The sequence below is a fragment of the Opisthocomus hoazin genome, chromosome Z (assembly GCF_030867145.1).
Source record: "Opisthocomus hoazin isolate bOpiHoa1 chromosome Z, bOpiHoa1.hap1, whole genome shotgun sequence".
Taxonomy (NCBI): Eukaryota; Metazoa; Chordata; class Aves; order Opisthocomiformes; family Opisthocomidae; genus Opisthocomus; species Opisthocomus hoazin.
In genome coordinates, this window is record NC_134454.1 from 19,065,224 (window position 1) to 19,187,000 (window position 121,777).

The 121,777-nt window shown below is 42.8% G+C and overlaps 3 protein-coding genes across 11 annotated transcripts; 2 read left to right on the forward strand and 1 right to left on the reverse strand.

Annotated features, from left to right (window-relative positions):
• The first annotated feature begins 10,675 nt into the window (after positions 1–10,675).
• Positions 10,676–64,283, forward strand: SLC1A1 (solute carrier family 1 member 1). 3 transcript variants are annotated; one of them, XM_075410762.1, is made up of 13 exons: positions 10,676–10,887; positions 25,201–25,341; positions 40,285–40,377; positions 42,243–42,357; positions 44,668–44,710; positions 46,616–46,723; positions 48,137–48,321; positions 50,395–50,502; positions 56,527–56,649; positions 57,199–57,393; positions 57,893–58,027; positions 61,067–61,329; positions 63,461–64,283. In XM_075410762.1, the coding sequence occupies exons 1-12, from the start codon at positions 10,797–10,799 to the stop codon at positions 61,311–61,313; spliced, it is 1,584 nt and encodes a 527-aa protein (XP_075266877.1). In that variant the 5' UTR covers positions 10,676–10,796; the 3' UTR covers positions 61,314–61,329; positions 63,461–64,283. The 3 variants fall into 3 exon arrangements, with proteins under 3 accessions (XP_075266877.1, XP_075266876.1, XP_075266878.1); XM_075410761.1 differs by having other exon boundaries at positions 61,067–64,283; XM_075410763.1 differs by lacking the exon at positions 10,676–10,887 and adding an exon at positions 11,367–11,450 and having other exon boundaries at positions 61,067–64,283.
• A 14,317-nt stretch (positions 64,284–78,600) lies between these two features.
• CDC37L1 (cell division cycle 37 like 1, HSP90 cochaperone) lies at positions 78,601–86,601 on the forward strand. 2 transcript variants are annotated; one of them, XM_075411322.1, is made up of 7 exons: positions 78,601–78,768; positions 80,068–80,349; positions 81,778–81,868; positions 83,941–84,056; positions 84,357–84,479; positions 85,434–85,589; positions 86,421–86,601. In XM_075411322.1, the coding sequence occupies exons 1-7, from the start codon at positions 78,670–78,672 to the stop codon at positions 86,520–86,522; spliced, it is 969 nt and encodes a 322-aa protein (XP_075267437.1). In that variant the 5' UTR covers positions 78,601–78,669; the 3' UTR covers positions 86,523–86,601. The 2 variants fall into 2 exon arrangements, with proteins under 2 accessions (XP_075267437.1, XP_075267438.1); XM_075411323.1 differs by lacking the exon at positions 85,434–85,589.
• On the reverse strand, positions 81,960–101,707 carry AK3 (adenylate kinase 3). Of its 6 annotated transcripts, XR_012761920.1 has the most exons (7): positions 101,382–101,706; positions 97,280–97,399; positions 94,111–94,283; positions 91,670–91,788; positions 90,194–90,313; positions 84,205–84,271; positions 81,960–84,048 (listed from the first exon to the last, which is right to left on the reverse strand). XR_012761920.1 is itself a non-coding variant. In XM_075411326.1 (6 exons), exons 1-6 carry the CDS (start codon positions 101,527–101,529, stop codon positions 84,265–84,267), a joined length of 687 nt encoding a protein of 228 aa, XP_075267441.1. In that variant the 5' UTR covers positions 101,530–101,706; the 3' UTR covers positions 81,960–84,264. The 6 variants fall into 6 exon arrangements, 5 of the variants coding, with proteins under 5 accessions (XP_075267441.1, XP_075267444.1, XP_075267439.1 ...); XM_075411326.1 differs by having other exon boundaries at positions 81,960–84,271; XM_075411329.1 differs by lacking the exons at positions 81,960–84,048; positions 84,205–84,271 and adding an exon at positions 86,101–89,831 and having other exon boundaries at positions 101,382–101,707.
• Positions 101,708–121,777: the final 20,070 nt, after the last annotated feature.

A 121,777-nucleotide genomic window follows, 5' to 3' on the forward strand; every position in this document is an offset into this window, starting at 1 on the left:
TATATTTCAGTCAGTTGAAAACCTTACCATGCAAATTTGCTGCACTGCAGTGAAGTCCTGATGCATGGAGGGACTTTATGTCCTTTTGGATGACACAGACATTCCACTGCTACTTCTTAGCAAGGTCTTGCCTCCCTAAAGACTGTTTTTCAGAAAGATTTGCTTGTTCTCATAGAACATTTCTGTCAGTCAAAACTGTGAAAATATGCTTAACCTGCCATGGATAAACTTAATTACAAACCTTGCTAAAAGCACACATTGAAGTCCTACTAGCTGCTGGTGGCTACAAGTTTTTGTCTGGCTGGAAAAGTCAGCTGCTTTAAGCCCAGCAGCATTTCCATGACAACATGGTGTTAAAAAACTCGTATTTTAACAGTTCGAAAAACAAAAAGGTAATTTTGTATGTTTTTTCTTTCTGTTTCCTACTTTGAGGTTTACTGATCTCTAGCTACAGGATTTCTTAGAAGCTAATTACCAGGTAGACTAAAGCCCTAAGGCAAAACCTCAAGATTTCTCCTTTGGCGACTGTAACTAATAAACTAGAAATCCTTACCTCTGTACAGCACTGTTCCCTTACCAGTGCTAGATGGACCTCTGGTGAAAACCAAGCATCATCATCCTTATTTCACAAGCCTAAGAACTGAAGCACTAGAAGGCATGAACAGGACTGAAATAATTACAAGGTAGGAAAGAAGATACTAAGAATGACAGTAAGTCTCATGTGTCCTGTGAACTAGTATCAACAATATCCCTCACATGATATACTGAAACAATGACCATACCACCGTACAAACTGCTTGCATAATTTGCACCAAAATATAGCCTTCTCTATACTAGCAGCTGTGTGTAAGATTTACTTACCACACTGACCGAGCATTCACCTGGCTCCTCTGCACTGCACTGCATTCATTTGTCCTCCGTGTTACTAGAGGCTTTTTTCTGCAGCTAATGCACTGAGACAGATGCTTGGCCATTGAAGGCTTTCCTACAGCCATGAAAGTTTGGCCTACAACTTTCAGTGTGGCTGAACCAAAGCCCAATGGCTAAACTTCAAGTCTCAAAATAATATTGCCTCCAAATCACGGGAGATTTTCAAATATCAGCTATTTGCATACACCTACAGCTGTTGGTGTTCATTTCATTGCAATCGAGGGCTGTAATTTGTCAGCTAACGCTCCATCTAAGTTTGTGGAGACATGCAAACACAGGGTGGTCACCCTGCTCCTCCTGGGGTGATATATCCTCTGTCAGCTTTCATCCCCCAGCTCTTGCAGAAATTCTGTCTTTCTCAGAAGAAGTTCCAAAGCTTGGGGAAAGGGTATACACAGAATGAAAGCTGTCTCAGGTTTACCTTCCATCAGGAATCCTTCATAGCTATGGGAGGTTGGATGGAAGGACCCCTCTTAGGTTTCAGATGTCTTTAGAGGAGGGCAGAGGGGAAGGACCCCTCTTCGGTTTCAGATGTCTTTAGAGGAGGGCAGAGGTCTTTTCTAGACAGAAAAGATCTGCTGCTTCTTCTTGTCCACCTCCCTCCTTTCTGCCATGCGTAGTTCCCTGCCACTTCCAGAGACACTGTCATATCCTGGAGCCCCATGGTATGGAATGGAAGTGTAACACCTGTGAATATCTGTCACCAGATAACATGGGATAACATGGAATCACAAAAATATTTTAATGAGGAAATGTCAAAGTAAAAATCTGCTTCAGGTCCCCCTATTTTTTGCCCCGGTCGCAAACAAAAGAAAAATGGCCTCTTTATTTTCTTTATTTCTTTATTTTCAACTCATATAGCCCTACTAGATAGGGAGGCTGTTTTTAATTCCTATGTGACCCTAACTGCCAGACAATACTTTAAACTTTTGCGCTGTTTTACTAGTCCTTGCAGACATACTTTGTTTCCCAGTCTTTCTGAAAACATAAATGGCACAGTGCCAAGGCAGCTTCTTAACACTCCACCTATTCTTACCCTAAATGCCAAAGATCCATAGTAATCCCAGCATCAAGCACAGTACTGAGTATGCTGCAGATGTTAAATATCAGAACCTAATTACACCGTTTTTCCCAAATCTTCTACTTTTCTATCCATTGCAATCGGGCTGTTACAGGTATGTATTCTCCCAGACGACAAAAGTAAATATGTGCATTGAATTGCAACATGATTTTGCTAGTACAAGCTACAATACTGGTACTCCTGGATGAATTCAGCATAATTTTTCTTCAGCCATTCTCCATTTTTTTCTCCAAATCCACCTTCATGTTCTGATGTCCTGACCTCTGCCATCAGTCAATACCTGTTATCCCCACAGCAACGCAAGTTGCATATTTTCCTCTATACAGCCCAAACTGCCTGCCAGAAAATAATGTTATCACCCCTTTCAAAGACAAATAATATCTGGGAAATCATTTCAGGAATTAGGGTTTCCTATCCTGCCCTCCAACTTCTTATGCTGGTAATAATTAATAGGTAAGGCGTTTGGGCATAGAGGCCACTGCAAGTGGCCCTCCCATGACTGTTGTTTAGAGATTGCTATTACTATTATTGCATATGTTCTGAAAGTGCCCGAAGACCCAGTTGTTCTATCAGAAAAAGCAACACTTACATACAGACTGAAGTGATGTCCCTATTACAAAGACCTTACAGTCAGCAAAATAAGTCTGTCAAGAATAACTGCAGTTCCCCACATGTGTACAGAACAGGACTGCCAACCATAAACGTTGAAAAATCATGAGTCATTCCCTAGAAAATGGTGAGGCTGGCTTAAACGTCATGAGATTTTAAAAAAATATAAAAAATTAGTTCTGCTTGTCTTCAGAGCATTTACATTGTGTTACCATTATGTTTTTCAACTTTTTCTTCATACTCTTTTGGGCTAGAATCTTAGTTTACAGCTGGACGTTAATATTCTAATGTGTTCAGGCACCTAAAAAAGCTGAGGCTTGGACACTGCCCACTAATACTCCGAGTCCTGTGATCAAGCTCCTGGTGACAAATTGGCAATGCAATGATTATTTAGCTCTGGCTAGAGAGGATGTCAAGGGCACCGAGCATTTTCACGTTCTTGAAATAAGCCAAAAGGTCAAATCATGCGCCTGTAACTCATTTTCAAGAGTTGCGTAGCCAATAATTTTGAATGCCTTTCTCCACTTCACCCGCCAGATCTTTAGGTATGTAAGATAACCTATTTCCTCAAACCTGCTCAGCGTTCTCCAAAGTAGTATTCACCCACTCATCCATTTCAATGTGTTACCAAGAGATGTGAGCTTTAAAATAATTTTGTCATTTGCTATCATTATCTTCTATCAAGTGTTCTGCTTCATTATGTCTGCATTAAAAAGTCTCCAAATGGTGTGTGGGTGAACAGAGCCCTCCAATTCCATTTATGCCATTTGTGAAGAGTGGTAAAGAGCAAGTGTCTGCAAGAATCAATAATTTTATAATTACCTATGTATTAGGGTAGCTACATGTATGATATATCACATAATGTGTCATTCTGCAGAACTGCTGGAGCAGCAGTAGGGTATTATCCTATACTTTGCTCTTTGTTCACTGTCACCATATGTTAATGCATACGCACTTCGCACACTGTGGAGATAAAGCAATGCTACTCCAACATGGCAAGGCAGTATCCTCACCTTCATTTGGGGAACAATTGCTTATTCTGCTAATAAAATGGTGTTTGTTTAACATACTTTCACCTCTCAGTTTTTTGAGATGGTAAGAGCTGATTGCCAGTACAGTGAGGATCCAGGCTTCTCACATGGTCCTGGAGGTCAGATGCCACTGCTACTGTGAAGTAATTCCTGCTCTGAGGCGGAGGTGCCTTGTAGGTATTGGTGCGCCAAAGAGCAATATTAAATACATTTTTTTTGTTTTGCAACAGCCAATAGCAAGTCACATCTGCAAACGATAATGCCTGAGCCATGGCCCAAAAATCCTGGAAACATGTGTCAGGTCCATTTCAAATTCGTGTTAGTCATTTGCCTTAAGCAGTGTACATTTCTGAGTCATCAGGTAGCAAGCTATTGCAGAAATCAAAAGATCAGCCTCCACTCCAGGCTGCAGATGTATTTATCTTCTCTATCTGATCCTATTTTATTCACATCTGGACCTATCAATCAGTTGAGGACAGAACCTTTACAAATTTCTATGAACATTAAAAAATCAGTTACTGAATAAAAATATGCCCATGAAGAGATCATACTTCCACACAAACCTCATCCTTGTCACACTGATATTCTCTGTCAGGCATTTTTAAATGCTTTGCAGAAACTCAGAAACTTTTAATCATCATGCAAAATGAATTCATTTCTTATCACTACCCGAAGTCCTTCTCACATGAGGCTAAAGAAGGGTGCTGTGAGATTTCATACTCATCCTTGACATTTTGTGTAACTAGGAAGGAAAACTGCTTGCAGTTACGTTGGTCTAGCTTTTTTCATGGACACCTAATTTGTTGAGTAATTAAGAAAAAGGAAGAGCCATTTTTAAAACTATTACCACAATATGCATCTGGATTTCAACAGCTGCTGGCTCACGATCACTTCACAGCTGTGTCATCATACTTTTGTAGGCAAATGAGAACCGCTGGACTTCGTAAAACGTATCTGCCGTTGATGACTTTCAGAGCATGGCTTTCCTTCAACCCTCTGTAAATCATAGAATCATAGAATCATAGAAAGTTTTGGGTTGGAAGGGACCTCTAGAGGTCATCTAGTCCCAGGGATGGGGCCTCCACTACCTCTCTGGGCAACCCGTTCCAGTGTTTCACCACCCTCATTGTAAAGAATTTCTTCCTTATATCCAGCCTAAACCTGCCCTGTTTTAGTTTAAAACCATTACCTCTCATCCTGTCACTGCTGTCTCTACTAAAAAGATTGTCCCCATCTTTCCTATAGGCTCCCTTTAAGTACTGAAATGCTGCAATCAGGTCTCCCCGCAGCCTTCTCTTCTCCAGGCTGAACAAGCCCAACTCTCTCAGCCTGTCCTCATAGGAGAGGTGCTCCAGCCCTCGGATCATTTTTGTAGCCCTCCTTTGGACCCACTCCAACAGTTCCATGTACATAGCTACCCTTTAAATCTCGATTTGTGGAAAACCTTTTTATGCCACCTTTCCATTCTGCTTTCCTATCTTCCTACAATAGAAAAGGGCAAAAAAACCTTAAAACAAGAAGGAAAAAATTGAAATCATTTCTCACTGATATGAATTGCTTTAATTATCTTATGGATATGGTCTCTTCCATCTTTCATGAGAATCTGTGACAATATTCACAATATTCTTAGCAGGAACAGGAACACAACTTAGAAAAAAATAGAAGTGATCTAGAACATAGTATTCCACATCCCAGGTTTTAAAAGTATAACAGATACATGTTATACTTAATCAAGGAATTCTAATATGTTTTCATCATTACTCTTTTATGTTAGTTAGACACAGATGAGTTGTTCTGATCTCACAGAAAACAATGGCTGATAAAACACTAGTGATTAGTTGTGATGGCTCAAAGCTGCGTTTTGGTAGAAAAAAACCTACTCAGCATTAGAGGGCCATAAAGTAGCAGATAAAAATCCCATCTTCAGCTGTCATCTTCCTCCCAGCTGTGATCTCGTTGGCTCCAACAAAGTTAAAAAATCCCATTGATCTGCCACAGTATTTAATTTAATTTAAAAAAAGAACAAAGAAAAAAGAAATAAAAAAGAAAACCCTCCTCCCCTTATTGATTTTAGGCCAAATCCAGACCATTTTACCTACAAGGAATGCATCTTGACCAATTCTGAGAAAAACTCAGTTGAGGAAAATACAGAGGATGACGAATTTGATAGGGTTTGGAGTATCTTTGGTAAGACAGTAGAAAAACTTATGCAAACAGAAGATAAAGCAGCTACTGGCAATCTTACTGGAAGTTACAAGTAGATAACAAGGATCCCTCTGTGTATTCAGAACCAGCTACTGCAATAGAAATACATATGCCTTTAAAAGTGGGTTGGATTAGTTAAATACCCTAATGAGGGATCTGGTAGCTTAAATCTAACCTTCATTGGATTAAACAGGATCTCTGTGTGCAAAGACATTACTGCCATGAAACCAATATCCCCACCAAAAATAAAACCCAGCATCTCATCAGCTCTGCCCCTGGGAACAGTTCAATCATCTGTCAAAGACATCTTGATTATTTATTCTACAGGTTGGCTCAGCACCAGAATTTTTTTTGTTTGGTTTATCCGGCTGTGTTACATAGCATATATGCCAGTTCAGCATTGAGGTCAGATGTCAGGAGGCACAGGTTCCAGACTGTAATGAAAAATCCTGCAATTTAGAGGAGTTACCGTAACATACTCTTACACATATATGACACAGCTTTGTGTGTTTTCTTGAGCCTCATTAGGCTCTTCACTGAACTGCATCCAGAATCACACTTTTCATTTCACATCTAATTTCAGCCTTCATATTTGGCTAGAAAGCTAAAGAGTAGAACCAAAGCAAGGCAACTTTGCTAATAGCCTAATTCTGGAATTCAGAGATAAAAGCATTGTGCTTGTTGGCTCATGCTTAGTTAACTCCATAAAGAATTAAATCTTCAATTTACTGTATTCCAAAGACAAAAGAATTTCAGTTACTTTAATGATAAAAGAAGCCAATGCAGCAACATGGTCCAGTGCCAAAGGACAACAACTGGGAATGTTCACAGCACTTAGAAATACTATCCTTTTTACTGGATTATTTTCCCATAAAGATGAGATATATTAGATAGGAATTGATTACTTTGTGTTTTGAAATTTTGCTTTTGCTCCCTGGCTTTATGGTTTAAAAAACAGTTGCAAACTTTCCATCTGGTGGACTGGCCTCAAATAAAAAATGCAAACTCAATTATTCTGCCTGCATTCTAGGTAGATTATTAGCATCTGTGTTTTGAAACCTTTGCTAAATACCATTGTTTTATCAAAGCATTTTAAAAAATGCCATACCCACAATTTCGGCATTTCCCTGTGATGCGATTTCTTATCTATGGTCACCATAAACTATGAGGAAAAGGCACTTCATTAGTTTTCTGTGGATCAAGTTGACTGTCACCAAAGTTTATGCAAATGATAATAATAGGCTGACCTAGGTAGAAAAGATTGAAGCACTAAATAAGTAAAGCTCAGCTGCTTTTTCCTCTCAACTATAATCTTTGAAGATGCTTTTTAAGGAGTATGAAGAGGCAAGCTTCCACTTGTTACTCTGTGCACTACACTGTGCTGTGTATGTTACTGTAGGACCTCTCTGCCTCTCCCAGCACTGAAACACTCCAATGCCTCAAAAAGTTGAAAATATTCCTAGTCTGTGAAATTACTTGCTATGTTCGTAAGTAATTCACTTAAAATGTTAAGACAGTTCTACAGCTTAGAAATGAACATTGAGACACTAGGCTCCATACATATCAGGTCACCATGTGGTAATAATTTGTCAGTATAATAGTTATTCATGTACTTATGTATGATTCTAGGCCTACAACAAAGTGACCTGGATTAGTTTAGCCTTCAAGAAAAAAATCATATGTGTAAACGCATGTCACTTTTTCCCACACAAATGTTCAGATTTTTGACTGACTCCTCTGTTTCATTAACATAAAAAAAAATTTTGAACACAAAAAATAAAACCATATTGTCACGCATAAAACCTTACCCCTGACCTACACTAAGAACTTCATAACAGTGAGCAATATAGCTAAAGAATGTATTTCAATCATCTGTACACATGAAGCGTATTGACATTTGTCCACACACGCATCCTATTCCTTTCATAGTTATTCCAGGATGTCTTGAAACCACAGAAAGCTAACAATGTTTTAAATAGAATTTAAATGTAATTATAAAGCAGCCGTGCTTTATAGCCACACAGGCAGGTAGTCTCCAAAAGTATGTTCTTTTGGTCTTTTTCTATAGTGGAGTTAATTTTTAAAACAACTTCAACATTTCAGGAATGATCCATGGGCTTGGGCTACCTTTAATTCTTTTCCATTTTATTGGGACACTTTCATTACAGTTTTTTTCTTTTATAGCTCCCCATACAGAAACTGCCAGCTTGCCTCTACATCCAGGACCAAAGCCAATGTCTGTCATTCTATAATAGGAAGATCAAATTAAAAATAGCTTGCTCATCAAGATGTTTAAAACATCTCTATTTCACCTGCCTAAGTATTTTTTAAAATGCTTCTCTAAGTTTCCATGGATGCCATAAGTTATCAGCTTCCTTTTTTCAAGGTCATGTTCATGGAATTACATTGGAAGAAGTGAAAAAAAGAAAGACAAATTATTAAGAAAAAAGTCTAGAATTTTGGCATGGTTTTTTTCTTCAATATTTTTAGGCACAAAACACAAGCAGAAAAGAACAGAAACATTGCACTTTGACAGGAAACAAAAAGTATGTAGATGTTTTCAGCATAATTCAGTATATATTGTACTGCTGTTGCTGTTGAATGGAAATGTTCTGCAACTTGTTCACAAGTTACATAGCGTAATGGTATTATGTTTTTTCTAAGGTTGCACAACTCCTGTAAGATACTGCAAGTTCCAGGAAGGCATGTATCAGCTACAGTCAGATTGGTTTAAACCAGCAGGGGGGCATTTTTCTGTGCTGGAGTCTGCAGACAATTGTAGTGCTTTCAAAAAGCTACCACGAAATCCTCAATGTGAAAAAAGGATACTTCAAGCATTAAGAGAAACACACAAGCCATGGAAACTCCATGGAGGAAGAAGTAAACTGGTAACTTAATTTTAGCTAGTTTTCAGGAATCATTCTATTGCAGTTATTTCCTCTAGCTCACTGAAACAGTTCAAAAGAAAAGCACAGTGTGTTTTAAGAAGGCGTACGTAAGAAAGTAAATAGACAAAGTTAAAAGAAGGCTGAAGCTCTGAAGTTGTCTTGCAACAGATTTTGGTGCTACTGTCCAGAAAGGCACCACCTCCCCGTCTGGTGGGACAAATCAGAGCTTTTACTAACCGAGAGCAACATCTGAGACTCCCAGTATATGTTGGGGGAAATAAAAAATAAAAAATTACAGTCTGGGACAGTGAGAACCAAGGCCAGAGCTCTTCTGCACAGCATAAGCCTGATCCTGCCCACCCTGAAACCTCATGTGCCTTTTTCTTCCTATACCTCTTCAGTGCTACTCATACTTTGCCACATTTCTGTACCAAGGTCTGGACATAGTCATGGTGTTTCTTACGGTTTCCTTGCTTTTTCTGTGGCTTTGTTACATGGTTGTATGCCAGCTTTCCTTTTATGTGGTCTAGAACCTTTTACGATTTAAACTAACATGATACTTACTCATCTGCCTCCTCTCTACTACCAGGCTTCCTTTTGTTTTTTTAATTACATTTTCCTGATGGTGACAGATGCAGACAAATTACTGCAGTTGCTCTACACATTTGAAAAATAAGGCCACTTTTTCAGGAGTCTCTCTACAAATTTATGCAGCGGGCTCCAGGTTTTAACACTTGGGATAGAGGATGGCTCTTGCTTCTCATCCAGGTGGATTTCAGTGCTCTTCCCTGTCTCAGCAAGGTACGTATTTGTCTCTTTCCCCAGGCTATCACCCAGAACAGCCAGCTCCCTGTGAAGAGGAAAATGGACAAGGTTTCAGTTGCATTTTTTGCTGATCTACCTCAGGCCTTAGTTACCCAGACATCAGAGACAGAAATCATGCAAACTTCACTAGCATACATTTTGGAACGGATGGTGTCAACTGTAATCAAATAAGTAAATTAAACTTTCAATCCGCACTCTCCATGTCATTCGGCAAGACAACAGTGGTCTTTTTATGTTGCTTACATTTACCAATTGATCTCTGGGTTTGAAAATCCTGAATTTATAAACAGATAGTGAAAACCCTACCCCAGTCCCACAGGGAGTCGGCTCCCAGTATTATATACACCTTAATCATGCTGGGGGGGGGGTGAGGGGGGGAGAGAGGGGAAGGAGACCATCGTCAAGGAGCTGCGTGGAGAAATAAATGCTTCTTCACCTTTTTGGTGTTTAAACTTACCAGGACAAAACCCAGTGCGAAAACCTACCAGCCGCTTCCGTCCACCCCACCCTCAGTTTTCCCACCGGGAGTACAGGGCAGAGTATTTCCCTTCCACATTTACTGGAGATTGCCCCCCCGCCCAACCACCGGTGGCTTTCCGGCACCCACCGCCGCCCAGGCCCGACTCCACAGCCCCCGCACCGCCTCGCAGGGCCCGGGGGTCGCCTGGCAGGCGCTGTGGCAGCCGGGCCTTGCCGCGGGGCACCCCGGGGGCTGGCTCGCAGCTCCCTCCGGCGCAAAACCCGCCGGCCCGGCCCGGGCTGCGGCACAAAGGGCGCGGGAGCGGGGCAGCACGGCGGGGTTTGGGCACGGCTCCGCATCGCCCGCGGCCGCAGGGCCCACCAGCCGCCTTTGCTCCGTCCTCCCCTCGCCCTGCCCTGCGGCCCGGGGGCGGTGCAGTCAGAGGGGTGAAGAGCTGCGGGCAGCGGCCTCGCCCGCTCCCCGGGGGGACGCCGCGCCCAACGCACAGCCCCGGCGGGCATGCGGCAACGGCCCGCGGGGGGTGGCCGGCCGCCGCGCCTCCCGGCTGCAGGGGCAGGGAGGCGGGGGGCGTGCGGAGGGAGGGGCGGGCGGAGGGCCGGGCTCTCCGGTTGCCAGGTGAGGTGCAGTGTGCCCGCCTCCCCGCTGTACGCGCGCAGCAACGCGGAGCGCACGCAGGCAGGCTCGCCTCGGCTCGTCTCGGTGTGGCGCGACCCGGCCGCGTCGCCCCCCTCCTCCCCCCCCCGGCTATGGCGAAGGCGGGCAAGAAGGGATGCAGCTGCCCGGGGTTCCTGAGGAAGAACTGGCTGCTGCTCAGCACGGTGGCCGCCGTGCTGATGGGTGAGCGGCGGCGGGGAGGCGGGAGGCGGGCGGCGGGGAGGGAGCGCGGCGCCGCCGCCGCCCCCCGCCCGGCCCTGCCGATCGCAGGGCCACCGCGGCGACAGCCCGGGTCCGGCGGCGGAGCGCTGGGCGACGCCGGCGAGGGGCGCTCCGCGGCCGCGGGACCGGGCCGGGCGAAGCGGGGCGATGCGGTCCGCGGGGCCCCGCCCGCCGCCGGTGCCGCGCTAACGAACGGCGCTAACGGCGGGCGGGGGCGCTGGGGCCCCGCTGCGAGGGAGGGTGCCGGGTAGGAGCGCGGGGGCCGCGGGTGGCCGGAGCCGGCGTGGCGCTGGGGGAGCTCGGCGGTACCCCCCAGCTTTCGGTGGGGCTCCGGGGGTGTCGTCGGGGGGGCGGGAGGGTTTCTCCTCGGCCGGCGTTGCTGAAGGAGAAATGTGTCGAACGCCATCTTACGAAGAATAGGTGGGCGAAAGGGCCGAGGGAAGCTGCCGGATGACTCGGCCGAAGAGGCTTCTCCGTAGGACGCGATTTTGGCCCTGGTCACACCCCCTTCTCATTTTCTGCTGGTGATTATTTGCATGCTAAGCAAGCAGAGCTTCCTTCACGTTGTTGCTGCCGTAGAGAAGCGCTGCTATAAGTACCCCGTTAGCGCTTGCTGCTCGGTGGGGCTCTCTCGGGTGGCTTTTCTGCTGACTGGAATTTTGGCTGGAAGATGCCCATTTCTACGTGTGCCTGTTCAGGAGAGAATTACTCTTCTGGAATTCCACCCAGCTGTTTATAAGCTGTGATAAGCTTACATATGCATGTGTGTTTTCCTCAGTATTTGAAAGGTCCCAGTCCCTTCTCACCCCTTCAGTAAGTGGAAGGATGTTTGTGAGTTCTGTGTACCAAGGGCCAAGGGCTCGCAGTGGAAACCTGGCTGTAGCAACTGGAGGAGCGCGTGTACGTTGTACGTGTCTGTGTGCGTACAACTGCGTTTTCATGTGCTCCTGTCAGGTGCACTTCTGAGTTGACATGCTCACTTCCCAGTTACAGAAGTGATTAAGAAAAACTCCCCTCTCATTATCTTCAGTGAAGGTGGCTAGAGCTGGAGCGTGTGATGTGATCCTGCAAGCTGATCATTCTGGAATGGGATTTCCCTGAGAGCCGTGGAGCCTGGCAATGTGGGGACAATTTGACTCTAATCCCCCTAATACCCAATGGGAATTCACAGAGAGAGAGTGACAGGCACCCAGATACCTCCTGTGTCGCTGGACTTCTCTGCCAGCTACACTGTAATTAACAGTCCAGAACTCAGGGGAGCTTTATTATATGGCAAAGTGAGTCTTCATAAAAAATTCCCTGAGCTTTAGACCTAATTACATTTCACAGGTAGCTATGTATCTGCTGGATTTTCAGTATTTCTTGGAGGTGAAATAAGTTACACAAGGAGAACAGTGAAACTATTCTAGGGATAGCTCAGTTGAATTGTATGTTATCTTTTTGTTACAGCTTGAGGAAAGTCTGTAATACACCTGGAGTCCACAAACCTTTCGTAATTAAATTTACATACTTATTCTTTCTTTAATACACGCTGGGAAATCGCTCTGAGGTTTATTAATCTTCTTAGTTTGGAGGAACAATCTAGCGCTCGTGAACAGAAGAGGAACAATTATCATTTTGAAAGCAGAAAATACATTTAAACTTTTCAGAAAAGTGTGCATGAGCGAGGAGTGGAAATACCGAATGAGCAATCTCTGGAAACGTGCTGTGAAAGCTGCCCAGCTGTGCTGCAAAGTGCTGGGTATTCCAGCACTATCACATGAAATCATGATTTTTGCTCAGCATTACCAGAGCCGTGTTCAGCATCCTAGGGAGATATGCTTATCTTTGCTAGTACCCTTACTAAGCTGAAAAGGTTTCCTGATTACTTGTGCACATCTCTGACAAGAGGAGACAGGACCAGACAGAAGGACTTCAGAATTCCAAACGCTTCTTCCTTCAGGAGTGATTATTTTGTGTGTTGTATCTGACACATTTAATCATTTGCCTGTTATTTACATTTTCCAAAACATTGGAATTTCTTTTATAGTAGTTGTGTGTGGGGGAGGAATTCTTTACAAAGTACGCAAAGTGTCTTTAGAATGTGACATCTTTTTGGTGAAAACACCTGTATGTGTTGTTCAAAGAGAAAAAAAAAATCGAGACTCAAGAGGCTATTTTTCTTGCCTTAGCAGAGATTCTAATGTTTGAGACCACTAAACCAGTGTGGGGAGATCTAAGAGCTCAGATCTGGAGCCTGAAATTGACTGAATTTCAGATTCAGTGCTAATTCTGAGGCCTGCAGTTTGTAGAGCTTTGGTGAGATGTGCCTGAACAGCGGGCCTGAGAAGCGAGTCCGTGGTTTGTTCGTTCTCAGTGCACGCTCAGGGCAGGCAGCGGGCGGTCTGTGCTGCCTCGGAGGTGAGCCTGGGGCTCGTCTGCGTCTCTCCTGTCTCGCTGCCCTTCTCTAGGAGGCAGAGGGGCAGGGGAGTAGCAGCCTGACGCAGGTAACTGCGAAAGGAGGGGCGTCTTGCATCGTTTTGGTCTGCTGGCCTTACTGAGCCTGAAGCAGCTGAGCGAACAAAAGTGGTTTCAAAGTCAACTTCAAGTGCTGCTTTGGCCTTTAGTAAAGTCATCTTGCTTCCAGTTTGTACAGTCAAGTCAAAAGAAACTAGAAATATCCCTGAAATTTACTCACCCTGAAACAGGTTTCCGAAGGACAATTGCCAGGGCAGACTGTAAGTCACGCTTCACAGGGTTCTCACAGAGCGTCTATTTTTCATCATCTCTCTGTCTTCAGGAGGTCACTGCTGCAACCCAGCCAAACCAGTCATATTCCGTCTGAACATGCAGAAGAATTTCTTCACTCTGAGGGTGACGGAGCCCTGGAACGGGCTGCCCAGGGAGGTTGTGGAGTCTCCTTCTCTGGAGATATTCAAGACCCGCCTGGACAAGGTCCTCTATAACCTACTGTAGGAGACCCTGCTTCGGCAGGGGGGTTGGACTGGATGACCCACAGAGGTCCCTTCCAACCCCGAACATTCTGTGATTCTGTGATTCTGTGAAGGTGAAAGGCTGACGACGTGTAAATACTTACTCATTTGTTAGTCCGCGGATCACAGCGGAATAGCTTGTGGTCCTGGGCGGTTCTTCAGCAGAACCGCTCAGTTCTTACCGCGGAGGTGGAGGTGCGAGTGGTTTGGGGACGCGTGGTCTCGGGGAACCGCGCTGCAGCAGCCCACTGCGCTGGAGCCGACATCGTTTTGTGTACTCGGAGGGCGCACGCGAACGGGCTGCCATTTTTTTGAACGCTGGTGTCCCGCCCGCCGCCGCGCAGGGCCCCTTGCTTCCCGCGCGCCGCGCCGTGAGGCGGCCGCGGGCCTCCCCGCTCCCGCCGCCGCCCGCTGCCTCGGTCGCCCCGCCCCCGGCGCGGCGCGCGGCGCTGTCCGCGGTGGCGCGGCCGGGCGGCGCGGGGCGGTTGGGGCGCTGAGGGGAGGGGAAGGCCGCGGCGGCTGCGGCCCGCGCCGGGCCGCCTTCGCGCCCCGCGCCCGAGAGTCGGGGTGAAGCACGGGGCAGCTGCGGTCCGTAACCCCGGCGTGGCGGGAGCGGGGGGTGGTGCACCTGCAGCGGTTTGACGGGGTTTGGGGGGTGCAGCAGCCGCTGGAGCGTCTGTGTCGCGTGTTACGATATCACTCCAGCAGTCCATAGGACAAAAATCCACTCTCTTTAATGAAAATTATTATTCTGTATTATAGTATGAAGGAGTAATATCTCCCTAGAAGAATATATGTTGTTCACAGGTCTGTGTTTAAAAAAGAAAAGTCAAGTGCACTCACACCTGCTAACTGTGGGTAGGAAGGCTAGGCTCCCTCTGCAACCAGCGACGAGGGGATTTAATAGCTGCTTCCTTTAAAATTCACCCGTGTCAGAGCAGTGCCAGCACATGCTGGAAGCTTCCGTGCACTGGAAGCCCAGCATTGCGTTCTGACAAGAATGGGTGTCTCGCGGGGCGAAGACAACAATGCAGTAATTAGTAACATGTCACTTTATTGACAGCCTCCCACCGCACGGAAGGCCACCCTGAATCCAGGGAGCTCGCCATACTCCTGAGGGTGAGAAGTTTCTTTTGCAAATGTAGCCTTCAGCCTCTAAACCCCATAAACCTATGAAGTCTTCCAGTTTCTCCCACTAAGCTGTTTCTGTCTCTGACAAGTGGAATTTTAAAATAAGCCTGTTCTGGATATGGAGTAAGGCTTCATCGTTTTTCATTTCCAGCTCCTCGTACCTTTACCAGAAAGTGGCCCATTAACTTACTTTAGGCCATCTTCTGTACCATTTCTCTTTGCTTGCTCAATGCAGCGTGAAGGTTACAAACAATGAAGCAGATTCATTGCCTCCTGAAAGATACTACCAAAAACAGAGCTGTTTTCTTCACAGCAGGAAAAAAATTAAAGGGAATATACTAAAGCAAAGGAATTATTATCCTGTCGGTTTTGGCAAGTACAGTTGTAAAGCAAACATCTGATTTATTTCTTGAATTCTGACGCGTAACATTTTATCAATTCGAGATTTATACAAGTGAAGACCAGGCATCCTGAATCAACTTTGGCAGCATGGGAGTTTAACAGAAGACTCTGGTGTCTTCCAGATGTGATTTACAGCAGCATAGATGATACTTATGACTTTTTATGCATCTTTGAACAGTTGTGATGCTTACCTGTCAGTTCTTCTCTGTCACACTGCATACAACTCAGTACAGGATGGGATCTGTTCGGAGATTTGTGAAACCCAGCAATTCTGAAAGAATGTCTAAATTTAATCTTAAAGACAGAAAGTGAAATGCAGAATGGCCAGCATTTTCATCTGGGGGTTTCACATACTGCTGAGGATCAAAAATGCTCTGAGACAGAAACTCAGCGAACAAAAGAAACCAAAGATAACTGAGGTTAAGCATGGTGCCTCTTTTGCTCTTGAACTGTTTTGAAGCAAAGAAAAACTAACTTTTTTTTGTTCTTCTGTTTTCCTGTTGTCCGTGTATTTTGTGTCTTGTTTTAACATAAAGTCTGGGTTTCACTTCATGTGAATGAAGTGAAACTGTCACTGGAGCTGAGCTTTTAAACAATGGGAGCTTTGGAAGGTGTGAGCCTAAGGTCAGTTCACACTCTACAAAGCCCCAAAGCTACCAGTCAATGAAATATTTCTTTCCATTTGAAACACTTAACACCAATACTAATACCGGCAAAATATTTATTATTTCCATTTTCCTAGTATTATTTAAGGGAAAATACTGCAAAGCAATTACAAAAATATGTTTCCGTTTCTGTTTACATCTTAACAAAGCATAAAGACACTTTCTTCTTATATACCCCATCAAACAGATAAAGTTCTGTTTGAGACTGTTCACAAACAACACTTGCACTGTTTGCAAATCTGCCTTTTTTTTTTTTTTTTTTTTTACAAAAGCCTCATAGGATTTGTGGAGGGCATTCTTACTTATGGCCCCACAACAGTATCTCATGGTGTGAGATCATGTTTGTATCATACATTATGCTGAAGATCAGGGCTATATTGGACTTAATGTTCCAGATATATTTTTCTGTCTACCATTGTTCCACATATTGCACATTCCATGAGAACCTGATAGCATGCCAGAAGATTAAATGTGATGTGATAACAATTTCTATGGATTATATATAATCTAAGTATTTTAACAATATATTGCAAAACAGCCATCTCTTGGTCCTTTCATGCTTTTGGAACCACAAACAACCTGGCCTTGCTTAATCTGAACTAATTTTCTAGGTCATATCTCTGATTTCTCAATGCTTTGATGTCCTCATTAATTTCAGAATAATGATGTTTCTGCTGTCACTGCCTGTCTGTCTTCGGTTTCCTCTAAATCGCCATTCCGGCTGCTTATCTCAGTTTATTACAGTCAGAATCATTCCACTGCCCTTCCAGCAAGGGGATAGGTGGAACAGTATGTCCTGTTTTCTGTCCTTTCCTCTCATCACAGTTTAAAACAGAAGCTGTAACAAGGGTCAGAATGTGGCAGATATTCCCAATTGCTAGCTTTTCACCTTTCTCACACCGTTGCCAACCATTTAGTTTCTTGTGTGTTTCAAGGGTTTAAATGAAGATGCATTTTTCCTGATGTGCTCTGTTAGGCTAATATCTTTTGAGCTATACAGGATGTACAAAGGTGCTTATACACCTTTGGGATAGAAAGCAGATGTTGTGGAAAGAGAACGGATCAGTGGCCTTTTACAAGATAGGGTGAGAAGCTCTTGATTTTTTGGGTGGCATTGGAGTGGTGCTATTGGTCTTGTAGTATGTTAGGCCATGTAAGCAGAATGTTAGACACTAGGAACACCAGAACTGGGGGCATGACAGTGTCTGAAATGAGTGATGAAAGGGTCACAATGAAAGCACTATTTTATAAAATTGAGTGGATTTGGAGACATGGAGGAAGCAACAAGACCTGTACATGTCCGGATGACTGCAGAGGAGGGGGTCATAGTTAAAGAAGGCACGCAAGTTAGAGGTGGGTGGGGTGAATGAGAATGCTAGTGGCTTGAGTAGTGGCAGCTGAAAGAGGTCATGGAGAAGAGCAAAAAGAAGAAGGGCAGGTTACTTTTGTCACTTTAAGTTTCAATTTTACTGTAAGACATAGGAATATGAGATAGAAAGATACCTCCTGGGTTATCGTATCTAGTCTACTGCTGCTTCAGGTTACACCATTTTACATAAACTTCTATAACGTATCATGCTCCACTTTAAAGCTGGGTGGGCTTCTTGGTGTTGCACATCCTCCTAGGGATCTGTATTAATCAGTCTGATTGTTGAAAGCCTTACCATTTCCAGTCTAAATGTATTCAGGTTCAGTTTGCATCCGTTTGTTAAAACATTGCTCTTACTCTGCTAGTCAACCATTTTCTGTATTTCTAGCTCACAGTTGGACAAACTAAGCTCTTTAATCTCCTTTCGGAAGGTATGCTCCTTATTCTTTTCATCACTCTACAGTCCTTCTTTGTTTATGTTCCAGTTTGAGTTCACTTTTCCTGAAGCCTTGATGGGTTTCGCATAGTATTCCCCAGCAAAACATGTACTTTCAGTGGGACACATCCAAATTCATGAGGAAATTTGGTTTGTGTAGCTGCTGGGAAAGAACAGTCATTTTTCCCCAGATTGCTTAATTCATGACATAATCTTTGTAATATGGTGTTTGTTATGTTAAGGTTGTAAGTGCTGTACTTAACTTCACAAGTCGAAGGAGTCCCGAGTTTGTTGAAAAGCTGTGAAAGAGGCAGATTATGTCTCTGACACGTCTTATTTTGTCTTAACAGAGTTAAGGACTAAGCAAGGAATGACTTTTTCGCAGCACTTCTGTATTTTTTCTGCATGTTGATGGGCTGTTCCTATAGGTAGGTTCTGTACAGCAGTTATCGCTATTGCCCTGAGGTACATGTACAGATGAAGACGATCATAAAGCTTTTCCTTTCCATCAACTGTATTCTTATATCTTGGCTTTCCCAAATGGAAGTTACGTCAGTGTACTGAAAATATTTGGAAGATATGTACACATGAAATTAATCTACAGCATATTTAGAGAAATGAGAAGAATCTAAGAGTCCAGTAGGAGAGACTGTTAAATTATTAAACTGCTTAGCCATCTGCACATTGCCGTTGTGGGGCAACACTGGGTCAGCATTCAGCAGAACTGTGGTCGCTCATAGGCACACGAGAGTGACCATTATTTCCCTTTTCCTGGCTGAATGAAATAACCAGCCTTGGTCTGACTAAGGCTGGGGTGGGCCCTGTGCAGGGCTGCGTTGCAGAGAGGCTGCTCTGTGTTATCAGTGACTGCTACAGGCTGCTCTGTGTTAATCAGCCCTGCTCCAGGCTCCCGCAGCACAGAAAGTAGCAGGAGTTACGTGGCTTTGCCGGTTGCAGCGGCCTTCACACCTGCTGTGAGTAAGGGAAGTACCCCACGGCTGGAGAAGCAGGGGTTTTTTTACCCATCTGGCCAATGCTCCACCTTGCCTTCATTCCTGAAGGTCCATCACAGGGAGTCATTGTCCACCTAAACTTCCCTTACAGTGCAGTGCCAGCATGTCATTTGTGTGAAGGAATTTACAACCACTGCACCCTTAACAGGTTAATCGGAGAGAGGACACAGAGAGTCTCACCACGGTGGAGGAATGACCACACCTTCCTCCAATACATTCCTACCAAATATTTTTCCGTAGACCAAGATCTGACTTGGGAACTTGCTCCTGCTGGAAGATTTCTGAGAGGACTTTTTGTCACGTATCTATGCAAGCAAGCTGGTAGTCTGGGCCACAGTGGCATCCAGAGAGTTAAGATCTGTTGCCATGCAATTATACCCCAGAGACTAAGTCCGACCTCAGTAGTTGCCTGCGGTTTTCTAAGAATCTATGTTTTTTTCAGTCAACATCAGTACGTTTATTAGAAGGAATATTAATTGTCGAGTAGAATGTAAAACAGTAAAATGTGTAATGTTACACAATATTAAAAACAATCCAAAGAGCGCTGAATTATTAAGCTGAAATAATAAATTTAGAAGTGTTATTATAAGTAAGAATCTGCTCTACGTCCGTTATTTTAGTGTTCTGTAGTTGGCACTGTGTATTTCTTTGCAGTTAAGAGACAGCCAGTGATATTACAGAAACTCTAGATGGAGCAGAAAAAAATAGATTTTATAAAATATTGCAAAAGGACTCCGGCTATATCACAGGCTGCAAAAATCTTGCCTGCTTGTGCTGCAATTTGACATGTTTATGTTGCGTGTTTTGTACTGTGTTTCAAATCAAGTCAGCAAACTTTGTTTGCCAGCCTTTTGCATCCCATGAATCATCTGTTGTAAAGATAATCCAATTAAGACCCACCTGTATGATAGAAGTAACTGTATTTTAGTCTGTTATGTGAACAGCGTATCATGTGAAATTATGAAGAACTTTATCACTTTGTTAATAGCACAACCCGTGTTGCTGCAGTACAATTAAATAGTATAAGGTTTGGACCATGAGGCATGCCCACGTTTTTTTCTTCTTTCAATGCCATATCAAAGCAAAATTCCTGTAATTTCCCCACTGTCTGTCAGTATCAGCCAGAATCGCTAACTCCGCTCCAGTGAAAGGGGGCTTCTATGTGCTGGAATTATATGAAAAGAGGAAAAATAAATACCGCAACTTTTTTCAGAGAGGGACATGGTGTACTTCAGAACATTTTACGAAACAGATGATTTGTTCTCCAGAAATATATGCTGAATTTCTTTTCTCATTGTCTTTATGGTTCATTGCCATAGTAAAGTCAGTGAGAGTTGAAGGTGATGTGCCATTTCTGCAGTGTCACGTACACTAACGCCATGGATCCCATATCAGCGTTGTCATCTGTGAGTGCAAATAACATATGTGGGATTCCTACCTGCTAGATTCCTATTTTATCTGGTTTATATTATCTTTCAGTGAGACTTAGGACCAGGCATGTCTGTGTGTGGACTTCAGTTACTTCTTTCTAAATTGTGAGTTGTTTTGCCTGTGAGTGAAGATAAAGAAAGTAGAGGTGCATAGTATGATGCTATCCTGTTATCAAAGATTTAATCAGGTTCTGGAGGGCATCTTAACACACAGCGGTAATGACATAAGCAAGTAACTACAGTCGCTTCATACTGCATGCCCTGAACAGAATGCAGCTACTCGGGGGTTCTGAGTTTTCAGATTCAAGGTCTGAATTGTTTTGACCCCACATAATTATGGAAAAAAGGCATTAGGATTTAACCATCACTTCTTGACAAATTGTAACTAGTCACTACATTTGGTTGCTCAGGTGGTTGCTGAGAGAACAGCACATTTTTGCAAGTTTACGATAGCTGTAGGACAATCTGTGACACTCCCTATGTGTGCTAGTGTAGATGAGCCCAGAGATTATGGAATTTGTGCGAAGAGGGTGTGTGTTTCTTTTCTTACTCATTTCCAAATCGGTGTCATGAACTGCAACCCAGTACTTGAAGAAAAATGTAGTAGTCCTACAGTTGTTCTCATGCAAATAATTTGCGTTTTTCCGTAGACAACATTTCAGAAACAACAATGATATGCAAAAAAGACATACTCTGGATGCAGGGCAGATGGTGGTAAAAGAGCGCTCACCAAATACCCAAATGTCACAGAGTTAGCTTTGCAGATATGTAGAACTTACAACATAATGGTCTCTCAAGACACATTTTACCTGATTTCTGTGGTTCACTCGCTGCATGCACGTACACAGGCCAGACTAGTTCTGCAACCTTATTAGATACAGACACCATGTTCTAGGCCCTGGAGAGCCTCAGGCTTGGCAGATGTGATGGACTGAGTGCTACATGCAGTGCAGCCATTTGCAGGTCCTGTCCACTTGCAGTACTTTCTGCTCCCCTCTGCCTGGGTAACACAACAAAAAAATGGGTCATCCCATACAGGGGAAGCATGTATTCCCTCTAGCTTTTTGTGCTGGGACTACCTGAAAGGTGGGTGCAAACAGATTTCTCTTGGTATGCTAATTTTCAGTGATCTTCTTCCACACTGTTTTTCTTCTCTTGTTCTTCACACTCTCGCCCCTCACTTCTCTTAATGAGCATTTACAGCCTTTCTTTGAAGGATTTTATGTCTGATACCAAGCTTGTAAAAAGACAATGTGCTACCTGGGAGAGTAGTGCCAAGGAGCGAAGACATGTGTTGTTTAATGCTGGTTCAGACAAGAGGTTTCCTGTGGCCTCTTCGTGGCTTGCAATCGCAGGGACCCAGGCTGCACCTTTCGCTTTCTGTGTCAGTGGCTGGTGGGAAAGAAAAAGTAGACGCCATTCTATACAGCGCGTGCTGTACTATGCACACTTGCAAGGAGATATTTGCCTTAGAAAACAAAAAAAAAGGCATTGGATTGTACTGTTTTTTCCACCTTCATTATTTGCTTCTGCCTAGTATTGCAGAAGTCCAGACCTTGAGCAGTACATGCCATTGAGCTGTAACTAGAGGATCGCTCTCCTGGTAAAAATCATAGTCTACCTTAGCTATATGAGCAAGAAGGAAGAGCAAGGAGAGGGGATGGAAAAGAAAGAACAATTTATCAGGGTCAAGAAGAAAGGTGGAGTAGTTGAAACTGAGGAGAGAGGAAGAGGACAAGCAGGAAAAGTGATGTTTAGCTCTTTAAAAAAAGCACAAGTGAATTATTCCATAAATGAAAAAGAGAGAAATTAAAAGAAAGAAAAAAATCTTAGTATATAATAGAGGCTTTTCCTACTGTAGGGTGTTTTGTGGTTGTTAGAAGTAATTGCACATCGAATTAGTTTCAGAAACGGTGGAGTATCAGTAGCACTGATGTAGAGAAGTCAACATTTTATAAGACTTCTGTCTATGCTTGCTTAGACCTGCTGTAATCAATGTGATGTCAAAAGCATTGACGACCATGTGGTATGTGTTTGTGCTAGGCCACACTTCTTTCTGTGCGTTAAAATTCCTAGGAAGAAAATTCCAGTTGAACTTGGTTATTGAGACAAGGATCAAAAACTTCTATATATGTCCATTTCCGGTACAGAAGCAAATTTATTCTGCTAACTTTCAAACCTTCTCTGGTTACTGTTACAAAATAAAATTTCTTCCTATATTCCCATGCTAAATTCAAGCAGTATATGGTAGGTACTAGCTCCAATTAAAAGGTAGCTGCATTTTGTTGTATTCTGGCATACTACACAAGTTAATATAGATATAAGAGCTCTGCCTGGTAAAGGAATAACATAAACAAGGAAGAGAGAGCAATAATATAACTTCAAGAGACTGTTGGAATGAGGAAGTCTATTTTCAGTTACTGCCACTAGATCAATAATATCCTCACAAAAAAAAAAAAAAAAAAAAAAAAAAAAGAAAATACAAATATGTAAGCGAAAAAGCTTAAGGAAATCCTGCTCAAATTTTGACAGCACATGGGAAGTTTCTGTAGTGAAATCCAAAGCAGTGGAAAAGAGAACTGTGGAGAATGAAAATGAGGGTGAATCTTTCTACCTGGTAGTAATCCTGCAAAGTGTACAATGATCAAACTTCCCAGCTGGTCAGACAGTCACCACTTGGAATGAAAGGCACAGAATTAGAACATGTCCTAGTCACACCTGCTCAAAGTAAAGGTGGCATTACACAACTTTTAATAAACATACAGTCTAGTCTTGCTGTAATTTAAGCATGTGCCTGCGCTAAGTTGTGCGAATAGTCTGAAGACATGGAGATTACCTGTGTGCTTAGATTCAGCTGTTTACACTGGTGTTTTCAGGATCAAAGCCTTAGCAACTTACTTCGATACATGTAACCATTTTACAAATAGAGTTTTATCTTGCTTGGGCTTATAGTGCAGACTAATTATTTTGGACACATTTAGTTTAGTCACTAGATTGGAAATAGAGATCATCGTGTCTTATCATTCGCTGGTCTGGGTCATTTACATAATATTGCAAGTATGTTCAAGGCTATGGAGTTTCAAGATTATTGCAAGGAATTTGAACTGTCCTTGTTCACTGGCACAGGTGACTCCTAAATCAGAAATCTTAATAGTTGCTTAGAGCAGCCTATTTGCCTGAAAGGTTAACTTGTTCATTTTGCATCTCCTTATTACCAGGAAAGACTTGGTAGGAGTTTATAATCTGCCTCTATTTTCTTTCAGCTTGTTTTTGCAGGTGCAGATAGAGCACAGAAAAGATGGTTCATTGTCTTGTTGTGCTCTCAGAGGCAAATTCTGTGAAAGTAACTAATAGTTGACATTTCTGCATCAACTACCATCCAGGTGGCGTGTGAACTACCACAAACCACAGCCATGGTGAATCTTTAGGGAAGATTTTTACAAAAATCCTTACTTTCTAAAAGACACTGAGTTTATTCTTTAGTAGAGAATTGTGTGTGGAATCGCTGTCTATTTCCTTCAGTATCAACAGTACAGACTAGCTGTCTGTGGATTTGCTTAAATCTGGTTTTGAACTTGCTGGTGTTGTCTGCCTCCACAACTTCAGTCACTTAAAATAAGAAATGCATCCTGTAAGCCTGTTCAGTGAGACTTACACCAGCTTCTTGAGCAATGTCTGACTTAAATGCCTTGTATACCGTCAAAAATAAAACTGGGGGAAGAGCTACATTTGGCTTGGGCACTAGCAACTTTTCTGGGACCCTGCAAGTTTCCATGAGCCACCGAGGCTGGTAAAGGTAGACTGGTAACACCTTCTTGTGCTGTTGTAACAATTCTGCTGCGAAATACACATCACTGATGTCACTAAAATACCAAGGGGTGCAAATAATTTCATTAACTTCAGTGAGGCTATTCATATGAAGAAGACCTTTCAGCGCTCAGTGGGTAATGAAGGGTTCTGAGCTGCCATGTCTCTCATTGAATCCAGTTAGAAATCGGATCTCTTGATACTCAGTTTAGCCAGGACTGAAGCATTACAAAGCCCATATGTGAAACAGCAGTCATAATGCTTTCTAAACACTGATGAACACGTTTCCTATACCAGTGATTTTCATTTGAAAATCATGGTGAAATGTAAAATAAAGGCATTGCCTGTCAAACTGAAGAGAGTTGTCTTTTGGCCTATGATTTGTTTTCTGTTGGTAGAACTCTTATGTGTGATTTGTCTCAGAATCTAGAATTATCTGGTAGTTCATTTAATTCAAAGCTAAGAGGAAGTACAAAGGTACTTTGTGCTGTGGCTCAGTCACTGATTATCTTATAGTCTGGTATTTTGTAGGTCGGTCATGTAGTGGAATGAGTGTGAAATACACAGAGTGTATTAGCAATTAGTGAAAGCATTGCTGCTGGGTAGACATACTTTTGCCAATACAAATTATCTAAAATATTTGTATCATATCACTTTCCTTCTTTAATGTATGGTAGTGGTTTTATATTATATTGGTTTTTTGAATGCCAGTTACCAGTCTTCTAGAGCTAGTGAAAGCAGGTAAAAAAGTCACTGCTGGACTGGACTGATAATCAGAGGGCATAATCAAGATTTTTCTAAAGGCATACCTAAAGACATCCTCCAAGTTCGGAATTATGTGTGTTATTACTGTGCCTGTCATCAATATATAGAACAGAAAAGGAAATATCTCTTCTATAAGTTGCTTTAGAAGTTCCACCATGGCTGTAAACATGTGTCTGTTGCTCACTGTTTTTGTTTTACTGGTCTTCTGTTTTTCCTGATTTTTCCCCATGTCTCTATTACAAATTACTGCTAATTTGTGTCATGTTTTTTTATGTGTCTTTTAGGTATTGGAGTCGGCATGCTGGTACGGGAATATGGCAAACTGTCTAACCTGGATAAATTCTACTTTTCCTTTCCTGGGGAAGTGTTGATGAGAATGCTCAAACTCATCATTCTGCCATTAATCATATCAAGTATGATCACAGGTATGACCAGAAATATACTGGTAGCTAATGAGTTTATCGTTGTGGTTTAGCTTTCTTTCTAAAAGAAATAACTTTTAAAAACAATCTGATGAAACTCTATAATGAGAAGTATAGATTGCATACATTTAGATTAAGAATGGATTTCGAAGGATTAGCACCATTATCTGGAAATTAAGTTATAAAGAGCTGTGAGATAAGAACATACATGTTTATAGATTCTTATATCTCTTTCTCCCTGTTTTCAGGAGTGGGTTAAACAGTTGCAAATTGTAAGCCCAAAGCTGCATCTGTGTATTCTCTGGTACAGAGTTAACTTTTGTAAGTAGTGTCATCTTGTCATTTCACAAGAAAGGGAGAGCTGATCTCATAGCTTACTGTCATAAAAAGAGATTCCTCGCCTACACTACCCTGGTATCAACAAACTCTCATGAGGTACCTTGCGTGAGCTCTGACATTTGATGAATCCTTCTATGAGTCCATTCAATTCACTGACCAGACAGAAAACTATAAATTAGAAAAAAAATTATATAAAAAAAAAATCTGTTTGGAATGCTTGGTTCAAAGGAATTTTGGGGAAGTGCAAGAGAGTGGGGAGGGAGTGTGTGTGGGGAGGGAGTGTGTGTGGCCAGGAAGGGGTTATGGAAAGAAGAACAAAGCTTCTCTCTGTTGGAAGAAGCAAGCAAGCCATTGGCTGGAACCCTGCCATGGTTTGCTAGAATTTGCTAACAGCTCTACCCTACTACAGCTCTACCCAGTAGGAAAGATTTGGAAAGATCTGCTGGAGCGAGCCCAAAGCAAAGAGACAGACCTGGATGTCAAATAGCCTTTCTGGGGACAGGGGTAGGGGGGAAGGTAAAGAAAACCAAACAAACTTGTCTTTATTCTTTAAGTCTTTACTGAGGAAACAAGGATTGTGACTGTTTTCTTTTAGCTTCCTACAATGAATCAGGACATGTTTGTCACTGTGCTGTCGCCTTTCATCTCCACAAAGCCTCTGTTTTGGGAGTGTATTCTTGTCCAGGTGTTTGTTGTTTGCTTGAGTGGTCGTGGAAATCCATCAGACATTTGGCTGCAGAAAAGGAGAGCAAGTTGTGATTAGAAAATCAAGGGTAATTTTGATCGTACTATGAAATGTTTTCAAGAAGCGCTTTTTTCAAAGTGCTTTCAAGAATAGGGTATTGAATACTGAATATTGAATATTGAAACTCCCAGGCTGCTCAAAGTTCATGGCCAAAAATATCATTTCAGCAGTGCACCCGAAAGTGGGCCTGTGACAGGAAGAGCATAAGGGAAGCTGCCAAGGCCTTTGGGGCATATCTGTAATACAGGGTGACAGGAACCCCGTGTTAGAATTGAAATGGAGAATGCCAAGAGCTGCAGGATGGAGACATCCAGAAAGGAGATGTGCAAGAGGCAGAGTGAGAAATGGCATCAGAAAATAGTCAAGGGCTGCGTTCAAAGAAATTAAGGGAGGTGAAGCATTTATTGGTATGTAAAGGAGAGAAGAACAGAAGGAGGAATAAAAAGGGCTTTGTGTTTTAATTAAGAGACAAGACAGCAACATTTTTATATAGAGGAGAAAATGAGACAGAAGCAAGGGAAAATTGAACCCTACTTTTATCATATTGAACTTGAGTCTGTGACAGGAGATCCAGGGAAAGCTGCCAAGATAAGAGTAGCATGTTTCTTTTTTCAAACAAGCTTTTATTTGTGAGTGAAGTCGGGCCTGTGTCTTCAGAAGTAACTGATATATTTAGGATAACGATGGAATTAATTATTTATTAAGCATATCCTGGTCCAGCACTTGCGAGGGGAAACAAGAATCATGCTGTTAAAAATATTATGCTGGTATTTAATGTTTAACATTCCAGTATGAGTAAACTGCATTTATAACTACTAACACAAGCTTGGATTTTAAAGATTGCAGATTGCAGGAGTTAAGTTCGTATACAGAGATGAGAACGAGATGCTTGGATTCTGACGTTGGCGTATCCAATTTACACAGAAAATAAGGGCTTATTTTTTCTACACTGCTATGTTAGGAAAGGAAACAAGACTGATAAAGAAGAGAAGCTGGTTCAGTAGACTATGTAAAGCTTTGCTGCTCTTGAAGACAAAAGTACTAGCTGCCTGTGTGCAAGAAGTGTTGAAATGTGTGGCAAGCAAATGGACCAGACATGTCTGTGCGTCATGGTTTTCACTGTTCACCTGCATCCTTCTTCAGGATGTTGATGAGATATTTTGCATCTCGTAAAAGAAATATGGTAACCTTCTAAGCGTCAGAAATGTACATTTGGAATGAGTAAGCAGGCCTGTGTATAATCATAAAGCACACTAGTCATTTTTCCTCTTTCACACAGAGTCATACGTAATGGCTGTGGTTGGAAGGGACCGACCTCTTGAGACCATCAAGTCTGACCCCCCCTGCTCAAGCAGGGTCAGCTAGAGCAGGTTGCTCTGAACCATGTCCAGTCAGGTTTTGAGTATCTTCAAGCACGGAGACTCCACAGCCTCTCAGGGCAACATGTTTGACCACCCTCATGGTGAAACAGTGTTTTCTTGTTCAGATGAGATTTTATGGTTTTGAATTTTTGCCTGTTGTCTCTTGTCTTATGTCTGGACATCACTGAGAAGAGCCTGGCTCTGTCTTCTTCATTCGCACCCATCAGGTATTTATGCATACGAATAAGATCACCCTGAGCCTTCTCTTCTCCAGGCTGAACAGTCCCAGGTCTCTCAGCCTCTTGTTATGTGAGAGGTACTCCAGTCACTTCACCGTCTTTGTGGCCCTTCACTGGACTCACTCCAGTAAGTCCATCTCTTTCCTGTACTGAGGAACCCAGAACTGTACACAGTACTCCAGGTGTGGCCTCACCAGTGTAGTTTTTAAGGGAAAGATCACCTCCCTCCACATGCTGGCGGTGCTGCTCTTAACGCTGTTCAGGAGGCTGTTCGCGACCTTTGGTATGAGATGTTGCTGTCTTATGGACAGCTTGTTGTCCACCAGCACCCTCCGGTCCTTCTCTGCAGAGCTGATCTACAGCCAGTTGGCCTCCAGCATGTACTGGTGCCTTGCATTATTCCTCCCCTGATGCAGAGCTTTGCATTTATCCCTTGTTGATCTTCATGAGATTTCTCTCAGATGATGTCTGTGGCCCATCCAGGTGCCTCTGAATAGCAGTATAACTGTCTCATGTATCAGCCACTCCTCCCAGTTTTGTATCATCTGTGAACTTGCTGAGGGAGCACTTTGCCCTATCATCTGGGTTATTCATGAAGATGTTAAACAGTATTGGTCCCAGTATTGACCTCTAGGGTACACCAGTAGTGACTTGTGTCCAGCTGGACTTGTGCTGGTGATCACAACCTTCTGGGCCTGGCCATTCAGCCAGTTTTCAGTTCACCTCACAGTGCAATTGCCTAACCTGTACTTTGTCAGTTTTTCTGTGGGGATGTTATGGGAGACAGTGTCAAAAGCCTTACTAAAGTCAAGGTAGACAACATGACCTCTTTGCAATTACGAATTTTAGCACCAAAGCAAACTTGACTTTCAAAAATACTGTAAAGAATAGAACTAGGATGAGAATGAAAAAATTGTAGAGGATCCAGGATGTGTCTTCAGTTATGTCTGTAAACAAGACAGGCACCTCACTGTTAGTGGCAAGGGCACACCTCTCTGCATTTGGCTGTGAACCTTCCCTGGAATGAGACACAGAAGTATTTTGCTCAAAAGTAACCTCATCATTATTGACTAAATGCAGAACATACAAGGATAGCACCACAAATTGCTAGCTGGCTGTCCTTGGTGGGACCAGATGTTTTCTGGGTTCAGACCTGTGTACACGTTCATGTGCTCAGTGACAAAAATTTAGGGCCCCAATACATACAAAGTTCTGCGGTAAAACCTCTGACAACACATCAGCTGGGCCTGAACGACTGTCTTTTTAGGTCACAAGGTAAGGGGATGCTACTTTGCTCACCATGAGAGAAAGTTAAACCTTAGTCATGTTTTTGTGCTTTTGCTGCTGCTGCTAAGAGTTTGCACAGAGACAATTGCAATAGCTCATTTAGTGCATAATTGTAATCAGACCATGGTGCTGAGTCCAAAGGCATCCAGGAAGTTTTGATGCCTACAGCAGGCTATTTTGTGAATGTATGTCAAAATACTGGATTCTGGTGACTAGAAATATTTTTGTACGATAATCACCAGAATGCTACTGAACATATGATCTACAGTTTTCTTTTTTTAGGATTAGAATGTCTTAAAAGGTAATGTCACATCCTGAAAAACATCAACTTATACGTATGCTTTTGAGACAGTGAACTATGTACAAATGCATGTCCCATGACCAGATTGTGGTCTGTTTGGACATAAAGATGTAGCTCAGCCCACAGCAAAGACAGCGATGGTAGGAATCACTCGTTGAGATTCCAGGAATTGCTGCAAAATTTAAACCATTAGTAATTTTAACTTGTTGGGGGAAATTCTGCCTTAGTGGAAAAACTCTCACTGACTTTTTCAATTAAAGCAGGAACACAGTCAATTTCCAAACTGAAAAGGCAAAAGTTTCCCTCTTTGGTTAAATGGAGGGCTCTGTAGAGTGTGGTTTTCCTTGCCAGCCCAGTTCCTCAGAGCATAAAAGAGGGAAGGCATTGTTTACATACACATTTTATGCGTGTACAAGTTACAGTTTGTGCAATTTTTCACTGACCTGCCTGGAGCCTGAACTATAACCAAGTAAAAAACTGAACACAAGCACTAAGAATTTATTTGTTTGGAAAAATTTGAGAAGTATGTTTAATAGGTCCTTGCTTTGGAGACAGAAGAGTCTGAGTAATGCCGTGCTCTTTTAAATTATTCTTAGTCTACCTCAGAGCCGAATTTTAATTGTTTTCTTCTTGTCGTAGTAATTTTAATAGATGGCAGATGGAAGTCTAATTTACACTGACCCAGAAGCCCACCATGGATAATTCAGTTCAGAATATCTAGCTCTTTTGGATCTCCATGAGATTTCTGTCCCTCAAATTAGCGAATAGTACACTAATGCATCATTCTTGTGAAGGAATTGTTTGTGTTTTATGTTTCCTACTGTAGTGGCATGGGAAAATTGAAAGTTAAAATAAAAAGCCTAGAGTGTCACTCAAGACCGTTGCTATGAAATCCAGAACTACACCTGTACTGAGTGTAATACTCCACACGCTAAATCCACTTCTTTGAAGTAATGCTGTGAAAGAAGAAATGATTAGGCAAATACCAAAAATATATTATTTTAGGTGCCCTGTAGGAAGAAAGAATTGAGATGAATGTCTTGTGTGCTACCTGGGAGTTTTGAGGCTTAAATGTCGTCATTCTGGGAGTACATAAAAATCTACTCCGTGTCTCTGAAAGTCTTGGAAATTCACAACTCTAGTGTCATTCAGAGAATGAAAATTCTCTAGAATTGTTCAGTGTATTTCATCACATGTCTGCACACTGAGCAGACTAGTCCATTTAAATCACTTTTAGCCTTCATTTTCATGGTCTGAGGCTCACAAGGCACATAGTGGCAGTAAATGTTAGCAAATCTGTTTCTGTCTGGATTGCAAAAGGACTTAGGCAGGCGACAACTGCCCAGTTTCCTGGACAGTTGTTCCCCTGTACTCAGGTACAAACTGGGGAAACTTACCTGCCCAGCCTAGAGCTAGGTGATCGAGACAAAGTGTCCGTCCTTCTTTCCTGCACCTAAGTCCCGTGTTAGTAGCTAGTGTCAGGAGATCTGGGCCTTACTGAACCCTCCCAGCGCTCCAGATATAACCGAAGTGCCATGGCTCTGCTTCCTATCTCTCTTCAATCAGTCCTTCTAAGCTGGGGTTGTTTCAAACTGCCTGTCTCATTGATTTTCTAACTACAAGACATGGACCATGATGTGGAGGTCTTTCTTTAGGGCTAGAATGCTTTCCGTCAAAAACTTCCCCTAAAATCCTCCATCACGTGTCTGATGAATGACCTTTTTTTGGTGATATTTCCAGGGTTACCCATAAATGCCAGCTGTGTAGCAGTCATGTCTGTTCTGATTTCTGCATCATGCTTTGGGTTAAAAGATGTGACACATAACACAGCAGGTTCGTGTCTCAGATCTCAATATTGATAACATGATTTTACTAGCTACTCAGCATCTGTTTTAAGTTCTTCAGTAACCCCTCCCTCATTTATTATCTTTTCTCCCTGACAAAACATTAATAAAGCTTTTCCTTATGTTTTTACCCTTCCTTGCACTTCTGTCTTCACAGGCAGCTCCAAAGAGGCTAGAATAGATGCATGGGAGTTTTCTGGCTTGTGCAGGGTCAGCTGTGGGGAACACTATAATTCGTTAAACCAATTGATGAGGTATTTGTAGGTTACCCAGAGCGTACTTCCCGAACAGTGAGAAAAAGACAGTATCAGTTGCCTTTCTGAGGGCAGCTGTATGTGAGCTGTAAGTGCAATATCTGCCTTACTGTGTGTCTGATGATGCTCCAACTTCTAGGTTTCCATGACTATAGAAATAAACTGTTTCTTCACTCCAGGGCCTGCTTTGATTACTGCTGCAGTACTCTCTGAAGCATCCTGCCGGTTCCTTTCCCAGTACCAACTGCACACTCTTTTATTTGCACTTCTTGCTCATAGTACAAATATAACAATTCCACAGCAAATCTGGCTTATTCTACCTGACAATGACCTATTACAGCTACATGAGAAAGAAAAATGTCCGTGTGAGGTACCTGGGCGGTGTGACTTTTCCCGTTTGCAGAGACCATTACTTTCGCTGTGGAACGAGGATGTCGAATCATGGCTGATGGATGGGTATCTTGAACAGGTTATTTGTCCTTTCCGCTGTTCAAAAATCAAGTGTCTGTCTCCTACTTTGGATCTGTGTTTGGGAAGTCACTAGCTTGCTTTATCGCAATGCCACTGAGTTTCGTGAACAGAGGCAAAATGTACAAAATGGGAGACAAAGGAGCTGGAATGCAATGAGGAAAAATCAAAGTAGAATATTAATCAGCTTGTTCTTTTTTCTCATGTTTATCTTTGAAAGTCAGAACTGTTCAGGCTTAAACAACCTTTTTTTTTTGTCCACTGTATTACTAATTGAAGTTAAAACACTGAGGCTGTGCCTATGTTTAGGAATAGACCTGCCGGTTCCGCTAGATATAAAATGTTCACAAATTTGAATTACTGTAAAGGAGCACAAGGAAGGACATAATGGGCGAACAAATCTGTTTTGTTTCCTATAACACAGGGCTTCCAAATCAATTTTCTTTTGGTATCACCATTCCTGGGGTGGCAGCTGCCTCAGCATTTTCCATTGCTGCAAGTCTGAGAAGCGCAGCTATTGAGAGATGCTCTGTGACTGAGGCATCCTTAACAGGCCCTGTGCATCACCAGCAGGCGCACTAGTTCCCACTCCTTGGGGAATCCCTGATCTGGCTTAAGATACACAGAGACTGTCTCTTGAGATATCTGCATGTTGTTTGCTTGCTTTCCTATCTTTCTGAAGCCAAAAGAACCTCGAAGAAAGCAAATCTGTTGTATAATATTGGTAAACTGGTTACCAGGGCTCAGGCAGGAAACTCACCTTGTCCCTTTGAATCATGTGCGTTGTGCAAAGGACAGAAAACGTTACATTGCTGTTAATGAGTTATGCCTTCAGTTGTACTGAGGAATGCTGGAGGTCCTGTCCCTTCTGTCCATGTGCAATCATTGAGGCAGGGAGGACTGCAGAGTCATGGGCTATTAATGGACAAGGCTTTGTGCCCATCCTCTTTGAATTACGTCTATCACAGTCATCTACTCCTTTCCCATCAATATCAGTTGACCTTATGCAATGAAGACAGCCTCTACATTATTCAAGGTTTTAAATTATAGTAATAAAACTTTGAAGTGCAATTCTGGTTCATGGAGCATGATTACCACCAGCTCTCAAGGGCAAAGAGCCCCAACACAACAGCCATTCTGTGGCATCGACAGTCACTGCCTCCCGTCCCAGCCGTATTACCAGGGTGCCACCACTGTGGATGGGTCTGAAGTGAACAAGTGTCTTCTGCGCTTCTGTTCTGGAGCTCAGCAGTGCACCTACAGCAGTGCAGAGGCTGTATTTCTGCTACATCCATGACCTGAATCTGATTTCTCTTGTGAATCTTGCTAAGCCTGTCCATCTTGGCAGATTGATGTGTCATCTTCCCTCCTTATAAGCTCTTATTATATTCCACCCAAGGAACATCATATGTCCTGAAAAGGCATAAACTTTAGTTTATATAACCTCTAAGAGCTTTTTACAATTGTCCTACAAGTGGTACTGTTGACAAATAAGAGGAATGGACTATACTAGTACTAATACCTTATTTGTGTGCATGTAGTCGGGTAAGCTCCAGAGAAAGATCATAATGTAATGCTGCAATGCTGATTGTGCCAACTGCCTACAGGGCAGCACAACAGTCCCTTAGCAAACAGATATCAAGGATCAGAAATTTTTCTTTACATCTTATCTGAACTTGGTTCAATTTTATAACGATTTTGTCCCTTTCATTGCTAGAACTATTCATTTCGCATTTATTCCTCCCTTTCTATCTGGAATTTAGAAAGGTTCATAATAACTACTTTTTCAAGCCCATCCTAAATCATCCAGAACATCCCCTTTAAAGTATTTGGAATGTCCTTCATAACTATTGCATTCTATGCTTTAGTCTGTTTCTTAAAAAAAAATAATCTTTTTTCAATGCATCTTCAAAGTTAGCAGACCAATATTTATCATGCTAATCCAGTAGTAGTCTCACTAGATCATGTAAGTAGGAGTTGAGAATTTTCTGATTTTTTTTCTTTTTTGTGGTATTTAAATAACACTAACAGATGTGTATTTATTACCTGCATGCACCTTTCTCTCTCTACCTCCCCCTGCACCAAATTTGCTATTTTTTTTCAGTTAATTCATAAGACATTCTTCTGTTGCATTTGCATAACAGTACTAGTGGAATAACAATCATTTGCTCCAAAGAAGAGAGATTAATTAAATTTCTTTCAAGTCTGTTGAAAAGGTAGTTACTATAAGCTGTCACGGAAATCCTTTTCCTTTGCAGTAAGTGACAATGAAATTTGTGTAGGCAGGATAACTGCTGTTATAGAGAGACTGACAGAATAGGAATGGAAGACCTCTAGTAACAAACACTAAAGATGGAGGTGGTTGGTCAGCAAAAATCTCATTTGAGAGATTGCATATCACAGTATCTCTGGGGCTTCCATTTGCCTTAGCTTCTTCCTTACCTGATCTTCTCAGCCAACCTATGAGAACTGTCCTCTTAATGAGACTTAGCTATATATGCCATTCAGTTAGCTAGTGGACAACTAGATACAAAAGATAATTCAGAGCCCTGTGACACACTGAATGAGAGGTAAAAAGAAAATTATATGAGGTGCATGTCAAGTGAAGCATGGCTGAGAATGATCTATGGGTAATAACAGATAGCAGCATCTGAGTCCTGTGTCTCAGCTAAATGGTGAAGTAGTGCATAGAATCATGTTGTCTGAAGTCCTGAATGTGGGTGGTATTTCAGTAGACAGCTGTGAATTATTTGTTTGTTCCTGACAGTCTTGTTCATATGCAAGGGATGTGGTATTGCATTTCCTAGAGAGTTCCACAGACCAAAGGGAAAAAGAGCAAAAGATTCACCGTTCAGCCCTTGGAAGGAAACAGTAGTAATTCTTGTTGAACCTAATTTCTAAACTTAGATTTCAGGGAGAATATGAGGAAAGTGAGCTTTCAGGAGATTAATCACGGTCAGGATAAACTTGTATTACAAGTTTATTCCAACTAAAAGGGCAGAATGGGAGAGAAAAGGCTCAGAGTCTGGAATGGGAAGAAGTGAAAAATGACAGATGAGTCAAAGACAGCTTCAATAAGGGATAGGTTCTGAATTCACCAGTGTTACAGTGGTTGCTCCAGCAGTTGTTATTGTCTGAAGTGTATACAGCACAGTTTTCCCTTCAAAAGGCGAGCATAGGCCAAGGACAAAAGGACAGAGGACATCTGGCTTTGATACCTTCCTTGTTTCTCAGCAGCCCTGAGAGGAGCATTCATCACATGGGAAGTGAAGAGGTAGTGGTAGGATTAATTTGCAAAAGCAGACACCCAAAGTGGATATAGTCACATCATCAAGAGAGTGGACGGGTGACAAAAGTTCCTATTTGTTGGTGAATTTAATATTTAGTCTATTCATACCTTTTCTGAGTCTCAGGGAATGTGACTCCAACATGTGTCCCTGTTCAGGAAGAATTGCTGTGGACTGATGAGTCACAAGGGAGATTGCATAGGTGACGCCAGGCACTTTGAGCACAAAGATCTCTACAAACATTACTTCGTGTTTATGAACTGCCCCAAATTCATAGGACAGCAGAGAAGACCTTTCCCTGCTGTGAAAAGGAAACTTTCCCACTTGTATCCATCACCCAGCTATCAAACAATGCCAAAATTTGCATGGAAGTAGGATGAAATCTAATCTTATATGTGCAAGATTCCTTCCTTTCCTGTCGGTAGCTGATTAGAGCTGGCAGTAGCCCGTGGAACAAGAATTCAAATTTGGGTTCTCTTAGACACATAGAGGAATGAGAAAATAGGCAATAAGCTTGCTACACAAGTTAACACTGGAGCTAGAATTTGGTGTTCAGTTCCTCAAGCAAAAATCACGTGTCACTCAGAACATATATAGGCCAAATACTGTTTTAGTATTATCAGTGTTTCCCATTGCAAGGAGAAGAAAAGTATGACAACTCATTAAAAATGGTCGCTTGCCTCTAAGGAAGATTGCTGTTATGACTTGACCACCAGCTCTATGATGATCAGATGATTAAATGAGAACGGTCAGTTTATGAGGTATGTCATTATGAGGTAAATGACATTCCAAAAAACAAATTCGGAGAGAGAGGTCGTACCACGGTCAGGTGCAGTTGAAATTTTGGTACTGCTGATGTCTTAAATTAGAAACACTCCCAGCTCCATCTTTTAAAGCCAAGTAACTTCATGCATTTCAGACAGCTATCCATTTATCAAGGGCACTGTGCCTGCACTGTTTCATTATTTTTTCCCCCCCCTACTATTTTTCAAAGAGTAAATCATATTTTTGCAACAACACATAATGCACCTCTGGCAATAGAACAACAGTGCTATTTTTATGTAAAACATTATGGTCCTCTTAGAAGGATTGTTTACTGAAATTCTCTGTATGCATTTTAAGATTCTCCTATGTTTTTCTATTTTCACATGTCTGTTGCAACATTCTGTAAAAAATTTTTAAGTGGACCTGACTATCCTGGACATTGATCATAGCACTTCTATGACCTAGTGACAGCACATTGCAGCCAGAAGAGCCAAGATGGAAGAAAAGAATTAAAAGATGTACACTTGGGAGAAATTGAGAATTGTTTAGTGGTTCGTCTAGCGTCTGCAGAAATTCCTCAATTATAGCAATAATGCTGATGGCAGTTTGGAGCAGTTTTAGATCTGCATTTTGTCCTTGAATCAGCATCTTAGTTGTACATGAGAAGGTGTAAAAGCCATAGCGTTCTACTCTTCAGGAACTTTTGTTGCTGTCTTTTTGTTACAATAGGGAGTTAGATATCAGAACCCTGAGAGAATTGTGTACAGTTGATGTGTGCTGTACTTCAGATAGTTCTCCTCAGAAATGTGATTATCTCCTAAAACTAATCCAGAAAGCTACGATGCGGCTTGCAGTTGTGTGGACACGGAAGGCTCTTGAGCCAAACTCTTCGCTCTGGCACTGAGTCACACACACTGGAGAAGAGCCTGCCACCAGTGCCAGGGGCTGGCTAAGCGGCATTGATCTTTGTACAGAGAAAACTCAGGTCTTGGTCATGAAGTATAGCAGCATTGGCAGAGAGAGGTAAACAGCCCAGCCTTTTGCTGGTTGTACTTAATGAAGAGTTTGTTGTGCAGATGAAGTGAGATTATGGAAGGAACAGATCTTGTCGGCTTCCGCTGACCTTCAGAAGCTTTGAGAACAGCTAAGAAGTACTGCAGAAGATGCACTTGATGGTGACGCTGAAATTTGTAGAGCAGCCAAAAAAAATGCCAGAGTGTTTAGGTGTGATTGTTGCTGCTGAACAGAGTCAATCACAGTGCCAAACTGTAGATGTAGTCTCTTATAATGTATTGAAAAAGAACACGTGGAAGCATAAGTCCTTGTGCTCAGTTCGGACACTGCTGTAGAAAGTCATGACAAAGTTTAAGGATGTAGGTGTTATCCCCTAGGGAACCAGTAAGATGATAATCACTGGAAGTTGGAAGAGCCATGTGATTGTTTCCAGTCCTTAATGGAAACCTTTTGACTCCCAGATCTCACAGGACCACAGGATTAATGAAGCACAGTGAACAACTCTAGAATTAGTGTTACACCTCATGCCAAAGCCATTTGGACACGTGTGCATTTAAAAGGCCTTGAAAGTGAACACTAGTGCAAACCACACAACAACACGGTGCAGTGTCATCTTGTACAGAGAGCATTTTGCTTACCTGACTTTTAATCCTGTTGGGCACTAATTTGCTTGTTTCCATTTAAAATATTTGTCCCAACTGTGCACATCTCAGAGGGGGGAAAAAAATCTGTAATTCATGTATCACACAGTTTCGGTTTTTGACCAGGGTTAGTATCTCTAGTACAGAACAAGTGTTCCACCCCAGACAGCAAATCTCACAAGTGTTGGTAATTTTTCTGTGATGATAGCAACTGCAGTCACTCACTTGGCTATCTACTCCATGATGTATGAAAATGTAGTTCTGTAGTGGATTTTATTACGAAGTTCCAAAATGTTGATACCAGCATAAAATTTCTATTTTATGTGGGAAATGTAGGTCATTCCAACAGGCAGGAAGAAAATAGGAGGAGGATCTAATGGGGTAGTAACCTTTAACCATAACAGTTTGCAACGGGATTTCCTTTGGAGCCAGCAGAATAGCTGTCACAGGAACCTGATGTCATACTAATTGTAGAATCTTTATAACTCAGTACTGCAGGGAAATAACCTTGCATAAGTATTAGGCTCTTGACTGAGTCTGCAAGACTGTCAAGCAAAAAAATGTTACAGCAAGCTTTGTGAACACTCCATCCCTCGAAAAGATTACCTTACCTCCACTGTCTGTCTAACCACCATTGACAGTCAATACAACAAGTTTCAGAACAAAATTCCTTGATTTCTAATTTTTATTAACTTTTTATTAAAAGATACGGAACTTTGGCAATACCAGTTTACTGTCTTTTAAAAACATGATGTAAAGTCTTCTAAGTTAATAAATCAGGTGCAAAAGTTTCAACATTAGCAGCCTTTGAAGTCAGCTCTTCTGTTGTCCACAGTAGCCATTTTTTATTACTACCACTTCTCAAAAGTTCTTATTGACATAATTTCCACAGCTGAGCCCACAGCAATGCAGAAGTCCTCCTTTCTATCTGTTTTTTCTCAGTTCCCAAGCTGACAAATAAAAATGATGGCCCAGATTCTCTGTCTGTTCTGTTGCTTATGCCTCAGACAGTGTCCTTAGTGCTGACAGCCTCCTGCAATAGCTGTGGCATTGCTATTTTCTGTGCACTGGTCTGTATGCCCTTGCCATATGAATAGTTCTTTTATTACCCTTATTTGCTGTACAAATGAGATAGTCTTTACATCATTATTTCTGCAGGTATGTGTAGTTCTGTAGTCAGTCAGATGATATGCTATCCTGTGGAAAACTCCAAAATAATCAAATAGATGAAAAAAATCATCTTAATTCTCCCCTCCCAGTACTGTTTGCATTTTGAATAACAATTAACAGAACAAGTAAGGCATTATATGAATACTCTAGGCACAGGTTGTTACTGCTGTTAATGTACCTTCTGAAAGAGAAAACACATGGTTAAAGTATGCTTGCCAAGAGATCTGTTTTGAGCTCAAAGATCAATAAGTTACATTTGCATCAGGAAGATTTTTTCATTTTTCTTCCTTAGCTTTTGAAACTTTATTTTTTTTTCCTACAAAATAATGCTTCTCTGAGGTTGAATATACTCATGGTATTTTTGCTTTTTTCTACAAGGGGATCTGGCCAGTCTTTGATAATCTGACTCAATAAACATAATATAAATGGATTAAAAATTTATAATAAAAGAGATGCAGTGATTTATTAACTAGTGTGATTATAGACAGTCAAGTTTTACAGTCACAATGTTCATTTTACCCAGTTTACTGAATTGTATGTGTACAGACTGTAAATCTTTTAAACAATTAAAAAATACATCAAGAGCAGTTTGATATAGTATTGTTGCCAGAAGTTAAGTTGACCTCAGTATAACATCTGCCTCAGCACTTTCCCACCTCAGTTAACAAAAACTGCCCTCAGTTTCTGGTGATAACAGATAGAGGCAGAGGAGTGGGAACAGCCCAGACTTCAGAAAAGCTTTAGTCAAAAAAAAGGTAAACCTGTAAGGTGAGCCCATCAGGAATGAGCCTTACTTGTCTGTATGTGCCTTTGAGCAACCTGGAGTAACAGCCCTGAGCAGCTCCCTTCCTATGGCTTTTAGTTTTCAAGCCAAGATGTTACAGATCTGAAGCTATTATTGAAGTGAATTTGGAAATAAGTTGTAATATACTTTCATAAACCAAAGAAGTCTAATTTGTCACCAACATCAGGGAATCAGAAAAGCTTGGGTATCTTTTTCCTAGAAAAATCCAGGGAAACCAGATTTTTGCAGAGAAGCAGAAGCAAATATGTTGGTCTGCCACAGACTGTTTTCAGAAGTGCAGCTGGCAATTAGGTATTTAGGAATATCTTGAATAACGAAAAATTTCCTGCATAGACGTAAGAGACAATAAATAGCTGTCTATGCAAAAATAACAAGTTTCTTCTAAGACTGTTTTTTAGCGTTTTGTTTTTGTCGTTCCTTTTGCAGGTGTTGCTGCTTTGGATTCCAGCGTTTCTGGGAAGATTGGTTTGCGAGCCGTCATATATTATTTCTGCACTACAGTCATTGCTGTAATACTAGGTACTCTGTGATACTGTACCTTTTAAAATCCTCAGCATCGCCTAATTGCAAGTACACAGCACTGTGACGTTACTAATTTCCCAGGTCAGGATGGGGAGAAGAGACAGGAATAACACCAAACGTCTTGACATGCTTGTAGCCAGATACAGGGAGAAGTTATTCTTGCTGTTCACAGTTGGGCTGTATCCATATCCAATATGAAGCCACAGGCAGTTTTACCATACATTTCAACTGAGGGAAGATTAGGAGCTGTCTGCTTCGGTAAACAGTGACCAGCAGTGGGAAAGCTGAACGAACATCAAAGGCCAGCCTTAACTACGAAGTGAATTTCCTCAATAGCAAAATGATAGATTCTCACTGGTTCTCAGATGCAAGAATGTGTAATATGTCTCACCCGAAAGAATGACAGAAAATATGGCATCTCTTGTCGTCTCGTTTCCTTCCTAAAAGGTTTTTGTCGCCTCTGTCACTGCCAGGCTCCACTCTTACCTCTCTGAAGTCCACATATCCTCTTGCAGGAAATTCATTCCCTTCAGTCAGCCTTGAAATCTTCCATATTTGCTTAAACAAATAGCTTCAGCCTGCCGTCTTAAATAAGAAATAAAATTAAATCCTCCCTTGTCAGCTGTCATGTAGTTTGTGGCTTATCTTTGTATTTTGTAGAGTCGGAGTGAATACTGTGGCTAGATATCACCCACTTAAAGAAACATGTATTTAGTTAAAGGACAAAATGTACATCGTATGTGGCCTACTTGTAAGGCAAAGCAATATTTGTCAATGGAAAAAGAATCACAAACAGACATATGAGACCAGATAAATTTCTAGAGATTGCATCATTGGGAATAATATACCTCTGCGGTTACACCATTTAGGATGTCTCATCTGTCTGGTAATTCTTCGTGCACACATAGTGAGGAAGATTAATACAGACTAACATTAATATGTATCTAACTTCGAAATTGTCCCTATCCTGAGAGACGGGTTAAATTGCACGATCTCCAGAGATCCCTGCTGTTCTACGGTACTATGATATTACTTGTTTCATTGTTCAGAGCTACACAGATTCAGTTCTGCTTTTATTCATAGCTGTCATTAGAAAGTCTTGTTCCTGGCTGTTGAAGGGCCATCCAAACGCCTTTTTATCCCTACACTGAGCTTTAGTGGCTTCATTTTCTTTATGTTTGTTTGGATGTGGAGGAGGGGGGAAAAAAAAGGTAAAAATAAAGCGCATTTATAAGTGCCTAGTGTTTCATGTAATAGAAAAAATACCTGAAACAAAGCCACTAAGTGAACGGAAAATTTGTCACTGATTTCAGTATTCACAAGGTCAAAGGTAGTATTTCTTGCCCATATTTTTTTATACCAGTCTGTTTCTGAAGCCCTTCTCTTATGTAACTTTATTGCTAACTAACTTTACCAAAACATCCCGTTGTACTCTGGGGTCACAGGAGAATGCATTTGCATTCATATTTGAAAGCTAGTTACAAAAAGAGCTGCATGAGGGAAAAGGTAAATAGCAATTCAAAAGATCACCATGCAAAAGTTACAGAACACTTCCGCTGAAGCCCAGCTGAAGTAATTTACCTTCTTGGTGAGCAGTAGTGATTTAGTATCATACATGCAAAAACAAAGTAGAGTGTCCAAGTCCAGTGGCAAAGCTGCAAGTAGCTCCTCTGTTGGGGGAACCCACACATTTAAGGACACCACCTGTAGACTTCTCTTTTCTGAACAGCACTGTGTGAGCACCTTGGGAAAGTATTTGGTAACTTCAGCTCACAAAGAATTTAGCTACACGGGATATGGTGAGGTAGGATGCACCAATGCCTCTGCTTGCACTGTGAGCTCTTCTGCTTCTGTTTCTGCAGGGATTGTCTTAGTTGTGACCATTAAACCCGGAGTGCCTCAAACAGCAAACGAGATCGACAGAGTGGGCAGTACTCCAGAAGTCAGTACTGTTGATGCCATGCTGGATCTGATCAGGTAAGGTTTTCTTTTTTAGTTTCCCTACCCTTGTTGCAGAATTCCAAATAAATACAAATAAAGTTGTGATATGTGATAAAATAAAAGTGCTTTCTGATGTTGTTTGAATGAATGAGGAGAGAATAGCTTGTATTCCATCAGGTTAGACATTTTGGAGTATATTCAAAGCAGTTTGTTAACAAAATTTCTCTTTACACCATAGACCTTGGTTAATAAACCAACAATAACAAAAATTCCTTCCTTCGCAGCAATTGATACGCAGGATTTACCTAGGATGAAGAAATATCCAAAAGGGATTGAATGGTTGGCAGGTTACTGACAGCAGTTTCTGTGTCATCCAGGATAGACAATCCCCTGAAATTGTCATGTTATGTTTCCTCTCCTCAAGGGAGGATGCAGAGTAAGAGACACAGTATGTGAAGGTTTCATAGCATTGCACAGTCAACAAGTTTGCTGCGTCACCAGTATCCAAGGCAACCTTATAACAAATCTTTCCCCATCAGCATCCTGCAAAACGATAGATACTTAAAGCAGTTAGAAGAAGGAAACCCTTAGAAAAGTCGGCAGAAGACTTGAGCAGGTTTTCAGAGCTAACGTGCTTGAAGAATTAGAAAAATTTCACTAAAAAGCACTGCATTTCCAATAGTGGCTAAGTAGTTCCCTCAGAAATGTTTCTGTGGACTATTTTTTTCCTCCAGCTGCAATTAGTCCCTGTTCTTTATCACTGTTCCTGCCCAGTATTTTTTTGTAGAGTTTTTACTTAATCTATCATGTAGGAATCAACTGCCACATATCTAAAATTGGCTTTCTCAGCATTTTTTATTGCAGGAAATGTGACTGGCATTTGCAGATACAACTCCAGATACACAGTTCTTTGACATTTGTAAAATACACACATGCATATATACATGCATGTATATAACTGCCTTGAAAAAGTCACTGTCCTATTTAATAGAAAATGTCTGCTGTCATCTGGGGCATCTCTGCCCCAGCACAGGTCAGCATAGACCTCTTTCAGAATAACTCAATTTCTCTGAGGTTTGAATGTGAAATAGTTAACAGTCCTCCACACCACAGCCCCGTATTCAACAGTCCACAGCTCTTCCCAGCCTCTGTCCCTTCCTGCCTGTTCATGACCAGAATGGCAGCTCCTTGGATGGCTCATCTCATTCCTCACGGTCATGTGCCCAGGAATCAATGAGGGGGACTGCATTAGAAAACCTAGTGCGGTCTGTTACAAGCAGCCTCCACATGAACATTTCCACACGTATTCACAGGGCTGAGGTAGCTCCATGCACAAAAAATCTTCCTATAGCACGCAGTGGTGTGAATTGTAATTCAGAGTAGTCTGGGGTTTTGCTGCAGTTTATAGCTCAGCTTCTTGTAAATAAACGTAGGACTGTAAATGAGAAGTTTGAGATCTGAAATTCTCTTTTCAAGGAATTACAATTACTTTTCCTATGTATTTATATTCATCAGATCTAAGATCCAGATCCAGACAGTCTTGTAAAGATTAAGGAAAATCCCAAGCTTGTACAAACTGCTCTTGCCTTTGAAGAATTTCTGGTTTGAAACTTTGCTTTAAAAACTTGAAAAGTAGAGGCAGGAGTTTGTGAAAGTTCTGGAGGAGAGATGAAGACTTCTGCTTCAATATATAAACTGCTTTTTTCTGCACTGGACTGAATATTCAATAAATACTTGATTCATGCTTTTTTCTGCACCCATTTGAATCTGAAATTGGTGGTTGGAAAGGAGGCACGCAACTGGATTGCACTGCTTCTGATCTAATTTCCTAATTTTTCAGTCTGTGATAAAGGTTCTTGGCCCTGGAAAAACATGTGGGAATCTTCCATCAGCAAAGATTAATTTCTGAATTCAAAACTACAATAGAACACACCAAATACTGATTCTTCCAGCACAGCTTTTATGAGAAGGTTTTGAGGGTTTTTTTTTCTGCTTATATTTGACAAATCCTATAAAAATGTTGTATCCTGTGTTCCTCGTGCAAATTGTGGAGATGATGCATCAGGAAAAAAAAACACTGGGTTTAGTCGCTTACCAACAGAAATGTCAAATACTTAAAAATAAGCCTGAAATTTCAACAGTAGGAAAGCAGTCAACTGATCATTGGGAGTCCTGAACCCTTAATTTCTGATGTCTTTATATCTGATGGTGCAAAATACTCTGCTTTCTAGATAAAGGAACACAAACATGATCAGTTTTTCAAGCAGCAGATTTTATAATTTTGTTTATGTAAACAATTTGTTCTTAGTATGCTGCAATGTTGAAATGCATCTACTTTTTCAACAGGAATATGTTCCCAGAAAACCTTGTCCAGGCTTGTTTTCAACAGGTAAGTTTGGACATTTCTCTTTGCTACTGTAGTTTTCGTTGCTAACTGCAAGTTACTCTTATGTCCTCAAAAACTATGTCAGGTAAGAATTATTTCTGAGAGTCCCGGAGTATCTTAATCTCCCATAAAAAGACTTATTTTTAAAGCAGCTTGGTTTTATTTCCATTATGAGAAACACTGTTATCAGCTTAAGTCCTTGATCATCCCTTGCAAAAAGACACCGTTTAGGAGCTGGGTGCTGGAACCAAGCAGTGTTCAAGACAAGATTTTTCCTTTTGGGACAGGCAGAGTTAGAAGAACTATGTCATGATGATCTATTTCCATGTTTTTAAAAAGCCTCACTGTCTGGTGAAATCTGTGTAACTTAGCCCTCACCTTGATGTGTCTCACATCTAGTGTCCATTGCCAGATTTTGTGATCCATCTTAAGAAAAAGGGAGCCAATTGGTAGAGTCTATTTGAGGTATTTTTCAGATAAAGTGAGATTGTTGAGATGAAAGCAGAAACTGCTGTCTCTATATCAGATTTACTGCAGATTCAGTCATCTTTATCTATAAATATATCAACTGGTTTTGCTCTCTGCTTCCCTATTTTGTCTTCCCCAGCAGCTGCCTACCAATTTATCCGAGGTTTGTGTGTGAGGTAGTTAACCTTTCCCAGGAAATAATGTGAACTATCCTGCTGTGCACCGCACTGAATGTATTTCCAGTTTATAAAGTTTCTTCATGTGTTTTTTCAGTTAACAGGTGTTAATTACTGTTACCCAACACTAAGGGGACAGACAGGTTCTTTTAGAGATCCTTGGCAGAATGATGACAGCACTAAATCGTAGTTACAATTAAAGCTTTATTTTCTAAACAGGATATTAGTATAGCACAGAATTTATAGTCAGAATAGCACAGGTTTTCTATAAGCAGAATCAGTGTAGTACAATTTGATAGTAGCACCTCTTAGCTTAAGGTTTCTAATCATCCTGACCCTCTGCAGATTGTGTCAATTCTTAATACTTGGTTTGCTGTGTCAACTTAACAATCATAATCTAGACTCAAAAATCACGTAAAAGCATATGAGTCACTGCCTCAGAATTCAGAGGAAGCAGATGACAGTGGAGGCATCCCTGGCTGCCACGGCGTCCCAGTCTCACTGTCCAGCAGCAGTTCTGGTCCACGTTGCCCCTTAGGACTTGTAACTGCTTGGCTTTATGGACAGTGCTCCGGTGCTGTTACGCTTCCCTGCTCTGTGGTGGGGTCATCACCATCTCCTGGCTGGCCGGGTGCCTGGGACCTTCAAGGGCAATAAGGAGGGGAGTGGTCAGCTTGGTAGCCAGGAACATTGAGGCTGGTGTGGAGGGGAAGAAAAAGTCTGTTTGGTTTTTCAACTTGGTGCACAGGACCTTCAGGGCCTGGTAAGGAGGGGGAAGGGAACTAATAAGTGACCAGCTCGGTCACAGAGAATGGCTGTTTGCCTTATATAATGGTGTTAGTTATGCTAACCATGTTACCAGGAGTCTGGTTGTATGAGATACACCTGCTCTGCAGACCTCGTGGCTGTCAGCAATTCTCTCCAGACTGTTTGTCCCAGCAAAAAGTCCCCTTGCTGTTGCCAGGAACTTTATCTCATCCCCTGCAAGACTGCGCCAGGTCCACAGGGCACCCCAGAGCCTGAGGAGCAGAATTCGTAGCATATTACCTGTTAATCACTTGTTTGATCTACAGCGTCTGAAGTACAGAGCTGTGATGGCTCACGTGAATTGGGAAATAACGTGTTTGTCTACATTTGCTACCTTCAAGTCAGACTGGTTCATCTTTCCCTTATTTTTCTTGAGCAGAGGCTGTGCCTGCATCCATCCTTCAGTTTCCTTGTGTTTCTAAATAAGCTCTTCTATTTTTAAAAAAAACTTTTACAGTATAAAACTAAGCGTGAAGAAGTTGAAGCTACAACTGATGTGGATAAAAATAGCTCCACGTTTACAGAAGAACCTGTTACAACTGCTGCGACAGCAGAGGCTTCAGAGGTGTGACCTTTATTGTTATATCCTTTCATAACATATGAAGCAAGGAGAAAGAACGTAGGTTAAATTTGGTTTAGTTGGTGTGGTTAGTGATTGAGAAAAGGAAGGAAATGGTACGTAGATAGATTTTAGCAAGGGCACAAAACTTAGTAAGTGAATGCTAGAGGTGATTATGAGGATCTTCAAGTAGGTTTAAGAATACCAGAGGACTCCACTTGTGATTAAGCAGACCAAAGATAATAGATGATGTGAGAAAATAATCCGTTCTTATACTCTCATATACTCCATTTAATGTATATGCTAATGGATTGTCAATTTGCTGAGAAATTAAAGAAAACAGTCACTGTGGAAAGGCTAGATGTATATGAGAACAAGATGTTTGAGCAGCAATAAGATAGCTGTAAGCACTGCAGAAAGAAATGAATGGAAAGTCACAATATTTTTTTTAATGGAAAGCAAAACAATGGAAGGCATTTGTTAATTAATAGTTTGTTACTCTGCAAAAAAATGTAAAGAGACAAAAGTGACGAAGATGTTTAACAAGCCTCTGATTAGAGGTGTGATAGACTTATGGTGTTGATGGTTTATAAAGCCTAGAATTACACTGGAGGAGAGGGAGAAAGGAATTCAATAGAATATGAACACAGAACAATGAACAGTACCAAATCAATATACATTTTATTATACTCCTTCCAAATTTCATCTCATAGTAATGAGAGCATGGGAACATGAATTATATGAAAAGACATGAATTAAATCAAGCAGGCTGTAGTGAAGAATTGCACCCTTTCCCTCATGTGTTCACACTGCACACACAGCATAATGTGTGAATACCTGCCTATTTAGTAGAATTTTTATGTTAATGTGCATTCAATTCTGCTATATATTATGCAATTTCACTGGTTTCAGCTGAACACTAGATTTTACACTTGGGGACAAATTGGACACCATTGTCCCAGTTCTTACGCAATGGACTGTTTATCTTAAACCTAGACACAAACCCTTGAGTTGCTCAGAAATAACCACAAGGATTCTACATCAGCTGTATTTTGTTCTTCACAGTAGGGAGTAAGTCTTGAGTGTACTGAAGGCATGACTGTGGATGCCTAGACCTTGCCGTACTTTGTGTCATAAGTCTATAGAAAGGGCAACATAAATTAAGAGGTGCTTTATTCCCTGCTACAGTTTGGTAAGATCCTTGCATAGCTTTAAAATACAAAGCTTTCAAAGACATTTTAATTCTACCTTCATTCCTGAACTTGCCCACTGGGCCCTGCCAGATGGGGAACAGAGTGACTGGAAAAGAGCTCCATGTCTCTTCAAAGAAAGATCTAAATGTGTTTTCATTTTAGAACTTTTTAAAGTAAATTCAGTGTTTTGAGATAGTAACTTTTTTCTCTTTAATCTAATCTACAGAATAAAACCCAAGAATACAAAGTTGTGGGCATGTATTCTGATGGCATCAATGTGCTGGGGTTGATCGTCTTTTGTCTTGTTTTTGGAGTGGTTATTGGGAAAATGGGAGAGAAAGGACAAGTACTGGTGGATTTTTTCAATGCACTGAACGAAGCTACAATGAGAATAGTTCAGATAATTATGTGGTAAGTCCAAGGACATACTGGCATTTTCTTACAACTTCTTTCAATAGGTTCTGTCATTGAAGAGGTAGGAGCAAGCTCATGCTTCACGTTTTCTTTACTATGATGCTTTACAGCAAACAACTTTAAAAGAAAGACTGGTAAAAAGTTCCCTTTCTACAGAATTTGATCCTTTTGAGGAAACTGGAGACAGGGCTTCCACTTACTGTACACTAAAGAAACAGTCCTATTGGTACACAAGAAACCTGAGCTTTTCAGACATTCTTGCTAGAGGTTTATATCAAACCCATACAACCGCACTGTGATTTGAGGACTGTGGAAGCATTACCACCCACATGCACTTCTCGGTCTTGAACACCATTCCCTGATAGCCATTATGTTCACAGGACAGCTGTTCTGGGACCGAAGTTCCTTTAGAAATGTTAATTAATATACAAGACACAGAACAGAGCAAAATCCAGAATGGTTTGCAAAATAAAACTTAGCATCATTTATTTTCTGCTAATAGGTTCTGCGAGACAACATTCTCACAGTGTTCTCTGATAATATTCTCAGAGAGGAAAAGCAATTTAAAAATGTAGCAACTCATCTGATGATAGCATTTGGCTGGACTTCACAGCTATTCACAGAGCTTTTGTCTATACAGATCACAGTTACAGGATCAGGACTATAAGCACATACAGTCCTTTCCAGAGTTTGATCCTGCATGTGGAGTGCCTTGTGACATTTACTACAATACTCTGCTCATATCCACGTTTCACACAAACAGTAGCTTATCGGACCTGACCCTTCCATGGATTTTTCTTCCATCCTAGCACACTGAGATGCCTGTAAAAGAGTAAACCTGTCCAGGGTTTAGCTGCACACTTCTTGCTGCCTTTGAAGGAAGGTAAATCAGTTTCTGCAACTTGCCCTGCGCTGGGCAACTGGTTCAGTCCCCAGCTGGGTTAGAGCCCCATGAAATAGGCTGCCTCACTCTGCAGCAAATTACCACTAAAGAGACCTGAGCGCTAGCACATGCCACAGATACAGGATCCTGCCCATAAGCTTACTGTCCATTGTCTTGCATATGCCTGAAGCTGTGGCTATAGATTCCCTGTGTTTCTACAGATGTGGGAGATGTTGCCTTGAATAAGGTAGATTTTGATGCTGGCAGTGTGACAAATTATTTCTGCTTTCACCAGGTTCAGGGATCAGAAGGAACTAGGAGTCCCTGCTTTGCACAGGGACAAGGTACTATTTTATTTGTGAAACAGCACACACACCTTTAGTAGATTTATAGTTCATATTTTAAGATGGATACATTTTATATATTCACAGATTTATAGATAAATTTATATTATTCAAACCTCCGAACTGGCAACTTGTCTCTGTGACAGCCTGCTCTCTATACCAAAAGGAATGCAGTGGAGCTGATGCTAGCCTAAGTCCTGCTTTTTGCCTTGGATTTTCTGTAAGCAATAGCCCATGCGTCTATTGATGTCTGTAAGGCATCGCCTTGTGTAAGTTTACTGAGGGATAGGGACCCATCCATCAAGCAACACACTGATGACTGTACTATCCCAACATACTAAAATCACTCTTATTCTGTGCAGGTGACCCGCATATAGCCCTCAGTGCTGCAGGGCAGCTGCTGTAAGCACAGGAGACCTTTCCCATCTGTGTGTGATTGCAGAATGCACAGATATTGGTCTCAGCCCTGCAGACTTCCACCTCCAAGTAAGCTTATGGCTATGCATAAACATTTGCTGCAGTAGGACAAAGCCCAAACCACTTGCCAGCTTCTGTATGTTCTATGACACCAGGTCATACACTACTTGTTAGAGTATGCATAGGGTTTCATTTACTCTGATTTTCTAATCTCATTTCATCATCACCTCTATTATAGTCTTGCTGCAAGTGAATTAAGTCAGTTGTATAATAGAATATGAAATAAAAATCTTCAGTTGTGTAATATAATATAAAAAAAAATCTTCCATCTGTTGTAAAAAGTTATACTGTGTGAGAAATTATTCCATGGTGAGCATGCAATATTTCTGAGAATGCATTTTTAACTGCTTTGTTTTTGCTTTCTAGGTATATGCCAATTGGTATCGTATTTTTAATTGCTGGGAAGATAATAGAAGTTGAGGACTGGGAAATCTTTCGTAAACTGGGTCTTTATATGGCCACAGTACTAAGTGGGTATGTAATTTCTTAAAGATGAAATTAAATGTGTGCAGTTTTTAGAGCTCAGTTGATTACAACTCAATTATCCACAACACCCAGCCTCTTCTAAGTCAGAGAGAAATTTCTTGTCAGTGAAAATTAGGTGAGGATGTTTTGATGCACATTTTGCTGAATGTATGTTTTATTTTGAAAAGTCACTGCCTTGCATTCTGAAAAAAAAAAAAAGGCAAAGGCTGTTCCTGTATTCATTGTTTCATCTTCTCAGCTTGATGCTGAAACATACTATCATTGTATTTTTGAGGGTAGTAATGCTTCTGTTAGATACTAGAAGAAGTTGAAAAAGGGTGAGGTTGTGAAGTATGGCTTACTGAGGATTGCCAGCCTATCGAAAATACACAAATATCTGGATTAAGCTGAGAGTCTTCATGGGATCTGTGGGCCTAAGGTGTACCAGCATACAAAGTGTAATGTGCTGAGTTGTGAGTTGGCCGTTTAGTGTAGTTCTGTAAGAGAGAAGCCATCTTGTCATTTTCACAGCTATAACCTGCTCCATGAGGGATGATGGTTGAAATCTCTGGGATAGTAACATGAATAACATGCATCTCAGTATTTCATTTGGCTACACATTTGAAAGGGTCAGTAACTGCCAGAAGCCGAGGTAATATGATCTCTCATAATTTAATTTCATGTGATCTACCCCTCAGATATCACACAAGCTAGGATTTTGGGGAAAGACCTAACAGTTCCGTATTGTGATTGAAATATGTCTCCTTGGATTCTCTTTTCTACCTCTAGGAATACACTGTTCTGTTATTGGTAGCCCTATAATCTCGCTTCCAAGATCAGCTAAGAAATGATGAGGTGTTCACATCTTGAACTGAACACCCCAAAAAGTCTGCCAAAAGAAACAAACTTATATGTTGAAAAATGTATTACCTATGTCAAAATCTGTGCACTTGTTAGGAACACCATGATTTTTATCTTTATTTCTTTATTAATGGAGGTCTCTGGTGGTATTCAGCTGGAAAAATCAGAAATCTCAGTGTTCATGTCTACATGTAAAGTAGGTGCTTATAATCCCCTTATATTTAGTTGAGATCTGGGATTTAATTCAGTTACCTTAACATCGGCATCAAGGTGGTATATTTTTGTGTCAGGGGCATTTGAGATTCCTTCTCCCATCTGATAACCAATTGCTAGTCCATAAATTTGTAGATCCTCTGTAATGGCCAGCATTTCTGTGTAGATTCACCCCAAATGGCATTAGACCCTATCTTCAGGCAGCGGAATCAATTAGTAAAACCAGGGAAGCCTAGAGTTTTTTGAAGCTTATGTTGCAGAAAATGCATACATTTGACAGTTGAATTATTCTCTGGACTCCACTGATTGCATGGTTTGGACAGCTGCAGATTGCACTGGGAGATGGGACACAGTTCCATGTAGACATCTGGTTGTAAACATCTAAATACAAGTGTTTAATCCCTGAGGTGAAACCCAGCACATATTCCTACACAACCTGCTTCATAAGCAAGACCTTTTAGCAAGGCCTGTTGTGACAGGATGAGGAGTAATGTTGTAAACTAAAGGAAGGTAGATTTAGAGTGGATAGAAGGAAGAAATTTTTTACAATGAGGGTGGTGAAGCACTGGCACAGGTTGCCCAGAGAGGTAGTGGCGGACCCATCCCTAGAAACATTAAAGATCAGGTAGGACGGGGCTCTGAGCAACCTGATCTAGTTAAAGATGTCCCTGCTCACTGCAGGGTGGTTGGGCTAGATGACCTCTAAAGATCCTTTTCAACCCAAAGCATTCTATGATTCTATAAATGATGCCAAAAAGAAAACTGATCCCTTCCCATGTCAGTGCAGAGCCGACAGCCGACGTTGACGAGGAGCCATGGGGATTGCACTGTTTGTTAGTTACTCCTTCAAGGCAAAAGTAGCTGGTGAAGTTGCAGAAGCAGCAGTAGCTATCTCAATAACTTTGCCAACCATCAAAACGTTTTTTCTATTCTTTTTCAAGACCCTTGGCTATGTAGAAAAGTCACGTGGAGGAGGTTACACTTGCATGATGTGGAGCCTTGCAGATGTGGAGCCTGAGAAGGGGAAACTTAGCTGCTCCAAACGATAAAAGTTACAGTAGTAGATCATTATGTGTCGCTGAAGACTATCCTACAAAGAACCCTTTTGACAGATAAATGGATATTACAGTCCCAATAAGTTAAATGCATTTAAATTTCTATTTCCAATTCATTGAAGCATGACTTCTAGGCTGTCTTGGTTCGTTGCCTTAGCATCCACTCCTGTAATTCCTTCAGTGTACTAAGGATTTATTCATGTTTTTTCTAGAGGCTAGATCCAAAGTTGTTCGAGATCTTCTTTCCCCCACTTTATGCATATGCATGCTATACTTAAAATGTCATTCACATGCTTTCTGACAGCCAAGCAGAGAGATGGGTAATGTATTAGTCTTAATTGCAAACTGCACTGTAAATAGTCAAGAAGGCTCTTTTTTTTTGTTTGTTTTGCATTAAACTCTGCTAGATAATCATATTTATTTCAAAGTTGTTGTTTTGTTTCAGGCATAAGCCGATATGTTTGGACTAGCTGTTCAAAAATCATATCAGACAAATGACTTCGTAAGCAAGAAGTACAGCTCCAGAAATAGCACTGAATCATGACTTTTTCAAAATGTTACAGAGAGGAGTGCAAGTTCTGTTTGTCTAATGCATAATGGAGTTTTTGTGAGTTTTCATTTAGACTGGGAAAAGAAACCAAATTTTTAAAGGATGCAAAAGTTGGTGTTTACCAAGAGGCTGTAAATCAAGAGGCTAATATTTTCTATGTGAATTATAAATGATTGATAACATGACTACAAGTTAGGTGGAAGTCATTTATGGAATGATACTGTATCACTTCTGCAGGTTTTTTATGTTAACTCCAATTAACTCAGTGTAGGAATATGTTGGATGGATTATTAATGCCCTTTGACTTCAGTTTTAGATCAGACAGCAAGTTCTGCAGTTTTATATCTGATAGCGAATTTTATGACTGTTTACCCGTTAATGGTTACTCTGTGTACTGCGACAGGGTGTGTCGTGCTTAAGATATGTGTGAAGACACAGTGCCTTCTCCAGAGTACTTTTATTGCAAAGTAAACTACCATCACAAATAGTCTCTCATTTAGCTGGTAACCCTGGGCTTGACAGGCGTAACAATTTTAAGCATGTTCCCAAGTGCCATCAAAAAATTGTATATAGTAAGGGTGCACACCTTTACATCTTTGGAGAGAAGAAGTCTCTGTTCCACCAGACTCCCTTGTGCTGCCATGATAATCCCTGATGGATGCTAGGGTAGATCTCTGCAGCATTTCTCTCTCTTACAGGATGGCCTACAGCAGGTGATGCTCAGGGTGTTGTGGAGGAGGGCTAACAGCAGCACACTCTTTGCAAAACTGACCATCAGGGAGGGCATGTTGTAATCAGAGCACAGGAGCAAAGATGACAATGTACACGCAAGGCTGTAGGCTGCAGGGAAAAGGTGCTTGTTCTACATTTTCCAGCCTGCAAGAATACCCTTTTCACCACCTTTCAGCAAACAGGAGTTGTGCTTTTTCTTTGTTTTGGTTTCTTAAACACTGCTGTTCCCACCATCTTTTTGGTTTTCGTCTTTATTTTCTTGACCTTGTCTGTTTGCAGTGTTCCATTCATCAACATCTCCTGTAGCTGTCTCTCTGTCACTCTCCCTGTAAGTTTGATCCTGAGAATTACAGGTTATCTTAAACATAATTCTTGTATTGCCTATCAAGAAAAATGTGCAAGAGCATGAGGGCTGGTGTGTCTTATCCTCCTCTTCTTTTCCTGTAACTTCGCTCTCCAGCTCACCTTCTATCTCTCCTTCTTCCCAGCTTTATTTTTCATGACACCAGCTCTCACCCACCATTATCTGCAACATATCTCAGTCTTTATGTCTCATTCAGGTCACCATGAGGGAACAGACTTCCCCCAGTGCCTCTGCTCCAGTTGGCCACTAAGTATCTTCAGCCTCTCACTTTTAATGGTGGCAGTGTCAGGATGAGGAGATGTTAGCAGTCACAGAGGAGGAAAATCAAAGTAGGAGGCATAATACAAGTGCCAGAGGACTGACAACCTGAGGTGGAAAAAAAAAAGGAAGCGGCAGCAAGCAGACTCTCTCTTGCCTGTGCCTTTGTCTCTTCTGAAAGCAGCAAGACAGCTGCATCTCTGGACACTGTAAGGAATGCCAGTTTGGAATTCTGAGGGACAAGATTCTTCCTATCTTAAAGTTGGACGCTATTACAATTTCTCTCTTCAATTGCCGATTACGATTTCTGACATAAAAATTTCTGCTGCTTGCTGTGAGTTGCATTTCATGCGTGAAAATAAATATTAGTTCAAATTTGTTTCATGAAAATCAGTGTTAGCAAAGGATAATGCCATGTTCATGCTGCCACTGTTGGTCTAAATTTTTCAGAATAACTGTTCGGAAGTCAGTATGCTTCTAGATGTAGACATACTTGAAATGTTTATTCTCTTCCACATTTTGTTAAGACACCCAACCATACCACTTTATATTTTTTCTGTGTGTTTTGCAGAATTCAGTTTGTTCTCAGGCACCATTGTATAAATTATTAGGTTTCTTTCTAGAGTTCTTTACAAAATTTTATCAATATATGTGACATGCTGTTATATGTATTCCACTAAATAAATAATTTGTTCACACACAGAATGAAAAATTTAATACTTCAAAAAGATAATTTTTCCAAGAAAACATATAGTTAGGTTTTGTAGGTGATTTTTAGTGCTGTTATGGATTTCTGTACAGTGGCTGCTGCTCTCCTAATTGCCTACTTTTGGCAGAACAAGAGATACCATGATTTTATTGCTGTCTTCATCAGCTGCTCTGAAATCATAAAATGCTATTACAACACAGCAACGTTCACAAGAACATCTTGTGAGGACAGAATAAGAATCCCAAGGTCATACATGACAACAGTTCTGGGCTTTACGTTTCCAGGCTTTGATAATTTCTTTTCACAAGAAGCTGATGCTGCTATAATTGCTTGTGACCTTGGAACAAAGGAAATCTTTCACAGACCCTTCTCATATATTTTGTTTCAAATATACTCACAGCAGGCTGTTTACCTCTAGTCTTAATGGCCACAAAGCTCTGCATTCATATGCATTCAGGATTAATGCACAATGTTCAAAATTAAAGCACAAGTTGAAGGATCAATTTATCCCTGAGACCAATGCAAATATCCAGGCAAATACACCTGAGCAGCTAAAGTCAAAAAGACAGTTTGATCTTTTGCATGTCAAGACACAGTTTTAAAAATTAATAGTTTCAAAAGACAGTATTTCAACATCTTACAACATTAAAGATGGTGAGACGATGTACATGTCATTTGTACAATCTGAAATACCTCGCTACATTTTAATTGTACACCTAAGTTTACACAGTTTTCAACAAAGTAAGTGTGGATTTTTTCGTAGGATCATGTTTAAAATTTCTGCAGAAAGATGTGGACCTCATCTGTCCCTGATTGGGAACTGTATTTACCGTTAATTCCAAAACATTTTCTATAATAAGGGCAGATCATTTAGTTTGTTTTTCTGATTTGTCTCTAGTCTGCATTGTAAGGATTTGGCAGGAGAGTGCAGTGTTTTACCAAATTTCAGATCACTGTCTGCATATCAGTTTAAATATTGTTTATTACTCTAGTTTTCTCATCTTTGTCAGTTTAATATTATTCCAATGTATTAGTTAAATCTTACTCTACTTTGGAAAGAGAGACAATTAATGATCTTCCTGTCCCTGCCAAAAGAAAGTATGGAACAGCATTAGTTCGCATTTTTTTAAAGGTGGTATACTCTAAATTTTGAACATAGGTATCACTGAAGTCTGCTTCAGTGTTTCATAAGTGTACTTGAGGACAGAACTAGATACCTATTATCACCGTCTTATTAAAACAAGGCAATGAGATGGATCCATTTGTTTAACTAGTCCATTTTATTCTGCAGACTTGCAATCCATTCCACTATAATTCTGCCACTGATCTACTTAATAATAGTAAGGAAAAATCCTTTTCGGTTTGCCATGGGGATGGCTCAGGCACTTCTGACGGCCCTCATGATTTCTTCCAGGTAAACAAAAGAAACATTTATTTTCTGTAATGTTTGTAATAGTAATTTTTTGTAATTGCTCTGATTTTATTGCTACTATGTTACATACCCTGATTTCACCTGGAGAATTCTAAATCCCCTGGAGGCTGAAATACTGCTTTCATCATTGTTTCTGTAGTACCCAAAGGGGCACTGTAGACTGCGCTGGCCTTACACCAAATGAGAGTCTGCCTCTCGCAGGAGGAGACAGTTCTCTGCCATTCAGTTCATTAGTCACAGACTTCCTACAGTTTAAGCTGTTGCACTGTTTCTGTGACTACATGCATTGTGATGATTTTACCATGTAATTTTAAGGATAACTGAGACTTTGTTATTTCTTTCCATAATTAGAAGAGATCACAAAAGTTACTTTGCTTTAAAAGCCAACTGTCGCTTTCATGGTGCAGCCTTCCTGCCTGCCTTAGGTCTCCATTTGAGTCTTAGAGCAGGTCATGCTCTGAGGAAAAGGAAAGATAAGGGAAACGGTATGCTCTTGCCTGCACTTACTTTGTGTGTTTATCCATGTGCCAGTTCGGCAACTTTGCCTGTCACCTTCCGCTGTGCGGAAGAAAAAAACTGCATCGACAAAAGAATTACCAGGTTCGTTCTTCCAGTTGGAGCTACCATCAACATGGACGGCACAGCTCTTTACGAAGCAGTAGCGGCTGTATTTATTGCACAACTCAATGACTTAGAACTGGATATTGGCCAGATAGTTACCATTAGGTAAGACTAAAGCCATCACACGCGTTTTGCCGGAGGTGGTTTTTTTTAATGAATGGTACATTAACTTTAGATATCCCATGGGAAATTTGAAACTGTCATTCACAGCACAGGAAATAACAGAAATATTCTCACTTCTTGGTCTGAGGCCTTGCCTGTGCAACCTGGTAGGGGTGTGGGATGGGCCAGAACATGTGTGGTATGTACATGGTATGTAGAACAACATGGTATACAGCATCGTTCTGGAAATTGCCGTTATTCTTCCTCTGCAAACATGTGCAAACCCAACCTCTACCTCTGCTCTGTCCAGTTTGCTTCTTAGTGATGCACTGCCTGTTATTCTGCAGTGTAACCATAGCGGTATCTATACACAACTTGTCCCATAAACTTGTTGCCAGACTTTGAGAAGATACTATTCAAGAGGAAGACTGGAACATAGAAAATAGTTTCCGTGAGCAACATGTATTCTGAATGCCTTTTCTGGGCTTTATTTGGGATTTAGTGTCACAGCTACAGCAGCCAGCATCGGTGCTGCAGGCGTCCCCCAAGCCGGACTTGTCACCATGGTGATTGTACTGAGTGCCGTCGGCCTGCCTGCCGAAGATGTTACTCTCATCATTGCAGTTGACTGGCTTCTGTAAGTTAAAGGCACTTGATATTTAATTCTTTTTCCTTTTTTTAATGCTTTCATAAGTTGTGCGGGAACATGTGGGTCTGAGTAAGAAAGCAACAAAATCATTTAGGACTGTTGCAGGAATTGGACAAATCTTCTTGTGGCCAGGCTTGTTCAATATAGAGTAGAATGTAGGGATGGCTTTAATTCTGAGACAAGTCCTACTGCATGGGATGGCAGTGAATAACCTCACATCAAGAGGTGCTATCAACCTTGAAATAGTGGCCACAGCATTAATAAATGATGAGCATAATACTGAGGAAAGCCCCAGCCGCTTGATCAACAAGCACACACATGCAAACTCAGAAAGCACTCCTTATGCCCGATCCCAATCCTCTCCCCTCAGAGCACACCAAAACCCGTCAGTCCCATTACGCGACTCTTTCTGGAGAGAAGCATTTTCACCAGAAATCTTTTGTGTTCAGCTTACACCAAGAAGTTTCTCTGCTGCTTTCACAAAAGCCCAAAGAATCACAGAGTGTATTCCGGAGCTCAGGAGGACATCAGTATTCAGTTTTGTCCCATGATTCACTGGGAAAGAGGATTCACAAATTAAGGATTATAACCATTTGTTAATTCATACATTAGTTTGTCATGCAGTTTTTTTACCTCCTAAACTGTGCGAGATTTAGTGCTCAGACCCAGGTCTTGTTCACCTGCAGTAACTCAGCATGGATGGTATTTCATTGGTATCAATGCAGAAATCTTAATCATTTTGTAGTCTCTGCATGTCTTCTTCTTAGACTTGCATTTACACTCAAGGTAAATGCATTCCTGTTCCACCTCCACCCTTTCCAATAATTTTCTTGTAGTATTTCTGGCAGCAGTCTATGTATTTCACAGATACATGTAATTTACTTGATTATATATCTCCACTTTGCAAGCAGTAGAGAGAAATGCCAGTCTCCAGAAAACCAGGGCTGTTGAATGTATCCAAGAATCAATTCGTTTTCTGTATAAGCAGAATTGCTCCAAACAAAACAGCTCCAGCCACGAGTACATGCTCCCCATCAACTTTCTGCCACAGGGCCTAATAGGTTTGTTTGTTTTGCTCGACAATCATACATTTTCTCCAGCTCTCTTCTTTTCCCAGTAGGCATTTAGTTTTGTTAAGTATGGTGAAGATCAGTACAAACCACTGGCTCAGAGCAGGTATCTAAAGAAGAGTGTAAGAGCAGAGCAAACATATATTGGTTCTTTTCCCAAAGTACTCTCCTAGGCTCCTGCAAATTGCAGCTCACAGAGTTCCTGAGGTAGAGGTGGTTTTTGTTTTAACAGTTCTCAATAGATTTCTTCATCTTCCATGAAAGCCTCATTGCTTTTGGGACCCATTTAAACTTTTAAAACTTCCCTGAGTCCTGTGGAGAGGAATTCCACAACCTAACAATGTGTTGTGCAGAGACATACTTAATTTTTTTTGTTTTAATCTATGTCCTAATCATTTTATTCAGTGCCCTCTAATTCTTTTGTGGGAGTGAGAGAAAGAGAACAGTAATTCCCTATTTCTCATAGTAATTATAATTTTATGGATCTGATCTTGTCTGCACTTTGAAAGTCCACAATTTATATGATTCTTAGGCACAGTATGAACACATGGAAGCTACCTGTTCCACCATGAAACAGACAAAGCATTCAAGCTTCTGGTTCTGAGATATTTTTCAGATCAAGGTGTCTTACTGTGTAAAGCAAATTAAAGATTAATTTCATGTACAGGGATCATTGCCAGTGTGCGTTTTGCACCTCACCAGCTGGAATGCACATCATGATGCCACGTAGATTATTAACACTTTCACCTTTTGTACTTATTGCCTAAAATGTATTATTTTGCAACCTGCTAGTAGTGGCTCATTAACAATTTCCTAGTTAATTCTGAACTTACCAAGGTTTTATTACATAGACTTGAGAAATACTTCCATGTTTTTAATGAAGAATAGAAAAATTTTGAGAATTGTGAAAGATGAGTTTCCAGTGCTGTTCATATCCTCAGTTGTCACACTGATCCTACCATAATTTTGCTTTACCCCTCTCTTGCTTTCTCTACCGTATATTTCCTTTCCACATGGAGAACACATGGGCACTTTTTAGCACTGGAGTTCAGCAGTTGTAGTAGAAGAATATGAGACACGCCAGTTTACTTCACTGTAGTTTTTGCAGTCCATCCTGTTTGTGAATATATCCACCTCAACACCTCTGCACAGACAGAGCAACTGGTTCTGCCACAAAGCACTTGCAGTGCTCTGTAGGTGAAAAGAAAAACAAGGAAGCATGACCTTCCACTGTCCCTACTTTACTTCCACACCAATTTTCAAACTTTGCTATATTGCGTGGTTTTGTTGCTCCTCTGCCAAGTAGTGGCAGATTTTTAAGGCCTGCAAGTCACATTTCTGTTGGGAGAAAAATCAGCAGTACAGAGGTGTCATAATCCTTTGAGTGACTTATTTAATACAACTTTGTACTTCAGCTCTTTAATGATGAGAAGCTAACAGAAGATAGCCTTTCCCATTTCCAGGGTTTTGGGCCGGAATATTGAAGGTACAAGGCTAGGCACACCTCTGGCTGAGGAAGTGACCGTTAGAAAGACAAAAGCCACAATGCAGACTCTTCTGCTGCACCCCACAATCTCTCCTCGCATCAAAAGTGGTCTCATCACAAAAAGAACCAGCTGTGTGGCATACTTCAGGGCCTGAGAATTGATCCCTATGACATTTTGTAAGGCTGTGCACAGCAGTGTGATTACTGCTCAACAGACTAGTGACGTGACTTGCAGTTTTGCACACCCTGTACAAAGTAATTTGTCATGAAAGTAACTCCGGGTTTCTTCAAACACATATGGGGAAAATTCTGTTCTTGTCCTACAAGACTTTTTTCTTTTAATTGCAGAATATGCCAAATCTGCACTGGGAAAAAAGCAGCTCTGCATTTGCTAGAGTAGCTTACTTTTAGTAAAAGTATTTTCTAAGTAACATACAGAGTGGTTTGTCTGACAACATTTTTATTCCGTAGGGATCGATTCAGAACAATGGTGAATGTCTTGGGAGATGCCTTTGGTACAGGGATAGTGGAGAAGCTCTCTAAAAAGGAGCTGGAGCAGATGGATGTCACCTCTGAAGTCAACATAGTCAATCCTTTTGCCATGGAAACAACAGTACTTGATAATGATGAAACAGAGACCAAGAAATCGTACGTCAATGGAGGCTTTGCTGTAGATAAGTCTGACACCATATCCTTCACGCAGACATCCCAGTTCTAGAGACAGTAGCTTTCAGGTAAAACAGGAGCACTAAAGGACATGGCCATATGCAATATCTCAAAAAGCTTAAAGGATGATTGATAATGAATTAAAACTCACATGCATTACAGAGACTCTGATTCTCCTAACCACTTCTGCCCCCTTCTCATCACCTTCCCCAACAATGTGAACTCACCACTTTTAGTCCTTGCTGATAGGTTGAATATAAAAACAGTTGTAAAATACTTTTTTTTTTTTTTTTTAAGAATATACTCTTATTACTGAGGCTATGAAATGCCTTTTTGGAATCAGCATGCTCATAAATGGGGATCTTAGCTGGAACAGCCAAACGTGTTTACTCAGGAGTAGCACAGCATTTCACATCTTACCCACCTTACAAAGCACCTGTATGAAATCCCTTTTAACATCTTTGCCTTCTAAACAGATTGCACTGTACTTAACACCTACTGTAACGTGATCACGTGCCAAAATACTTGTTTCTGCAGCTGAGAGGATACCAGCTGGATGATTCAGGAAGGAACAGAGCAGTAAGGCCTTGTAATAAGTATTTTACTGTAAACAGGGTTTCATTTTTCTTTAGTTGTGAAGTAATTGGGCAGGGAAGAATTTCCAGTCTTTATGTAGGTAGGTTTCCCCATGCCTTTCACGTGAAGGCTGCTGGGATTGGCCTTCGGATGTGAGATCAATTGCTGCGGATTTGCTCTTCTGGCATTTGAAGAGTTTTTGTAAAGTGACACTTCACCAACTTAGGTCCCCTTTGATGGCCTCCTAGTACATTTCCATCAGAAGCAGAAGTAAGTCTGTTTACTGTTGTTCACCTTTAACCAAATATTAATCAGCCCCAAAGTAGGCAAAGGTTATGAAGATGTAAAGACACTATACAGCAACGTGTAGTGCAAATTCTAAACGTTTCCTCCTTGGAAAGAAAACAAATATAATATCAAGAATATAGGAGGCATACCCTTTTCTAGAAAGAAGCCACCGTCACTAAGCTTTTTACACAGGCTGGTTGTTTTTTTGCTCCTTGGTTTAGTTTGCCAGTTGAACATGAAAGTTTGTAGCTGCAACACTACTACAGTGCCAACGTGTCAGCTAAACTGTATCTTAAGAAGCATTTCTGGACCTAGAAAATCATGTGTTCAGGTGGCTTGCTATGGGATAAGAAGCACCAAGAGCTTCCTCATTAAAATATCTGCATTTTCTAAAACATTTTCTAAAAGATATCCATGGTGCAAAAATCACTTCCTCAAGGGTGGAGTTGCTGTAACAAATTTTTTTGCCTTGCACATTAAAGTAGTTAGCCATTTTATATGTAAAGAAAACTGAAAATCATATACAGTTCTTTGTATGTAAATAAGCTTGTGGTAAACCTAAAATTGCACTCACATGCTAACAAAACCCCCTTGAAGTTACTGCAGTGTTCTATACTCAATTCAGTCCTACACTTTTGTATTTAAATAAACAAGAAGCGTGCCAAAGAGAACTGCTTAAGAAAAGAAGAAAATATTTCCTGGAGATTTTGATAAATTGCACCTTAAATCAATAAGTCAATGAGACATAATACTGTATTTAAATTAAACGTAAACTATATGGAAGTGTTAATCTTAAGTATTGGTATGTTTATAGAAACTAAAAAAAATGTACAGATTGAGTAAATCGGTCTTTTACCTGTGCAGAATTAGTATGAGAAAGTCTTTGTTCAGCTTTGCTTATGGGAGGAAAAAACCCACCACTTTCCACAACTAACCTATAATGTATGCTTTGTCTGTTCTTTGCTTTTTTAAGTCACCCTTTAATGAACACCCCATTATGTAGTCACCCTGTTATGAGGTACTGTGAACAGTGTTCCTAACGTGTTCTAAATAAATAATTTCTCTCTTTAACTCTTGTTTTAGCCTACCATCCTCTCCTCACTGTAGATACTGAGTTACTTGTCGAGGATGTACAATATACTGTGTACGGCCATTAAGTAGGATGGTTGCATGCCATCAGTCAAGTTTTCACTTGTGCAACAGATTGTGTTTATAATGTAACACCATTTCTGAAAAGACATTACAGTGACCAAAGCAATTTCACAGGTGTCAGCAGGCCTGGTGAATTGTAGTAAGAAATGAGTTAAAGAACAATTTCTTTCTTTGTCTTTGTAGATCAGGCATCCTGCACTACAGCTATAGCCAGATACCGCTATCAGCTGAATTCCCTGCTAAAGTCAATAAACCAGCATTAGACACTGAAGGAAGAGGTTCAAAGAGAAGATCTCATCCATCAGGCTGCTTGGTCTCTGTCAGGGTTTGTGTGTGTCCATGCATATGCAAGCAGTAGCGTGAAGGAAGAAAAGAGGCAAGCCAGTTGCCAGTAAGTCACTTTCTCTTGTCATAGCAAAGAGATTGGCTGCCAGGGGAATTAACTTAGATATTGACTCCTATGGGGACTTGTTAGTTTATATAGCAGACATCCTGCAAAAACCTTGAATAACAAACAAGCCTGGCAGGCAGAAATCATTATGAAGACTGTGGCTGCTCTAACTAGTCTCTTCTAGCAGGGTCACTTGATGGGATGCTATAAAGAGCATGAAAAGGATTTAGGAGAGCTACGTTGCCTAGAAACTGACTGAGCCTTTTCACTGGGGAAAAATTTCTACACTCAGAACTCTTCAAAGCCATTTCTGTTTTTAGGGTGTTGTATTTTGGATTCTGATTCCAAACAGTTTTGTGGATGCTTCAGGAGATCAGTTGTTTGCAAAACTTGCTTGATACAAATTTCATTAATGTAAAATCCATTGATTCCAGAAAGCCTTACATGAAAGGCTTGAAAGAGAAACATTTCTACAGGTGCTTTATGCTTGTTCTAAATTTGATTTACACTTTCTGCCTCGTTTCTGTCGTTTGTCAGTTTTAAGGCCTGCATCAATGATTCAGCTATTTGCAAGGTGACAGAAGTGACATGCAAACACACAAATAAATTAAAGTTTCTGCAGCTATATAGATCTAATGACTGCTGTGTTTCTTTTAAATGTGCTCTTGACAAGATTCTCAGACAACAGCGAATATAAAATATCCTGTCTTTAAAAAACATAGAAACACAAAGAAGAACACGATGAAAGGACTTCTTGTATATGTTTTTATGCTTTTCTTTAAACTATATCCATAGGGACTGCAGAGGATGGGGACACAAAAATAGCAAGGGTGAACTACCTTCTCCTGGCTTAGCTTCCATTGTTGTTGAGGCAGTTCCTGAAATATTCTCAGGCAAAGTTCCCCTATAATTTAACATTGGTTTACCTGACTAAGGGCTGAGCAGGGGCTGAGAGCCTTCTGTTCCAGTGAACTGAAGTGAGAAGCAAGACCACTCAGAAGTGATGAACTCTTTCTAAATGTGAATTATGTAAGCAGATGTTACAAAAAGGAAATTAAGCCAATCCCAGTGAACAAGAAATGCTTTCTCTAGTATCCTCTGAAATCATGCGGTTTAACATATGCATTCTATGTTGAATAAAGAGAAATTTTCATATGGCAGGTGGGATGTTCTCAGACATCTTACCCAAAACATATAAATTTCATATACAGTGAAGTTCTTTCTGATTCCCTTCCAAGGAAAAGAATTTGAAAGGTCTGATAAGACATTTAGACTATAAAGGTGAGTTACACAGAGGATGGCAATACTTGCGTATTGCAATAAGAATATATAGATAAAATAATATCTGCCAAGATATATTGTTAAAGAACAGCATTTCATAAAATCCACCTGCTTATATAGAGCATTGTGGTACTGCCAGGTTCAAAATCCTCTGGATTCATTAAGGGTGAGAAGAACTTGAAGTAGGCCTTCAAAGAATCACAGAACTGAGGTGGATTGAGAACTGGCTGAATGGCAGAACTCAGAGGGTTGTCATCAGCGGCGCTGAGTCTAGTTGGAGGCCGGTAACTAGTGGTGTCCCTCAGGGGTCAGTACTCGTCCCAGTCTTGTTCAACTTCTTCATCAATGACCTGGATGAAGAGTTAGAATGTACCCTCAGCAAGTTTGCTGATGACACCAAACTGGGAGGAGTGGTGGGTACACCGGAAGGCTGTGCTGCCATTCAGTGTGACCTGGACAGGCTGGAAAGTTGGGCACAGAGGAACCTGATGAAGTTCAAAAAGGGCAAGTGAAGGGTCCTGCACCTGGGGAGGAACAACCCCATGCACCAGTACGTGCTTGGGGTGGACCTGCTGGAGAGCAGCTGTGCGGGGAGGTACCTGGGTGTCCTAGTGGACGACAGGTTGACCATGAGCCAGCCATGTGCCCTGGCTGCCAAGAAAGCCACTGTACTACAAGATACAGGTACTACTACCATCGTACGCTCCGTAGTAGATAATAAACACACATTTCTCAAGACACCATCTCCATGCAGGCTGGACATATAGGCCACGTACGACTTTCACTACCATGGGAACCAATACCAACAGAAGAAACAGGAATGAAATGAAGGCACAGGGCAGGACTGAATTGCAGAACCTTCCCGCTGGGAGGTTAAGATTCTGGGGCCTAAATACAGGCAGCTTTTCCAGCATTTTAGACATGATGGAGCACCCAAACTCCCACACAGAGCAGGCAGGTATGAGGGAATGCTGACAGGAGGCTCAGGTTCTTCTGAGGCGGCGGCAGCAGCCCACACGGGATAACCTAGGGGAACCCAAACGGTATCAGGCTCCTGTGCTTAGCTCCTGAATCCCTCAACGGGCTTCCTGCCTGTTCTGCCGTTTCCTTAACGTCCAGCTCGGCTGAAGATAATCTGGTCCAGCAGTTTATTTTTAAGGTGGGCATAACCCCTCACTTAACCACCTCACAGAAATACCCTGTGGTTTAATCAAAGCAGCAGGAAGCCCAAGCAGAAAGTAAACATCAAGACCTAAGGACAAAACAGGGGAGGGCTGGACCAGGTGACCTCCAGAGGCCTCTTCCAACCTCAGCCTTTCTCTGATTCTGTGATTCAAAATCCAGTTGTGAAAAGGCAGAGTAATTCATTTGCTCAAAGACATGACAACACAAGTTCCCAGGTAAAATCCACCCCAATTAAATACTCACACATGGCAGGAGGGCTCAGGTTTTGAATAAAAGGCATCACATTGACAACAGAAGGCCCCTTCACTTTAGCAAAACAGAACAAAATAAAACACCACAAACCCACACAATACAAACCACCGCAATTCGTTTTGCTCCTCTGCATTTGCTCTTGCAAGTTAAGCATTAACGGCAATCTGTTCTCAGTGTCCACAAACCAGCACGAAAAGGCCACCGGTGGGGCTGAACAGCAACACAGTATTCTTGGGGCTTCTCCATGTGACAGAGGAATTTCTCTGAGCTGCCACCGGCCAAAGGCAGTTGCCAAAGGCAGCCCAGCCCAGTCTACTGTAGCCAGCAGTCTCCCAAATTCCCCATCAGCCCTCATGTCCAACAGACTCCACACAGGACGTGGAAATCCGGTCCCAGCCAGGTGCAGCATGGTCAGCAAGAAACCGCTCCTGACCCAGGGACTCCTCCAGCGAAGCAGTTGTTGTGATCAGTGCCATCAGCCGTCTTCTCGTTTCACTGCAGTGAAGCTGAGCCTACCTGCGTTTCAGTGCTGGACTGAGGTCTCAGGGAGCAGTGATAAAAAAATAGCTTTGCCTGATAGAAAAATCACTCTGTCCCGGTAAGCCTATGCGACTGCTTGTACGCAGCTGCATGATGGGTGCGGGAGGAAATGCCCATCCCCAGTATGCTTGGTACACAACGGGAAACAAAATGGCCCCTTAAAGGCAGTATGTACGCGGGGCAAACCTTTGCTGCTCAGAGCCTAGCACAGTCAGATCCTGCTTCAGAATCGTGAGGGCACAGGAAAACTGCCCCATGCGCAAAGCAGCAGCAAGGCAAGGGATTTGTGTGGGTGCAGCTCCCGCAGTGCTTTGTCAAGGTGTATCCTCCAGGGTCAGGCTACATTTGGGGCTTGATTACGTGGCCTGCCTGGAAGTTGCGCTGTCTGTGCCACTGCTGTTTTCTTCCCTTGGAGAGTGAGTAGTTTCAGGTGAGACCCACTTCACCTGAGTCATGATGAGGGTAGATGGCAGATGCCGGACTGGAAGGGACGGAATACGGTTGCAGAAAGTCAGCAACATTATTGTGTCTGTCTGTCTAGTAAGCACGACCTGCCACAGCGAAAAGCTGTCTCTCACTCAGTAGGGTTGGTAGAGGACGGATACCTAACCTGAACCTTTGCTCAGAGAAATTGGTGTGAACTTGCATCCCACAGCATACTGCTGCACACTGCTCTCCAAAGGTCCTGCAAGGAAAGAGCAAAACAGAGTTGCCCTACTTGGATCTGAAGTGGATCTACTTCTAGATGCAGAAGTGGGATTCTAACTCCCCGAAGCTGAAGGCCAAGCGTGTCTACTGTTTCCCTGCTCCGAGTGGCTCTCTCTGGCTTGAGGGCTGGGCCTGAATCATTGAATAATAGAACCACAGAATCATAGAATCATAGGTTGGAAAAGACCTTGAAGGTTATCAAGTCCAACAGTCACCCCACCACCACCATGCCTACTAAACCATGTCCTGAAGTGCCACATCTACACATTTGTTGAACACCTCCAGGATGGTGTCTCCACCACTTCCCTGGGCAGCCTGTTCCAATGTCTGACCACTCTTTCAGTAAAAAAATGTTTACTAATATCCAATCTAAACCTCCCCTGATGCAAGTTGGGGCCATTGCCCCTCATCCTATCGCTAGCTACTTGGGAGAAGAGACCACCACCAGTCTCACTACAACCTCCTTTCAGATAGTTGTAGAGAGCAATAAGACCTCGGCCCGTTGACCCAGCCTGTCCAGATCCCTCTGCAGAGCCTTCCTACCCTTGAGTAGATCAACACTTCCACCCAACTTCGTGTCATCTGCAAACTTACTGAAGGAGCACTCAATCCCCTTGTCCAGATCACTGATAAAGATATTAAACAAGACTGGCCCCAAAACTGACCCCCGGGGAGCACCACTAGTGACTGGCCGCCAGCTGGATTTAACTCCATTCACCACCACTCTCTGCGCTTGGCCATTCAGCCAGTTCTTTATCCAGTAAGGAGTACACACATCCAAACCATGAGCAGCCAGTGTCTCCAGGAAGGATGGTGTCAAAGGCCTTACTAAAGTCAGGTAGATGACATCCACAGCCTTTCCGTCATTCACTTGATGGGTCACCCGGTCAGAGAAGGACATCAGGTTGGTTCATCACATGTTGTCTCTGCCACTCCTTCCTCCTCAGGGGGAAGACTCCTCACACTCTTCCCCTGCTCCAGCGTGAGGTCCCTCTCATGGAAGACAGTTCTCCACACACTTCTCCACCATGAGTCCTTCCCATGGGCTGCAGCTCTTCATGAACTGCCCCAGCGTGGGTCCCTTCCACGGGGTTCAGTCCTTCAGGCTGCTCCAGCATGGGTCCCCCACAGAGTCACAAGCCCTGTCAGCAAACCTGACCCAGCCTGGGCTCCTCCCTCCACCAGGTCCACAGGAGCCTGCCCATTCCAAACACCAAGAAGGCTTGCTCATGCTCCTCAGAAGCTAATCTTAACCCCGCATGCTCATCCCACAAAAAGCTCCTGACCTAAACGAGCATTCACAAATGGAGCACGTGGGGTTCTTCCTACACAGGTTGGAGGGGAGGCTCATCCAGCTCAAACAGAAGGACAGAGGCGGCTGTATGCTAGAGCGGAGGGAAATCTCAGTTCCTCTCCAGGTAAGGATCATGAGCACACACTGTGAAATTTGGAAGCCATCAGTGTGAAACCAATGGAAGGGAATACGTCTGTTGTATTTGTCTACCTGAGGCATCGTTCAATTACTTCATGATAATGAAAGCATGTCATAAAGACAAATGAGGAATTTGTGTGGAACATAAATCTCCTGTTTCAGGGCAGAAAGCCAAAAGTCAATTGACAAAAGTGGCAAAAACTTTCTTCGGGGTTGCTTCCTCAAGCAACCAAGGAGATTTCTAAATGGCACTGATCACAGCTTCCTCACCCAGGTGACCAAGGAGCCAATGAGCAAAGGTGCTCATAGACCTGATCTCTACAAAGTGAGAAGCACTTGTTGTGGATGTGAAGGGCAGGGGCTGCCTTGGCTACGGTGACCAGGAGACATGGGACTTCAGGACCCTGAGAGGAAATACCAAGGCAAAAAACAGGAACACAACCCTGGATTTCAGGAGAGCAGACTTTGGCCTCCTCAGGAATCTGCTATGAAACTTCCCCACACAATACAGCCCAGGAAAGAACAGGTAATTCCACGAGAGCTGGTTCACAGTCAAGGATCACCTCCTCTGAGACCAGGAAGGCTCCATCCCAACAAGCAGGAAGTAAGAAAAAGGCAGCAGGAGACTGGCACGAGTGAGTAAGGAGCTCCCGACTGAACTCAGACATAAAAAGGAGGCGTACAAGGAGTGGAAGCAGGGACAGGTGACCCAGGAGAAGTATAGAGTTGCTGTCTGCTCTTGCAGCGACAGCACCAGGAAAGCTGAGGCCGACCTGGAGTTGAATCTGGCAACATTTCTGGATGTGAAAGGGAACAAGAAAGGATTCTACAAGTAAGAAAACAGGAAAGGGAAAACCAGGGAAAATGTGGGCCCCTGCTGAATGGGGTAGGGGTGCTGATAGCAAAGGATGTGGAATAGTTTGAGATACTCAATGCTTTCTTCACCTCAGTCTTTACCAGTTAAACTCTTCTTGAGGAGTCCCAACCTCCAGAAACCAGAGAGAAAGTCTGGAACAAAACCTGCCCTCCATGGAAGGAAGACCAGATTAAAGAGAATTTAAACAAAGTGGGCATACATAAGCTCATGTAGCATAAGACGCTGCACCCACAAGTGCTCAGAGAGCTGCATGAGGTCATTGCAAGTTCACTCTTGATTATCTTTGAAAGGTCATGGCAACTGGGAGAGGTTCCTGCAGACTGGAGGAAAGCAAATGTCTCTCCCATCTTCAAGAAGGGCAAGAAGAAAGACTCAGGGAACTACATGCTGGCCAGCTTCACATAATCCCTGGGAAGATAATGGAGAAACTAATCCCGGAAACCCTTTTCACAAACATGTGAAGCACAGGACGGTAGTCAGGAATAGTCAGCACGGGTTACGAAGAGGATGTCATGCTTAGCCCACATGATAGCTTTCTACAACCGGGTGACGGGCTGGGTGGATGAGTGGGGAGCAGTGGATGTTGCTTACCTTGACCTTCGTAAGGCTTTTGACGCTGTCTCCCATAACATCCCCACAGAAAAGCTGACAAAGTACAGGCTGGAGAAGCACAGTGTGAGGTGGATTAAAACAGCCTGAACGGCCAAGCACAGGGGGCTGTGGCCACTGGCGTAGAGGCAAGTCATTACTGGGGTATCCCCGGGGTCAGGACTGGGGCCAGTACTGTTTAGTATCTTCACCAACGACCCACAGTGCACCCTCAGCGAGCACACGGACAGTGGGAACCTGGGAGGAGCAGCTGAGCTGTCAGGTGGATGCACTGCCAGTCAGAGGGACTCACACAGACAAAAGGATGTCGGAGAGAAATCTCATGAAGGTTAGCAAGGATGACTGCAAAGACAGAGCCCCCTGAAACCACCCGTAAGGTCACCAACCTACGGATAAGGCAACACATATAGCAGCAGCCTGCACCCCGCAGTGGTCTTACAGGTAGCTAGATCCCCCACAACCACGGGCAAAGGGAGGTCCCCCTGCCACCCGCCCTCTCTGTGTGACGCTTACCTCCAAATCCAGTTTGTGGTGCACAAGCCCATCGGCCGGCTCTTCTGGTTCACACGGCCTTTTTGGGGATTCCCTTCAGGTCTTTGCCTTCTCGGTCCAGCTCATGGGATCAGTCTCTGCATGTGATGGGATTTGCACGAGGGGCCCATAGCCCTCAGACACATTCCAGCGTGTCTGTGCCCCACCACCCTTTTGGAGTCCCTCTGCCCTTTTCAAGTCCTCCCACCCTGGACATATGTTTGTGTTCCGCAGCCTGGTAACGTGCAGGACCACGACCTGGCCTATTCATACCATTAGCTCTTACTAACGAATGTTTTACTCACTTCTTCCTTCACTTTTAGGCTATACATATTTCTGTGTCTTGAGAAATGTTTGTTTATTATTTACTACGGAGCGTACGATGGTAGTAGTACCTGTATCTTGTAGTACAGTGTATAGTGTATCCAGCTGTAAATAAATAAAACGTCTATTTATAAATACTTACACACTCCTTTCTGTTTATAGTTCTTTATATGTTGTATACATCCTTATGGTGGGTTAGCCTTGGCCAGCTGCCAACCCAGCCACTCTCTCACGCCTCCTCAAGAGGACTGGGGGAAAAATGAGGCGGGAAAGCTTGTGGGTTGACATAAGGACAGGGAGATACTGACCAATTACTGTCACAGGCAAAACAGACTCGACTTGGGGGAAATTAATTTTAATTTATTGCAAAGTAAAAAAAGAGTTGGATGGTGAGAAACAAAATCTAAACCACCTTCCTTCCCACCCAACCCCCCTTCTTCCCAGGTTCAACTCCACTCCTTCATCGCTGACTCCCCTACCGCCATCCCTGAGCAGCGCAGGAGGATGGGGAATGAGGATTAGGGTCAGTCCACAACAGCTCCCCTCCGCGGCTCCTTCCTCCTCACACATGCGAGTGGCGGTGACCCTGTAGTTTTTTTGGGGCCAACTGAGACTGTCAAGAACAGTGCAACATTTGATAAACGCTATGAGGAGTAGTTGGTCAGAAAAAAACCCACCTCATGTACTCCAGATTCTGCCTTTGCCAACATTGTCCTGGGTTCAGCTGGGATAGGGTTAATTTTCACCAGAAGCCAGGAGGGGACACAGCCGGGATGGGTGACCCAAACTGGCCAAACAAACAGGGTATTCGATACCGTGACCCACCATGCTGGGTTCTGGGCAGGGGAGCTGGCCGGGGGGAGGTTAATCACGGCTTGGGAGTGCGTCGGGCATCGGGCTGTGAGAGTTGCTCCATGTGTTCCCTTGTCCTGATCACTACCGGTGTTGTTACTGTTCGCTTCGTTCACTGTTGTGTTAAACCATCCTCATCCCAAACCACGAGTTTTGCCTTTTTCTTCCGATTCTCCTCTCCACCCCAGCTGGGGCACAGGCGATAGAGCAACTACATGGCGCTTTCTTGCTGGCTGGGCTAAACCACAGCAGTTCTTTTTGGTGCCCAACGTGGGGCCAGAAGGGTTGGGATAACGACAGAGCTGACCAGAGAGTGTTAAAACAACTTTGTTATCACTGGTCATACGCATTTATTGTGTCAGTTAAATAGTCACTGGTCATAATGTTGCTGTCTTTGGTCACAAGCTGGGGTACGTAAACCCTTACTTGCAGTATGTATTCACTGCGGTGCTGTTTATCACCTCTGGGAAAAGGACCAGGATTACCATTTTGCTGTACTGTGTAGTAATACCGACTTAGGACATGATAACATCAATAGGCATGAGGTTAGGCTTGTATTTGTGTGCAGCACTGTGGTCGTTTCCATACCTCAGGTGCTATCTCTCAGAATTTATTAATAATCAAACCGACTCTACGGTGAAGACCTGAGGGGACACTTTCCCCCACTCTTTCACCCCTCCTCTCTCCTTCAGGCTCGTCGTCACAGCTTTTGAGAATTTTGAGTATCCAGAAACCCCAGAAACACTCTCCACGAACTTCAGTGACTAACAAAAGACTTCCATGGATCTAAGTAGAACCATGGGGACTGACAACCACTGCCATATCATCAAGTACCTCAGTTTAATGGCCTGTCAGTAAGTACAACCAGTCCCAGAGATTTCAGAAGGAAGCAGAAGGACTATCTCAAAAATATGAAATAACTGCCCACAGATTCCTTACTAAGTACAAAAAATGTACAGATCAGTTTACGTCCAAAAGAAAAGGGGAGGGTTAAAATGTATTATATTTTTACAGTATCTAAATGTGTCTTTGGATCTTTTCCTGAATGACGTTAACTGACTGACCTGATTTCCACCAGCTGTCAGTGAGTTTGACAGGCAATTACATACCGAACAAAAAACCATTTCTGTTTATATTATCAAATCTGTTGCTAAATTTCTTCAGTCTTCTGCTGATCTAGTAGTTCAGGACAAAAATGCTGAACTTAATACCAACAAAAAATCACCTTTGTAATGCAATATGGCGATTTTAGGACTCCGATGATTCTATTCAGAAGAGGGATTTTTTTTTTCCTCAAGTGTGTACCCTAGAATGTATGGCAAGTGATGGAGTAGAAGGAAATAGCATTGGAGGAGGTCCTGAAATTTACAGGGGAGAGAAAGCCAGGGGAGCATGGCATAAAACTAACACCCACTAATATCCTTTCCAGTCTCAAACTAACTAGCATGTGGAAAAATATTTACTTGCCTATTATGTGAAGACATAAGCTGAGTTAATTCGAACTTCGTTACATTACCCTGAAGACGAAAAATAATTTATAGCAGTGTGGCTTAATAATTAGAATAGATTTACTGTTTACTCCTGGGACACCAATCAAAAAACAAACCTTACGGCAAAGGATAGAGGAAGGACAGCAAAGGAAAAAGAAAAGCAGACAAAAGATACAAAAGTATAGCTGTAGAGGTAGTCCATGATAATCAACAATATTCGGCTTTAGTTCCTGGAGTATAGAAAGACACAGGAAAGAAATATCAGCACAAAGTAACTCTCTGTGGCTGACACCTGATGTATTTATAGGACAACGGGAGTCAGTGGCTCCTGGCTTGACCTTCTGTTGACGTTACATGAATGTGTTGCCCCGGGAGGACAAAAACCTGAGACCCAGCAAGGGGAAAGGAACGCAAACTGAATTAAAGCTAAGGGATGAAAACTTTTTGTGCTAATACAACATCTGCTCCTGTAGGTATGACTGAAAAAGTCTGGCCAAAGGTTACCTGCAATGATGAAACAGAACGTAGACAGACTATTGTTATCAATATTTTTTTCTCTCCCCTCCCCCCCACCCCCAAGCAATGAGTAAGACTTTGGCTTTTAAAAGACTGACTAGTCATTAAATTAATGACTTATCACAGACTTCAAAATAAAGAATTGCTGATGGGGAAAAAAAAAAGTAGACCTGTCAGGTTAGCCTAGTGTTAACACTAGGTGTCAGAACAGAGCCCGGCCTAGGAACAGGAAAATCATGTAACTGACTTGAGGGGAGGTAGTAGAGGCCGACACTCAAATGGCTCACTTCAGTGCAGCATATGAGGGGAACAATGCGTACCAGATCACGTACCTTAAAAAGACAGTCAGACAAGCAGACAGACTATGCGAACACATGGACCTACTTCATCATTTTTAATTACTCAACTATTCAGCCATTTAAAAAGTCATACTTACTTTCAAGCATTTCAGTTACTGCAGCAGGATCTACGGCACTTTCAAACACCTTCAGGAAAACAGTAAGAAGTAAACAAATTCATTTTACCACTAACTAATATACCAATCTAGTACTCATAGGAACAATTTAATACCTATTCAAAATAACTCCCCTATTCTTTGCCAAGCTGCCATTAAGCAAAATCAAACTTAACTAATACTATATATCTATGTTTGTGTACTTTTGGATGTCATTTACATTTTTAAAGTTATGCAATATTTTGGAAAAAATAACCCAAAGCTGAAATTGCATATTCATCCATATCTACATGAAGTTCAGAATAGGCTGTACTTTGTAGGAAAAATTATGTTTACAGTATCATAAGTGCAATTCTGTGAACTGTAAAACCACTGAATCACAAGCACAATTAGGAAATTTATGTTTGAAAAACAGCTGAATTCTTGGTCAATCCTATAGGACACATCCCAAAAGAAAAAAATAAAAGCCCTAACTGCAAGCACCTTAAAGCGAAGGTAATCTTCCACAGGGACTGCAGACAAATGAGAAGTTGTGAGGAAGTTTTCCTGTATGTTTCTATGCAGTATGTAAAGATACTTTACAAGAATAAAATTAATTAAGATATCATGTATGAAACGTCTTTTAGGAAACAAATTCAAATGCATTTGCCTGTATTTAGCTCTTGTAGATTTTACTACAGTGAATTAGGTCTTATCCAAAGACACTCTTCTCATGCCTTGGAGTGAAATTCCGACCCCTTTGAAGTAAATGGGAACTTTACCACTGATTCTATTTGGGCATTCATGCTGGACATTCCACCCATCTAAAGAAGGTGCTCTTAGCTGCACTTCACTTACTTTATCAATATGCACAGCTTTTTTGTTTCTTTTGAATCTGCCAACATCCTTCTTCAACTGACATCAGTGTTTTCAGACAATGCTTTAGAAATACTCTTTTTTTTGAGAGGGCTGTGCAAAGTTATGTTCCCTGAGAAAATGTGATGTTTCATGCTAGTGAGCACCTACTAATGAAGGTCACAGGCACAAAAACACATTACTGTGAGGTAAGACAAAAGATGAACTTACCTAACAACACCTACTTCATGATAATTACTACTTTGACGCTCCTCTTACGAGTAGGTAAATGTACGAGAAACTGCTGTTCTGCAGAACTAGGTTATACAACCCATTTCTGGTCAGAACATGGCTATGGGCCTTTATTGCAGAGAGACTGAAGAGTAGCGTGTTCAGAGCTGTGTTCACCCTGAGACGAGGTGAAGGCCTTCATGAAAATTATATTTTGTGGTTTTCAGGTGTATTAACTACATAGCTTTTCACTTGTGTCCATAATAACCACAGCGGGCAAGGGAAAGTAACCACACCCCTCAAGGAAAGGCCTCTTGGGAGCCAGCTGCTATGAGTTTTTAGAGGAACAGACAGGTAGAGAGAGTGGTTTGAAAAAGAATGGAGAAAAGTCTGAGAGAAATAGATACGAAAAGTCTGAAAGAAATAGATACGAAATATACTGTTCCTCTAAACTTCACCTATTCCTGTTTTGCAATGACTTCAGCATGGTTTTGCTTGTCAATAGATGCAGTGTTTCTGTCTTACACCATTTTTTGAAAAACAATTTTCAAACACAAAATACCATTTACCAGAACTATAATCAGTGAGCATAAAGTACATGAAAAACACACTGAAGACTCCTGTTCCCGCTAGTTCCAAGTGTTAGTGTGGCACACAAAAGGGCAGCAAAACTATTTGTCTACCATCTATTTTGAAATTAATTTACATCACACGTCTGCTGTAATGACAAAAATCTTGAATGGATGATAGCCATATTAGAATAGAGGTATCTTCTTGCTTCCAGAACAATCGTATCTGAAACAGAATAATTCAGCTACCCTCACATACACTGTTGCCATTACTGAGATTAGGTAAGAACCACCCGTGAGAGATGGACACTCTTACAATCACTGCTGTCAAAGCTCCAGACCATAAAATGTTTAAGAAATGTTAAAATCTACTCCTTTCCAGGAATGGGTCAAATACTTGATCTCATTACATCGAAATACATGTGAAAACAAGAATAACCTATCAGTTGCAAAGAAAACTCAGATTATGCATGAATTACAATGTGTACAAGGCTTGAGACATTAGACCACCTAGCCCAAGCCATCTAGCAAGTGAAAGTCACCTTTCCAAAGCATATCTTCTCCTGAAACAAGAGAGGGAAAACAGGACGAAGGCATTCTGTCCCTTCATGTTGAGAGAGGATGCACACACTGAGAAAAAATGTCATGTTTCCCAGGCAGAAACACACCAGGACACGTAACCTTAAGAAAAAAATACCTACACATCAGAATCTCTAGTCCAGTCTTACACACAGGCATCACAGAATCATAGCATGGTAAGGGTTGTAAGGGACCTTGAAGATCATCTGGTTCCAACCTCCCTGCCATGAGCAGAGACATCTTCCACTAGACCAGGTTGCTCAGAGCCCCATCCAACCTGGTCTTGAACACTGCCAGGGAGGGGGCAGCCGCAGATTCTCTGGGCAACCTGTGCCAGTGTTTCACCACCCTCATGGTGAAGAATTTCTTCCTAATATCTAATCTAAATCTGCCCTCTTTTAGTTTAAAGCCATTCCGCCTTGTCCTATCACTTCACACCCTTGTGAAAAGTCCCTCTCCATTCTTTCTGTAGGCCCCTTCAGGTACTGGAAGGCTGCTATAAGGTCACCCCAGAGCCTTCTCTTCTCCAGGCTGAACAGCCCCAACTCCCTCAGCCTGCCCTCATGGGAGAGGTACTCCAGCCCTCGGATCATCTTTGTGGCCCTCCTCTGGACCCACTCCAACACATCCATGTCCTTCTGCTGCTGAGGGCTCCAGAGCTGGATGCAGGACTCCAGGTGGGGTCTCACGAGAGCAGAGTAAAGGGGCAGAATCCCCTCCCTCACCCTGCTGGCCACGCTTCTCTTGATGCAGCCCAGGATACGGTTGGATTTCTGGGCTGCAAGCACACATTGCCAGCTCATGTTGAGCTTCTCATCAGTCCAAGTCTGCAGGACTCTGTCTCAGGAAGGACTCGGGAGGCCCGTGGCTTTATTGCTGATAATCTCAAAAGGGTGCCAGATTCAGATTGATCACTGGGAGCTCTCTCACTTTGGACTTTTCTTTTTTACCACCTAACGCACCAGGGCCTGATCTCGCAGGCCTTCGCATTACGCACAACAGAAACAAATACTTGACACCTACAAGGAGACGAACAAGCGGAAAACACCATTCCTTCCCTCACACCCGACGAGGGGACCTGCTACGAGCCACGCATCGGTTCCACCGCTCCCCACCACCGCGGCAGCCCCCTCCACCGAGCAAACGCCGCGCAGCCAGCGCAGCTCCGCGTCGCGCCCGGCCCTCCCCGCGGACACCCCCCCAGCAGACCCCACGCCCGCCACGCCGCCGGGGCAGAGGCAGCGCCAAGCAGCCCGCGGGTGACAAACGGCGGCCGCCACGGGGGGAAGCTTCGGTGGTCGCCGCCGGGAGGTGACGTCACTGGCACGCTAACCGCCACCCCCAAGGCGGGAACCGCGCGGCTCCGCGGCCGCAGCTCCCGAAAGTGACGGCGCGCTCAGGGGGTGCCCGCGCCGACGCCCACACCGACGGCACCCGGAACCACCACGGCGACAAGCTCCCGCGTCCCCCGCCGCTCCGCCCTCCCTCCCCGCCTACCGCCCACGGGCTCACCGCCCGGGCCCGCGGCTCGAAGACCACCTGGCCCCGGCCCGGCACGGTACGGCACGTCGCGACCCACCGCGGCTGGCGCAGGCCCCGCCCGCCGCCGCCGGGGGGGCGGGAGCGGGGCGGGCCACGGCGCTACCGGAAGTGCTGCGCGGCCTCACTTCCGGCGAGGCGTGCATCTGCCGCGGGCGGCTGGTGGCGGCGGTTGGGGGGGCCTCGGCCGCGGCGGGGATGGCGCTGTGGCTGCCGCCCTCGCGGGACGGCGGCCCTCCGTCGGAGGAGGACGAGGAGCGGGGGCAGCCTCTCGCCTCCCGCCGGCCGGAAGCGCAGGTACATCCGTGCGCCGCTCCCCGCCCCCGGTGGCGCAGCTTCCCCGGCCCGGCGCGGCAGGGAGCGGCGGGGAGCGGGCCGCGGCGGGGCAGCGTGGAGCCTGTGGGCGGTGGGGCCGAGGGGGGGCGGTGCGGAGGTGCCGGCGCCCCTGCGGAGCCGCTCCGCCGCCGCGGGGGCCCGCCCGGAGGGGCCTGGCGCCCGTGAGGAGCGGTTCCGCGCTCGGGGAGCGGCGCGGCGGCAGCAGGGCCGGAGTTCCGCCGCTTTCGGTGTCTGAGCGGGGCGTTTCTCTGCGGGCCGGGGCGAGGCGGCGGGTCGCGGGCGCCCTGCCGGGAGTTCCGCGGTCCCAGCGCCAAGCTGCCGTGACGGTGGTTTGCCAGAGAGTGAAATTTTCATCTTCTCCACCCCCCCCACCCCACCCACCCCCGAGTTGGGACGAGAACTTTGACGGCCCCGCATTAAAGTTTCCTTCAAATAATCTTTCGCAATCGGTGCTGCCCCTCGCAGCCCTCTGCCAGGGGCTGTCGCACCGCAGAGCGCGCCGTGTGGCACCCGAAGGCTGAGGAACGCGCGCGCCCGCGTGCAGGGTTCTTTTCCTCCGGTCTCGGTGCGAGGGCATGGCGTGTGCTGCAGAGCGTCCTCTCCGAAGTTACCGGGCGCGACTTCCCAGCGCGCCCCTGGAAGCTACAGAAGCGCTGTCGCTGAGGAGGTCCCTTCTCTCTCCCGGCTGCGAGCGGTGACCTCCTCAACAGATCTGACCAAGAGGAGCATATGCTGGTTCTGGGCCTCGGCCACTGCGTGACTTAAATTCCACTTTCGCTGGCAGTTCTGGGGAAGATGTTGGCCATCTGTTAAGTACGAATCCATACTGGAATGCAGGCAGCAGCAGTTACTCTGCTGTTGTGAGCTGACATCGCAAAACTGGTCCTTTCTTCTCGGAAGTATGTGTTCAGAGCATTCGCTCGCTTGGCTGTTGCTAGCATCGCAGCCCAAAGATAGCCAGAGGGGTTTCGGCTGTGTCAGAAGCATTTTTACAGTCTGGAGGCTATAGCTGATAGCAGTGCATGATCTGTGATTTTGCAAATGCACTTAACAAAGTTAAGACAGCTTGAAGTAGAAGTCTCTTTCTAAGAAACGTCTAGCTGTACCATGCCGTGCTTCATCATGCCCGCGAATATGATGCGGCCTATCTGAGGTGCCTTCCAGGTGCATTATCGTTCGAATTTAGGCCTGCCTGCTCCTATACAAACTGTAAACTGTCAACTTTCCCTCCATAAATAGCATGTCTGTTTTTCCTCACAGACATACAGCCAAGGGATTGAATTAGCCTGCCAAAAAGAAAGAGAGTTTGTGAAGCACTCTGTAGAATGCACGTGGAACCTAGCAGAAGCCCAGCAAAAACTTGGTAACTTAGCACTGCATAATTCAGAATCGCGTGATCAGGAATCTGCTCAAGCAAAGACTGAAGCTGCAGAACTGAGATGGAGAGAGGAAGAGTGGAGAAGAAAAGAAGAAGCACTAAACCAGAGGGAAAGACAGAATCTATGGAACACAGATCCTGTTAGTAAGGAGGTATTTAATAAGGTATGACCCATATCAGTGTGCATGAAAACAAGCGGTAGCCTCTTTTTTTTTTTTTTTGTTCCATTTGTTACTAGTCTTGAGTGTCCTCTGCATGCAGTACAGCACAAAACCACAGTATGTGCTAAACGTGTTTTTTTCTTACTTTACCTCATGAAAGGGAGCAAGCTACACTTATACTACAAATCTGGATGACATTTCTCTACCACAAGTGTGGATGAGAACTTGGCATGGGTCATCTAGGTATTAGATATGAGCTGGCAGTGTGCACTTGCAGCCCAGAAGGCCAGCCATATCCTGGGCTGCATCACAAGCAGCATGGCCAGCAGGTCAAGAGAAGGAATTCTGCCCCTCTGCTCTGCTCTGGTGAGACCCCACCTGGAGTCCTGTGTCCAGCTCTGGAGCCCTCAGCACAGGAAAGACATGGAGCTGTTGGAGCAGGTCCAAAGGAGGCCACAAAAATGAACTGAGGGATGGAGCACCTCTCCTGCAAGGACAGGCTGAGAGAGTTGCGTTTGTTCAGCCTGGTGAAGAGAAGGTGCTGGGGAGCCCTTACTGACATGATTGTGACTTTTCAATACTTAAAGGCGGCTTATAAAAAGAGATGGAGTGGTTGGGGGTTTTTTTTATGACGGCCTGTTGCGGTAGGACAAGACATAATGGTTTTAAACTGAAAGAGGGTAGATTTAGATTGGATGTAAGGAAAACATTTTTTACTCTGAGGGTGGTGAGGCCCTAGCACAGGCTGCCCACAGAAGCTGCGGCTGCCCCCTCTCTGGGAGAGTTCGAGGCCAGTTCAGATGGAGCTTTGAGCAACCTGGTCTGGTGGAAGGTGTCCCTGCCCATAGCAGGGTGGTGGTGGAACTTTGTGATCTTTAAAGGTCCCTTCCAACCGGAACCAGTCTATGGTTCTATGTAGTGCAAGTGTTGCCAAAAGCACCAAACAATAGTTTCTTCACAGGAACAGTGTGCTTCTCTACTGTGTCAAATTCTTAATATGTGAAACTCTTAGTTTGCCTCCAATACTGACTATGGTAATACAGATTATTTAGCAGAAACTTTTTTTGTAGAAGTAGAATCTCGGCTTTGACTTCACAATTTAATTTGAACAGCTAGCACATCTCCTAATTTCACAGATTTAGCTGTATCCAGGCTGCAATGTACGGGATTCTCATTGCTGAAGGATCAGTATGTTCCTACCCGATGACAGAAGTTTCTTTGAGTTCTTTGGTCAGTAGACTATAATGAGAATTTTAACCTCTATTATTAGGTAATGCACTTTTTTAAAGAAAACCTTCTCAAGTATGTGACATGATTCTAAAATTAGAACATAGCCCTTTAAATAGTAACATATTAAAATACAATATTCCTATATATCACAAAAAGGTATGTCTGGAATTTCTGTGATGGTACAATTTTTCTCTTCCTCAGAGTTTTATTAATCAAAAAAGAAAAGAAATAGAAGATGAAGATGTGTCTGAACCACTTATGCAAAAACACGAACAAAAGATTAGGCACTTCGGTGAGTGTACTTTTTCCAGTGTGTTGCAGTTCAAACATCTGCATAATTTGTGTGGGCTTGCTCCTTATTGTACAGAACAAATGCTAACAAATGAAAGACCTGGCGAACAGACTGTTCAGCTTTATTTTATCAGGACAGATAATAATTTCACAGCAAAATAAGGTGTAAACCGTAGAAGCTTGTTAGTTCGTGTGACCAATGAGAACTTACACTTCAAAAAAAATTTTCAAAATTAATATTCAAATGAGCTTAAGCCCTGAAAACTAAAGTTCTAGCAACTTTTTTTGTTGTTCAGTGGGAAAAGGCAGGGACATTCATGGAAATACAAGTCATGTGTATACAAGTGCATGGGATTGTCCACAACTGTCTTCTTTTAATAAGTGTTTTTTCTGGTGGCTGTTAAGCTACAAGGGTAATGACTGATTAAAGGGAAATGTCTGTAAATGCCTACTGAGACTATGTGTGCATGGAATTGTGCATTTCCTAGAATTGGATTTAATTACCCACTAGGTGTCACTTTAGCCCTATCATAATTGTTGAACCCGATTAAGCACAAAGCTGGTCTTGTAAGATAATCTGAAGTGCTTTCCATTCTTACTTACAGGCTGGTTTCAGACTATCATACAGTATAGCCATATTTGGAATTCCAGAACAATCAAGAACAGGACTGAGTTGGCAAAATTCAATTCTTTATACAGACTTGTTTTTACTAAGCTATTTGGCTTGTAAGGATCTTAAACTGTTTTAAAGAAAGGGTTTCTAGCCCTGTTAGCCTTAGCAAGCCTTGCAAGTACCAAGCTGAGGCAAAACACCATCAGAGTATGCAAACAGCAGTGACACAGGTTCTCTCAAATACCTTAACTGCTAAGTGTAATGATAGCAGAATCGGAAGACTTCTCCCCTGCTGTGCATTTCAGCAGAAAAAAAGAGGCTTTCTTGCAGGCTTCTGAGCTAAGAGTTGGGCAAAATTACTTTGTTGTCTAAATTCAGATTAAGCTGTTGGAGATACAACCTTATTACAGAAGGTAATTTTTTTTTTCTTCCCTCCTAAATACAAAGCCATGTTGTTATTCTCTTTCAGAATACGTAAGTCCACTGTTAAAAGGCACAGTACGTTAATGCTCTGTCAGGTCTCTTGTGGACTTTGCTAGTCGTATTGCACAAGTCCTGTTTCTGGATCCTGCTCTGGCTTCCAAGCATTAAAGAACTTTTGCACGATCGCTCTTCTGAAAACAGCCAAAAGAAATACTAGCCATTGCTTTCTCTTAAGGCATTCATTATCTTAGGTCATTACCTAATTATCTTAGGTCATTACCACTGAATTATCTTTAGCCCAGTTATAATTATATACTGATAGATAGGGAAAGCTGTACATCTGGTACCTGTTGCCAGCAACGACTTGACTGTCAGTGGTATGTGAAGAACAATTTTAAGTGGTCTGAGTATTGAGTTCTGATTTTCAAACTCAGCTCTTTACATGAAGGTATCACAATTCAGTCTTCTAGTTAATTGTCCAATACTGATGTGGCTTTGCTTTTTGAGATCAAGCTGTTCTTGTAAGTAAATTCAAACTTCCTAAAAACCTAGCAAATCATATGTTAGAAGCACTTTCATTTTTGAAAGATTACACATTCGTTTCTTTGCATTCTTATTTGCACACATTCAGAGGATTTGTGTTTGTCAGAATCACTGAATGTAAGTCTCTATCCATAAACTTTTGAAACTATTTGATGATGTAACTGATACCTACAACACTTCATCAGCGTGTATGAGAACTGATTAAAAATAACTTATCAAAGATGCTAGACATGCATTAAAATATAGGAAATTTTGACTGTTAAAATCCACTTTTAGTATCTTCAAAGTCTGATTATACCTTCTGGTAAAGCTCTTTCAGCATTAGTTAGATGTATAAATAAAACTTCCAAATTTAGCTGCATGCTGTCATCCTGAGGTTAGTGAATTGCAAAGGTGTTTGTTATATATATTGGGGGGTATCAATGCAAGTAACTTCCTTGATGCATTACATCACTTATCCATTTAGAATATCTTGATTATGTTTCTTTTGTTAGGTATGCTGAGCCGATGGGACGATAGTCAGAGATTTTTGTCTGATCACCCGTATCTTGTATGTGAAGAAACATCTAGATATCTCATGTTGTGGTGTTTTCATCTAGAAGCTGAACAGGTATGAAGATGATGTTTAAACTGGTGAAAGCATACTGTTTCCCACTTGCGCTATAGAAAAGCTGACCAACTTGATTAGCTGTTTAACGGTTCTTCCCACCCTCTCTTTACTTTGTTGAAGAAAAACTCTATAGTGCATTGTCACTTACATGTCTAATTATTGCAAATTATCCGTCCCCTTGCTTCTGTGAGCATCAGTTCTCATCTGTTTAGGGACTAGAACAAAATAAAATTGTGCTGAATTTTAGAAATATAATCACAGGAAGTATCTTTAAATCATAACTTTTAACTTTTTTTCCAGAAAAGAGCTCTGATGGAGCAAGTAGCACACCAAGCAGTTGTAATGCAGTTTATTATAGAAATTGCCAGAAACTGCAATGTGGATCCAAGAGGCTGTTTTCGTCTCTTTTTCCAAAAAGCCAAAGTAAGTCAACTTGGGTAACCATGGGAGAAACTCTCGGTGCTGTACAAGGGACCAGTGTTTTAGAGATGGTTTCATCCTAACCGTAAGAGCCTACGTATTTTATTGACTGACTTAGGCTTACGGGAGAGTGTTTTGTTAGCAATTCTTTTCTAGACTGAGTATATTGGTGTAATTCCAATTATGAAAACGAAAGTTTAGTGGGTTTTGCTTATCCCAGAGGGAACGCAAGATACAGCAGGGGGACAACAGCGGTGTTATAGACAAGTAATAACTAAGTAACAACAGCAAACATAGACCAGTTCAAGGACTGATTTTGGCAAATTATACCTGTGTTTTCACCGTGTACCTATGTATTGTCACAGCTTTCCATTTCAGCTGCAGTTCATGTTGTTTGGGGTGCAGAACAGTGTCCTTTACTGAAATAGAGCAATCCACAGCTGTGCAGGAGGAATGCGGGAAGACTGAAACTGTGGTTTGCTGTAGACTGTATTCAGTTATTCAAGACTCTGATGGATCTCAATATTGCCTGAAGGAGTTCAGTTTAAGTGCGAGTTAACTTGTGCTTTACTTTTAACCAGAGTGCTACAACAAGCACCTGTTCTACAGGTACCAGCTTCTGAGTTGGAATAAGGGAAGGGCTAAAACTGGATTTATTTTTACATGTCCTTAGACAAATCAATTCCTTTCCTTCTACTTATAAATACTACAGATTGTCTTAAAAAGAAATCTACCTGAAATTTTATGGCAGGGGGGCTAGAACTAGAGGATGTTTAATGTTCCATCCAACCCAAAACCGTGCTGTGAAACTGACTAACAGTATTCTTGAGTTGTTCACAGTCGTTACTCCCCAAAGGGTATAACATCCATTACTGCATGGTTTTTTTCAGCACTATGTATGCTTACAAATCCAAAGTAAATATGGCTGAAATGGAAATATTTCATGTCTCTTTGCAGACAGGAGAAGGCTATTTTGAGGCTTTTAAAAATGAACTTGAGGCATTCAAGATGAGAGTGAGAATCTGTTCACAATCACAGGGCTTTCAAACTATGTTACTACATGATCTCAGTGTCAATCCCGGTCTTGTAGGAGAGCTGACATGTTTTTCACAGGTAGGTTTATTATTTCTAGAAATTAATTTAACTAAAGTAGGATGAGGACCTGCCTTGAGAAGCTGTACCTTTCTGAAACGCAAAGAGGACGATTCCTGGAACTGCTACTGCTCATGATATAACATGCAGTATTATCAATATGCAAGGCATAGATGCGCTTTCTTTTTACTTGCTGGAATTCAGAAAGCATTAGTACAAGGTCAAAAGCATATGTTAGTTCAGTGCCCTTACATTTTTATGTTTAAAGTAAACACTGCATCATAAAACTGATCAGGTGCTGGAATTGTATTCACACTCTTTACCACAAGCAGTGAAATGTGAGCTTTCTGTGTAAAATGACTAATCCTACTGATGGGATCATTTAGGTAAGTCAAGCCTAAGGAAAGTCTCCTGTTGTGATAAACTGAAACTGAGGCTACTTAGGTCTTTTGTTACAGTACGAGTGATGGCCACATTCTGGAATGAAGAACCAGCTTAAAAGATTGTCAAAATATATGTATTAGGGAAGGAGTCACAATTGAAACTATTTATTTGAAATAATTTGATTAAAGTACATCTCGAGTAAGATACAACAGCTGAATTTTAAGTAGATATGCAGTCGAGTGCTAGAAGCATTGAGACTAAATACAAGCTATGCCAACATATTTAAAGAATTCTTGACACAGTGAGATAATATTGGTTGATGAATTTTTCAGAGCTTATTGCCTTACCATTGTAAATTTGTCTCATCTTAAAATGGACAACTTAAGCTAAAATCTCTTATTTCTCTCTCTCTCTCCCTCCATGTATACAGTTATGGAGAATTAAGTATCAGTTTTTCATCTCTTGCAGAACACAGGTGATCTACGCAGTTCCATAAACACAGATGTCTGCAGTTTAAACTCTGTGACACAAAGAGATGAAGAAGAATCAATAACGATGGACACAGTATAGTACTCTTAAGACTGAGGCCAAGTACTCCTTTTTTTTTTTTTTTTCAAAGAAACAAACATGGCTATTTTCTTGACATTTATTTTTCTGAGTACTGCACTTTATTTTTAGTGTCAGATTTTTTTTGTTGTTGTTGTTTGGTTTTGGGGGGAAGGGATTTTGAAGGGTGGGTAATTCAGAAAAACTTGTAATATTGTATTAAAATGTGCTGCTAGGTTTTTGGTTGTCCTTGAAGAGCAGGGTTCTCATATTGCCGAATGTGAAACTGGATGTGTTTTCTGCTACTAACGTTGCCTTTCATGACTTTAGAAATTAAAGTATGAAAAAAAATCTGCACAAATACAATGTTTACAAGAAGCAGTAGATTCTTGGCAGAATCTGCTATTGTCTTACTGCAGATGTGGACATGTTTTACTCTACGAATATTGGAGATTACAACTGTATTCATGCTACCTTGCTGACATTATAAGCTCTCAAATCTGGTTATCACTAATAGCAATAAATCAGTATCTGGTATTGGTATTTCAGATCTGAATGGATTAGGTTTAAACACTGGCTTTCTACCTCTACTAAGGGGATTTAAATGTTACATTGTGCTTTCATTAAACATAACTTGGTTTTATTCTAAAAAGTAAGAAATGCTTGTCTACATATGAGTGCTGGGTTGTATGATTTCTGAGAGTCTGAATCACTTCTTATTTATAAGGCTAATTTCATATTTGTTTTAAGTCAACTCTCATTATGGGGAGAAGTTTTGGATGGAGAGAACTTGAGGTAGAAGCTTAGGCTAAGACTTCAGCTTCAACAAAAAGCTTTGCTGCCGTTTATATAGGGTAAGGTGTCACGTGGAGTTTGAAAATGTACTTCAGGTGCTACTGAAGTGGGTTTCTGACATTGCCAACCGAAACAAAGTGGAAAATCATTAAAAGCTTCCTGTTTGAGGAGCTGGAAATCCACATACTATTTCTAGACAAGGAGTTCCACAGAACTTCTCCAATCGAAAATTCTACTGTGCTTTTCTAACTCGCTGCTATTACAGCAGTTCTATCTATAAAAATGTGTTACTGCAGCTGGAAGATCCCATTAAAGACATCTCATATCTCAAATACTGGTATCAGTACACACGCTCGGTCCTCTGCTGTGTTGTTTTGATTTTCTGTAAGGTCTAGAAGGTATCTAGATTTCAATAGTTTGATGAAACAGTCCACCTGCAGTTGCTAATTCAGGCAAAACCTGTGCTGAGATCCAGTAATTTTCAGCTTTGGCTATAGCAAAGATAGGGGAAAGTCAGAGTCTGCAGTATATACCAGAGTGAGTATTAGTAGAAATGCAGTGGCAAAAGTAGGAACTCCCGATCTACTGACAGAAGTAGCTTTTCGTGTGCCTTGTGTTCTTCACACGGCAGTTGTTTTGCCGACAGAGTGAGGATAAAGGAGCAAGCAGCAGCTCTGTCCCAGATGTAAATTAGAGACAACCAGCTGCAGTAGTAAAGTTTGGTGGGTTTTTTTTAAGTTTGACAAATATTTCAGAGAGGGTAAGTAAACACTGCCTTCTCCTTAATAATTAGTTAATTATTAAAGGAAACTACGGGAAACTAATAACTTCAGGTTATTTTTTAACTGAATGTTATGTACAAGGGTAGTAAGGGCAGCGCAGCACTTGTGCTACTTGAGTGACTTGCAGTTGCTACCATTAGCAGCAGAGCCACATTGATCTACCAACCTGTGATACACTGGAAGCTATTTTTAAAGTTTAAGGGGCTAAAAATTGATGATGTGGGAATAAGTGTCAAATCATAAGGAGCCTCCCTCCCCCTTCTCCGGCTAACTGAAATTTATATAGGCGGGCAAAAAAACAAGCATAGCTGCTTTTTATTGAAATAAAAATGCATAAATAGAAGTAAGCAGAAAATCAGGGTTTCTCATTGTAATGTGGTAGCTACTGTTTTCTAACCATGACTATTTTTAAGGAAGTACATCTCTAAACTCACTCAGTCCACAGCCTCCATATAGACGTTTGTGAAGATGAAAGTACAAGTGGTCAGCCTTTTGGCAAACTGTCTTTAAAATGTAAGAAAAGCTGCTCACAGTGATAGCTATTGCCCATATTCTTCATTTATAGTAATGGGACAGTTTTACCAAAGACAGCAGTGACAGGACGAGGGGTAATGGTTTTAAACTAAAACAGGGTAGGTTTAGGCTGGATATAAGGAAGAAATTCTTTACAATGAGGGCTGTGAAACACTTAAACGGGTTGCCCAGAGAGGTAGTGGAGGCCCCATCCCTGGAAACATTCAAGACCAGGTTGGACAGGGCTCTGAGCAACCTGATCTGGTTAGCGGTGTCCCTGCTCGCTGCGGGGGGGTTGGACTAGATGACCTCTAGGGGTCCCTTCCAACCCAAAACTTTCTATGATTCTATGATCTTTTTTACATTCAAATATGTCTCAATATTGATAATGCTAAAACTGAATGTGCAAATGTAGTCCAAGGTACGTCAGCACCACAGCTCTGTAAATGTTTACAGACAGTCACTGCAAAAGGAGATTGGGATCTGCATTAGTAGGACACAGCTACTTCAGATGTTTCCTAGACGGAGTTGCTTGTTCCTCAGGTTTTGCTGACTCTTCTTGAAACTCTCAATCTGGTGAGCCTGAAAACAGGCTAGGAGAGTTCACTGAAACATAGCAACATCTGTATTACCTGGACTGTTGCAAGTGTGGCCTGTGGAGGTTGTAACTCCAGTTATCAAGTGAATAAACAAATAAAAGAGCTGGTCAGAGACATGAATTAGTGGTATGAACTCATGAAAGTAAGTTCAGTTGCTACAGTAAAACTTGCTGCAGTAATATGACAAAGTTAATAATTTGGCCACTGGAAATCCTGGCACTGGCATCAAAGAGCATTTGTTTTTTCAAAGATAGCAGAGAAGACACATTCACTAGTCAAGATTAGGCTTCATCTGTTCGGCATGTGCTGTTTTATACAGCTGCACAGACAGAGGCCTTACCAAATGTGTTACACATCATTGAAACTATTTCTCATGCCCGCTCTGAGGGCAGAAATATAAACATAGTAGTAAGGCAAATCATCCAAGCAAGTGTTAAGGGTAATTTAACTCCAGCAAAATCAGCTAACATCTGTGCAAGCAAAGCTAAAAGAAGGTGACACTCTTCCACGAGATCAGCCTATATGTATGCCAGTTCTGGTCCAAAAGGGCTTGTTGCAGAATGATGGTCATGATTCCCCACAGCTGGCACCAACCAATCACACATTCAAGAAGCGTGGTTTCATGTCCTTATCACTCCTTCGCACTGCAATTCATGAGTGTGTAAATCAATCAACGTGCTTTGTAATTAAGCTGTATTCTGAGATGTAGTTCCTTCAGCAGTTGGTGTTTGCAAATTTAACTATTTTCTGCATGAGACACAAGAGTAGCTGCTTTTCTTAAAGTCAGTTACTATATTATAAAACTTAGGTGTATTTAATATAAAAAAAATACAGCATTAAAGTGAGAATCACAGGTAACAGTTTTATCATAATGTAAGTTAAGGACAAGATTAGACTCCAATTATTGATCAGTCTGGTACACTACTTAGAGAAATCCTTGATTGCTGAATCTCATGTAATCAAGTGCAAGCTATGACAGATGAGCAGATGTTAGACCTGTTTTCACCTGGGAGTGGCAGCATCTTTCTGGCTTACATCTGGCAACTTGGTTTGGAGGAAGGCATAGATATGTGGCCAGATCTTATTGGTTTCTGTTCCAGAGAAGGATTTCAGTAGCCCTTTTTTCCTAAGGAAGAAAAAGAAGAAAGCATTACAGAAGTCAAATTGCTTAATTGCTCCAGGATCTCCACCTCACTTTAAGACTGCCCTGCACAAGTGTGTGAATATGCATGTGGTTTAACACCAAGAACAGCCACAACTTTGGGAATGCAGGCTGGACATGCATTCTGTTCCTCAAACAGCGAGCTATTGGCCACATCCGTTCATAAAACTGACAGCTGTCCACAGACTACTTAATAACAAACTATGGGTAAAAAAAAAAGGAAGCAGCAATGCAGTCATATAGCACATGCTATGCAGCAGTCACTCTAACAACTCTAACACAGGTATTGTAAAGTTACACCTCAAAGATCAAAGAAGGTGTATCAGAACCAGGCACAATCAAGTTATTCTGAATTAGTTCCAGCAGCTAGTTTTATCTGTAAAGTATGTTACTATCAGTAATAATAATAGCTTGGGCCTTTGTCTTACTGTGGTGCTTTGAGGCATTTTCACTTCAAAAAGCCTCCAAAGCCAGGTATATCGTTGTCAGTCCAGAAAAACTCCCTCTAAAACTTATCCTCCCTAAAGATGGAGCTTCTAGTCTTCTGTTCAACAGTTTTGGTAGACCATAATGAAGGGTGGTGGATATGGAGACAGAGGAAGGACAGTCCATTCAGGATGTTGTCAAAGAGAGTCCGATTTCTTTGTCTAGGCAAGGTAAGACTGCAAAGCTCTACATGGTGACCTATTATCTGTATATTAACAATGTGACATTTACATTAAGAGGAAACTTTGTCTATCATTTTGGCTCTTAAAACAACTAATAATTTGTTACCATTCCACAGTGCAAATGGCAGAATTCTCAAATAGCTACTTATTCCCGAAGAGTCTTGCTATCTGTGCCCATGTCATTCCTGTTCTTAGAACAGCCACTTTTAAATCCTCATTAACAGTTCTTCTATTTGTGAATCATTTCTTGACCCCAGCCCTTGTTAGAAGGGCTTCTACTTATACATCCAGAAGAGAAAATACTGTTGAATCTTAAAAAAAAAAGGAACTGTCTCTGTTACCTAACTAACCAGAGCTGTGTTGCTCAGAACAGTACTATAATGTATTGAGTAATGCATAGTGCTCTTTCCAATGCTAAATATGGGTACGGTGAAGGGCTCTTCTGCTGAGCAGGCTCCTGAAGAGGTTTCATGCAACAGTGGAAAACATACTCATTTTTCTGGGTTGATTTCTTACTGAGTTAGTGAAAGATACACTGCTACTCATACCACGTTCACTGCTGCAACATCTCTGTAACTGAAGAGATCCATTCCTCGCTATGCTACTGTGGAAGAAGCTTTTAGAATGTGGAAGAATAGATTTTACTACTTACTGATAATATTGTAGAACAGGTTTTGTTTGTGCATCATAAGCCTGCAGCCTCTTGGTAACCGTCTCTGGCTTATCATCATCACGCTGAACAAGTGGCTCTCCAGTAATATCATCAATGCCCTAATTACGGTTAAAAGCAAACACTGGTGTATATTTCTGTGTAAGTATATTTTGTGTAATCTTCTATTTCAATTACGAACAGTTTCCAGTTAGTCAAGGTGTAGATTTCTGCTTATAAAGAGAAAGGCTGCTGCCCATTTCTTATCTAGAACATAAGACGTTGACTTTCCAGTAAAACAGCCCATCAGTTAAAAATATTTTCTCAGTATTAGCAATGAATATCAGGTTATAGTAACTTGACTGATCTTTCCTCTGGAACATTCGTTGAATATGGGGAAATATGTAGATGAAACCTTCAGATATGAGGGAAAACAACATTGTTGGTAATATGTTCCCACCTAACAGGAAACAAGCAAGGGACCAATCTGACATTTGACAATACTGGAATGGGGAAAGGAGTTAATGGCCTTTCAATTTTAAGTTGCAAAATGTAAGAGTTATCATTTAGCAACAGCTGTACAAAAATGGCATAAAAGCCAGCTGAAGTTTTTCTAGGATTCAGTAAACAGAGGCAGGGACCTAATGTGTGAACTATGACAGCTCTTACTTTACTCCACATTTAATCTCCCATTTACTGAGGTGCTTTAAGTGATTACAGAGCTTTTCAGCCTTGAAACCAGCCATGACTGAAAAAATTACTGACCACTAGCATATCTTACAAAGGACTAGCTAGTGGCATAAAAGTTGGCTCCTTCTAAGGTGCATTGAATCATTGTGCATCCAAGAACAGAATACGATCCACCACAGACCTAAGGGACTCTTTGCTCCTTTGTACATATTAACTAAATCCTCAAGAATTTTGATTTTCCCCAAAGACAAGTTTAATCTGACATTTGGAGTGGAAACATGAGTGATCTTGCCAGTACAAAGCCAATCAGACCACAAAAATACCTTCCCTTCTTGCTTGCATTCTGGCAGACAGCTTTAGAAAATCAATAACCATCAATGTTCAGTAAGCTCTGTTCATGAAGGTGTGAAGAAATGCTGTTCCAGAACTTCGGTATCATATTAGGGATGGATTTGTATTGTCAGACTTAGCTTGTTTATATAATACAATCATTTAGAACACTTGGGTGTTTCTTCTAGCATCTGTACAGGCAGCCGTCGTAGTGCCTTCATTGTACCTCTCAAATATTGAGCCTTAGCCTTGCATTAAGTCTAAAGCCATTATCTTTTGGTTCTGTTGAGTAAGTAAACATTTTGCAGGTCTATTAGGTAACGGAGACAACTGTATTTCAGCTGTTCAGCTCCATTCCATAGTTTCACTTAAAAATTGCAATCTATATGCTGTGATATGGCTGCTACTTAGTGGAAGGCAGAGTAGAGTGTTCCTAATAGCAAAGCTGTTGCAGCTGAAGCCCACTCTTTGGTAGGTCTGGTAATTCTCTGTTGCAGCTTGCCTATGCTCTTCTGCAATTAAAAATAACCATGACTTAAACCACCACATTTTAAACAATACAAAGGCAGTGTTTCCAGTTGCCCACTTCCAGTGCTTACCTGCTATTTCAGCTGGCCTCTTTTCCAGCAACACTGAAATCCAAAAACTACAATGCCTGCTAGGCTTCTGATATAAGTTAATAGAGCTTCCAGGTGAAATGTGATGTCACAACAGTTATTTGGAATTAAGGATGAAATACAGCTTGAGTTGTACTAAGGCTAATGCACGTTCCTCAAAAATCTTAAGATAACAACATACAATCATTATCTAAAAGTTTACTCTTCCTTTTATAGGATGTCTCAAGCCATAACCTCTTTGATCTGTTGAGAAGCTTCCCTGACTGGCAAGTTTCTAGATCTAATTTTGCAATATGACAGCTGTTCCCTTGAAAATACCCACCCTGGTTAAATGTAAACACAGGGAAAGCATGAAGTGGATTCCTCTGACTGATGATTCAGTGTGCTTCCTAGGTACAAAGAATGAGTCCTTTGGAGGAAAGAAAAGGAAACTACATTTTGGACTGTATAGCCTGCGAATTTGCGTATGATGCTAAGAACATGCCCAACCCCTGTGCCAGACTGCACAAGACTGAGAGTCTTCCAGATCAGCAAACAGCTTCAAAAAGAGCTTACAAAACACCATGTTTTTTCATTCTGCAGGGGACAAACACATTACCCATCAGCTTGAGCTTCTACCAGGGCACTAACATACCCTGAGAGGCAGGGTGTTAACCACAGAAAAGTTCTGTGCTCCCGAGAGATGAAACAAGACTTTTTCTTCTGAGCTACTGTGTTTTGCAACAACATAGGCAAACAATGTTTTACTGCAATTACCAAATGAAATACAACCTTTATTTAGTGACAACACCGACCTGTATTGCTCACCTGCACTTTGGGAGGACTGAATTCAAGATTGTAGACTCTGCCACTAGCAGGGTGGATCCAACGTGCTGTGAGCCGAGATTTTATGGTCTCAAATGGTACATCTAGGTCAATCACAGTGTCTATTTTACATTCTTTATCCAGGGCTTCTGCCTGAGCAACTGTTCTGGGGAAACCTTTTTAAAGGAAACAACTCCATAAAAATCCAGAGGCAGAGTTACTGCAAGAATTACCTGGATTCAGTCATTAGAGAAAATAATCGTCAGACAGAAAAAAAAGCATCATCATACTGTAAAGGTTGAAGAGATATCAGACTTTCCAAGTATTTTTCAGTGTGTCGTGGCATTTAACTTCTTAAACGCATCCCAGCTTCATTTCCTCATTTCAGTTAATCATCTTCCTAAAAGTGTGACAAATAAATGCAAAAAGACCCCATACTCGTATGTAGTACATACCACTGTATTGAATAAAACTATTGTATATGCACTTCAAGTAAAAGCTACAGGTAGCTCACTCAGAGGTCTAGAACAACCTAGAAACATTTGTGACAACTCTTACTTCCACAGATGTGCAAGTCTTGCTTAAGGAGGTGACCGTTACACACCTATTTTATTCAGTTGCAGTAAGCCCTATATATATACCAGAGGCAGTCCAGGATTAATTTTATATAAAACAGTAGCTATAGAGAGAGCTCTGCAAAGTCTAGTGTATCAAACTATCCTTGGCGATGACGACTGTGAGAACACCCAGGTTGCACAGCAATCTGTCTCTTCACTTAAAAGACACTGCATTTTGCACCATGAGCTCTATGGCTCCAGCAGCATGCCTTCAAAGGCACATATTAGTACTAGAGAAATCTAGTGGAACTTAAGGAGGGGGTGGGAAACAGAGAACAAGAAAACCACGGTCTCCACAAAGAACTTAAAATGAAAAATTGACCTCAAGAACTTCAGCGGTCAAAGCTACTGCAGAACATGCTATTGCACCACAGATTCGCTGGAGTAACACCTCTACCCACAAAGCTCTTGAACAGTCTCATGTTCTTCAGTAGCATGTAATTTTCGTTACAATATACAAGTAAACTTCTCCATAAAGGAAAGTATTGATAGGTACAAACTAAAGAAACTCTTCTTTGCATAACATTGGTTGGCAAGTCCATTGACTCAGTGAGGAACCAGACAAGAACTAGCCTTAAAACAGAAACAAAAAATATCTTATGGTCTTAAAGCTACTGTCTCTTGGCTAAAGCATCACAGAAGGAAAGAGTTGGTTAACTCAGACCAAGCTCTCATTTGTGCATTAAGTCTGACTCACCTGGTTTGCATCACACTCATCAACTGCCCTAATCCTGTTTCTCTCCCGTTCACATTACCTCATGCAAGTGCTTCTAAACCTTAAGAGCAGAGAGAGAACCAGGACTCTGGCACTGCTGTTCTTTCTTACTATTGACAAGCTAGTTAACCACCACACATCTAAGTTATGCTGCAGTTTGCTTTGGGACTTAGTAATGAGAAACGTCCTCAACAAATTAAAGTGCCTTTACAAAAGCATTTCATTGAAACTGAACTAGCATCTGCTGCATACAGCATCTTCTTGATACAGAATAAATAATCTGCAAGATGTGATTAATGATGAAGAATCCAAGAACACAGAGAAAAGTCCCCTAATTATACAGCACATAAATCTAAGCAGATCATACACACCCACGCATGCAACTCAGACCGCTACACCTGCCCTAGAAGCCACCAAGCTATCTAAGGCAGTGGAAATGGGTTTTTGGCTAAGTGAGCATACAGGTAGCTTGGCAACTCTGTTTAGTTTGACCCAGCAGATCTCAGCTGTTCGTTCTGAGTTGCAGTTATCACACTGAAGACTTTCTGATTAACATAGTTCAACAGAACAGTATTGTTCCTACAGAGCTGATTATGCCAGAGCTATGCCTAGTGTAATTCACTGAGTCTCACTACAAACGCTGACGCAGACAAAACTTCTGCTCCAATAGTTTAAAGCAGGCAGCGCAAGAACATGCAGCAGAAACTGATTTATTCTCTTACGGTCTCCACACTATCCTCCTGTTAAGAGTTGCCAGTATGCCCAGCTACACTGCTACACATCCAGATCCACAAGACTGGAACTGTGTGTACACAGGACCTGGAACCAGAGAAAAAAAACATCTACAGCTCTTTCCTTTATTGATTTGGTTTTATTGTGCTGTTCTCTGTGGGAATTAAGCCTTTGTCTTCACTATGTGGCAATTAAGCCTTTGTCTTCACTAAGGAGGAACATAGCTGTGACTAAAGCCACCAGAACAGATCACTGTACTAGAAGCAACTATAATAAAACACTAAGGGAGATTTTTCACTCCATCTAAATAAAAAGCCACACCAACAACTTTTTAGTTTTATCTACTGAGACAGGTTGTGACTAGAATCTGAAAACACAGGCATCCAGCCTAGATGCTGTCTTCGTGCTGTGAATCCAACTGTGCTCCCATGGGCTGGTGTAAGAAGAGCCATTCAGTCCATGAAGACATGGGCAAATGCATTTTCTCTCTACTGTGAACGCTGAAGCAAAGAGCTTACACTGCAGAATTGCAGAACAATTCACTCTAGAGAGCAGAACCAAAAAGTAAATGAAAGAGACCTTTTAGAGCAGTGTTTTTGTTAGTGACCTATTACATGCTGCACTGCACTGCTGCAGTACCTGCTTTACGTATTTACCTTGTTGGTGCATCACATACCTACCTTTCTATTTAAATAATTCCTCAGCCCCGTTCTTCAAAAGTGTTCCATTCCCCAAGGACTTTAACAAGAAAATGCTTTAAAAAAAGAAATTTCTCAATGCATATTTTAAAGAGGAAAATAAAGCATAAGAATTACCAGAATTGCCAGGTTTGAAAATTTACTGGACTGTTGAACTACTCTTTTCAACACGATTTAAACAGCCCTGTAACGCTATGAAGGTGGGATGCATCCAAAGCATTTTACAGCCAAAGAGACTGGGCAGACTAGCTGCTGAAGGTTTCACAGCAAGCTGGCAACAAACACTGTCCCGTTACTACAACTCGGGGATGGCTACTGGAGGGTAGCTACCCACAAGTGACCAAAGCACTCCACGCTTTCCACTGCAGATTTTCTCTCCATATATAGTGATATCCCATACGGTAACTTACCATCCAATAGCCAGTTGTACCGATCCAGACCTTTCAGCTCATTCAGCACTAGTCGTGTCATGATGTCATCTGGAATAAGGTGCCCTTGATCAATGTAGAACTTGGCAAGGATTCCCACTTCTGTGAAAGTAAGAGAGGTCACATTACACTATCTCTGACCCACAGCAAGCGAAAAAAAAACCCCAAGACTGCAAAAAAATTTTTGTTGATCAGGATGGCACAGAACAGTAAAGCTGTAAAGAAGACAGACAGGATGCTTGCTGAAATTCAAAAACATCAACAGTTAGGATCTGATCATGCAAGTATGTATCAGACTAATTTGACCAGTCTGTAGTTCCACAGATGGCAACAGGGCATTCAGCACACCTCTATCCCCACACCCTCCAAATAATTTTACTAGTAAGTATTTGAAATACTAGGTTCCAAAAACTAACACCACGAGATGCCATTCGATAAAAGAGTCTTCAAAACAAGACATGTAAAGCATACAAGTTCACTGAGATACCAGCCCTCAGACTTCCTGCCAAGCAAGTTATTTTCTCAGTTTAGTGGCTAGCTGCAAAGTTATGACTTCACTACAAAGAGAAACGCCTTTGGTATTTAAGAGAGCAGTATGCAGGGAGACATGCTTGCCAGATATGTATTTTTACAATTACTAGAGTTACAAGAGGTTGTTTGTAGATGTTGTAAACTATTTATGGGAGGGCACAGACACTAGTATTTTCCCATGGAGCTGATTAACCTGTAATACGAGTCATTTTAGCCCGCTGGCTTGCTAAAATGCCATCCATGCATCACAGTTCCGGATATGACACCAGGCTCCTACATGACAGGCAGCAGCATGCTGCAGTTCACCCAAGTCACGGATCTAGCCAGGAATTCATTTGCCTGGGTTGTGTCCTAGGCACAAAGTCTCTGTGGTCTTTGTTTATAAAACAAATACCCACTTATGTAAGTCACCCAGAATTGCAGCCAGATTGGTTTTATCGTGGATCTGCAGAAGCCTTTACCTGCAGCCAACTCAGATCTAGTTATAGTAAACTACATAGAAGAGAAAATGGGATGGACTGACATACCAACACAAGATACAATCACTTTCAGCAGAAAGCAATGAAGGATGCCAGTCCCGTCACTTGATGCAGTATTGGAACATGCAATAGTAGAGAGGCCCTTCTTTAGACAAGGCAACTAAAAGGCAGCAGATGCCCTCAAGTAATGCAAAGAGTAGCTTGGTGCTAAAAAAAAAAAAAAAGTAATAAAAGGACAATTTCCCCTTACAAGGTGTTCACATCGATAGTCAGGCTTTGAAAAGTTTGAAAACCGTTTACAAATAGGCACTATGCACCTTAGTTGGGCTTCAAATAATCCTCACAATGTGAGGAAGAGTCAGACTCCGGTGCTTGAGTCCTCCAGCACATCAGAAACTGGAAAGAAGGTGACAGTCTGTCTGGGTACACAGTCCGTGCCTCCTTTCTTCGAGGTCAGCAAGCCATACCTCTTTTATTATTCCAGTATGCTTTGAACTGCGTGCCCTGCAAAAGTAGACTGGGAGGAGGAATAAATCGTATCTATTTAACACGTACTTGATGCTTGGATCTGTTACTGATTTACACTGCAGCGCTGCTCTAGCCACAATGATCTAAGAATACGCGCAAGGCAAGGCTGACTGACAGAGAACGGTACGAACATACTTTGGAAAGACAGATGAGCTTCCAGGCCCAGACAAGTTTAGCACATGGCAAGCTGTAAGGTCCTATTATTAGACCAGCAGAGCTGCAAACACGCTGCCTCTCTCTACAAACCTCAGGTTGCTTACAAAGTAACTATTACAGCAGAAAAAAATAGGCACAACTGTACCCAAACGGTTATATGTTAGGACAAGAAGTTTGTACACTAGCCCATAACTTCCGCGGTGCACTCCCCCACCCCGTTTTTGGGGGTGGGATTTCGTGAGGTTTTGTTGGTTTTATTTTGTTCTGTCTTTTTCAGCTTGGGTCTGAAACCACTACAGGCATGGGAATCTTTGGAATTAAAGGCAACACAGCTTTCTTTCCCGTCTAGCTGATAACAGGTATCCATGTTTCACGGTTTTGCAGAAGACTGGCATGTGCTAACTGCATTACAGCAAACAAGCTCTAGCCGTATTCAGACAACAGGTCGCTTAGCACTAGGACAGGTGCTCACAGACTCTATGCTCTCCAAAGCACCAGAACACGGTAATAACTGCAAATTGCTAAGGACACTCACATGTTCAACAGGGCTTTTCAACAGACAAAGTCCATTTTCACAAGACAGCAAATGCCAAAAATGTCACCATGTAAGTATTGTTAATTATATTTCATTTTCCAAATGTTGTAACTGCCCAGCTGAGTTGCCCCTAGTCCCTCTCCCTCCTTCAGTGTACTACTTACTCCTGCTGCTTCAGTATTCATCTTAATCCTTTGGAGACCATTTGTGCAACAAGTGACTGTCAATAAAATTTAAACAAAGCTTCATCTGGGTTGATCAGTGAATGAAAAACTCTGCTGCAGATTCCTGTAAGGTCTATGCTAGCGAATTCAGAGTGAATTTCATCACCTCTTACACTCTCTGCTGGCTTCTCTCCTCACATCCGGGGTTTTAAAGTGTCTGCTACACTTTCACTTCACATCTTGGTCTTTCATCTGTCCAGCACACCTACAACACACTGTTGAATCGCTTTTCTTCACTTCATGGCTCCCTCCTCTAATCAAGCAATGACATATTTCCACTTGCAGTCTCCTCTCCTCACACACCCATCAGCTTGATTCTGGTGCTCTTTGACCTTGCTTCCAAGACATACCGAAAGTGCACAAAACCTGAAGTATTTAGTAAATAACACACTTCATCTTCTGAAGGCCCTCCCTTCTCACCAGGTCTTACTCACACTGAAAGTTCCTAATAGCAACAATTTTGGTTTTGTGAGCCTCTGTAAATACAAACTTGCACTTGCACAACCAGATGCACAGAAAAAGCGTGGGTGTGATCAAATACACCTGCACAGGCGGTGCTCCTAGCAAATGTTTAACTTGGTAGATACCAACGGTAGTGAAGTCAGTCAACTAAGCCAAAGTCATTGTTCTCACAGAGCAAACAGAATTTGCGTGAAAAGAGATGTGGAAATCACATCACAACTGATTTCATAATATAGATAATTTTTCACCTTCAAACAAGCTCACAGACTTCCAAAACCAAGACAACCAGTTACCTAACCATAAGATTGCAGTGATACTTAAAAGTGAATGCAGTCCTCCACAGCTTCAAAGTGCTGGAAATAACAATACTCCCACTTTGTCACACACAACCTGCAATGGTTCTTACAAGGTTTTCAGCCCCACCGTAAAGAAAAGCAGATGCAGAAGTCAGGAGGGGACTCACAGCAAAAATCCGGCAGAGAAAAGGGTTGTGGCGTCTCAACAGAGAGCCAGAGGTCAAGCTAGGACCATAATTCACATCATTATCTGGCACAAGCAACTCTGTATGCAAACGCGGACCATGCTGAAACCTAAGCACGACATGAACTTGGAAGGTAAGAAGCAGAAGGTAAGCAGTTTGAAAATTCTGCCCATTGTTTTTGGAAAGCACCAGTACAGCTATGCCTGGCAGTGTGGGACAAGGCCTTCTAATTTTGGAACAGCTGGTAATTCTAGGTGAATGCTAATTTCAGCCATCTAAGGGAGATCTGTGAAAGCCTGATGGCCCAGAACTCCTCCTCTTGCATCTGTTAAGAACACGAGTGTTTTTCCCTCTCCAGATGCAGCAGCTGGAAGGCGGTCGGAAACACCTACAAAACCCGCCGGAAAGACGAGGAAAACAACGGCGTGTCTGCAAACGCGCGAAAACGGGGCAAAACTCCAGACCAAGGCCAAGTGACAGCTTTCAGACGGCCCTCGGGTGGAGCCCTGAGGTCCAATCCGGTGGCCTCTGGCCTTCAGGCCCGATCTCGCTGAGGCGGGGGGGGAGCTTCACCCGGGAGCTTCCTCCTGGGCTGCGTGGGCCCGGTTCCCGCGGCGGGGGCGGGGGACGATCCCGCCGCGTCCCCCCGCCCGCCCCGCCGCGGGCTCTGTCCCGTCCCCGTTCCCACCTGTCTTCTTCTGCATGTTGTCCCTCAGCAGATCGCCGCTGGAGAGGTGCTTCATCCCGAAATGTTTGATGATCCGAGCGGAGACGGTGCCTTTCCCGGAGCCCGGGGGCCCCATGATGACGGCGCGCAACAGCGGCGGCACCACCATGCTGCTCCTGCTGCTCCTGCTGCTGCTGCTCCTGCTTGTGCCGAGGGCCGGAGCGGGCAGGGGCTGAGCGCCGCCTTCCCGGCCCGCCCGCCGCAGGACCGGGAGGGAGGCGGGAGCGGCGGCGGGGGGCGGCGAGCCGAGGCCGGTCAAGCCGTGGCAGCTTTTCAGGCTGTCAGCCGGCGGGGGGGCGGGCAGGAAGCAAGGATCCCTTACGTAAAAGCTCCGAGGGGAGGGGAAAAAAAAAAAAAGATAATACTAACCAAAGCAAATCGCATTTTAGAAAGTAAAGTGCAAGGGAGCATGAGAGCATCGAGGCGGGTGTCGGTGTCTTCTCCCAGGTAACCAGCGACAGGACGAGAGGGAATGGCCTCAAGCTGCGCCAGGGGAGGTTCAGATTGGGTGTTAGGGGAGAAATTTCTCCGCCAAAAGGGTTTGTCGAGCCTTGAAACAGGCTGCCCAGGGAGGTGGTGGAGTCACCATCCCTGGAGGTGTTCAATAAGATGTGGCACTCTGGGACATGGTTTAGCAGGCATGGTGGTGTTGGGTTGACAGCTGGACTTGATGATCATAGAGGTCTGTTCTGCGATCACTGCCCTAACTTGCCCTAAGCAGCCTCCCCACATAGCCCCCCCCACCCAGGAGCCCCATTGCGGCTGCCCCTGGAGCCCTCAGTCCCTGTCCCAGCCTGTTCCCACCCGGCAAACTATGGTGAGGTTTTCCCAGCTTGACCTGGGACGTTGCTCGTCACCTGGTGACTGCTGGGCTGCTGGCACTGCCCTGGCTCAGGTGCCGTGAGGCCATGGCCGGGGGCCAGCGCGCTGGCGCTGCTGAGCTCAGCTCCCAGCTCGTCCACCCCTGCGCAGCAGCCCAGCTCTCGCTAGTCTCTGGCAAACAAGCTCCTACTGCAGGATAGCAGGCAGCCATGTTTTTAAAAAGCTGTGCCTGAGCTTTGTTTAAGCTGGGTCTGAGATTGGATGTGAACTGCCACACGTTGGCCTTGTTTTGAGCAGTGTTCTTCCAAATAATGCCATAGAATCATAGAATAGTTGGGGTTGGAAGGGGCCTTTAAAGGTCATCTAGCCCAATGCCCCTGCAATGAGCAGGGACATCTTCAGCTAGATCAGGTTGATGAAAGCCCCATCCAACCTGACCTTGAATGTGTCCAGGGAGGGGGCATCTACCACCTCTCTGGGCAACCTGTTCCAGTGTCTCACCACCGTCTTTGTAAAAAAGTTCTTCCTTATATCCAGTCTGAACCTACCCTCTTTTAATTTAAAGCCATTACCCCTTGGGCTATCGCTACAGGCCCTGCTAAAAAGCCTGTCCCCATCATCCTCATAAGCCCCCTTCAGGCACTGGAAGGCTGCTGTAAGGTCTCCCCGCAGCCTTCTCTTCTCCAGGCTGAACAGCCCCAACTCTCTCAGCCTGTCCTCATAGGAGAGGTGCTCCAGCCCTCGGATCATCTTCATGGCCTCCTCTGGGCCAGCTCCAACAGCTCCGTGTCTTTCCTGTGCTGAGGGCTCCAGAGCTGGACGCAGAACTCCAGGTGGGCTCTCACCAGAGCGGAGCAGAGGGGCAGAATCCCCTCCCTTGACCTGATGGCCACACTGCTTGTGATGCAGCCCAGGATACAGTTGGCTTTCTGGGCTGCGAGCGCACATTGCCAGGTCATTTCCAGCTTTTCATCCACCAGTACCCCCAGGTCCTTCTTGGCAGGGCTGCTCTCAATCCCTTCATCCCCCAGCCTGTACTGATACCAGGGGTTGCCCTGACCCAGGTTGCAGGACCCTGCCCTTGGCCTTGTTGAACCTCATGAATTTCACACAGGCCCACTTCTTGAGCTTGTCCAGGTTCCTCTGGATGGCATCCTGTCCCTCAGGGATGTCAACATCCAGAGGTCCCTTCCCACAAATATGATGTTGTGATCCAAAGCTACAGCAGAACACAGCTGTTTTCACCAAAACAGCTGATCGTACCACTTATGGAGTATTCACTGTCATGTCCACAGAAGGAGGAGTGAGCCTTCCTGCTAAAGGTTCCGGAAATGCTGATGGGTCGCAGCCACTGTGAGCCAGCAGAGCTGTAGTGAAAAAGTGATCTCACAGAAAGCAGAGCTAAAGCCAAAACATTAATGAAATTCAGCTTTCTGTTTTAAAACCTTGCTTAATTTCAATGGCTTTACAAGAGATTTGCAACAGCAACAAGAAAACATTCAAATGGACATGTGGTACTTAACAGTATGGAAATGGGAATATAGCCCAAAAACTGCCCAGTCGACAAAATAAATCCCCTTAACAATGAAGTAGGAAGGCACTGGCTTACCACAGAAATCTTATTACATTGAGCAATGTGAAGCTCCACAACTGAGCGTAGCAATACCTTTATTCTAGAAGGCAGTCGGACAGAAATAGCAAAACATTCAGGGTGTTACGAATGTTCCCGGGGCAACATCTCGGTCTGCCAAAGCACCAGAGTCACAAAATGTGGCGACAGAAAGCCATTTAAATGTTAGAAGCCATGCTGTTTGTGTGATCCTAAAGCATATCTGTGGAAAAATGGAAGGTATTATGTGAGATAAATATGCAAGAAATAACTAGATCTGTCAGAGAGACCGTTAACCCTTATCTCCAATGTCACCATGTATAAAAAGCAGAATAATTTATCTGCCTGTTGAAAGAGGGAAGCTGCGTTTAGTTTCTCTGCAGACAATATTGAGCAGCTCAGAAAAACTACACGGAAGACTGCTAAAATAATCCCATTGTTTAAGTCTACTTAGAAACTTATCTGAACTTCATAAAGGATATGCAAAGAAGGGGTGGAAGTGGATAGAAAGGCACTTCTCTCACTCACACGCATTCTCTCTCACTAGCATATGGCCTTTGCAGAACACAAGCAGGTACTTACATTATAAAAACTATGTAGTACAAGAAATGATTGTTCTCATCTCCTTGGCTATCTTTGCCATAGTCCAAACCTAGCCCTAGAGGTTTTGTGCAATTGTTGTGACATATTCAGAAGTGGAAAAGGAAACCATGGGAGGATTCATAGTACTGAAATATGTCACTTGTTCATTAGTTCGCATACAATATTTTACAGAGCTGTTCTGTATTCAAAATGTGCACATGATTTTTTTCTGCGGCCATCATTTTGATGTTTGGAATACGACATTTGGCTATCTTCATTCAGACTTAATTATTCATATCTTAGCACAGTAACCAATATTTAATTACTACAGCTTGAATTGTGTCCTGAATTAACCTTTTTCTCCTTACAGACCAGATGCCTCATTCACACATGTAGCACATCATAGGAGTAAGTTAAAAACCTGACTCTTGCTCAGTGAGCTTATTGAATTTGCCCTTATGGTGGCTGAACAGTAGTCGAAATCTTGCTTCGAAGTCTAAACATTCTTCCCAATAGATAGTCTTTCAGATTTCTCAGCATTTTTTCCAAGCATAAGAAGTTCTTTAAAGAGGCTTATTAAGACTTAAATTGCCTAAAAATTTCCTCTCGTCATCTCTTCGGAGATCTAAATACTTTCTTTTGCATTTGATACAGAATTCCTTTAGGACTGTCAGGTAACTACTTCCCAAGTGTTCTTTTCATACCAAAATCGTTTCTTACATGAAAAAGAAGCTATAGTATTATACTGACTTCAATAGGGCTTCTGACACGGTCTCCCACAGTTTTTGTACCTGATCTGGACAATTAGATGGGTGAAACACTGGCTGGAACCTAAGTCAAAGTGTAGTGGGTAGAGCTGTGTACCCTACCGAGAAGCTGTTGACGAGTGCGGTATGTCCGGGTCTGCCCTGGGACCATGTCCTCTGTAGTATCTGTAGATAACCCGGGGGAGGAGACAGAGTGCACCCTCATCAACTCTGCAGGTAACACCAAACCATGAGACCTCAGTGGACAGGCCCAAGGGCAAGGCTGCAGTTTGGCAGGTTCAGGTGGAGAAATGGGACAAGCAGGGACATGACGATATTCAACAAAGGCAGGTGCAAAGTCCTGCACCCAGGACGCGCTGATTGCTTGCAACAGCACATGCTGGGCACTGTCTAGCGAGGTAGCCATGCTGCTGAGAAGGTCTGGGAGGCACTGGTGGTCAGCAAGGGAAAGTTGGTGATCAGGTTTTAAGAAAAAAGACATCACGTACTCATCCAATGAAGGCTAGCATACATATACAACATAATTGCAAATTCTCCCTCCAACATCTATACCATCAAAAACAACTGAGGGGCAAATTTTTCTTTTTCAATTAGATACAGGTTGAAATATGTAGTGTGAAACGTTGTTAGCTGTAATTGTTTGCTTTACAATTAAAGTAGAAAATGCATGACTTTTTACAAACCAAATTCTTTATTTAGATTTGAATATTTTATGCTTTGCAAAGAGGGATATAACAGTATCACTTTTGTGGTGTCAATCCTACCTTTATTAAACAGTCTAATGCATTATTCCTCCCAGATGCTGAGTACGGCAAATTCACACATCCATAACAAGAGTTGTCCCAAAACTCAAAGTTTCCTACGGAATGTATGCTCTTGAGACAGAAATCTGCTGTCTGTACACCAAGCTTGTTACACTGAAAACCTCATTTACAACACATTTTACTTATACAGTAAAAAATATTATTAGCATAATTGAGATCTTAACAGCCTCATTCAAGAATTATTATTAATCCAGATGTAATTATTACAGAATGAGAATGGATATATCTATGCTGAAAAGTTTCAATAATAATAACAATAACAATAGTAACAATAATACAGCTAAAATTGTTCCACACACACTTTTTAGTGTCTACTGTTCTCCCGGTATTGTGCTCACCCTTGTCCCCTCCTTCCCTAGACTCCAAGGTCAGTGGTCCCATTCGGGTGAGGGGGTGGGTGTTACGGTCAGGCCTCAGCATCTGGAGTCCTCCACCAGGAGGAACAGGATGTGCATGTTGATGGTTTCATCTTCCTCCCTCTACAGTCTACTTGGAGTTACTTTTGTACGCTTGCTAACACACTTTTACATCTTGCTTTTCCTTCACTAGCCTGCAGCTCCACATTACAGCTGAGTTTACTGTACGCAGTGCCTTCGACGCATATTATTAGACAGTTTCTTTGTCTTCTTTGCTACCCCTAAAAACAGTTGTGTCCAGCTCCAGCTCTGTATTTCTCTAACTGACCACTGGTGAAAGGTTTGTAGCTGTGAGGTCTCCAGCGCCAACCCTCTGTCCCATCTCTCATCAGCCTATGTATGCTGTATCCCATGTCTCCACTTCTCAGGGCTCTGGCGTACCAGACCTGCCTTTCTCTACATTACCTCATCGTATTAGAGTCATAGATATATCATTCTAGACAGTGTAACTGCTTGTTACTGTTACCTATTTAAAACTATCATGATACCATGCAAAGATGAAAAAGAAAAATAAATTAGCCGTAGAAAACTGGCCAACTGGAGAAACCGTTGTCACAGTTAAACGAAGCAAAGCAAAGCTGCAGGCAGAGCAAAATTGTTCAGACAGAGCAAGTCTGATAAGCTTCAGTTCTGAGGCCTTGGAAACTCAGCACAAGGCTTATGGCCTGTCATGAGCAATGGCAATACTTTATTACAGGGCTACACAGTTACAAGCTGATAATGATTGCATACAGTATTTTAGTTGTTTGCAAAACACTTCTGTCTTCCCAGTCTTTCGAGATGTATTTATAGCCTGTAATGAAGGCATCCTGCTTTAATCCTACAAAAAGCGCTCATCACACATTGTTTAGACATGCCTCAAAATACAGCTAATAGGAAAAGATAGTAAGTGAAAGTAAAACAGGGATTACATAGCTGTGTTTCTGAGCCTGTGTGAAAACACTTGCAAGATATGTGAACCAACAGAAATTTAGACAACAGCATTATCTTTTTGGGCCCTTGGAGGCCGCATACATGAGCAGAAAGCAGACATTTGTCTGAGAGAGAAAGCTCTCTCGGACATTTCTGCAATGACCTTTTCTGTATTATTTATCTCAACAAGCCAATAAAATATCAGGAGACTGTCACATTCTCCAACCATTACTTTCATGAAAATAAGCATCTTTCCTAAGTACTAAAGGCAAATCAGTAATAGTTTTACATCATAAGATTAAATTGTAATGACTGTCCAGATCACGACATTTATACATCTGTGACCTGCCATTCAGCCTCTCTGTGGCACCTCTGGGCAGTTAATAAACATCTTTGTCCTGACTCCAGAAATCCTTTAACTCCTAGGAGAGCAAGCTACCAGCATTCCCAGGAGAAGGAAATCCCTCTTCTATGTCATTAGATACTTCTATGGTAGATATAGCTTTCATTACAGGTATACTTACATTATACCAGCCAATTCGTGTTTTTCAGTCTGTCTGCCAGTGATTGTTTTCAGAAGCATCTTACCTCAGCTACATGAGGACATTCTGGCTGCCAATGCAGCGAGTCAGTTTTGAGGAAGTATGTTTTCCCGATTTTGTTTTCACATGCCTTGACATGAAACAGATACTTGCAAATTGTTAACAGATGATATAGCAAGTTATCGCAAGTTACAGCAGAAGGATGAGATGGACACAACTAAAAATACATTTATGGGAGAGCAGGGGAGTACATAAATGAAGAGAAATGAAACAGAGCAGAGAGTTCCTTTGAACTAGACTTAGTGGACTAGGCATTTTCTGCACAAATCAAAGGGTTCAGTAGTACGGCGTTCAGGCAATGCAGTGGAAAACTTCCATAGGTCCAGTAGCAGCACCTGGAAGCATTTTACAGAGCTGTCTTCACAGAGAAGACCTTCTTGATTTCAGTGGAACTGTCCATCCTCAATCACATCCTGTATCCACAACCTCACAGCAAACTGTTATTTAACTAGTATCCTGTAATTAGGTCTAAAAGGCCTGTGAACGCAGGAAATTAAAGGGCACAAAATTGTTCCCTGAAAATAGAAAACAGTAAGTGTCATACTTCTTTTCCATTAAATATTATCACGAATTTGGCACTGTTTGCTCTGGAATTCCAAAATACCCTCCAAATTCTGAAACCCAAAGGAACTGTGCAGAGATTTGGCTGAATTTAATTGTCTGCAAGGAGGAAAACAAAACCACTGATTTAACAAGAATGGTTTAAGAATTTTTGTGCAGAGAAGTCTGGACACAAATGTATTAGGTGGGAGAAGACATGATGAGACACGTGTGTTCTTTACCATCCTCTCACTCACAGTTTTCCCTTAGTTCTGCTCAGTGCATCACAGAACAGAATTCCAGCTGCATAAGCCTCAGTCTCTTTTCTGTCACATCCTAGATCAGGGTTGCAGTTGGCAACAAATTTCTCACATACAGAAAGCTACATTCTTTTGATTTCTCAAAAACATGACAAAACCTTATTTTTCCAGAAATACAGATGTGTTCTTCTGTACAGGAATAGGTCTGCACGTTTTTTACTATATCTCAGAAACCTTGAGCATTGTGTACGTGAGCTAAGGCTGTATCCCAGCTGCTGTTTTTTGATCCTCATTTTTCACTAATTTCTCAGCCTGCTTCCTTTAAGAAAATTTCTTATGCTTTCTTTCAGCACAGAAGTGTTCTTTTGATTTGGATGTATAATTTCCCTGGTTTTGATTTTTTGCCTTTGCATCTGGGTTGGGGAAATCCCCGATATTAGTACAGACTGGATGGTGAAGACATTGAGCGGAGAATAACTTGGGGATATTGATATATGAAAATTCGGACAGGCTCATACGGGTGAGACTGTTGTGGGTGTTTACTACAGACCACCTGACCAGGAGGAGGAAGTTGATGCGGCCTTCTACAGGCAGCTGAAAGTAGTCTCACACTACTTTGCCCTGGTTCTCACGGGGGACTTCAACCACCCTGACATCTGCTGGGAAGACCACACAGCCAGGCACACACAGTCCCGGAGGTTCCTGCAGAACATCGATGATAACTTTCTGATGCAGGTGGTGGAGGAGTCAACAAGGAAAGGCACTCTGCTGGACTTTGTACTGACAAACAAGGAGGGACTGGTTGAGGATGTAAAGGTTGGGGGTAGCAGTGACCATGAAATGGTGGAGTTCAGAATCCTCTGTGGAGGAAGCAGGGCACTAAGTAGGCTCAAAACCTTGGACTTCAGGAGAGATAACTTTGGTCTCTTCAAGGAGCTAGTGGGAGGAATCCCATGGGCCAAGGCTCTCGAAGGCAGGGGGTCCAAGAGAGCTGGTCACTATATAAGCATCACTTTCTCCATGCTCAGAATCGGTGCATCCCCCTGAGCAAGAAACCTAGCAAAGGAGGCAGGAGACCCACATGGATGAGCAAGAAAATTCTAGCGGAACTCAGATAGAACAGAAAGGTCTACAGAATATGGAAAGAGGGACAGGCCACTTGGGAGGAATACAGGAACATTGTCAGAGCATACAGGGAAGCAATGAGGAAGGCCAAGGTCCACCTGGAATTGAATCTGGCAAGGGATGTCAAAGACAACAGGAAGGGCTTCTTCAAGTACATCAGCAGCAAACAGGTGACTAGGGATAATGTGGGGCTGCTGCTGAATGAGGTGGGTGTCCTGGTGACGGAGGATGCAGAGAAGTCAGAGTTACTGAATGCCTGCTTTGCTTCAGTCTTTAGTGCTGAGGCCGGCCCTCAAGAATCCCAGTCCCTGAAGGTAAGAGAGGAATCCTGGTGAAAGGATAACCTTCCCATGGTCCAGAAGGATTGTGTGAGAGATTATTTAAGCAAACTGGACACCCACAAATCCATGGGCCCCGATGGAATGCACTCACGAGAGACCTGGCAGATGTCATTGCTAAGCCACTCTCCATCATCTTTGAAAGGTCCTGGAGGACAGGAGAAGTGCCTGAGGACTGGAGGAGAGCCAGTGTTACCCCAGTCTTCAAAAAGGGCAAGAAGGAGGAACTACAGGATGGTCGGCCTTACCTCCATCCCGGGAAAGGTGATGGAGCAGCTCATTCTGGATGTCATCATTAAGCAAGTGGAGGAAAAGAAGGTCAGGAGTAGTCAGCATGGATTCACCAAGGGGAAATCATGCTTGACCAATCTGATAGCCTTCTATGATGGCATGACCAGCTGGGTAGATGAGGGGAGAGCAGTGGATGTTGTTACCTTGACTTCAGCATGGCTTTTGACACTGTCTCCCATAACATCCTCCTAGGGAAGCTCAGGAAGTGTGGGCTGGATGAGTGGACAGTGAGGTGGGTTGAGAACTGGCTGAATGGCAGAGCTCAGAGGGTTGTCATCAGCCGTGCTGAGTCTAGTTGGAGGCTGGTGACAAGTGGTGTCCCCCAGGGGTCAGTACTGGGCCCAGTCTTGTTCAACCCATTCATCAATGACCTGGATAAAGGGACCGAGTGTACCCTCAGCACGTCTGCTGATGACACAAAACTGGGAGGAGTGGCTGATACACCAGCAGGCTGTGCTGCCATTCAGCGAGACCTGGACAGGCTGGAAAGTTGGGCACAGAGGAACCTGATAGGTTCAACAAGGGCAAGTGCAGGGTCCTGCACCTGGGGAGGAACAACCCCATGCACCAGTACAGGCTTGGGGCAGACCTGCTGGAGAGCAGCTCTGCGGAGAGGGACCTGGGATTGGTGGTGGATGAGAAGTTGACCGTGAGCCAGCACTGTGCCCTGGCTGCCAAGAAGGCCAATGGGATCCTGGGATGCATTAAGAAGAGTGTGGCCAGCAGGTCAAAGGAAGTTATCCTTCTCCTCTACTCTGCCCTAGTGAGGCCCCATCTGGAGTACTGTGTCCAGTTCTGGGCTCCCCAGTTCAAGAAAGATGAGGAGCTACTGGAGAGAGTCCAGCGGAGGGCTACGAAGATGATGAGGGCACTGCAGCATCTCTCTTACGAGGAAAGGCTGAGGGAGCTCGGCTTGTTCAGCCTGAAGAAGAGAGGGCTGAGAGGGGACCTTATAAATGCCTACAAATATCTCAAGGGTGGGTGTCAGGAGGATGGGGCCAGACTGTTTTCAGTGGTGCCCAGCGACAGGACAAGGGGCAACGGGCACAAACTGAAGCACAGGAAGTTCTGTCTGAACATGAGGAAGAACTTTTTTACTTTGAGGTTGATGGAGCCCTGGAACAGGTTCCCCAGGGAGGTTATGGAGCCTCTTTCTCTGGAGATATTCAAAACCCACCTGGACAAGGTCCTGTGCAGCCTGCTGTAGGTGATCCTGCTTCGGCAGGTGGGTTGGACCAGATGACCCACAGAGGTCCCTTCCAATCCCTACCATTCTGTGTTTCTGTGATTCTGTGACGTGAGCTGGCAATGTGTGCTCGCAGACTAGAAGGCCAACCCTATCCTGGACTGCATCAAAAGCAGGGTGGCCAGCAGGTCAAGGGTGGTGATTCTGCCCCTCTACTCTGCTCTCATGCGACCATACCTGGAGTCCTGCATCCGTCTGTGCAGCCCTCAGCACAGAAAAGACATGGACCTGTTGGAACAGGTACAGAGCAGGGCCACAAGAATGGTCAGAGGGACGGAACATCTCTGCTATAATGAAAGACCGAGAGAGTTGGGTTTGTTCAGCCTGGAGAAGAGAAGGCTGCAGGGAGACTGTCCAGACTTTCAGTACTTAAAGGGGGCTTGTAGAAAAGATGGGTACAGACTTTTTACCAGGGCCTGGAGCAATACGACAAGGGGTAGTAATTTTAAACTGAAAGTGGGTAGATTTGGATTGGACATAAGGAAGAACCTTTTTATGATGAGGGTGGTGAAACACTGGAACACGTTGGCCAGAGAAGTTGCGGACGTCTCATCCCTGGAAGTATTCAAGGCTAGGCTGGATGGGCTCTGATTAACCCGATCTAATGGAATATGTCCCTGCCCATGGCAGGAAGGTTGGACTAGATGATCTTTAAATGTCCCTTCCAACTCAAACCATTCTATGATTCTATGAGTCTATGCTGAAATTCAGAAAAAAAAGAAATAGCTACACTTAGATTCAACATACTTTCCAAAAAACATACTGTGGTCAGGTCTACTAGCAGTAAGGAACTTTCTTGAGTAGTAAGATACTATCAGGGGTGCATATGAACTGAGAATTAAGAGTTCACACGTATGTAGACGTATTCTTTGCATCATTATCATGACATAATATGTTTCCACAATCCCAGTGGACTACCAGTAACAGAAAAAAAAAATAGAATACTGGTGTTGGAATTCTAAATTTATGCTGTTTCCTCTGGCATGTGTCCAATCTCTGTAAAGTATCCATGTTCATCAAAGCATAGATTACAAAACAGTATAATTCACCTAATATTATATTTGGTATTAAAGGTACTGAAAAGGAATAAAGCTACACAAATGGCAAATGCTGCATGTCGTCATAACCTGGATAAGCAAGAAGAATCAGAGCTAAAGCTAATCATGGGTCTTTCAACACTTGAATATAAGCTGCATGCATACAATGAAGATTTGATAAAGCTATCACAGGTGAAATAATACTCAAAAAGCAGTGATTCTGAACTCTGTTCTTTTTTGATAGGAATCCTTAACAGATTCAGCCAACACCACAGAACATCTCCACAGACTTCACACACTACGTGCTTGGTATCTACTTGCAAGAAACACAGCCATCCTCAAGGCGGTCGGAACAAAGTGGCAGTTCAAGGCCTGCAGTAACACTCACGGTCACCAGATGCCCCTACACCCGCGTCTGAAAGGCGATGTTCCTCCGAACGGACGCTCGGTGCTTTCAGACACCCTCACCTTGCCGTTTTCGTGTAGTCGAGGCCCGTTTCCTAGGCTGCACTCTTCTGTTTGAGCTGCAGGTGTGACACGTGCCATCCAACCCACTTAAAACATACAACATTTCCAATATTCGGTAAAATGAGGAAACGGCAAACTCCACAATGACTTATCTTGCAGATGATGTTTTAATTTCTCTCCTCTGCCTCCAAATGTACTGCATGTAAGCAAAAGGATGAATGCTATCTGGTCATCTTTCAGGAAAAAAGTAGAGTCCTATTAGGGTTATTTACTTTAATCCACCCCAATCTAACTACTAGTAATATACATTCTTGTTCACTTTTTAATCAACAGTTTAGAGCAGATAAAATTGAATCATCCTGGTCTCATGAGATCTAAGCCTGACCAAAGCTCTTCCAATATGGCCTCTGTGAAGCTCTGAGGATGACAAGTACTAAGATCCTTCTCTTGTCTATGTAACAGGAGTTCTGGAAATTGCGCGCCCTCTTAGCACTGCTCCTGCCATGCATGTTGGTTGTAAATTCAGCAGCTCATTAGATTCGTGCAGTAGATTGTCCGTCATTCGCATGTAGATCCTTTGGAAAAGAAGGGCCTAACAATAAAATGCAGGGAGATTGCTCTGAGTTTACATAAAGAAGAAATGAGGCAATGCAAGTAAGAATCCACTTCCAGTTGTGTTAAGAAAAGAACAATGATCCAAGCAACTAAGCAGGAAGCTGGTCTTTACGAATTCAAGAAACAATAGGACAAAACTTTGCAGAGTTTTCAAAAAAGCAGGAAAGCAAATTTAAGTGTTTACATTATGACAAAAAGATAATTTCATATCAGGTTTGAATGTAAATCCAACCCTTCTTCTTCTAAAAGCTGAACATAATTTTTGATTCCTAAAGGGAGGGAGGAAAGGGGATGGAGCCAGGCTCTTCTCAGTGGTGCCCAGGGACAGGACAAGAGGCAATGCTGTCATCATCCATTTGGATCTCTCAAATTTACAAGACCACATACTCCATAAATTAAACCCGATACTATGAGCTCATTAGGAAAGCAAGCAACCAAACACGACAAACAAGGCCTCAGTCCCCTTTGTACAGACTAGTCTTGCATGCAGTTCACTAATTCATCACTTATGTCATCAGCTCTCTAACTCACAAGTTCCATAATTCAGAACTTGCTACTCAAAACTTGTAATTTGTACACCTATGAGCAAAATAGTTACCAGCCAATGGTGAGAATGCTCATCGTTCCTCCTCCATCATGGTGCGGGCATCCCCTATATCACATCGGGAAGCACAAAAACTTCAGCAGTTCAGCTGCTGTTGGATCTGCTTCAAAAATTTTTTGGCTAAGCTGACGGGTTTATACCTTCCAGCTTGGAAGTTTGGTCTATAACATTTCCATGAGTTAGCAGATCCTGAAGAAGCTGCCAGACAACCAGTACGAAAGGATTATGGCTGTAGGATATAGCAAGTTGCAGGTGATAGTGGCTGCATAAAGACCTTTGGCCCTTCCTGGCCACCATGTTCTGCCTACATGTTGCCCTAACTTTGACCTAATGGCGCTGCTCCCAGCTGCATCAGGCCTTAGCGTGAGCTGTGTGTTAGCCAAAACCTGCGCAGGAGCTGAGTGAACAGTTGCACAGTGGGCACAGGCTGAAACACAGGAGGTCCCTCCCAAACATCAGGAAACACTTTTTTACTGTGAGGGTGACCAAGCCCAGGCACCAGTTATCCAGCAAGGTTATGAAGTCCCCCTTCTTGGAGATATTCAAAAGCTGTCTGGACATGGACCTGGGCAGCCGGCTCTGGGTGGCCCTGCTTGAGACAGAGGATTGGACCAGATGACCTGCAGAGGTCCCTTCCAACCTCAACCATTCTGTGACTCTGTGATATACAGACAGGATGGAGAAAAAAAAGGAAAAAATGAAAAGAAAAGGAAAAAAAAAAAAAAAAGAAACGGGATAAATAGAACACTGGAACAAAGTAATTCCAATCACTAAATTTGCTTAATTCTCCTCTTCCATGGGAAAAAAAAGCAGTGTTTACTCCTGAATAATATGGTGATATCAGGCTAACTGATCTCCATGTTTACATCATACATTGTCTAGCAACCTGTGATAGATGTTTGATCAAGGTGGCATTTGTTATGCTGGTAGTCTGCAAAACATTTACCTTGGGGGTCAATACAGCAGTTAATGAAACTAGTAAACAGTGAAGAGAGATGTTTCAGTTGTTTTAAACAGGAACTCATCAGAGACGAACTGCATTGCAGAGCAGGTAGGTGGTGTAGAGAGGATGTTGTCACTGAGAAGTCACACGACTCTTGAAGTGTGTTGATATCGCCAGATGAAACATTCTCATTTTTAAATGAAGACACTATGTTGCCATTAACAAGTTAAACTGGCAAGACATTCTCCATCAAAAACAGCCCTCCAGATTGTTTTCAGGCAGTTTTACATGGTACATTTGAGGATTAACATTGCTTCAAGGCTAGATTTGCCTCTCTGGAAGTGTTCCTATTCCAAATCTACCACATTTATTTGTCTCAAACAAGCAACTGCTATAACACCCATAAGACTGAGCTCGTAAATACCGTATTGCCTATTAACACTGCAGACACAAAGTTCCCTGTCCAACCATGCCTGGGGTTATTACACTGGTTCTGCATTACAGCACACTTATTTCGGTAAATCCAAATGTCACCAAATGGCTCACCCATTACACATGCATAGCATCATCCTATGCCTGCATTGACAAGTAACAGAGGTTTCCTCGAGGTTAGACGCACACCAAGGAGGTTTTCTGATGTTTTGACCAACTGCCAAAACACTCCTGTCGCTTCAGGTCTACTCATGCTCTGACAGATCTGGGACCTGGGAGGAAACGAAACACCCTTTACAAGATCCTCAAAGCACAGGTACAGTCATTCCCTTGCTACCTAGCCTTTATACCTCCAACAGCGCCGTTAGGTTTTCACAACCTTACGGACAGCGCAGTGGGACGATATACACTCTGACACTTGCACCTTTTGCCTCTTGCTTTTTTGCCCAGCTGGCCTGTATTCACTGTGGCAACTTTCCGTTCTCCCTTCCTTGCTCCCAGCTAGGTAGTTACTCTTTCCTAAAGAAAACGGAGTCTTTCCCTACATTGTTTAAACTCTGCCCCAAAACACATAGCCAGGGACCTTTTAGGAACTTCACAGAGCCAGGCCACCAGTTCAGTTAAGGGAAAATGAACACATGACCCCTCACTGCTCTCCTCGTCTTTGGCCTACCTTATCCTGCTGTGGAAACATATCGTGCTCTTCCAAAACTGCTTTCCCACCTAATTCCCAGGACGATCCACCTACTCTTCCCTCTACTACCTATTTCTTAATTTATCCCCATGCCACACACCCCACCCTGTTATAAATAGATCCAGCTGGAGAATCCAGGACCTCATCTTGACCCTCCTCTGTTTGATTGGAAGGTCTGACAGTTCTTAAGATTTGACCTGTAGCAGCTCAGCTACTGACGTTGGCTAAGACTTTTCTCAAATTTCTTTCACCATGTCTCTCTGCTGGAATTCAGGGGAGAACACCTAATCTCTCACTACATGCATAGAGCACAGATCAAGATTAGATCTTGTCTGAGGCCTTAAAAGTTCCAGTAATAGAAGTAATGGCAGAGTACAAAAAGAATCAACGCTTCTGTAGTATTCTATTGCTACCCTTGCTTAGCCAAGGGATTTCAGTTTGCTGCTTCCTTGCCTCAGCTAGTTAAGGAGGAAATGGAGAGAGCTAGTGTGGGACAGCACTCCAGTTTATTTAAAAACAACCAACAGATAAAATGCAGCAACTTTCTTCACAGTTCTTGCAGAAATTAGTGTATCACAGGGGACGTGAATAGCTTGTGAATCTCTCATGGGTCAGCACCAATTATCTGATGTGGACTTGCACTGCTAAAAAGCTTGAACAGATACAATACTGATCCTATTTCAGAAAAGATCTTTGTGAAACAAGTAGAAGTTCTCGCTGAGTGACTACTGGTGACTAGAGCCTTGAAATGCTCCTTGCCACAATAACAAATGTGTGACTAAGCAGGTGAAATGCTATTTAGGCTGCAGCCAACATAAAGCACAGAAGGAAACATTAATACCACAAAAATCTCATTTCAAACTTTTTCTGTGCTTTGATCTACCATAGCATACAGAAAGGTAAAACTGGCTTATTACGAGTCAGGTGTGATTCAAAGGCATGTTTTACCTGCAATCCAGAACAAAGCACGAAAGAATAAATTCAGATGTATGAAAAACATTTGTAGGTTTAAAAGCAGAATAAGGCATATAGTGGAATGTTAAAATACAGAAGTAATCCCTTTAAAATTATCACATCACGTTCACTCAGGGACAAGTCCATGATTTGGGACATATGCTTACTGCAAGATTCAGTAATAATCCACGTCTAGCTATATGAAATTGCCCATTTCACAACACAAAACTCTCCAGGAATGTAACTGTCATTCAATTTCCATAGCTGCTAGTAAAGACAAAGTTTCTCTCTTGAGGATCATACTAGTCAAATTGTGAGAGATATCACTCCACTGAATTTGGCAAGGGATGCAAAGCAAAGAATGGCTTTTACAGGTACATGGGCAAGAAAAGGAGGATTAAAGAAAATGTATCCCCCGTAGTAAAGAATACAGAAGAGCCAGTGACAACCAACATGGAGAAGGCTGAGGTACTCAACAATATTTGTTTGCCTCAGTTTTCAATGGTAATCTTTCTTCCCACATCTCTCAAGCCCCAGAACTTCAAAGCAGGGACTGGTGGAATGAAGTCCCCGCCACTGTAGGAGATGATTGGGTTCAAGACCACCAGAGGAATCTGAACATACCATGGGACCCAATGAGATGTATCCCAGGGTCCTGAGGGAACTGGCTGGTATAGTGGCCAAGCCACTCTCTATCGTATCTGAAAAGCCATGGCAGTCAGGGAAAGCCTCCAGTGGTCAGAAAAGGGGAAACATCACATCCATTTTTAAAAGGGGTGAAAAGGAGGACACCCTGGGCACTACTGACCAGTCAGCCTGACCTCAGAGCCCAGTAAGATAATGGAGCAGATCCTCCTGGAAGAGATGTTGAAACATGGAGGTGACTAGAAACAGCCAACATAGCTTCACCCAGGGCAAATCATGCCTGGCTGATCTAGTGGCTTTCTACAATGGAGTAACTACATCAGTGGACAAGGGAAGAGCTACAGATGTCATCTACACAGACTTCTCTGAGGCCTTTGATATGGTCCCCCATAACATTCTTGCTGCTAAATTGGAAAGATACAGGTATGTCAGATGGACTGTTAGTTGGAGAAGGAACTGGCCAGTTGGCCTTCTCCCAGAAATTAAAGTCAATGGCTCAATGTCAAAATGGAAACCAGTAATGCTGGTGTCCCACGAGGGTCTCTGTTGGGACTAATAATACGTAGTATCTTCATCAAGGACACAGAGAGTGGGATTGAGTGCACCCTCAGCAAGTTTGCAGATGACACCAAGCTGAGTGGTGCACCTGATATGCTGGAGGGAAGGGATGTCATCTACAGGGACCTTGACAGGCTTGAGGAGTGGGCCCATGTGAATTTCATGAGGTTCAGCAAGGCCAAGTGCAGGGTCCTGCACCTGAGCTGGGGAAATCCAGTATCAGTACAGGCTGGGGGATGAATGAATTGAGAGCAGCCCTGCAGAGGAGGACCTGGGGATACTGGTGGATGAAAAACCGGACTTGACCCAGCAGCGTGCACTCGCAGCCCAGAAAGCCAACTGTGTCCTAGGCTGCACAAAAAGAAGCGTGACCAGCAGGCTGAGGAACGTGACTGTCCTCCTCTGCTCTGCTCTGGTGAGACCCCACCTTGAGTAATGCATCCAGCTCAGGGGTCTCCAGCTCATGAAAGACAACGACCTCATAGAGCCAGCCCAGAGGAGGGCCACAAAAATGATCAGAGGGGTGGAGCACCTCTCCTGCAAGCACAGGCTGAGCTGGCGTTGTTCAGCCCGGAGAAGGCTGAGGGGAGACGTTATTATGGCCTTTGAATATATAAAGGTGGCATAAAAGAAAGATGGAGAGAGGCTTTTTAGCAGGCGATAATGATTTTTAGTTATTATTTAGATATCATTTTTAGTGATAGGACAAGGTGCAATAGTTTTAAACTGAAAGAGGCTAGATTTAAATTGGACACAAGGAATAATTATTTTATGATGAGGGTGGTGGTGAGACTCTGGAATAGGTTGCCCAGAGAAACTGTGGATGCCCAATCCCTGGAAGCGTTCAAAGTCAACTTGGACAGGGCTTTGAGCAACGTGATCTAGTGAAAGATCTCCCTGCCCCTGGCAGCGGGGGTTGGGCTAGGTGATCTTTAAATGTCCCTTCCAACCCAAACCATTCTATTGTTCTATGATACACAGCTTGTAGACCAGTTTATCAAAACAACAAATGATCCTTACGCACACTCATCAGAAAAGCTGAGTCAGAAAGCAGCGAACAAAAGGAGGTATAGTTCCTGCATAGTTCTTGTAACCCTATCACGGTTTAAAAAAAAAATCGATCTGTAGAAAACAAGTTATTGATGAAAAAAACAAGTGGGATGAGAGGCCTTGCAGAGGCATCTGGATAGACTGGGGCATTGGGCAGTGATCGATGGGATGAAAGTTAAAAAGTCCAAATGCCACATTCTGCCCCTGGGACAGAGTACCACCAGGCACAAGTATAAACTGGGAGGAGGGTGGCCAGAGAGCCGCCCTGCAGAGGGCCCTGGGGGTGCTGGGAGGGTAAACCCCTGCACCCTGGGGCACACCAAACCCAGCACCACCAGAGAGGTGACTGCCCTGCCGAGTCCAGCGCTGGTGTGGCCTCACCTGGAGCACCGTCTGCAGTTCTGGGCCCCACAGCCTAAGGAGGATGTGAAGGTCCTTGAATGCGTCCAGAGGAGGGCAACAAAGCTGGTGGAAGGGCTGGAAGGTGCGTCCCGTGAGGAGCGACTGAGGGCTCTGGGTTTGTCCAGTCTGGAAACAAGGAGGCTGAGGAGTGACCCGTCGCTCTCCACAGCTTCCTGAGGAGGGGACGCAGAGAGGGAGGTGCTGAGCTCTGCTCCCCGGGATCGGGGAGATCCAGCAGATCCTGTGGGATCCAAGGAGATCCAGGAACCAAGGGCAGGACACGTGGGAACAGTTCAAAGCTGCACCAGGGGAGGTTTAGACTGGGTATCAGGAAGCATTTCTTTACTGAGAGGGTGGCCAGACCCTGGAACAGGCTTCCTAGACCGACAGGGCCCCAGGCCTGTCAGTGTTGAAGAGGCGTGTGGACAATGTCCTTACCGCCACGCTTTGACTTGTAGTCAGCCCTGAGGCGGCCGGGCAGTTGGGCCAGATGAACCTCGCAGGTGCCTGTCGCGTTAATTTGGCAGAAAATAAACCCCCTTGCTCTCTAACTCTCCTCACCGGAGTGGGAAGCCAGGTGCGGCTAGGTTTCAATTCTGAGTGATGTCCAATTTGCCACTACCAGTCCAGTCACGTTTAATATGTACATTAAACTATCATGATTCTGGATACACTAATAGCAGTCTGCACCTTCAGTCCAGTCGTGCTCATGAACTGGCACGGCCGCGTTTGGTCGCGTTCAGTGAGAAACTGTGACAAGTGGCTACTGAAACAGTGCAGTGTTATTTGTGCAACAGGTATAGAGGTTTTTTGAACTGCCGGTGATAGTGACTGTCTGCAAGGAAGCACGTGCAAATATAAAACGCATGAAGAGGTTATAAATAATACAGCCTGGCTATAAACATTAGGGAGTAACTATTCCTGAGAAAAGTGTTTAGCTGGAGTCTCACCCCAGGTGTCCCAAGGCGGGGGAGAAGCAAGGCTCAGCCCGTCGGCCGATCCCGGCTGTCGGAGGCAGTCTGAGGTGGAGTTTCCCTTGACTTGCTCACAGTGTTATCTTCTTTTCTCTGAAGATGATCTTCTCCGAAAATCCCCCATTTCCCTGGCTATTTTTATATCCTTTCTACCTTTAAGGTGGAGTTTGAGTGACCGTAGTCATACCTACCTTTTATCATGATTGGTATAAAATTCTCTCACTTCACACTTAAAGGTATAGTTTATGAAAAATCGAGAGCGCAGACTCGAAGAGGGGTGGTCGCACCTCGGAGGCGGGTAGCCTTTGGGATGGAGGTGTGTTTTGGTATTAAAATGATATTAAAACGAGCAAAGTTCACGAGAGGATAGGACTTTGGCAAGGTTTCGAAAACGTGTTGGCTCAGGGGGCCAGATGAGCTGCTTATCAGTTCTAGAGGACCATTTCTTCCCACTTTATCATCACAGAGCAGGGCCACGGAGTCTCCACCCCGCTCCATCCTCTATGGTACATGGCAGGGAGTTGCTGTGTTAGTGGATTCCTCGCATGCCTGCTGCAGCTGTGTCCCATCCTCAGAGCTCCTTTTGATTTCATGCTTTTCCTCAACGGGTGAACACTGCTACGTTTTTCATATAAACCTTAATTTTT

Excerpts from the sequence above, each read along its gene's own strand:
- SLC1A1 (XM_075410761.1), top strand. The coding sequence starts at position 10,797 with ATGGCGAAGGCGGGCAAGAAGGGATGCAGCTGCCCGGGGTTCCTGAGG. Across the intron at positions 44,711-46,615 it reads TCCAGGCTTGTTTTCAACAG|TATAAAACTAAGCGTGAAGA; the intron begins GTAAGTTTGGAC and ends AAACTTTTACAG. Across the intron at positions 57,394-57,892 it reads GGCCAGATAGTTACCATTAG|TGTCACAGCTACAGCAGCCA; the intron begins GTAAGACTAAAG and ends TTTGGGATTTAG.
- CDC37L1 (XM_075411322.1), top strand. The coding sequence starts at position 78,670 with ATGGCGCTGTGGCTGCCGCCCTCGCGGGACGGCGGCCCTCCGTCGGAG. Across the intron at positions 78,769-80,067 it reads CCCGCCGGCCGGAAGCGCAG|ACATACAGCCAAGGGATTGA; the intron begins GTACATCCGTGC and ends TTTTCCTCACAG. Across the intron at positions 85,590-86,420 it reads AGCTGACATGTTTTTCACAG|AACACAGGTGATCTACGCAG; the intron begins GTAGGTTTATTA and ends CATCTCTTGCAG.
- AK3 (XM_075411329.1), bottom strand. The coding sequence starts at position 101,529 with ATGGTGGTGCCGCCGCTGTTGCGCGCCGTCATCATGGGGCCCCCGGGC. Across the intron at positions 91,789-94,110 it reads TCAGTCCTCCCAAAGTGCAG|GGCATTGATGATATTACTGG; the intron begins GTGAGCAATACA and ends AACCGTAATTAG. Across the intron at positions 90,314-91,669 it reads CCTGTTCTACAATATTATCA|GAAAAAAGGGCTACTGAAAT; the intron begins GTAAGTAGTAAA and ends TTTCTTCCTTAG.